The following is a 135,461-nucleotide window of genomic DNA, read 5'->3' on the forward strand; positions in this document are numbered from 1 at the left end:
TCTGGCTGGAGAAAGGGTGAAATACAAAGATTGCATCTCCCTCTTGAAGATGATCATCCAAATGAAGGCCAAAGAAGTAGTGGAAGCTAAAATCTTACCAAATGGAGATAAGCCTCTATTCAAGTGACTTCAAAGCATGAAGTTTAAAACTAAGATGATCCAATCTGCAAAGAAAGGGCTCAGAGAAATAGAGGAAAAGGTGAAAAAGACACAGGACAAAGGATTTGAACTTATGAGGGGATTACACACAGATTCTCAAACTAGTGGCCAAGGAAAAGAACTTATTGGATTCAATGTCATGAAGGAGAAATTTTCCAAATTTCTAGATAGTTTGTCAGATATAAACTTCCATAGTCAAGGCAGGATCACTGAACTATAGGCACTCAGTGGATGTATACACATGGCCAAAGAGGAACTGTCAAATCAGTCCAATGCCATGAAGGAATTGGCTAGAGAACATTCTAAATGGCTCTTAAGGTATACCAATATCCACATACCTAGGCATGAAGAGCTAATTCCAATTATAGTTGCTGCTAAGGCATATAGAGTGAAAACAGAAAAGGGGAAGAAGTCTAAATGATTTACATTATGCCCTCTTTTCATTTTCTTTTGTAATTTTTGTAATATGATAAATTGGCATCTTGCCATTTGTCATTTTTAGAAGATGAACCAATTAAGCTTCTATTGTAATGGTCATCTCAAAACTCTATATGTATGAAATTGAAAGATTAATGAAAGGTCGGCACATTTTTGGTGTGAAGTACTTTTTGTTGCAGAGACAATTGAATGGTATTTTATGTCAATGATTTTCTATTCCAGTTTGAATTAGTTTAGGTCTTATGTTTTTCTCTTTTGTTTGAATCAAAACAAGGAAGGAATAGAGTTTCACTTCCCCTGTTTTGAAGCAACAGATGAATGTGATAGGCATTGTTATTGTTCATTCAAAGAGACATTCTTCCAATGTTTCTAGTTTATTAGTTATATTTCATATTCAAATTAGCTTAGTTTAGTATTAGTTATTATTTGGATAAACTTTATGAATTCATAAGATGTGTGAATGCATAAGCCCATTTTGGTACTCAGAAATGTCTACTTCCCTGAGTTAGATTCTATTTAGGTTTAGCTTGGTTATACCTCTTCTGTTCTTAGTTCAAGAACATACCCCTAAATTAGTTTAGAAAGAAAACATAATTCACTAAAGATCTTGCATAGGGAGTTGTACCTATCAATTCAGAGAAAAGCATGTTTATCCATAGGTGGCTTTTCAGCTATTTGTAACAAATATTGTTCCAAACTTGGGTATTAAAGGGTCATAATCAAAAGAACAAATATGTTTACCAACAATACATAGACTAGAAGCTTTGACTATAGCTTATATTACCATCTCAAATTCATGAAAAATAGTTAGAATTCCCCTACTCATGGAAGTCTTTGCACCCCAATGATAGAGACATTTCTATTAAAATAAGACCTAGAGCCAAATTGGTATGCTTTGAACTAGCCTTTGAGTTAGTTTTAGTTTATTGGTATCACCGTTTATAACTTTAGATAGAAGTGTAGTTTCTTTTGTGAAAGCTAAGAGGAAAGAATATTGGTAATACCCTTTCAAATATCTCTACTTCTTTCTTACCTTGAGTTGATCCAAGGAACGATGAGAAGGGGGAACCTTCTCTTAAAGGTAGGAGAGAATCTATCTCACACATTGTGGCTAGTCTACCTATTTTATGATTATATTTTACCCAAAACTGTCAGTTACAAAATTTCCAACCAACATAATTACTATGTACTTGGAATTTATAATAATTTTTTACAAAGTTATGAGCATCTTGTTCCATGGTTGGCCAATAATATCTAGCTATTATCAATTTATTTGCTAGACTTAAACCATCTAAATGGCCTCCACACATACCATCATGTACCTCATGTAAAGTAGTGTCAACCTCTCATGAATTGAGACATCTAAGCAAAGTTTGGTCAAAAGATCTTCTATAAAGAGCATTACTAATGATCACATTTCTAGTAGCTTGATGGAAAATGTCCTGACATTGGTTATTGAATAAATGCTTTGGTACCAGGGGTAATTGGGCTCAAATGCAAGGAGAAATACCTCCTCTGCTAAGAACTCACAATGCTTTATATTTTGTGGCATGTCTACCATTGAGGCAATAGTTGCCATGACATAAACTTGTTTATTATGTATCCTTGGAAGCTAATCAAATGTGATTGTAACAAGTTTAGAGGTCAAAAATGTTGGAAATTTGTTCAGCACTCCCATTGGATTTTGTGACTAGGGCTTAACCACCTCCTATGTGCTATAATTTGAGTGGTTGTATTGGGCATTAATAGATCGGTCTTTTGGTGCAACGGTAACCCCATTCTAACAAGTGGTATTAGAGCTTGGTTATAGGTTCGAATCCTTAGACACTTGGGTAATGTTGAGGGGGAGATTGTTGGAAATTTGTTTAGCACTCCCCTCGGGATTCATGACAAGGGCTTAACCACCTCCTATGTGCTATAAGTTGAGTGGTTGTATCAGGCATTGACAAATCGGTCTTTTGGTGTAACAACAACCCCACTCTAACAAAAAAGTCATCCAACTACTTGTACACATTAATTTTTCATCTTTGGTTTCATAATTATCATTGATTTTCCATATGACAAGTTGAGAACCATCATACACTTTGAGATATAATATATTCCATTGAATTGCTAATTTTAATCCTATGATTAAAGCCTCATATTCAACAATAATATTAGTGTACTCAAATGCTATCTAGTATGATTTTGGAATCACATCTCCTCGGTGCATAACAAACATGATACCAACTCCTAATACATTTCTTGTGTGTGAGCCATCAAAATATAATTTTCACTCATTGGATATTTCCATGTTGAAGAAGGATTCATCTAGAAATTCTATCAATAAAGGATGGCCATCTTGAATTGGAGCATTTTCTAGTTGATCAATTATCACTTACCTTTAATTGCTTTTCGGTCTCCACACTCAATGCCAAACTCACTGTGAATCATTACCCATTTGAATAGTCACCATGTGAGAGAGGATTCGCTTAGAATATGTTTTAAAGGGTCAATCATGACATCAACATGGTTTTCTGATTAAGCATGTAATGTCTCATTTTTAAAGTTGCAAATACCACACCAAGACCTTCTCTCTCAATGAGTGAATAGTTTTATGAAATAACCCACAAGTGTTCTGTTGTTGTAGTAGATGACTCACTATGTTCCTTATTCATCATGTTGTGTTAGAAGAGCTCCTAGTGCAATTTTAGTAGCTAATACGTACAAAATGAATGACTTCCGTGGAATAAGAGTGATTAAGATTGGTGGATTAAGCATAGTCCCTAAATTGTTGGAAAGATTTGTTCACACTATTCATTTCACTATGAAATTACATCTTTGCATAGTAGGTGCTAAAAGGAATGACATTTATCTGCTAGTTGTGCAATGAACCTTTAGATAGACTATAATTTTCCTTGTAAACTTTTGAGTTCTCCAAGTGTTTGGAGGAGGTATTTCTAATATTGTTTTTACCTTTTTAGGATCAACCTTGATGCCTCACTAAGAAACTATATAACCCATGAGTTTTCCATAGAAAACTGCAAAAACACATTTTTTTGGATTCAACTAAAGCTTATAACCTCCCACTCTTGTAAAGATTTTGTCTAAAATGCCCAAATGATCTTTTTCCAATGGGGGATGTACATAGTAGATAATCTACATAATCTTTCACCACTATGAGCATGTAGTTGTGGAAGATAGTAGTCATTGCTCTTTGATATGTTTGTTGGAAATCTGATTGAAAAGCTCATTGTTGAAGATCAAAGAGGAAGATTGTTGTTAAAAGAATGTTTTCAATGATTGTTTTGTCATTGATGTCAAACCTGCTATTTGTAGGAATGACATTTTCTTATAACATCCAAGTACTATCACTTAGTTGATTGATGAAGATGATTTGATCAACAAGATGTAACAAGAGAACCTAAGGGAAAGGTTCAGTTATGATGTTGTAATGAAATGCAAGGATTAGTTAAGACAATGGTTGAATGATGTATTGATAACATACTCAAAGATACAGAGGTTGGTCACACTTAGAAACATTGGATGAAGAAGTTGTAACAAGGTTGATTGCAAAGCTTAAACTAAGATCATTAGTGGGTGTCAAGCAAGTTAGTTGAAGCCGAGAAAATTCATAGTTGGAGCCAAGTAACAGGAAATTCTAGTGTGTGTCGAGTGATCTTCAGGTGCTGAGTGAAGTTCAGGTGCCAAGCATCAAAAAATCTTAGATGTCGAGTGATCTTTAGGTGTCGAGCATCAAGAAAAACATAGTTGATGCCAAGTAACACAGTATGTGTCGAGCACTAGTATTTCAATAGTGTCGAGTTGCTGCATTATTTCAAATGACAAAGATTCACCAAATTTGAGCCGACAAAGTGGTTACCTTGAATTTTGTGAAAAATTTGGAAGATAAGGATGATGAGCTGGTGGCACAAAATTCTATATAAACCATTTTTAGGCAAATTCAAGAGGATTATTCAAGAAGTTTCTAGAGGAAACAAAATATGGGTTAGATGCAATGAATCCTACCTAATCCATACAAATTGAAATTAAAGAATGGAAGAATCGACTGGGAAAAGCAACTCCAAGACTTCTATTTAAGGAGTCATAGACCAAGAAGCAAATGTTGTTGCTAATGCTACTGCTACCAAAGAGCTAGATTGCGAAGTAGTTAGAAGGGTGTCAAGGAGAAGGCATCTGGGAGAAGGAAGAGCATAGAGGCTCTACTTCTACAAGTGATCATGAAGAAATGATTGCACTAGTACAGTGAGCATGGAGACTCAAGGAGACTAAGCTTGAAAGGAGGGCAAGCTGTCAGAGTTGCAAAGATTGAAGGCTAGGCAATGGTATGAGTTGAAAAGTGATCTAAGATTTGCAAGATAAGTTGTATGTTATAATTAGGTCAAATATTTTCTAATACTCTCTAGAAATTGTATTAGATAAGGAAAAATCCTATGGACTTAGGTTGGCCTAATAGCCATTTGTAAATCCTTTAACAGGGTGGTATTCCAAGTGAATATTCTAAAGTCCTCTAACCAGGCCCACTTCTAACAGGGTGGTTAAATCCTCTAACAAGGTCGCATTTAACAGTGTGTTGTAAGCCTTTAACAGGGTAGGCCTTTTACAGGGCATCACTTCAGAAGAGTGAGAATTGAGTAGCATGATACTGGTGGTTTTTTCCAAACTGGGTTTCCACGTAAATCACTGTGTTATGTGTTGATTTCTTATGTGTTATGCTTGCATGTTGATTTACAGTAACTTGCTAGTTAGAAAAGTTAAAGCTTGGATGAATGGATGAATGAAAAGGCTTACTATACTTAGTGAAAAGTTTGAATAGGACATTTGGACCTTGACAAACTGATTCACCCCCCACTCTCAATTATTCTAAAGCATTTCTAACAATGTTGCTCAAGCATTTCTAACAATGTTGCTCTAACATTTTTGCCCCAAGTACATTTGAATGTTGTATTGAGTTGGTCCTCATGGGAAATTCTAAATTTATTGTATCAAAGGAAGCCATCCATCAATGCTAGCATGTCATAACTAGTTGGCATATCTCCTATGATGTCAATATTGGGTAATGGAAAGTCATCCTTAAGGCATGCTTTATTATGATCTCATAAATATGTGATATGATGATGATGTAATATTTAAAGCATTTATGTATGACACAATTGTGTTGATTTTTATGCACTATTTTTAATAAGATATTTTTTCATTCATTTATAATCATTTTTGACAACTTAGAAAATATTTTAAAATATTTATCTTACAAGTAATTATGAGATTATTATAGTAGTATTACAATAATCCTACATTAGTGTACATCATCATAGATCCACATCATGCTTGTTTGTCATTTTTCATCTTTATTTTAAAGTTGTTCAATTAGTCCAACCAAGGGATTGACTAAAGAGACAATGAACCTTGCAATTCATTAGATTTTTTAAAGGCGTTTGTAAACATCATCAATCCTTACTCAAATTCAAATATTACAGATTGAGGCATGTGAATTTAAACATATTTTAAAAACTTTTTCATTCTTTCTTGTAAGGCTTAGGTCCATATGTCAAATTATTTATATAGTTGTGAATTTGTTCCCTATAGGGGTGCAACCAAACTAGAGTGAAACATAATGAATATATAGAGTTTGAAATAATCATTTGATCAAGCCATAATAATCTAACATTTAGAATTTGATTTCAAACCCATCTCATCAAATTCCCACCATTAAAATAACTAAATATCATAGGCAAAATCACTTACCTTTTACAAATTTAATATTAATTATTTTAATCCCAATTCATATATCTAAATTAATTATGGGTATAAATAATTATACTGTTTAATTAGTCTAAATGTTTTTTTTATCACAAGTCATATTTAAGACTCTCGAGCACTTCAGTCATTCAAATCTAGGAGCCCACTATCCAACCAATGAAGTGCTTTACCGCTACTTTAATTAACCTAAATAATATTATTTATATAAATATAAATACATATCGTATTAAAGAAGTTCAATAATAATAATTTTTGCACAAATAAGACACATTAGGTCAGGTTCCCATGGCATTGCTATTCTTATTTTAGCTAGCAACTACTACTCAACATTTTTAGGAGCATTTTGTGGAGCTAATGGCCCTATGTTGGTTGATTTCTGCTTCTTATTTCTTAACAACCATCCAAACTAGAAAGTTCAAATGAAGTTTAAACTAGTAGTTGTAAGTTTTTGATGTACAACGATGAGCAGATAGGTGATACGATTTCTCTAACTATTGACCCTTAATAAACACTAATACTATTTGTTAAAACATTAATTAATTTAACTCTATCCCTTTCCTCACACAAATAAATATATTTAATTGTGAAATATTTATTTATTTAGCATTTGTAAAAACTCCTTGATATTCTAACATTTATAATCAAATTTTTGTTTTCTTTTTTGAATTTCACATGTAAATCATTTACAATTTATAATGAAATGTTCTTTTTAATTTTTTTTTGAATTAATCACAATAAATTTAAGAACAAATCTAAAACTAAAATCAAAATAGATATTAAATATTTCTAAAATTATTTTAGTGTATTATGTAATTTTAGCACTAACCTTAAATCAACCCTTAGTAAACCCTAATACTATTTGTTAAAAATTAATTAGTTTATCTCTATCCCTCTCCTCACACAAATATTTTTAAAAAATTGTAAAATATTTATCTATTTATCATTCTTAAAGAATTATTTTATTTTTCTAAACAATTATACTCTTTATATATATTTAAAATTTTAGTATTAAAAAATATTCTTAAAATTTGAATAATGATTATAAATTAAACATTTATAATCAAATTTTAGTTTTCTTTTTTGAATTTCACATGCAAAAAATTTACAGTTTATAATTACTTTTCTAGTTTTTTTGAATTAATCAAAAATTTTGTAAAGAATAAATCTAAAACTAAAATCAAAATAGATGTTCTAATTTTTTTCTAAATCTGCTTGATACCACAAAAACTTCCTCCTAAAGTTTTTAAGGAAATCAATGATGATTGTTCTTTCGAAATTATCCCTGTTATCCCTATCATTAATGCATCTCAGAATTCATCTAATATCAATATGGATTCCTCTGACTATGAGGAAGTCCCCAAGACTGATGGTCTTGCCTCGAAAAGAAGAGGGCGGCCGCCAGGTTCTAAGAATGAACCCGCTGGGAAGAGAACTGGGGATTGTGCTAACCTGATCTCCGAGAATGTTGAAAACGCGTGCCTTGATCTCAATGTTGTTTCTCAATGAATTTTTTGTCATGGAACGTTAGGGGTCTTGAGTCCCTGAATAGGAAAAATGTTGTCAAGCGTTTGTTGAATTCTTTTAACCCTGTTGACATGTTTATGATGCAAGAGGTTAAAGCTACTAGTTTTGTTCTTAAGAGTAATCTTAATTTTATTTGGAAAGATGTTGTTAAACTCTTCTCTAATCATACTAGGGGTAGGGGAGGAATTGCTATTATGATTAACCCCAAATGGGGTAAATTTATCATTGAGAATGGTGTGTCCCCGTGTCAAAGGGTTGTCTAGTTTGTCATAAATATTGGTAATAATCCTATTGGTTTTTTCTCTATTTACACATCTAATGATGTTAAGGAAAGGATCTCTCTTTGGCAATGATTGTCTTCTCTTTTAGATATTCTATGGTTATTCAGAGGAGACTTCAATATGGTCGAGTCCCAATTGGATAAATCGGGAGGCAATCCTTTTTGCTAGAAAGACAATGAAAACCAACATTGGGCTAAATTTTTTAAATCTAAGAATCTTTACGATCCTCTTGCTGGTTGCAAAGATGCTCACCCTAGCATCTGGCACACTTGGTGCAATCTCTAGCAAGGTCATGCTAGGATCTATTCTAGATTAGATAGATTTTACGACAATAAAGATTCCATTTCATTCCCTCCTGATGATCAAGGTAATATAATTCTTGTCACAGCCACTACTCTCTCTGATCACCATCCTATTTTTACCCACATCAATCTCAATTTGACCTTGATTCGTCATGTGGGTAGTTGTCATAAATTCTTGCTTAACACCAATATTCTGAAGGATGAGGGCGTCCTCTGTGCCATTCAAATTATTAGAAATATCAATGTTTCCAATCTTAAGAATCATTCTATGATTGATAAGTGGAATGCTAATCTCCTTGCTTGGAGATGTCTTCTTCAAACTTTAGGCCAAAAGTATGCTAAAGATTATAGGCTTAAGGAGAAAAGTCTGAGCTCTACTCTTCAAATTGCTGAATTTAATGCTCAAGTGGACTCTTCTAATTTGAGCCTTGTGACTCAAGTCATCACTACTAGGGATGCCCTGAGTAAACATCAACAAATCAAAATTCAGGAAGCTAAGATAAGATCTAGAGTTAACTGGCTCCAACATGGTGACCATGGTTCTAAATTATTCTTTAATCTTCTGAGACATAAGAAGGTCGAGGAATCTATAGATAGAATTGTTATTAACAACCAAGAGGTTTTTGACCCTGCTCTCATCATTCAAGCTTTTACTGACTACTATAGGAATCTTTTCACCTTCGAGGATACAATTGAAGCTGATAACATTAGAAATAATTGTAAGAATATCTTTCCCAAGAGATTGGATAATGATGATGTTTCCAACCTATCCAGTCCCATCTCCATTATAGAAATTGATAATGCTATTAAAGCTCTGAAAGATGATAAGGCTCCTCGGCCTGATGGTCTCCCTATTGAATTATATAAAGCCAATCATAGCTAGATATGTAAGGATATGTTGGAATTATATTCTGAGGCCATGATTTCTGGGTCCCTAGGATCTAAAATCAACAGGCGTATTATCAAGCTGCTTCCCAAAGATGGGGGAAAAAGTCTTATTAAAAATTAGAGGCCAATTACCCTCCTTAATGTCTCCTATAAAATTTTAGCTAAGGTTCTGGTGCTCAGGTTGGTCCACATTCTTCCCAAATTTGTGAGTAATACTCAAATTGGGTTTATTAAAGGTAGGTACATTTTGGAAAATTTGATTACTAGTTGGGAAGCTATAGATTAGGCTAAAAGTTCTCATCAAAATTCCACCATGTTTCTTGATTTTGAAAAGCCCTATGATAGGGTCGAGTGGAAGTTTATTACTCTGATGTTGGATTCCTTTGGTTTTCCTCCCTATTTTTGTAACATTGTTCAGATTCTTCTCAATGATGCCTTCACACATGTTGAAATTAATGGAGCTCTCTCTGATCCTTTCCCTCTTGGTAGGTCCATCAGACAAGGTTGTCCTTTGGCTCCTACTCCGTTTGTTATCACTGCTGAAGCTATGTTTTATATTCTCAAGGATAACTCTTTATCTCTCGATGTTAGGGTTCTATATCTCCCTAATAATGATGTGCTTATTAACAGTCATTTTGCTGATGACTCTGCTATGCTTTTTGAGCTTACGGATAATAATTTTTATTCTTTGCAAATTAAGTTGGACATGTTTTGTACTATTTCTGGTGCTCGCATCTCTAAAGCCAAATCCATCTATCTTGGATGGGATGAGCAGCTTCCTGATTGATTCTCTCAATATGGTTTCCAATGAGGAGGACCTAACAACATTGTCAAATACCTTGGCATCCCTTTCTCCATTGACCCCTCTCTTAAGGAAATGTGGTCCTAGATTAAGACCAAGATTGATAACAAACTTAACAAATGGCATAATAGGTCACTTTCTCTTGCTAGTAGGATCCAAGTTTGTAAAAAGTTATTGGCTTCTTATAGCATTTATTATTCTTTTGCTTGGATGTTCAATAATTATCAGGTTGTTGAAATTTAGAAGGCCATTAGACACTTCCTTTGGTCTGATCACAAGGGCAATAAGAAAATGCATGTTGTCAAGTGGGATTGGTGTCATACTGACAAGGTTCTTGGGGGGTTAGGGCTTAAGGACCTCAAGTTACAGGGTATTTCACTCTTTGCCAAATGGATCTTTCACTCTCTGGAGGGTGACACTACCTAGAAAGTGCTGATCAGACATAATACAGAAAGAGGTTTTTGAAAGAAAGCCAAGCTTGGAAGAATCTTCCTTTTTGTGACCTTATTGTTGGGGAATTTTCGGTTACTGTTCAAGGTTCTGCTATATTCAAATCTATTTGGCGAGCCTGGGAACACATCCGAAAATTTATCACCAATAAGGAGTTATATAATGACAAATATCTCCATGGTGAGAGATCCATTTGGTGGAATTTAAAGGTGAACGATAACCCCCTAGCCCTGTCCCAAGGATGCTCTGCCAAGAATTGGGCTAAAAGAGGCATTACTCAATTAGTTGATTTATTTGATCAAGACAAGCTCTTACCTTGGGATGATCTCAAGGTTAAATTTAATATTCTTGACTCTCATAAAAAAACCTACAATATGATTGTGCAAGCTTCTAAAAACCTTGCCTCCTTATGTCAAGTGGACTCCCATAGCCACTTAAAAAGTAAGTGGCCAGATGCAATCATTATGACTAATCTTAAAGCCAAAAATATCTACAGGATCGTTGACCATAATGAAAATATTGTTGAGCATGTTAACAAGATTTGGTATTATTATTTTGATACTAAAGGTTGGAATAAATTCTTTGATATTCTTTGGAAAAGTCTTGTGGAGCCTAAATTAAGATGCTTTAAGTGGCTGATCTTACTTGATAGACTGCCCATTATGAGTGATGATGTTGATCTATGTAGTATATATAGGTTGCCTGAAACTAGTAGACAAATTTTGTTTGATTGTTTATTTGCTAAGGAAATCTGGAATCTATTTGGTATTTTTTATCCTATCAATGTTAATATTCTTGAGATTGTTACTGGTCATATTAATGGTCTTAGTAAAGATGCTAACTTTTTCTGGAATATATTATCCTCTAACATTCTTTGGCAGATCTAGAAATGTAGGAACTGTAGACACCTAAATCCTTTAGAAAATAAAGTATTTTTATTTTTTGAAAAAATTCCTAATGACATCATCATTTATTAATTAATTAATTATTTAATTAATTAATTTATTTTTATGCCATTAAATCCCTTTATCTTAATTAAAAATATTTAATTAAGGAATCCCTCCCAAAAATGTTTAAATCTTATTTAAACACTATTTCCTTATTTATTAATTATTTAATTAATAAATTGACCAAAAAACCCAAAATAAATAAAAAAAAATTTTTTTGCCCAAAACTTGGCCAATTTCCTTAAGACCACTAACCTCTTCCAAAATCTTCTAATCCTTCTTTAATTTTGATTAAAGGCTAATCCCATCATTTTCTACTCCTAATCCCAACTCAAAATATTTAATTAAGATTAAATATTAATCCTCATGTTTATTAAAAAAAGTTTTAATAAATATCTCCTCAACCCAAACCCTTGAAATAAATAAAACTTTATTTATTTCCTAAAAATCTAATTTATCCTCATCCTAAGAAGTTCTAGACTCTTCTAGAAAGTCTTCATCCTCATCCTAGGAAGTTCTAGACTATTCTAGAAAATTTTTATCCTCATCCAAAGTCTAGACTCTTCTATAAGATGTCTTTAAACCTAATCCTAATCCCCTCCTAACCTTGTCACATTCCCTAAACATGGGTTAAGACTTACTAACCCAAGCCAAAGTTAACAAATATCTCCTCCTTCACCCACCCTCATTAAATGCCATCCACTTGCCTATCCCTAAGCTAATCCTAAACCATCCTAATCCATCTTTTAATCATTTGCACAATCCTAAGCAAGTTTAAAACCTTCATAATCAAGCCCAAGTCGAAATTCCTCTCATCTCCCTCAAAATATCCCAACCATAAAACTTTATGAAGCCCACTAGACCATAAATGACTCTTCCAAGCCCTTTCATTGCTCTTACAAGCCATTATGAGGGTCTTTATGAAAATTTTATCCCTTGAGCCTCCTTTGTTGACTCATCCTTCCCCTTTTCTCCATCCTCTCACCCTGTGACATGTGTCACTCCCTGATTGGCTTTAAGGAAGCACAATCCATGTGCTCTCCTCTCATGCAATCTAAGCCCTCCATGAGCTTTTCCCCATCCTTGCATCTTAGCCCTCAATCCCTCAAGCCTCTTGCCTATAAATTGGATCCTTCCCCTTTGCAAAAGAGCACAATCCATGAAGTAAAGTCATAATGTCATTTTAAGAAGCCATTTTACATCAAAACCATACACTCACACCCAAATTCCAACTCCAGTTGAAGCCCTTTTTGAAGCATAAGCTTGAGCATACATCATATCTATGTAGACAAAGCCACTCAACAAGAGAGCTTCTCATTGAGAGAGCCCATTAATGGCTCATATTCTCAATTGAGAGCTCATCTTAGTCTATCTTGAAGTTTATGAATTTTGTTTAGTTTGTAGAAGCTTTATTTAAATTTGGTTTCTATTAGCATACTAACATTGCTCATATACATTTTGGCACGCCCGGTGGGACCCCGCATGGGTCATCTTCATTAGCTTTTTTAGTCAAGTTTTGTATGTCATTTGCTGATTTTGGCTAATTTTGATTGTTTTTGTGATTGGTAGGATTGTATAAATTGGTTTTGTAAGTCCACATGAGCATGAAGAAGGCAAAGGAACTCATAGTCTATCTCATAGTGTTTGCAATTTTTTCAAGCTTATAGGTGGACGAAGCACTTGGAATTCTTCTTCCTCTTCTTGTCTATATTCTTCTTCTATTCTGTCTACTTCTTCTTCTTCTTCTTGAGGGATCTTGGCCTTTTTTTTAAAGGAAGCAAAATCATACACACTTTTTTTTAAGTGCTTAAAATGAACCCCCAAATCATACGTAAATCCATTAAAAACTAAAAATTTGCAAAAATAAAATAAAATTTAACAAGTGAAACTAAACCAATCCAATCATTTGCATCCTTGCAACATCAAGGTTTTAGATGCATTCATGCAAAGTTAGGAACATTTCATTTTTGAGAATTTAAAAAGAAATTCAAGTTCCCATTTCAAAAGGTTCAAAATCAACACTAAGTGCATCTGCACTAAAATCTAAATTAAACTCAAAGCATCAATCAAGGATAAAATGAACCTCATTTGCAAATATTTTAAAGTTCTTTTATAAATTTCATGAAAACTAAGAGTCCTAAATGGTTGCCCAAATTGTCCTAAAATCTTTGTTATTTGTTCCAAACAAATGTCTTGTTGCAAAATCTTGAATGTTTCTTAGGTTTTTCATGCATTAAAACAATCTAGGAATATCATTTTTGGGCTTAAAACATGCAAACTAGAACACAAAATCTTGAATGAAAACCAAAGTCCAAAGAGTCATTTTCACTTTTGAGTCCAAAACAATCTTGAATGATCTAAGGTTAAAACAAAGCACTTCAAAGTTCTTAAAATAACACACAAAATCTCAATCTTGAATGCTCAAAAGAAAAAACTTGAATGTTCAATCACTTGTCTTTGAATGCATGTTGCTAAAATCACTCTTGAGTGCCATGGATTAAAATCAAGTTTATTTTTATTTTTTTATGAATGCATGATTAAAACAAAAAATTCAATCTTGAATGCAAAAGGTCAATTAATCATTACAATATCTCACATTTCATCTTTTGGGGCATAAAAAGAATCCACATTTTAGAAACTTTCTAAGTTATAAAAACAAATAAAGACACTTTGAGTGAATTTGTTGTTGGAATCACCCTCTTTAATCACCCATCATTCTAACCATTGGTTGCAATATCAACGCCATATATGGGGATGGGTCTACCTAAGAAGGTGTTAAGTGCTCCACAAAAATCAAATTCCACTCACTTGAGTTTTTATTGGTTTTTCTAAGATAGAAAATTTCTTGAATGCACATTAGTCTCGCTAACACTTCATTTGGGCATAAAAATTGAACAAATCTTGACGTGGAGGGCCTCCGGGTGCGCGCTTGAAATCGAGCTTTACACACATCTTTGTTTTGGGCTTAAAACAAACTCACACTCAATCTTGAATGCCTTAAAGAAAATCAATCGATACTTGACATGGAGGGCCTTTGGGCGCCTGAGTTTACTTTTTGTTGACCCTAAATCTTCTTGGTGTATTCATTCTTCGATCATTTCTCTTTTGTTGGCACATTTCAAATTGGAATTGAACCTTTGCATCTTAAATCACGTGTGTTTTCAAAAGGTCTAGATCAGAAAACTTAAAGCGTCAGTTGGAAAAGAACTTTGTCTTTTAGCCCAAGATCATCCAAGTCTTCTCTCCCCTTGTCATCTTTCGAGGCCATCTTGGGTGCATAAGATTAGGATCCAAAATCTTGTCTTAGCTTTTAGGAGGCCTACTTGGGGATTTCATCACCCCTTGGGATGACCTCAACTCCAACGTTCTGGCAGAGTATAAAGATCGGGAGGTGAATCCAAAGACACCTCTCTTGGGATCAAAATTTTGTCACTCAGGCTAAGCCTCAAGGAACTTTATACCCTTGAGAAGTGAAAGAGGAGAAGTGGGTTACCACTCCTCTCAGCTGTGTGACATCTTTTTGGTTTCATCTATAGATTTGGGCCTCACGTACCTTGCATATATCGAGGACTCCCTAGCTAAACCAAATTTCATCCTTGTAGAAAGCTTCCTAGGATGTTGGTGTGTTTGACATGCTTGCTCCAAACTTTTGTCTGCTTGTTTGTTCATAGCTTTTGAATGAATGTTTGCCAACTTTGGTCAAAATCCCAGAAAAGCAGAAATCTCCCAGCTCAAGGAATACTTAGCATAGTCACTGCCTCATCATAAAATCATCCAAGCTCCCCCGTCGCAACCGAATCTATCTAGTTCTTTACTTTAGAACAATCCCAAATCCAAAGTCCATCGAAATCATCCCCCCAGCTAGCTAGCAACTGAATCCAAAATCACCCAAGCCTTTAAGGAATTGTTGTTACTCTGCCAAAGTTTGCTATCCAATCAATCTATCCAAATCCCTCAATCTCCCCAAGGTTATCCCTTTGATAGAGTTTTGTCTAGGTTAATCTAGCCTTGTCACTTGGCACCCCTCATCACCTTAAGCTAAAGGTTGAGATCCACAAGTGGTCAATCTCGTGTCATGCCCATAGGATCATTTGTCTATCCTCAAGTTGACACCAAAAGCCACCAATCCTGCACATAGGAAAGCAAAACTCTCACTTTTTGACAGCATACCCTTGAAGTCTTCCATCCACGGGAAAGCAAAAAATCTCCAGCCAATCCTCCTTAGGTCTGTCATGCAGCTTTGACTCTGCCAGGAAATCTTTCATCAGCCAATCCAAAATATGCGCTTAAATCCAAATCCAACCACGAGCTTCTATGTTCATCCATATGCAAGACCCCATCCCCATCCAACTCATCATCAAAACATGAAATCCCAACCCTATCATGATGAGTTTGGTCGCATTGTCCTTTCTCCCGCTACATCCTATTCCAATGATGATGAAAATCTTGTTGACTATGACGGGTATCTTGAGAGCCTTAGATGCCTTCCACCAACCATCCCCCAAAATCCAAGCATTCCTCCAAACTATCTAGTCATGCCATCTCATATCCCAACTTCTCCTCCATCACCCAATCAACCAAGCTTCCAATCTTCCACCCCCATCACACCAGCTATTCCTGTCAATCCACCACCTCCACCTCTGACACACGAGTCTCCCAAGAATCTCCTAGAGGAAATACAAGAAAAGTCACCTCCAACAGTCGATAAGCCATGTCATCTAATCCAACCATGTGAAGTAGTCAGTGATGAAGCTTCCCCATCTATAATATCACCTCTATCTCCCATAGCTATCATCCCCATACCATCCATCAAATTGCTTAAAATCCTTCCACTTCCTGCAAGCATCAAAATCCCACCACCTGTCAAATCCCTCCAAATCCTATCCACATCACCTCCAAGCATTTCCCAAATCTCTCATAATGACCCTTATGCATCCATCTTCTACTCACCCATCTCCACTACCGAATCTCCCATCTATCCATCTGCTGCCTTTGAAGAATCTATCCCTTCACCTCCTATCGCACCATCCACTCTAATCCAATCCTATCAAGATCCTTCCCAAAAGCATGTTGACATCCCCCAAAGCATAAATGAAGATATCATCGTACCATGTCTTCCGTCCATAGTGCAGTCACCATCCCCTCCATCTCCAAAACCTCAAGCCATACCTCCTCTACTGCAGGATATCTTTTCATCCCATCAGCTAAATCAAGATCCTATCCTACCATCTCCTCTGCTCCATCCTTCCATCTTACCACCTATCCAAGCTATTTCACCATCTATAATCTACCCTCTTGGTTCACTTACATTCATCCATGGTGGCCCCCTCTCAGCAGAAGAATCAAGAACAATATCTCCCCATTGCAGTACATTTGATAAAGCACTTCTACCATTTTCTACAAGCAAAAAGTTTCCTCAGCTCGTTCAAATGCTCAATCGATGGCATTATCAAGGTCAAGGTTTAGGACTGCAAGAGCAAGGAATTAGAAAGCCTATTATTGCACAAAAGAATCCAGGATTTCATGGTCTTGGATATGTATCCAAAGGCTCACCATCTAAAAGTGTTGGTACACGCCATCCCCAAACCAAGCCTATCTCCAGGCCCACCATGCCAGCCTCCCATCACTCCTTCAAGAAATCTTATGTCATCCCCCCTCCACCATCTTTGCAACCAAAACAACCTACCATATCCCCCCTTCATCCGCTAAATCCATTTTGGGTCCCCATGCCCCAAAATCTACCATCCTCCATCCTCCTATCAGCCATCATAAAAATCCTATTCCCTCCATTCCTACACAAGATCAACAAAGGCACATATCAGGGCACATCATCCATCATCATCCCCCTACACGCTCTTCCATATCCTCTCCATCTCACAAAGCTTCTCCTAACCATCTTCCCAAAGCTTACCATAACAATGTGAATGCCAACTTCAAAATGCATAAAGCTAAAAATCCACATCCTAGGCAATCATATGTCTATTCTAAAAGACATACTCCAAAAAGAAAAAATCCAATCAAAGAATGCAAAACAATGCAAAAGCCTATGAAAAGAAAATCCAAAACCATGTGGATCCCAAAGAAAAAAGTTGAAACCCAATGCATAATGGCATCCACCATTGCTAATCCCCCATCAAGTGACTCGTGTCCCCCATCTCCTAACTCCATCTTGGGTGCCTATATCCCCAAGCACGCTTCCACAAATCCTCCATCAAGCCCGCATCTACCATCTATCCCCCATATGCTCTTTTCACACCCGTCCAACATGTGCCAATGTTGATCCTGCAAGCATCCCCATCTCATGCTCCTTTTCAGCCTTTTCATCCCTCCATTTCCTACCATCAATCCCATCTAATCCATTCTACTGCATAAATCACACATCCGGTGTACCAACAACTAGCAACAAAATTGAACATTCCAACAGCGAGTGAAAAATCCCAAAAAAGCCAAAAATAGCTGAAGAAAGCCAAAATCATTCCAGCTAAGTCCAAAGTCAAAAAGTAAAAAAAAATAAAGAAAAATAAAGCGTCCGCTGGTGAAAACTTGGCAATTCAAGTGCCTTGGACAAGTACCATGATGAAAACTTGGCAGACAAACATCATGCGTAATCCAACCATCCCCAGCTTAGCCTATCATCCTCATGCTTTTGGTCACATCTTGCCATCCAACTCCATCTTCCAATTTATCCACCTATCTTTCATCCTCCAACTTTTATCTATCACTATCCACTTATCTTCTACAACCTCACCCCATCATCCCAGCTATCACCCATCTCCCTAGCGCCTTCAGCTTTTCCATCCTAGCTTCAATCCTATCACATCCATCGTAAGACCTCCTTCCGCATGTCATCTTCTGACTGGGGGCACTGTATTCCTTGGAGATCTTGTCTTGTCCATCCTCCCTTGTCATTGGTATCTCGCTCTAGGCTATCCTCATGCAAATGTAATGTCATCCTCTCATTAGCCATTCACTCTAGTGCCATCTATCAGCTCAGCTACCACCAACCTTAGCACTGTCCCCATCCTTGGTCGCACATCTATCATCATCATTGGATGCACCCTGCCAAATCCATATCTTCCACTATCACCTCATCCTTAGCTTCTGTATCTTGCACCAACTTGAGCCATCCCGCTATCTTATCATCCGGAGCTCCTGTACAGCTTGTAAATAATCTTGTATCCAACACTTGTATCATACCTTGTATCATAGCTTGTATATCCAATCTTGTCCAAAAAAACCTTGTACATTTGTAACATATCTTGGTCTGTCAGCTTGTACATCCTCTTTAGCTTAGTACCATTGTATCTATCTAGCTTTCGTGTTAGTTTATCCTTGATCGGCATCTTGCACACATCGCACAAATCTTGGTTAGCTATTCCACTGCATCCTTTAGCTAGATCTCTTGTCATCAAAGTGTAATCCTTCTCAGTTCAGCTTTCCAAGTGCATCACTCATCCAAATCCACCAGCTTAGGTGCTCTCCGATAGATCCTTGCAGGATATAGCTTTCCTCATGTCTAATCTTGGTCCGTTAGTACCTCATCCTACCCATCTCGTTGGCAAACGATTCTCTTTTGGATTTTCTCTTTCTTTTGATTTGGAATCTTCCCTTTTGGGTCTTGAAGTATCTTTTCCATGCAATCTCCTTGTTCGCTCCTCAAGGTTGCCACGATCTTCCATATCATGGTATACTACGAATGGGGCAATCTGAGCGTAAGGTCTTGATCAAGTCTTTTGTTTGTTTTTCTTTTCTGCTTGTGGGTTACCCAGTGTCGGTTCCATGCTGCTTCCTCTGGGATTCATGTGTGATGTTGGGGCAATCCTTGTGTGTTTGTTTTGAGTCAGTCCGTCAGTCCTTTGGATGGTTGGTGAAAAGGCCTTGATGTTCTTGGTAACCTTAGAAATTAACCAACAGTCCTATAGCAAATCTAGTGCTCAACTATATGGTGGTACTTCTCTTTGAAGTATCCCCCTGCTCAAAAAAGCTTCAATGGTTTCCCTTCATCTCCATTATCCCCCATCCATATCCAACATCTGTCTCTCCTACCCCAGCTTATGCATAAGTATCTCTTTGAATCAATTTGCACTTTTAGCTTTACGGATCCACAACCCTAGTCTTAGGGATCCACCAATCCAATCAATCCACCAAGCCTCATCTTTCAAGCTCCACAATCCTAGTCCTAGGGATCTCCGAAACCCATCTTCCGCCAATCTGACTCTTTGAAATCTTGTTGCATCAGCTTTACCATCCCATCATCCATCTCCTTATCCTGGATTCCTTTTTATAGCGCTTCGCTCCTTTATCCTCTAGAATCCTTGAGATCTTAAGCTTGCTTCCTCTTGTGCCTCTGATTCTCCCTTTATCATTCTCCCGTAGTGAGAGTTTGAGCTAACTAAACCTCTTCTCTTAAGCCAATTTGAGTCTCTTTGCTCATCTCAGATTCTCGTACTTTTCAAGAAGCCATTGAGCCTCGCTTTCTCTCCCCACTGCCTTCTTGAGGGGGCATCTCGCAGTCCTTTCTCTCCTCTTTTGCTCTAGCCTTGGGCATCTTATTTTCTTATCCTTGATGCCATGCCAATTGCAGCATCACATCAAAGAGGGGCAAAATGTAGACACCTAAATCCTTTAGAAAATAAAGTATTTTTATTTTCTGAAAAAATTCTTGATGACATCATCATTAATTAATTAATTAATTTTTATGCCATTAAATCCCTTTATCTTAATTAAAAATATTTAATTAAGGAATCCTTCCCAAAAATATTTAAATCTTATTTAAACATTATTTCCTTATTTATTAATTATTTAATTAATAAATTGACCAAAAAATCCAAAATAAATAATTTTATTTTTTTTTGCCCAAAACTTGGCCAATTTCCTTAAGACCACTAACCTCTTCCAAAATATTCTAATCCTTCTTTAATTTTGATTAAAGGCTAATCCCATCATTTCCTACCCCTAATCCCAACTCAAAATATTTAATTAAGATTAAATATTAATCTTCATGTTTATTAAAAAAAGTTTTAATAAATATCTCCTCAACCCAAACCCTTGAAATAAATAAAACTTTATTTATTTCCTAAAAATCTAATTTATCCTCATCCTAAGAAGTTCTAGACTCTTCTAGAAAGTCTTCATCCTCATCCTAGAAAGTTCTAGACTATTCTAAAAAGTCTTTATCCTCATCCAAAGTCTAGACTCTTCTAGAAGATGTCTTTAAACCTAATCCTAATCCCCTCCTAACCTTGTCACATTCCCTAAACATGGGTTAAGACTTACTAACCCAAGCCAAAGTTAACAAATATCTCCTCCTTCACCCACCCTCATTAAATGCCATCCACTTGCCTATCCCTAAGCTAATCCTAAACCATCCTAATCCATCCTATAATCATTTGCACAACCCTAAGCAAGCTTAAAACCTTCCTAATCAAGCCCAAGTCGAAATTCCTCTCATCTCCCTCAAAATATCCCAACCATAAAACTTTATGAAGCCCACTAGGCCATAAATGACTCTTCCAAGCCCTTTCATTGCTCTTACAAGCCATTATGAGGGTCTTTATGAAGATTTTATCCCTTGAGCCTCCTTTGTTGACTTATCCTTCCCCTTTTCTCCATCCTCTCACCCTGTGACATGTGTCACTCCCTGATTGGCTGTAAGGAAGCACAATCCATGTGCTCTCCTCTCATGCAATCTGAGCCCTCCATGAGCTTTTCCCCATCCTTGCATCTTAGCCCTCAATCCCTCAAGCCTCTTGCCTATAAATTAGATCCTTCCCCTTTGCAAAAGAACACAATCCATGAAGTAAAGTCATAATGCCATTTTAAGAAGCCATTTTACATCAAAACCATACACTCACACCCAAATTCCAACTCCATTTGAAGCCCTTTTTGAAGCATAAGCTTGAACATACATCCTATCTATTTAGACAAAGCCACTCAACAAGAGAGCTTTTCATTGAGAGAGCCCATTAATGGCTCATATTCTCAATTGAGAGCTCATCTTAGTCTATCTTGAAGTTTATGAATTTTGTTTAGTTTGTAGAAGCTTTATTTAAATTTGGTTTCTATTAGCATACTAACATTGCTCATATAGAGGAACAAGGAAAGATTTCAAGGCAAGTCAAGGGATCTTGTTGAGTTTTTTCAAAAACTCACCTATTTTAATTTTTTTTCATAGATCCAAACTACCATGATGATTGAGAAGGAGAAGTTGAGAAGATTCCTGAAAGATGGGCATGCTACGTTCTTCTTCTATGAGTTAAAGTATGGGTATTAATGGAGGAAGACTCTTGATGATCTCCGGGTGTTTGAGCATACTTGCATGAGGCTAAATAAAGAAATCAAGAAGAATGTGAATGCTAGGAAAGAGGAGCTATTTATGCTTACCCAGGTTCAAGAGAGGAAAAATATTGTTTGGATGGAAGATCCCCTCAGATGGACTGCATGGATGGATATTCCTCCTGATGTTCTCTACTAGTGCTTCTTGTCTTATCTTCTATAATTATGTTTATATCTAGTTACATATGTTTATATTTTGATCTGTAATTATGCTACTCTAAACTCGGTTTGAGGCTATGCCTCTTAGTGAACTCCATGTTTATGGTTATTTTTTCTAATCTCTCTATAGTTAATAGGAAAAAAAAGTTATTTTAGATAATATCTTTCTAGATTATTTTAGATAACATCTTTCCAAATCTATATAATTTTTAAATACTAAATTTAAAACTAAAATCTAGATAGAAATATAAAATTTCTATAAATTTCTAGATATATTTAAATATTTCTATAATTTTCTATAAAAAACCTTAAAATTTGAAAACAAAAATAAATTTATTAAATATCATTACAGAGTTTAACAACATTCATTGCAATACCCAACTCATTAGATGATGCCAAAAAAAAACATAAAATCCAAATGCAAATATAACATGAACATTATAAAGAGCAAACAATATTGATTTCTGAGACAAGGAAATTTATGAAACTTAAACATAATTCGTTACAATGGACCACAATGGACACCATATCTATGGGGAAATATGCAATCAATTCATTTAAAACTATAAATTTTTTTCCTTTCTAGTGAGAAAATCCAACCATCCTAATGAAACTTCAGGAGGTCCTCAAATAGGGGTTAAAAACTCTAATAATAAATCACCTATAACCCTAATTGAAAAATGCGAAACTCTATCTAATATCCCTTTACAAGGCTCTAATTTCAACTTGCAAGGAACTTGGCAACAAGAGATGTGAGAGCAATAGTAATTGGGACGTGCACATGAAAAAATGCCTTGTTACATAGAAGTACAAGCATCAATGTTCCAATGCCTGATGTTTCTTTCTCAATTTGAATTGTGCACCCTCCTTCTAAAGTCAATCATTGAAGCCAAAAGAATTGAGAAATTCAAGTAAAAAGAACTAAAATTAATGATATAGCATTCATAAACTCATCACATAGAGGAATAGATGCATATGGACTTGAACCTTCAAGCCATCACCACAGTAATATAAGCTATTAATCAGAATGGACAAATGAACAAATTGAAAGGTTCAAACAGTTGCTCGAATTTAACATATCAAGCTAAAAAGTTTAGCATGAAAAAGAAAAAAATAGGAAAACTCTAAGATGAGGGAAAATTAAAGAAACATGTATAATATTAGAAATAGAAATATTTAGATGAGGATTTGTCAGCAAAAATTTATAAAACCGGCCAGTGAGGTTGATAATTTGTTGGTGAAAATTAACAAAAATCGGGAGCAAAGTTCCCACATATAAGCCTATTTGCTTAATAAGAAATATTATAGATAAATATTTTGAGGAAAAATAAAAGGTAGGATAGAAAAGGGAAAATGTTTCGTCATCAGGGATAACTTTAAGAAACCCCCTTTGGATAAATGTATAAAATCGTGGCGAATCCAACATTATTTTAGGGGCAAAAAATTAATTTGAATTGGCAAATTTTTTTACAAAATAGGAATTAAAAAATTTTTATTGGTGATTTTTTTGTGTGTGATAATTTTGTAAAACCATGGCGAATCTTTGATTATTTCAAAAAATCGCGACCAAAAGTATAAATATAGAGAAACAATAAATTTGTATCATCCAAGATATAATAACCCTATTTAACGACCGTTAGATGATCTTAGATCAACGGTCTAAATTCTATTTCGGGCTAAAAAGTTAAAGTACAACAAGTTCCAGAGAAAGTTTTCGAAATAACGACACTTGTCCACAGTATAATCTATTTTGGGCCTAAGATTAAAAGGATAAAAATTTCCTAAGAAAGTCTCTAGAATAGAGACACTTGTCAAATATATGTACTTTACATATAACTCGACGTAAAGTTTTACCATATATTGGTGAATGTGACCATCAGTTAAGACATGCCTAAAAAATTATGGGCGAAAACATTTAATTTACCATGTGGAAAGATTAGATTCCACTTGCGAAGTCATGGTCAAAATAAAAATGATTATGTATCATTATTGGCGATTGGTCTGAACATGCAACACAGTTTTTGTAATTTGTGGGCGATGGCGCCACCTAAAAAGTGCCAAAATTTTTGCCAAATTTAAGGTCCTTGATGATTGAGATTAGCCATTTGACAAATATTCACCATTAAAATAAACCCTATTCGTAATGTCATATTTCTCAATAAGTAGTGCAAATAATTTCAATTTTTTAATTTAGTGCACAATAATTTATTGTCGGGCAATTAATATGCTTTAATTATTTTATTTCATTTCAATTACATTTTGAACTTTACTCTCAGCGTTATGGAAGACAAGAATGGCTAAATTTATTGGAAAAAATCGTTTACTTAGATCCCAATTTTCATCGGATGCGCGCTTTTGAAATAAGTGCTACTGCTGGTAGACATAATTTCACAAGCACACCCAGTTCATCCGTGGTGTTCAGCCATGGCTCAGATAAAACCCAGCATCGAAGAAGCTGAGAAGATGATGAAGAAAGCAGATAAATCGTATGCCTTCAATCCCATCATTTTAGCTATCACCCAATTATTCAGAGAAATTGTCCATTAATTAACATAATAAAAATCTTAATTTCCAAGGATAAACTTGAATTATTTGATTGCATCCGTTGTCCAGTCACACTCCATTGCAGCATTTCGATTGGCAACTATATAATCATAGTTGTTTTTAACACTATCACTTTTTGATCTACGATCTTTGCTATTAATCCCCCAATTCACTGAACATCTTCTAGTGAGCATTGTTGTAGCATGTAGCGGGCCGTTGTTATCTGATCATTTCAAGAATGTAAATATATGGCCAATTTGTACTGTTTCATTGGAATTAAAATTATTGCCATCGCCATAAAAACCTTAACTTGAATTTCCTGGTTGAAAGAATTTTTTTCTCTATGCAGTTCCTTCGTCAAAATCGCAGAGCTGAAGGGTATATTTTAGAGTTCACTGCTAGATCAGATGCCAAAATGCCGGATGAGACCTCTCTCATAAAAAAATCTATAAGGGTTTTTCTTTCTTGAGTTCACAGCAAAGCCAGATGCCAGTTTGGCGGGTCTCCTCTTGTATGTTATGCAAATTTCTTTCCTCTACTTTTGAGCCTTAAACCAAGTCTGGGCTTAAACCGGAGCTTGCAGGTCTACCTGCAATTGTATTGCATGTATGTATTTGAAGTTTGCCTTTGTGTTGGAATCTCATTCAGAGATAATTCTTGGTTTTTCGTGAGAGGACAAATATTTTGATAATCTTTAGCAGCCTGTGGGCATTGGGTAGATGGAAATAATTTAAGAGGGATCTCTATCATGTCAAATTTGTTGGGTCACAAGCCCGACCTTATCCCTTGTGTCAGGCCTGGTAGGCTTTCTGCGAACTATTCAACTCCACCTACAGACCAAGGACCATTTGACTATTTTTTATGAATTTCACTGTAGACCTCTACTTTTTCCAAGGTAATCATCGGAAAGTGGAAAATGTTCCTGTCAATTGACAATTGTTGTAGACATACACGTAGCTTTCTGCTGTGGTACTCAAGCGTTGAACGTTTTTAACTTGTTTGTCTGCGGAGCTTATATTTGTATTTTGAAATTCTGTTTTACCTTGGCCTATTTAGTTAAACTCATGACTTTGTTGTTGTCTATGAAATGGTATTTGGTTTATGAATTACCACTTAAGCTGCCACCGAGAGCTTTTGACTTTGATATAAAGGAAATTTTAACCAATGCTGCAAAGTTGCCTATAAAATCAATTTCAGGGATGCAGACCCATCCTCATCCCTGTCCCTGTTCCTGTTCCTGTTCCTTAATCTCCTGGTGACTATATTTGTTTGTAATAAAGTTGTATCCGTAATCATATATTACCCACTTTTAAAATGATTTCCCCATCTTCATTTCCCTTTTCCTGGTGGTTATGATAGGTAGATACGTTTTATAAACAATGTACCACGCAAACATTCAATGAGCTTACATGGGGATTCAAGCCCAGAAAATGAAGACCTTAAAAAATGTATAAATGGTGCCTCTGGAGGCAGGTCTTATGAAATGTAGGTATTGCAGAGGGAGTATCAGGGGAATTGATGATGCTGAAGTTTCTCTATGCGTAGGGGGTATATTATGTTTTGAAGGAAGATGACATGTCCAAAATGCAGTATATCTTAGGCATCCTTTTCATTTTCTTGTACAAAGCAGTTTTCTTTGCCCTTGTCCAGCAAACAAAGAAGATCAGGATATTAGAAGCACAGAAATGCCTCTGGAGGTAGGTCTTGTGAAATGTGGAAAGGGTTGGGGGAGGAGGGGATAGTACCGGAGGAATCACTGATGCTGAAGTTTCTTTATGCATAGGGGATATATTTTGTTTTGAAAGAAGGGAACATGATTGATATGCAGCATATTTCAGGCTTCATTTTCTTGTACACAGCCCTCTGTGCTATATCTCCTTGTCCAAAAAACAAAGAAGATCAAGATGTTAGAAGGACAATGATTTATGTTCTTTCTCAATACACAGCTTGTTTCTTTCTTAACTGGATATAAAATCTCCAATATTAGGTTTTAGTGAGTACAATTATCTAGGTAGTATTATTAATAAATTATGGTTATGGTGTTAGGCAAGAGCCTCCAACACAATGGTGAATTGTGAGCCTCTTATATGAAGGTCTTGGGTTTGAGTTTACTCGAGCTTAACAAATAATAATAATAATTAATTGCAATACATAATAATAACCAAGGTTGCACGGGTACGTGGGTACGGGAATGGGTACGGGTACGGGTACGCATATTTTTCAAAATAGGGGACGGGGGTATGTGTGTATGCCTATTTTTTCTATTTAATTAATATTTTATAGAAAATATAAAAATCAAAATATATGTCATGAGTCATGACATTGAGCATTCAAAACAAGAAATTTGAAATATATATATATATATATGCTATTGCTGAATGTTTAATGTTTAAAGTATTTTTCATAATAGGGGACGGAGGTACTTGGGTATGTCAAACTTATTTAAAAATTATACCTTTATATTTATAAAACATCTGAAATTATGAGTCATGACAATGGTTTTTCAAAACAAGAACAGTGATAAAGTTTGCAAATGTAATGTATTGTTTTCAGTTTCAGATTTGCTATATGTTTGAAATAATAATACATGATAAATGCTTAGATGCATAACAAAGAAGGCAGACTTTAAACATGAACAAGAGGATCCTAAATCATATAACAATGACATATTGCAAATGATAAACTTATGACTTGAACAGTGATAAAGTTTATTGTTAATGAGTATCAAAGTTTCAAACTGATTTGGTATTGAATTACGTTTGATAAACAACAAGCTAATACAAAAATAAAAAATCTAAAAAAAAATCAGAATCTTAATCAAGGTCCTTAGCTATGATGCTCTCCACCGAGTACCCGGTACGTGGGATACATGTACCCGGTACTTGGGTACGTGGGTACTCGGTGGGGACGAGTACCAGGGGTGTGGGTACGAGTACCCATGCAACCTTGATAATAACTAATCTTGGCTTCGGCCTATTGCCTATCAAAAAAAAATTATGGTTAGGGTGTTTCTCATTTACATAGCTTGGAATTATTGTCTTTGCAAGTTGTATTTTATAATGTAGAATACTGAGTTAATCTGTAATTTGTCTATACAATGCTAATTTGTCTATACAATGCTTTATGGTCGGTTTGGGATGTAAAAGCAATGAAAACTTAATCATTAACCGGATAAGACTTCTTGTCATTGTTACTAATACTTGTTAATATTGACATGGGTTTTTGTTTAAGAACTGATAAAAGACAAGATAGATAGCATGGCATAATACTGATAAAAGACAAGACAGATAACATGGCACAATAAATATGCCTAGAATGATACAAGTAGTCAAAATATTTTGATAGTAATTACTTGTCCCATTGTCTTGTTAGTAGGAAGAGTGACTTATATTAGATATTATAAAAATTCACATTAGGGCAGGCAGGGCCATAAACACGAGGAGCACATGTAACAAGATGCTTAGCTGCGAGATGCATAGACTCAGTATTGGAATCCTATCAATGACTAAAATGTAATCGCTTGAGGGAACCAAACTGAAAAGTTACCAGCTATTATATAGCCTTTTAACTTAACACTCTCTGGGTATCTGTAGAAGCATACAGTATGTGTGGAGAGTCTAATCTGGTCACCGGACATATAACAAGAACACTATTATTGTCATTTATAAGGGATCTTGATCATTTGAAGACTGGATATTTTTGACTGTTGTCACCTATGGATGCACATTAAGAGGAATGCTATCAATTTTTCTAATAATGGCCTCAAACATTAGTCTTGGTTTCTTTCTTCTGGTTCACAGTGATCTTCAATTTTATCTCTTGAAATTCTGAGTTGGTAGCTTTGTGAGTACCTTTCAATTGATTCTCAAGCAATAAAATCTTTTCTTCAGTATCAGGACCTTGTTATTGGCTTGCATAGATTGATCTGAGCCACCAGAGATTGGTAGAAGTTTTTAATTGTCTCGCTCCTGTTATAGCCATAACCTCTCTAGATTCTTGCATCTTTTTTGATAATTACAATGTAAACCCTTCAAAGGATCTTACATAGCTAAATATTGCTTTACTTTTGAGATAAGATTGATCTTCTGCCCTCTCACTTTACCAGTATCTCGAAGGTTTGCCCATTTTCTTGGCTATTTTTGTCTCTATCCTCAGCTTCCTTTTTACTTTGTGCAACCTCTCTTTTTGTATGTCCCTTCTGTATTTATTTCCTGGATAAGAAGTTTCATTTCTCAAGACTTAAACTGTAAGCCATAGAGTTATAACTGACTTTCCTGCACTTATGTCTTTGACGATCACATAACCATGACTGCAATACCTTGCTACTCTAAAAGATCGAAAACAGAAAAACTCAATTAGTTTACACAGTTTTCATCCCAACCCTCCGAACCACTGCAATAGAAAACAGCTGGAGAATTTTGTATGAGAATGTGTTTAAAATATGATAATTTGGGGCGATATGGCTAGCAGTTGACAGTTGTCTATGTATCTGTAGCCACAATTGGCAGTAACAAACATTATTCTAAATGACATTTTCTGTTTTCCCTTTCAAGTCGATTTCATTTATACCTGGAATCAGCAACCCACTGAGAGAGGTCTAGCAGATGATTTGATGCTCTGTTATGTGTCCAAACATAGTTGAATGTAAAGCTTAAGCTAACTGGCAAGCCTCCTTGGCTCTTGATTAACAACCAGTGTTCTAGTTTACCTTACTGTTATTTGCTCAATAAATCAATAATGATATTTTTAGAAGCACTTTCAAATAAAGATTGAGGTAGTCCATTTTCCTGGGAAACTTTGTACCTAATAAAGCCTATATTTGATTCAAACCTAAATTTGCCCCTTTTTAGTATCTCATTTAATCTTACCGAAGCTTATGGTACTTGGATTATTTCTAAAAGTCTCATCAGATTTCTGTTTTGCATCTGGGGTGGTTTTGATTCCTATTTGATTTTGTTTTGGTTGCCATTTGTAAGAACTTTCTTATTGTCTGGATGTCTAATTGTTGGAAGCTCTTGTCCCTGTCAAAATAGTCATCAAGAAATTCAAGATGAAGAATGAAGGCTCTTCCCTTCTCCCTCCCTTTGGTTCCCTTCCACTCTCTTATCCTCCCTACACATCTTCTGATGACCATATTTATATAGAATATAGTTATGCCCTTGTTCATTTACTTTGGTAAATTGATTTAAATTAAGTCCCCATCTCAGTACCTGTTTCCTGTTTCCAGGTGACATAATTTTAAGTTGATATATTTGTATCATTTTCAAAATATAAATTGAAGGAATACCAATTACAGTCTTGAACCTTAATTTGCTATTGTTTATTTATACTCATCTTAAGCTATGGAACTGTGACACGTGCAGAACAAAGTTAAGTTTCACAAGGTGGAGTGTTGACTGGAATAGTGCTACTCTTTTGTATGAGCAAGCAGGTAGACATATCCTATTAAGAAGTATTCCAACCATGCATATTATTTGTTAAATAATATAAGATTGTTTTGACCTGTGTTCTATTGTTTTTCTGTTTTTAGTTGATTGTGTTTGGTTCTTTGTGAAGCTATTGCATTCAGATTTGCCAAAGAAAATACAAAAGCAAAAGAAGCATTTGAAAAGGCTGCAACAGGTCAAGAGAGGCTCTCATCGTATCCTTATGTGTTTTTCAGTGGTCACAGCTAGAAGAATTGAACAATAAAGGCATTGCCAGACTTGTTCTGCCTTTTATTCACATTTGCTATTATGTAACAATATTATTTGGATTAAAGTTGTCATCCTTCACAGAACTGTTACAGACCATGGCAGGCTGCCAAGCATTTGGAGTCAGCTGGAGCCTTAGCCAAGGAACTGCAAAACTGGAACGAAGTTGCAGATTACTATAGGAGAGCTTGCGAGTTGTATACAGAGTGTGGGAAACCACAACCCGCTTCAGATGCTCTTGCACGGGGGGCACGGTAATAAAACTTTCAACAACATAGTCTGGTGCTGTTTTCTAGTGAAATGTATGTAATAAGCATGCCTTTTTAGGGTTGGGTTTTATGGCTTATTTGAGAAATGACATTTATCCTTCAGTGCTCTGGAGGATGCTTTACCAGATGAGGCAGTGCGATTGTATATTGATTCTTGTGGTATACTTGAAGATGAAGGCAAGGAACAAATGGCCTTTGACATCTATCGTGATGTAGCTAACCTCTATCTAAAGTTGGAAAGGTACAAGTTTTTTTGTAACAATTATTACACGTATATGCAAATTGATTGTGGGATCTCATGGTAAAGGAAAATGAGGTTAAAGATTAGGCGGAAATAACCCTGATCAGCTATTGCATGGATCTGTTTCCTGATCTTGGAATCTTATGTCTATTTGCATTTGTAACTCAAGTGTTTGCATTCTTGAAGAATTCACCTGATGGAAATTCCTTTTTGATTGTTCTTAGAAATATTAAAGTGAATGTTTTAAATGCCTCCTTACTCCTCACTTCTTTAGCAGTTTTTTTTTCCAAATTTGATATGCTTTTTTCAGTTCAAGGACCTTGATCACCTCTTTTCCTTAGGCTATGCATGATTTCATGTATTGTGCGACTAAAGTTAAAAGAGGATTAACATAACAATATGCGGGAAAATCTGGCAAGGCCTGACAATTTTCCAGCTTAAAAAATTATTTTAATGGGAGAAAAGTTCCCACACATAGCCTATCGGCTAAAAAATATCAACACTCTGTAATCAGTACACATTCTCATTGTCTGCTAAAACCTCTGCTAATTGGGGACTCTTGCCAGATTTATTGCATCCCATCTCTAGTAAGTCCTTGATATCTTTTTCTATCTATTCCTTATGTATATTGTATGGATTTCTGGTTTGGTACCCTCCTCCATCTCTATGCCATGTTCTCTTCTTCTCTTGGGTGGGTCTCCATGTGGAATACTCTGAAAGACTTTGGTAGCAATTTTTGAACATCAAGATGGTACTTTTTCTTTTTCTCATATGCTACTGTAAGCATGACAAGACACTCTATAGCTCACTCTACCTAATTTTGCCCAATCAATTTTTTGGTCCTCTTGAAGGATACAACTCTTGGCCTCCATCTTTAAGTCTGTAATTTCCCCTTTTTCTGGGACATTAGAAACTGATAGGCCAATCCAATATATGACCTTTGAAGACTTATTACAGAATTAAGTCCATTTTAATTAAAGGAGAGTGAATAAGAGATGAGTTGGCATGAGGGACAAGGACAAGAATACAGAAGCTGAAGAGTCATAGGTTGGGTCTTTAAAAGGCGGAGAAGCTCATTTCTTTATGCTTGGATTATTGCTTTGTTTTGGAGAACTCAAGTTTCTCTTGGAGAGACATTGGGAGAGTTTACATCTTCCATTTCAGACTTGAGGACGCAAACCTTCAGGCCATTGTTGGTGGATTGGATGTAGCCCCAGTTCATCATTGCAGTGGATTCCAGACAGAGTTCACGCTGGGTTTTACAGGTTGTTCTAATATGTTTCGAATTTGAGTATTATTGCTGTGTTTATGATTGGGTTTTGATATCTAGTTATTGTATTGCTGATGTATAATGCAATAACATTGGAGGTATTTAAATGAGCATTTATCTATTTATTTGCTGGTTTATAATATTGGTTTGGTTTGCATGAGTTATCTATTGGTGCTGAAATCTGTTTGTGAGAAAAATTAGTAGCATATTCATTCAGATATTTCAAAGTCCCCTAAGCACCATCTTTTACCATTCGACTCAAATTTCATCTCCATTTTCTTCAGATTTAAAGAGAACTCTACAAGAGATAACATCTATAATTCATTCCCAAGACCACATTAGTGTCCCCAATTTTAAATACATAGAATTTCTCCTTTAATTTATAATGCTCCAATTTGATGCCCATCTTATGAGTACATGAGAGCTTGTACCGATCAACTACAATGACCTTAAACCCATCATAGTCCTCCATTTGTAAGCCTATCCTAGCCAAAAGCCTTCATCAAGAAAGTTTTCAGTGGCACTTGTATCAATAAGAGTTATGATTTGCTATATCAATCTTTCGCTCTTTTCTAGATGAACTTTCCCCATCACCACTCTCTGAATCTGATTGCTCTTTTTAATTTTCTGATGCAATATCCATTGGTGCACAAACATTGCATGGACTAGCTGAATGACCTTTGAAGCTCTCCGATTTTGTCCTCCTAAAAATGGAGTTCATTGTTGCTTCCTTGCTTGGCAAGCTCTACATCATGTGTTTGTTGCTGAATCTCGGGTAAGCCTTCTACGATATTCTCTCGAGCCAACAGAGAGAGTAAGATAGGTTGAGATGCCCATAGTGCTGATACCAAAGAGTACTGATAGCTGAACTCTTTGCAGCCAATGCATGCTCTCAACACTCTCTAGTATCAATCAGCTTATATGCTCGTGATCTTTAATGCGAACTGCAATGGATTTCTTGGACTCCTTGTCAACAATATGACACTTATGTGCATTGAAGTGGATGTTCAACTTGGGACAATGGCTTATAATCTGACTCACTGAGGGTAAATTGAGTTCCATGCAGGGAACAAAGCATGCATTGAGAAAAACAAGATATCTTACTCTATAGGTTATTTGAACATTGCCTTTGTGTACAAATGTATACCCTTCACCACCAACTAAGATAATTGAATCAGAGAAAGCTATATACTCCGTGAAACAATCACACCTATTTCTAAAATGGCTAGATGCAATTGAATCAATATATCACGTAGAAGATTTTGTAGGATCTATTGGTTGTGTGGTTTTGAATCCATCAGACTCCGTTGAATGCTATGTGATATGAGTCTTTTGTTGAGACCCTCCTTGGTTGGATTTTTGAATAGTCAACCACTTTTTGTAGAACTTCTTCATATGACCAAGTTTACCACAATAGTGACACGTGATATATTTGGGTTCTTTCAAGAATCATTAGGTTTTCCTTGTCCTTTTTGTTGAGAGGAATTGCCTTTGCTTTTGTCCTTGGTAGGTATAGTATGTTCCACATTGAATGTCTCACTCTTGTTATCAAACTACATCTTCCGCCTGTCTTATTATAAGAGCTTGTTTTATAGATTGTCAAATTTCATATCAACATTGGTAGAGGTGATGTTTGTTAATGTTTTGCCCATAAATAAAGATAAACAACAATAAACAAAATAAAGATCACTAAGACAACACTTTATCCTGGGAAAACCCTCCAACTTGAGGACAAAAACCCAACCACACCAAAATATCTCTCTTTTAATCATATAATAGAGGTCTGAGAACAATGCTTCTAACTGAATACAACACTCATCACACAATGCAATCATATATATCTTGAATTGAGAGACTTCATATCATAATTGAAAGTCTCTTCACTTAAATGCAAGCCTCTTCATATTCCCAAATGCATGTCTCTTCCCATGTTACAGGTCTTTTCATATTTCCAAACATGTGTCTCATTGCATGTCTCTTCATATAAACAACAACAAATGAATCTCAAGAAACCACGACATATCATCTCAGGTAGATTTTTTCTTTCACAACTATAAAACTTCAACACTACTTATTAGCAAGAGAGAATATTCATATGCCTTGCCATATCTAGCATGAAAAACATAAGAAGCTGCAAAAAAAGATCAGTAACAAAATCTCATAATAGATATTTTCAACATTAAATTGTCATTTCGGCATGACATTCACTGGGGCTACTCCCAGAGGCTGAAATAAAAGAAAAGTAAGTCATGGAGTCACATGAATTCCACCATGGCTAGTCCCAGAGAGTAGATCCACCATATCTACTTGGAGAGGGTGGAATGAGGGCTTAGACCTTAGACTTCCCCTAGAGAAGAATGCATCTCCACCATGCTTACTCATAGAGGGTGGATCCACCATACCTACTTGTAGAGGGTGGAACAAGGGATTTCACCTTACTTCTTTGACAAAGAACTCATTAACAAGGAATTTCACCTCAACTTCTCTCCCAAAGAACTAATTAACAAGGGATTGCACCTCGAACTTTCCCTCTTAGAGAAAAACTCATTAACAAGGGAGTACACCTCATCAACAAGGGATTGCTAGATATTTTCTTTTACAACTATAAAACTTCAACACTCCTTATTAGCAAGAGAGACAATATTCATATGCCTTGCGATATCTAGCATGACAAACGTAAGAAGCTGCAAAAAAAGATCAGTAACAAAATCTCATAACAGATTCTCTCAACATTAAATTGTCATCTCGGCATGACATTAACCATGGCTACTCCCAGAGGCTGAAATAAAAGAAGAGTAAGTCATGGAGTCACATGAATTCCACCATGGCTACTCCCAGAGGGTGGATCCACCATACCTACTTGGAGAGGGTGGAATGAGGTGTAGACCTTAGACTTCCTCCAGAGAAGAATGCATCTACACCATGCCTACTCATAGAGGGTGGATCCACCATGCCTACTTGCAGAGAGTGGAACAAGGGATTTCACCTCAAACTTCTTTAACAAAGAACTCATTAACAAGAAATTTCACCTCAACTTCTCTCCCAAAGAACTAATTAACAAGGGATTGCACCTTGAACTTTTCCCTCTCAGAGAAGAAATCATTAACAAGGGAGTACACCTCGAACATGTCCCTCTTAGAGAAGAACTCATCAACAAGGGATTGCTCAATATTCTCTTTCACAACTATAAAACTTCAACACTCCTTATTAGTGAGAGAGAATATTCATATGCCTTGCCATATCTAGCATGACAAACATAAGAAGCTGCAAAAAAGATCAGAAACAAAATCACATAACAGATTTTCTCAACATGAAATTGTCAGCTCGGCATGACATTCACCATGGCTACTCCCAAAGGCTGAAATAAAAGAAAAGTAAGTCATGGAGTTGCATGAATTCCACCATGGCTATTCCCAGAGGGTGGATCTACCATACTTTCTTGGAGAGGGTGGAATGAGGGCTTAAACCTTAGACTTCCTCCAGAGAAGAATGCATCTCCACCATGCCTACTCATAAATGGTGGATCCACCATACCTACTTGCAGAAGGTGGAATGAGGGATTTCACCTCAAACTTTTCCCACAGAGAACTCATTAACAAGGAATTTCACCTCAACTTCTCTCCCAAAGAACTAATTAACAAGGTATTGCACCTCGAACTGTTCCCAGGGAGTACACCTCGAACATCTCCCTCTTAGAGAAGAACTCATCAACAAGGGATTGCACCTCAAAATTCTCCCTCTCAGAGAAGAACTCATTATGGTACATAATAAGAACAACTGAATGTTGAGACTCCATCTTGTAATAACCCCAATCGGTTATAGCTAAGACATTCATCAATTTCCTTACTAATTAGTTGTTTTCCATTTTGTCAAACACTTACCTAGCAAGCTTAAGCTGGCTCTACTGTTCAATGAAACTATTGCTTAATTGATTCTTTGGATAAAATTGCATTGAAGGAAATACTGAAATTTAACTAAGCAGCTCAGGAAAGGGAAAAGAACAATACAACTCTAAAGTTTTGCAATTTATTTGTCTTCAACAATATTGTAATAACACGAATTTCAATTTTCACAGTTTGAAGAACCTGATATTCCTGTACGTGATGGCCTCATGAACAACAACATTCTTAAAATCTAAGCAATGTGATACAAGAAAAATACCAACAGCAGTTCAAATGAGTAGGGTCCCAATGTTGAAGTTGATTAAAGATCAACCCTACAACTCCCAAGAATCACTTCCATACAAACACCTGTCACAGAAAGAGAGAAGCAAAAACTATGAAGGTTGAAATTCCCAAATCCATAGATGAGACATTCTTGATGAGAAAAAAGAGAGATTGCTACTATCAAAAGTGAATTAATAAAATTACAAAGAGATCAATCTTCATAAAAGGAGATCAAAAATCCTAAAAGGTAAATACTAGGTTGCATTATAATAATTAATAAAAGAATTAATTATTATATGCCTAAAGTTTAGCTTAAGTGAAATAGAGTTAATAAATGGCTTAATAATTAAATCAAAATGATTTACAAGGCATGATGAAGTACCTATTACATCCCAATTTAAAATGTTCATATAGCCATTGAGGTTCATATGAAGTTAGGTGATAGTTAAATTTGTTATAATCCTACGAAATGGTAAGATGGTTAGTCATTATAATTTCATATGAAGATAACGTGCTAGTTGATTATTTATCATGAATTCATAGAATTGAAAAGGCGGTTAGCTGTTATGATCATTTATGATTAATAACTTGTTATGGTAATATGATTTCACTGCGGCGAATTTCCTTGTAGGGAGCACAACAAAGGGTTGAAAGCATTGTCAAAAAAGAATTGGGCACAGGAGCATCACCATCACTGGGCAAATGGGTATGAATCGTGAATCACCATGGTTGAGGACCTAGCGACTATATAATAGGATACACACATTAGACACGCATGAGCTATTGGATAAAAACATTAATGATCTTAACTTAATTAAAGTACATACCTTTATTGGATTATGGTTGACTTTTCCACCACATCATTATAATACATATTTATGTACGTACACAGATATAAATTAAAGGAGACATCATAATATTATTTTTATACAAGATTTTGTCTATTTAATATGTACATTTAAATGCATGTACAAGAAGATAAAATAAATCTTCCAAGATGAAACATGTACTTCGATATACATATTTAAAAGGTGCGACCCTGGATAAACATTTACTATGTGCCATCTTAATAAGATATACTTACGTGCAACTAAATAAATATGTTTATAATATTCTTTTGATTTATAACCTTCAAGTTTTTTTCCAAATTTATTCAATTCTTTTTAGAAACCGAAATGTACACTTGGCATATAATATTGGTGTTCAAGAAGACAAATCTTTTTAATTCTTTAAGAGTTATGGCTTCTTGGAAGCCTTGATATTTCAAATGCCTCTATATATTTGGGAGCCGTGAGAAACTCAAAGAACATGAAATGATTTCTCCTTCCACTCGATACATGATATACCTCTGCAGTTCTTGTCACGTTATTCTCCTTCTCATTTTGTCTTAGCTGAAAGTCATGATTGATAATCAATCTGGGTTTTGCGTCCAGAATTACTCTAGAGAAGGAATTAGTTGTTAGCATACAACCAAGGCTCACGTCCAAGGGACCGGCTAATTGAAACCAAGCCAAGGCTCATGTCTTCCATTCTCAAACTAGGTTATGTGGTTAGACTTTCACATTCAGATTGTTGTATGTTTTTTTTAAACTATTTTCGTATTTGCAGCAGGAAGGAATGTGTCATGAAAATTTTGTACATTACTTCTGAATTTCAATCGAATGGATATTCGATAGTCCAATTTCTCTATGTTGTTGAGTCAAGACCAAATGTGCATGATATGTTCATACATCTTTGTTTTACTGAAGTATATCAGAATCAAATTATATCCTTGCAAGCGTATTAAGATCCTTCTCTGTTATTTGATATACTGGAAATTGCAATGTTCCAACCCTTACTGAGGCTTAGCAAAAGAGTGGATACTCTAAGATTATAAACAACTGGGACTCACCCAGCTGTATGGCCAAGGAAAAGGGTGAAGAGGCGAGAGAGAGGAATCTGCAATAGCATGAAAACATAATCAAATGTGACATAATAATTATTTATTATTTTAAAAGGAATCATTTAATAGCTCATGCATGTCCAATTCATTCTCTGTTGTCAATTCGAGTGGTGTGATTAAGTACTAGGATGCTCAGTGGTTGACAAGGTATTCTATGTCTATTCCGAGTAGGAAGGGCCTTTCTAGTTAGAGAAAGTGTAGGGATAAGTTTGAGGTCTGTGGTTGGGAGGTTAGGCCTCTAACAATGTTTCCCCTTTTCACGAGATGTTAGGATGTGCATCAAATAAAGATAAGTTGAGCATTCAAACATTTATTGGTGATTGGTATTTTAACTTTTATGATATTTATACAAGAAGATATGATGGATTAATTTATATCGTTGAATTGGGTTATTTCCTTTGATGAAAGCAATCTTTCTCGTCAATGTAATTGGTAACCGTTTAGATCGATTGACCTTCCAACTAAATATGGAATATATCTATAGAATTTTTATTTCAGTCTTTCATTTATAAGAATAATGATTATGAGCATATCTTCTAATCTTATGTTATTGCCACAATTAGAAATAGGAAGAAAAGGAATGAAATAGAGGTATCTGATGCCCCAGATGATACATTGGTGGCTGATGTCCTAAATAATACAGTGGTATCTAATGTCCTAAATGATATAGTGGTATTTGACGCCCCAAATGATGCAGTGGTATTTGATGCCCTAAATGATCCAATAATAATAGATGCCCTAATTGATATAGTGGTATGTGATGCCCTAAATGATCCAATGATAATCGATACCCTAATTGATATAGTGGTATAGATGGTGATCGTCATTTGATCTTAAGTGGTATTTGTCAACTAACTTCGGTGTTTGCAGAAGCATCCCTAGATTGATTTTGGTTTCAAATTCCATGGTATGTAGATTTTAATTTCCATAGTAAATTCATTGACGATGTTTTCAATTGCTAGTTATGAAATTTCCATTTAGCTGAACGTAACTGTTAATTTCATTCCCATGAATTTAACTGATATAACTGTCTTCCTATGAAAATGAAGTAATAACTGTATTTCTTTGATATGTTAGTTGTTAGTTAAGACCCGAGAAAAGTTGGTTGTTACAGTACCCAAGCACAACCAAATCTCTGCAAAGAGGAGAAATAGAGAAAACCACATGGGAAAAACCCTACTCCAAAAAGAGATGGAAATAAAATGTTCCAGAAGATAGGAACAAAAGGATGATCATGAAAAACACCACTAAAGCATGAAGCTGCAAACACTACCAAATTGCTGATTTGAAGAACCCCCACTGTATAGAACATGACCAGGTAGAGAAGATTAAGTCTGAAAAGCTAATCAATCAAAGATGGAAGGTATCTTCATGGCCTCTAAAAAAAGAAATGAAAGAATGTCTATATGGTGAATGATCCATCTCACTGAAATGCATAAGTATCCAATCACTGCAATCGCCTAGTACATATGATCAAATACTAAATACATAGCTCACTCTATTGAATCAAGAAAGCAATAGAACCAACATAACCCCTATATAATGCTGAGAGGTAAGACATGAACATTGAAACTGAATGCAATATCTCCTACAAGAAGAAGAACTAGGAACATCGAGAGTCCAAAAGAAATACAAACACCTATAATGACACGTGTCATCAACACATCATGAGGCTAATGTCATGGAAGGAACACTCACTTGATAAAGGAAGATGGCCAATATGGTCAACATGAAACCCCCTAATGCACTACAAAGATGTGCAAGATCTCGAAATGCAATAGAGTGACACTTTGTCTCGGTGAATTTGCAAAAATACTACAAAAGGATGTCAACAAAGATCACAAGAGACATAAGGCTGATACAAGAGATAGTACAACTCATGAAAAATCATCTGAAGAAACAAAATTGATCCCCAGACTTGAAACAACCAAGATATCCACCAGAATGCAAAAAAGCAAAAAACTGAATGGGATGTGCTTGGAGCAAAATCTGGAAAGTAGAATGTCTCAAAATATGTCTCTCGTAGTGCAAATAGAACTTCTGACTTTGACAGCCAAAACAGGCCACCAAACAATGTCAAAAGTCCAAATAAACTGCACCATCACTATGGGCTTGGAATTAGCTTTTTGGTGATATCTCATTTACAAAAAAATGGAGTCTAGATGAGCAAGTTATGGCCAAAAAACATGTAGGACAAAAAAGTGCTAGAATGGCAAAATAATTTTTTTTACCGCCTCGGGATTTGTGCCAAAATGCCTCAAAAAGCATACCCACCAGTACCAAAGAGTGTCTCGGGAAGTGTGTCAGTTATGTACCAAAACTATCTCGATTTGTGTGCCAAAAAATCTTGGTTTTCGTGCCAAAATTCACAAAATCGTAGTCTCGGGAAACACTCCAAAAATCTTGACTTCAAAACCTAAAAATCTCAATTTGTGCACCAAAATTTAGAAAATTGCCGCCTTGGAAAACATGCCAAAATCTCGATTTTCGAACAAAAAATCTTGATTTGCACACCTAAAATCACAAAATTGCCACCTCAGGAAATGTGCCCAATTTGGAAGCAATATTATTTTGCCTCAAATTCTAGTTGTGTCCAAATGTGACAAATTTAATATGAAAATAGGGGTTTTTGGGTGCTCTGAGCTCAATAGTGAGGCCTGTTTGGGCTCAAAGTGCACCGAAAAATTGTGATCCCCAAGATTTAATGCCAAAAAAAGTTAAAACTCTGAAAAATGAAACCCTTTGAAAAAAGCACAGAGTTGAAAGCCAAGCCAAAATTTTCATAAAGAGAACAGGGACATGAAGATCTGGAGCTCTGATACCATGTTGAAGTTGATGAAAGATCAACCCCACAACTTCCAAGAATCATCTACATGCAAACACTTGTCACAGAAAGAGAGAAGCAAAAGCTATGGAGGCTGGAATTCCTAGATCCATAGATGAGACATTCTTGATGAGCAAAAAGAGAGATTGCTATTATCAAAAGTGAATTAATAAAATTACAAAGAGATCAAATTCTTATAAAAAGAGAGCAAAAACCTTAATAGGTAAAACCTAGGTTGCATTATAATAATTAATAAAAAAAAAAATTATTATATGCCGAAAGTTTAGCTTAAGTGAAATAGAGTTAATAAATGACTTAACAATTAAATCAAAATGATTTAATTAATAAGGACATATCTTTTCATTCTAACACCCAATTCCCAGTTGACCTGTAAGTGTTTGCTGGTGAATGTTTTGCAGTAGAATTCCCACTTGCGTCCAATTTCCCAATGTGCAATTTGCACCAAACACATGACAGTGCCTTTCCATTCCTTGAGCACCCAATCTCCTCACTCCCAAAATGCAGATCGCAAACCTTTAAGATTGAAATGTAGGTCTCTAAATTTGAAATGCAGGCCTTTGTAGTTGCACACAGGCTTTCTTAGGGTAAACACAAACCTTGAGAATGTCAAACCGCTGCCTTAGAATGGAACGATAGCCTCTAGAAAAATGCAGGCTGAACTCCAAACAGGAACACAGGGGTTTGGTAATGCATAATGACAGTCCCAATTTTCATCAACCAAGCAATGAAGATTATGATCAATTTTCAACCAGCTTCTTAAATACAGACGGCACAGTCAAGAAGCTTCAACCACCATTAGCTTCTTCCAACCACAGTGAACACAACTACAAAAGGACAAAAAAATTCTTAGAATTAAAACCCTTATACTTCAACAAGGCAGCACAAGCAACTTCAGAAAACGTGACAAAGACCACAAAATCAAATAATCAATTGGATAATGAATTCTCATAATGGGAGCCATATTTATAATCTCCATTGTGCAACTTAGCTTCAGCTACACACCTTTCACTTAAAAGCATTTTTTCTTTATACTCAGGCACGTAATATAATTTATTAATTTCCTTTTGTCTCCCAAAAATGATCTTTTTGACCATATCATGATATTCTTACACACGAGGCCATTGTTTCTTGTGCTCAAGATTTAAAACTTTCCAACTCGGTTCCAACAAGCTATGACACAAAGGCAGCCAAAGTAGCAAAACTAGCAAAACTAGCAACCTCAACATTTTTAGATGAATAGTAATAATAATTCACCCATTTTGCAAAAATGACTGAAAAAACATTAAAATCAAAATTTGACAAGATCGGAGTGATTATGATGAAGAAAGACGGTGAATGAACCGGATGGGGTGACTTACTATAAATAGACACCCCCTCCAAGATTCTTGGAACCCAAAGTAGAAGCCCGAAATAAAAACTGAGAGCATCACTTGACTCCTCTAACTCAATTGAGCTCATCAGAACCATCTATTGACTTACTATAAATAGTAAGTTCCTCAACATTGAGCCAAAAGCACCATAGGCTGCTGGAAAGTCTATAACCCCACAATTGAGATCCTCAAATCCCATTGTTAGCTCACGAGGGTCACAATGATGAACTTACCAAGTCAACTATAGGAACTTGCTAAAAATGGGGACATCAAACCTCTCAATAGGGGGCTGCATTCTCACAACTAAATTATCATAATAAATTATAGAAGATTTTAATACTTGAACAAACAATAATCTTTTGCAGTCACACTTCTACAAGAGCTTGTTGATCCTCCGCAAAGGACTTGACACTCTTCATCTGCCACACAAGCTCCATCTAAATCTTAGTGAGCCTAAGGAAGTCCTTCCTCTTCAGCTCATCAAGCTTTCCCTCTATGTAATAAATTTTTTCAGTCTCAACTTCATCTTACGTCCTGGAAGCATTTTAGAGAGATTAGTAAATAGTAAATACTAGAAGCATAAATGATTCACTATTCTCTATGTTATTGCATGAATTAACTACATAAAATTCATGATAAATATTCTAAGGTATAATCATAAAATACTTATGTCTTTATTTCTGTCAGAATAACATACTCCAAGCGATGCTTGAACCCCTTGAGTAACAAAGCCTTCAATTGAGCCTCTAGCTCCATAGTAAATGATACAAAAATACCCATGCTAATGATGAAGAAGCCAATCCAAAATCTTCCTTTCAATAATTCTCTACACACACATTGTGTAACTTTGCATACACACAGTTTTGCAACAGATACCACTCATAAAAAACTAAACCAATCATGCACCTCTAATAATCTCTCCACCATACACACAGACAGATTGTTATGACATATATACTTCTGTGGACCTTAGGAGGCGCATATCCAATTTCACCAATTGAGGCTGATATGACAGATGCATTTCCGTACCCCTTAAGAGGCTGATTGACACATGTACTTCCATGCCCCTGAACTTGATGGATAGGCCATAGGTGCCTTGTATGATCTCTTGTAGGCTTCATAATGTGGATGAATCATTGAATAAAACCTCAAAGGAATCCCACGTATGTTATTTGATATATATGATTTGTAACCTGATTATAAGTTTATCTTTGATAATTAATCTGATTGCAGGTTCTAAATCATAAGGAATTTAAATTGTTATTCCTGAGCACAATCCCAACCCTAGGTGGATATTTTAGGGTAAAGTAAGTGAATTCCCAATAGGGGACATTATAGAACATGAATTCTAAACCTTGTCAATGAGTTGTAATATATCTGCTTTGAAGAACTTCACGTTTATCCATGATTCAATTAAAAAGTAGTCTGCTGAAATAAGGTTTTATTGTGTGGATGATTACAGATTTAGTGATGCAGCAACTGTTCTTTTGAGATGGGGCTTGGCAGCAGATAAAACTAAAGCCATCTATAGTCAGTGCAAGGTACTTTCCCCTAATACTTGCAATATATTTGATCTCCATGTTTATTGGATGTTTCTTGAAATCTTTAGGTGGAATTCTTTATGATGATCTTGTAATTGAGTTTGTAGTTTGGTTGGTCTCTACTACATTATTTTGGATAAATCTTTTTTCACTTTCGTCCCATAATGCTACTTATTAAATTATTACATAATTGTTTTTTTTTGCATTAGGTTATGTGAAGGAAGTAATATGCTTGGCAGTTTGATCACCAATCTCCATTAAATGCCCTTTTCTTCAGACAGCAATTCTTTTGTCATTTGGCTTGTCCTCTACCTATTTGAACTAGATAATGGATATAACGGTAGACTATTGTACCTTCTGCAGCTTAAGCGTCCTCACTAGCAAAAGAAAAAGATTTGGCTTGTTATGTCTACAGGTTTGATGAATGGTGTTGGACTAACACCAATTGCATGTGGTGGTTGCAAAACTAAACCTGTACATCTCCAGCTTGTGTCATAAAATTTCCCATTCAGCCAATTTTTCTAATGCCCTTTATGTTTTTCTTAGTAGTTAATGCACATTTTCCTGGACATATTCTTTTCCAGCCATAATCATTAATGCAGGAAATGCACTATTGCTCAGGCAGATTATTCTGATACCCAACACATATTGAAACTTTCCTTTAGTCTTGCTCTTTCTAAAGTATCCATAAAGTCTGATTTTAGGACGTTGGCTGCCTGAGAACATCTTTAAAACATGATCTTGCTCCCTACTCATGCTACTAAAGTATATATTTCTATATATGTGGTGTTGAATTTAGTAGCTCCATACGAAATACAATGCTACTATTTAATGCATTCCTGTGACATGGAAACACATACGGCATCAGTTTCTTGCCAAGAATTGTATTGCATGCGAAAGCAGTTGAAAAGCCAAAAACTAACTTATCAACTGTGTCTATGATTATTGGTGTCGAATCTCATTTTTGAGTAGAGATACGTGATTCAATTATTTGATATGAAGATATCATTTTCTGTTCGAAATAGACAGTGCAACTCATCATCTTTGGTTCCAGGCAATGTGAATATCTATTGTGTGTCCATTTAGAAAGTTTTGAATACACAAAGAAGTACCTTCAGTTTTGAGTTGCTGTATGATCTGATCGAACTTGATATCTGAGAATTCATTTTGCAGTGTAAACATTTAATAACCGCTTATTGTACTTTTGTACACTATATTTGTCTGATCATCCTTCTTTCATCCTGATGATGGATCACAGAATGTGATCTGAAACGTTGATGTCAAAAAAAATCCACAATCAAATCCAGAAGCAAAATAAATCATTGAGAGTAGTTGTTTGAGTATTTGTAGTACATCAATTATATTGAGAAATCAATCAATCTCTTTGCATAGGATTCAGAAAGTTTTGAGATTGAAGAATCTTGAAGTTCAAGCTCTGAAATTTCTTTTAAAATCATTAAAATCTGTACATTTTGTGGGATGGGTTGTTTCTCTCTTCCAGGAGGGTTTTTCCCAGAACAATGTTTTGTTCAGTTTTCATAGTTTGCTATTCCTGGTTTTCTAACATGTGGAACAGTTTGTGGCTCCCCATTAATTTCTCTGGGCTGGAGTTGTGCCACTGCGTGCATTTGGCCCTTATTTTTAGGACTTTTACCTTTTGGTAGGTGTTAATAGCAGGTCAAGTAATATCTTGAGTAGCTCAATGATATAGGTCTTATATTCAAGGTAAATCAAGAACAAATATTTCTAAAAGGTTTGTTGCATCCTAATTGTTTGAGTGAGTGCAACCTGAAGATGGGATCATTACAAATATTTTTGAAGCTACAAGTCTATGGCAGTCCCTCCACATGCGATGTACTTTCTATCAATGATAGTGACTTTCAAGTTGGATAGGTGAGAGGTGAAGCAGTTTAGGTTTTGTTGGCTAAACTTTTTGTAAGTCACTAACTACTACATACAATTTTGTGGCTTTAGGCAATGTTTCATGAGATTTTTCTCTCCTCTCAGCAGTAGGGGAGGCTCCCGTCGTACTGTAGGTGGCTCCACTAGAAATTTAACTGAAAATTACACAAAGGGTGGTTGTCTTAATCAATTCCTCTTTTTTAAGGAATGTTTTGCAAACAGCTATGACTTTCAAACTTAACAAAAATGTCCTATTACTACGATAATACAGATGGCTTAGAACAACACCAAAGACAACAATTTAGTTATATATATTTGTGAAACAAATATAGGAACCCAAAGTCTCCTGTGCTTGTCTCGAATGAGGATTCAAGTAGAACAACCATTAAGGCACAAAGTCTTTTACTGTATATTCCCAAATATTATAAAAACACTTATAACTGAAGCCGAAAGTCTTCAACTCTAACTAATTGCAGCCACTACTATCTATCACAATTTCTCCTGCAGCACAAAGGCTTCAAAAGTTCAAATTGGCTTTGAATTCAACAGGCAGCTCAAAGTGCGCACAATTGAATCCAAATCCCTCTTGAAGCAAATCATTAAAACTCAAAATCAACTCAAGCAAATGTTGTCACATAACAATTTGAATTGGCACAAAGTCTCAAAACAATCTGCCTCTATTTTTCAAAGCAATTTGATTTACATCAAAGCACAAAGTCTTAGAGTGCACGATACAAATTGACATAAATTTCCTGCCTTGCCAAAAGATGATCATTTACAATGAGTTGCCTCCTTTATATAGGAAAATAGTGGAGAAAGAAGGGGAAAACCTTTAACCACCTTGACTTATTTTTTAACAAACTTCTAACTAACTTTGACTTATTCAAAGTTGCATGTCTAATGCACTTGCAACCTGATTACATGTTACGACTTTGTACGTGATACTATCGCATGCAATTACATCTTGTTTTTCCATTACATGTAATATGTCAAATTACAAATATAGGAAGATATTCTAAGTGCCTGACAAGACACAATTTATATTACGTCATCATTTTTTTGGTCGTCATGCTGCTATAGGATGCTCAATGGGGGATGTGCCTAGGTTTGGTGGAAACATCTTCATTTGGAACATGAACTTGCATTTTTGATCGCTCTATAGTATGATGGCGGTTGTCTCTCAAAAAGTACATTTGTTTCTTTCCATCTCTGTCTTCAAAACATTCTATGCGTGCAATCATTCTCTCACTTCACTGTATGCTCCATTATGTGATCATTCTTGCCTCGTATCCCTCTTTCTTCTTTGCATATCTAGGGTTATACATGTCGTTCTTGAGTTTCTAGAAAAAGCTATAACATGGTTTTTCAAGCTCAAAATTGCAGATCTCGAAGAGTATGCATATATGATAGAAGTGGAAGGCCTTTGAGCAACAATGGGTGAAAGATTTTATGCAATATCGACTCTGTACACGAGAAAAACTCATGAAATAGGATTTTCAAAGGGGATTGCATATGTGGACAACAAAATTTATGTGAGAAAATGAAGCATGAATGGGTCCATTGCACGCTTTTGATGTGCAAATATGGATTTTGGGATTTTTGCATATGGAGCATGGTTGGAAACTCGTGCGACAACGAATGAATGCAAATGTTTGAGCTCAAAAACATGCGTTTACATGGTGAAAAACCCAAAAACGGGTTTTTGGAATGTGAAAGCATATGTGGATTGTAATGGCATTATATGGAAAATTTGTGGAAATGGATAAAAAGATGTCTACTTATATTGTGATTTTGTGTTTTTGTTATAAGTAAATGTGCAATGATATGCAACAACCAACATCACGAGTTTTAAGGTCATTTGATAGCAGTATGTAAAGTATGAATGGAGAGCATGCAAGCATGGAAGTGGGGTTTTCAAACACAAAAACACGTGGTAAAGTAACTCATGTTACATGATATTTTCTTTCAAAAACTGTGTTTTTAATCCCGACTACACATACAAGTAAGGTGAAGCATTTGCACATGCAACTTGGAGAATTTAGATAGAAAATAGGAGCACATCATATACATTATGCAAATCTGAAAATTGAAATGAAAAGACTTGCATAAACAAAAGAATAAATATATACATCAAAGCCTTATGAAATTGTAGAAAAATCTTACCTTTTCCCTCAAGAAGCAAAAGAAAGAAGTCTTTAGTCTTTTTTGCAAAATCTAAAAATGAATCCAATGAGATTTTTTGGATTTCGAATGATTGCATGAATGAGAGTTCAATTGACTTCGAATGTTGACTTAATCTTTGTAAAATGAATACATTCTTGAGTCGAAATTTGTAGCTTGCCAAGTGTAGGAAGTTGGAGATAGAAAATAATAGCTACTATTTTGACCAAGCAATATGCAATATGTAATGCATATCGAAAATGGCATCCAAGGCATCATATGCAATCGAAAAGAATCGTCAACAAGTTGGAAATGATAACAATGTTGTACAACTTACTTTGAGGCAATAATTTGAAGATTTGATGGAGGAAATGATCAAACATGAGGCATTTTGTGCCAAAACATGCCCTAAAGGGGCTGTAATGTGAGCAAAATCCTTTCAAATCTGCACTCTTGATGAGCCAAGAGTGATCCTTGAGAGATTTAATGCAAAAATGACCATATTGGAGGCAAAAATCATTGAGTTTTGGTGAGGAATTTGATGATTATTTGCTTCAAACTCATGTTTTTGCTAAAAATGCCCAAAATGAGTGGGTTTTTAAAACTCAAAAACACATGTTTTTCTCTTAAAAATCACCACCCTAGCTAGTTTGATAAAAAACACATTAAGTAATGAGTAAAGACATACTTTTTGATGTCCAAAACATGTGCTTTGCAGCCCAAAATTACCACTAAGCCTCAAATGCATGTATAGGCAAGTAAAGATGGGTTTTTGATAACCTAAAGCACATACTTTTCAATGGAAAATTGCCACTAAGAAGCCAAACAATTATGTAACCATTAAGGGCACACCCTCTGAAGCTCAAAACACGTGGTTTTGCCCCTAAATTCACCACATATGATGGTTTGGTAAAAAACGCCTATATTGTGAGTAAAGACATGGTCTTTAAACACAAAAGTATACACTTTTGCCTTTAGCATCTTGTAAGAGTGTCTAGTGTAAATAGAAGTAATGACGTGCTTTTTGAAAGGAAAAGCATGTGCTTTACACTTTTTAAACTCCACCACAGGCATTAACATGTCCAAATGTCTCTATCGAAGAAGTAATGATGTGTTTTTAGGAAGGAAAAACACATCCTTTTCAAAATATATATGCTTTTGAGTTCAAAGCCCCACCTATATGCCTTTAAATCTGAGTAAAAAAACTTGTTACCCTAGGTTTTCGTGGTGGTTTTTTTTCTCGGAGTAGGGGATGACAGTGGGAACAATTATATAAAGAAAGGGAAAATTTAAAATATATAGAGAAATTTTAAATATTCATATAAAAACATGGATAATGCATACTTATATGAATTTTAGGACCTTAACATATAATGTTTGCATTAAATAATTCAACTTTAGAGCTCACACGAGAATGGAAATTAAATAAATTATCAAAACCGAAACATTAATTTTATAGGACAGCCAAAGGAAAAGTTTTTGGAAGTTTTTGAGTTTCCGAGATGTCGCAAAAACGAGGATGGGTCAAATTTTGCCAAAAGCGCGTCCCTGGGTAACACTGAAGAAAATACATTAATGTACTTGTAAATACAATAACGTGTGCTTTTGGGTTCAAATTCTCCACTTATAAACATTAAGTGATGTAAAATGTGTTATTGCCTATGAAAAGTCCACTTATATGTATTTAGGACTTAGGTTTTATTGGCAGTAGATTTTTAATAGGTGATTAGCATGTCGATGATATGCAATGAATGATTAAAACCCCATGTTCATGCATTTTAAGCATCTCATGTAGTTAAATTTAATAGATAACTTTAGTTTTCAATAAAGTATCATGAAAATAGACTCAAAAAGTATTATTTTCATAAAATATTAAAAACTATGGTCAAATCAACTCACAATGAGTTAAAATTTTAAAATATGGATGCTAAGATTCTCTTTAGATATTAAAAATATTTTTATTTCTTGCAATTGCCAATAAAAAGCCCACTTTTGGAGGATTTTTAATCAAGATATGTGTTGCCTTGAAAAACCCCACCTTTTCCTTTATATCTTGAGTTAGTCAACTACGTTTGAGGCCAAAGCTAGCTCGAAACGAGTGGGATTGCAAGGGCTATTATCACAAGGCAAAAAGAAGACTTAAAACTATTCACAACAAAAAGAAAAACAAAGAAAAGATGTGAAAGCTTATAAAAAATCAAGCGTTTGCAGCCAAAGAAGAAACATCCTTTCTTACAAACATTTGGAGATTTAACTTGACATAAACCTTCAAAAGAAATGTATGAATAAATCTACATAGAGCAGAATTTAGGGATAATGAATTGCCTATGATGCTTTACCAATATGTTAAAACAAAGAGGACGCACCTACAAATTCATGAGAAATTGCATAGGGTTGCCTCATTTTTGACATCTCAAAATTGAGGACAAGTTCATTGTTAGCTTCTTAGTTATAAAATTATGTGCTACTTAAATCAACCATATGATAATCTTCTCCTTCTCGTGAAGCATTGAATCTTAAGAGTTTTGGGGCTGTTAATTCGAGCTAAGGCATTGTGGGAGATATTGGGATGTATCCTCTTTGATTAATTATTTTTGAAACTCTTTAGGGTTCCCTTCCTCTTTTTAGTCATTCTTGGTTTCGTTGAATGCCAATTTCACCAAGACTTTTCTTTGCACACATGTTACCCTTGAAAAAATATCCTATTGTGTGTGAGATAGGTAATGTAATATCCCTACATATCAATATAATTATTATCTTATTAAATTATCTCTAATCAATATCAAACATTTGATTAAATAATAATTAAATTTTAGGAAATACCTAGATTGTGTAATGTAAATAAAATATACGGTAATGACTAATTAACATTTTAGACAAGTGTCAATGATTCAATAATCAAGATACCTTCCAATAGCATCGACACATCAAGAAAAAATTAGTCGAAGTAGTAAAGAAGATTTGTTAACCATGCACAACAAGCATAAGGGATATCATTACCAATCGGCTTGATATTAATAGAATGGTGATGAGTAATGATTAATTATCACTCAACAGAAAGATGCGATTAGAATCTATTTTTGATTGATTAGAATATAAGAAGGAAGCGATGCAATTAGTTATAAAGGAGTTAATCTCTAAGAAACATGACGTTTGACTCTCCCAACGCCTCTCATCAACTTCAATATAAGATATAAGAAGGCAAAACATCATTCTTTTAGGGCATTAAGGAAAAAAACAAGAAATGAATGTTATCATCTTAAGAAGAGGAAAATATCATAACCAGTTGTTTCAAACTTTTGTTCTATAGCAACAAAGCAATAAACAAACACTGGCATCAAGTATGCTACAACATTTGTAAACTCTAGTGAATAATTAGCTACAATAGAAAAGGAATATAAATAAATACTTAGAGATATAGACAAAGCTATATGCAAATTTGTTTATGCTTGGTGTTTCAGAAGATAAGTGCTATCCAATAAATAGTGTCACTCCCAAGACAGGGTAGGGGCCCGTGTTCTAGAAGTTGTGAGGGCAAATTCCCAAGATAGGATATAGGCTTGGACCTGTAAACTTTGAGGGAGCATATTGTGATTGATCTCTAGGCACGTTGGTTACACTCTTAATCCTTCTCAAGATGTTGTGGTAATAAGGTGTGTATGGGTCTACATACGTATGTATGTATGACTTTAAATGGTTAGATGAATGAAAATTTTCTTACTTTAATTATAGATTGAATCATCATAATCTTTGTCAATTTAGGTTGTAAGCATATTAGGTATTTTGTGGCGACCTCAAGTCTTAAACTATCAAGGGACAACACGATTACTATTAGAGCCTTCAAGCTGCAATCCTGTTAATGCACCAAAGCCAAGGGCACAAAGGTCCTTATAAAGGGAAAGAAGGAAACAAGCAGTAAATTTTGTCCCAAAGCAAAAAAATATAATACATTAATCAGCAAGTGATGAATCAAGGGCATTCATGGAGATAACAACCAAAGTATTAATAGGATACTTCAGTAAATGATCTTAGGAATCCTAGTGGGAACGACATTAGTACAAATCACTTGGAAAATAACCGTAGGTGATCCCACCCAAAATTATAAAACTATCCTTCCTACCAGGAAATAATATCCTAAGGGATGAAGAGGGAAACAATCACCTCCATAGCAGATCGGAGGAGTTGGGAGAGGCTTACATAATTTAAGTCCTGAAAAAGGAGAAATATATCTTTTAGGGATTATTGTAGAAGCTCCTAGGAGAGAGGGGACAGCCTAGTAAGGACTTACAACACAAGGTAAATAAGTTAACCCTCCCAAATTTTGACGGATCTAACAGCATCACAACCCTTGGATGACTGCAAAAATTAAACACTTGACCCTCAATCCCGTGATAGAAAAAGACGCAATTCAATTTGCCATCCTACACTTGGAAGGCTCAGCCCACGAATGGTGACACCATGGTATCCTCACCCAAGTGCACCAAAATATATAGCTTCTTCTGTAGAACTCTTGTAGAAATTGATTAAAAGGTCTGACCATAAACATCCCCAAAAGAAAACATGGACAATGAATGAATACATGAGTTTGTTCTAAAGAATTTCATTAAGAGTCATATGAATAGATGAGGAAAACCTAACCTATCTGTTTGTGGATGGGGTAAAAGAATCAATAAAGGGACTGGTGGCTACTTTCAAAACAGCTACTTTAGATGATGTACTAGAAATAGGCCTAAGTTTAGAGACATCATCTCCCAATAACCAAGGGCAAAACGATCATGCAAAGGTTCTTTACAAGGACAATCACCATAAGCTTTGTCTCGGAAGGGATGCGTTAAAGTTTGTAGCTGCGATAGAGATCTTTATCTCTCGAAATCTGGATGTTATTACCATTATCGTCATCTTCAGCTGAAAAGGATACTTAAGTTTAATTTGTAATATTAAATGTAAATGACGTGTCATTCACATGCATTGAGGCATGAATATTTGAAGAGTCATAATTAATTATAGGAGTTATGAGAGACCTTCGGTTATAATGTGAAGTCTCTCTCTTATTGATATATATTTGCATCAAGCAAAGGATATTGTACACTTGAACATTTTATTATCAATAAAGATATATTTTTGTTGTGTGGCTGGGTTTTTCCCTTCCTTCTCGAAGGGTTTTCCTAGGATATTTCTGGTGTTTATTGGATCAATTTTGGCTCCTTCAAATTGTTGTTTATCACCAATAAAGATATATTTTTGTTGTGTGGTTGGGTTTTTCCCTTCCTTCTTGAAGGTTTTTCCCCGAATATTTCTGGTGTTTATTGGTTCAATTTTGGCTCCTTCTAATTGTTGTTTATCACCATTGATTTTTGGGCTTTAGATTCAATAGGATGAACTTAAAAGAAAGATCTTATGCTATAAATGTCAAGAACCATAAGGAAGAGGACACATTTGTCATAAGGGAGGTTTGGACAAAAAAATCATGATGTTGATACAAAGAAAGATGGGAGCCAGGCCATAAATGTGAAAGCCAAGTGCACCAATTGGAAGCAACTTTTGAGATTGAGAAGGAAGAAAATCCCAACAAAAAGGCTAGGTGTAATAAGGAAGAACAAGTAACTCTAGCCAATATCACTCAAACTACTAAAACACCATCCTTTTCGTATAAGAAGCATCCTTAAGGGAAAAAAAGTCATTACTCTAGTGAATAGCCGAGCTCTTCATAATTTCATAGCCGAGTCTAAAAACTTCAAAGGGTTTACAACAACAACAGCATCAGGAGCCATGATCAAGTGCACAAAATGGTGCCCCAATGGGAAATGCTTGTAGGAAAGCATCCCATTAAGGAAGAATTTTATGTGGTACCATTAAATTCTAACATGATATTGGGCACTCCTTGGATATATTCTTTGGCTGCTTTATGTTTGATCTAACAAATTTAACAATTTGTTTCCAACATGAAGGGAGAGAAGTGTAATTGAAAGGGCTCCACAATGGGTCCTTGAAGGTAATTTCTAACAAAAGGATGGAAATAATTTTTAGAAGAGATTGGCAACACAATGCATGATCCTTGACAAGTCTACCCCACAAGGGGAGGCCATTCAATGACCTTGTTTATATGCATTATAACCTTAAGTTTCGCATAAGAAAGGTAGAGTTAGTAACCCTTGGTCCACTTGATTTGGATAACATAGATCCCTATTGTGATTGGACATCATAGGGGCAACCTCTATTGTTCACAGACAATGACATGTATGATTTGGAGAGCTAGGCTATGAAGGAGGGTGGATGATTCGCATCAGGATTGGATGACATTAATGAGGGGGATAAGGGCATTGAGAGTGGGGAGGGTACAAATGATGAGGAGTTATGGCCAGTGTTAGCATCATTTACGTTAAAGATGGAAGTACAGTCACAACCACAATTGCAGCCACAACCACAACCATAGGCACAACCACAATAGACTTCTAGGGCTAGCCTCTTTCCCTCTCTAGTAGATTTTACTTGAGCTGCTGGGAAGGGGAAGAGAACGATGTAACCTATTTCGATATTATACTTGACACTTGTATTTGCTTATAATTTACAAGGCAATTTACAAGGCAATTTGCTACTTTTAGTTTGCTTTAGAGTTCAGACTATTAGCCTATGGCTATGAGCCATCAACATTTCACATGAGGATGTGATTTTCTATCCTATTTGCATTTATATATACCTAGATTAGCTTGTTTGGTTTGTTGACTCATCAGATGCATCTTCTTATTGAATTTTGCAGAAAACAAATGCATTTCTAGTGAAATTTAAACAATTTTTCAAGTTCTTGATTTTTCCTGACTTATCTCCATCTTTCTTTTTGTCCTCAACAATAAGTTGCTGATAATGATATTTTGAGCTATGATTCTAATCTTCAATACTATTTGATTATCACTTGCCCCAATAATCACTCTAAATGAATTTTACTTTTGCTTGAAGAGACAAATGAAATAAGAAACATAAGGACTAGGAACTCTCAAATATATCTTATTTATCCGACTACTACGACAATAAATAATTTTTTCTTACAAAGATTTAAAACGCATTTACTTGCTTGAAATGAATATCACAAAGAACTAGTCTTCAATAAGGATCTTTCACAACACAATTTGAAAGAAAGTACAAATGTCTTTTACTCACTCATGATGAAATATATGATGATATGATGCCCTTTCTCTTTACATTTTACACCAAATATATATGAGGTTGAATAGTTTCACAACACATTTTATTAAATTTCAAAACTTTTTTGAACAAACACTACTCGATTAATTAGTTGATAACTACCTATCTTTTGGATTTTTGCTTGGTCAACAACACAAAACACCTCGTACAGAGCTAAGAATTTGTTTGGGGCTTGGAAACTGGATTTTCTGAACTGTATCTTTCTTAGATTTACAAATCTCACTCATTTTCCTTCTCTGTCAACATCATCTTTACAAAAGGTCAAAATTGCAGCATCTCTGAAGTTGTCATCCTCCCTTTTTCAAGTCTACAATCCTTTTGAATAAGTTATCAGCAAACTAGAAAGAGAAAAGACCTCAATTGTAGAATTCACCTTCCTGATTTCTCCAACGTCAAATGAATAATTTAGATGCAATATCACACATTTTAAATGATCTTCGCAGACACCTCATCTCATTAATTTCAAAAGTGCAAATTTTTGATTTCACTTACATTTAATACATGAAATCTCTGTAATGTGCTCAATTAGCTTTGTAAATTAGAGTTAAATCTCTCTATTTTCATGTCTCTTCCGTAGATTTACTTCTATTTTTAATGGTCACTCTTCTTCTATGTTTCCATAATCTCTCTATGTTCAATATGGAAACTCTCTCTTTCTCTCTTCAAAATTTTTCTATTTCTCTCTTTGTTCGTTATAGAAACATTCTTGTGTATAATTGTATATATAGATAATTTATGATAATTACTTTACCATAATAAGGTATTAGAGCTATTTTTGTTGAAAAATAATAACTTAATTATTGAAATTTTTTGAGTTATTTTTTGAAATAGGTTTTGAAGAATTCTTAGTTTAGTAATGAAATTTTAGACACAAGATTTTCAACATCCTTTGCCTGGGTGTGTTCAAAAGTGTTTGCAGGATTATTTTCAAAAAATTGTCTAGGGTTTTTGTATATTTTTTTCTCTAGGCGGCTTTTCTCCTGCAATTTGTGCGCCATCTACCTTTCCCCTACCCGTGCGACCAACTTCCTCTGAAAAATGATTGGCTTTTTGGCATTTTTGGGCTTGCATTTGACCTTTTTCTATGAGCCTTTTTTTCTGCAATTTCGTGGCGTTCTTTTTGGGCATTTTGACCTGTTTTTCTGCACATCTTCTGCAAGTGGCAACATCTAGGGTGTTTTAAACCCTCTGTCTCTAATTTTTATCTGGCAGTTTCATTTTTAAACATTTTTATAGTTTTCAAAAATGGCTAGGGTTTCTTTTGAAACTCTCTTTTTTCCGTGCTGTTTTTATGGACTTTTTTGCAGATTCTTGGTGGGTTTTTGCAGATCTCAACTTGGCTAGTCTCCATTTGTTTTGGGTATATTGTTTTCCATGCCTCGATTTTCAAGCCAACAGATTCAAGACCTAATTTGAGATTCTTTTTTGTTTTTTCGAGCTCTCTTTTGGGCGTCCTTTCATTTTTCTAGGTCTTTCGTTAATTTGCCTCAAAGTTCATGCAATTTTTTCAGATACATTTTTTTGCATCAAAAACATGTCCTGGCATCTCTCACCAATATTCTCTTGGAAGACAATCGAAGATTCAACAAAAAGAACTACAACACTTGGAAGTAGAGAATGGTGACGATCTTTGAGTACCATCACCTTGAGGTGCTTGTTTTGGGTATTGTCACTCGTCCTACCACAGTGAATGCTACCACAGACTAATATTGCAAAACATATAGAGCAGATTCCTCTGCAATTGTTGTGTTGTTTGAACTTAGATTGACCATTAAGGGAGGATATTAGTGTTAAATCTCTCTATTTTTGTTTCTCTTCCGTAGATTTACTTTTATTTCTAATGGTCACTCTTCTTCTATATTAACATATTCTCTCTCTGTTCAATATGGAAACTTTCTCTTTTTCTCTTCAGAATGTTTCTATTTCTCTCTCTTTGCTCGTTATTGAAACATGTTTGAGTATACTTGTATATATAGATCATTTATAATCTCTGTTTAATAACACATTCATTATTTTACCATAATAATTAACTGCCTTGTTTCACGTTTTTCCCGATTCGTACAGCCATATTTTTTCTCCAAAAATTAGCAACCTTTTAGCCACGACAAAAATTGCTGCTTGCAAATAGAATAATTTCACCATTTTACCGCTATGGAATTACCTCTTGCGAACTACCGAGAAGCTCGTTATTTTGTGGTTCACTATTTAGGACTATGCTAAATGGCAAATATAATGGAAACAATATGTTTTGCAGTTTGTGAGATGTATGAAACATTTTGAAAATTCTAGTAGAGTTCATGGGGCTTTGCAAATGGAAGGGCTTATGTATTGAAATATATACTCATGAAAATGGCCTACTTGGAGGAGCTTACATGATGCACTATAGAAGTGCTTTGTAACCCTGGAAGTTAATCCATTGGGAACATGTCAATTCTGGCTACAAGAGGCTGAAAATGAATGTACATACTTATTTATAGGTGGCAAATAGGATTTCATGAAGGACTTGCTCATTGAGCATGGGATCTAGGAGGCCTTTTTTTAGGGTGTGCTCAATAGGTGGAACTCTAAATTTTGCAAAAATCTAGGGCAACAAGAATGACTTTCCTTTGTGATCAATATAGGTCAACGATGTTTTTCCATACCTTGAGTTTTCTTTAGATAGCTTAATAATCGAATCATTCTTGATGCCTCTAAAGGGAAATGATTGTTTCTACCAATAAGATCTCACAGGGGGAAACAATTTTATTCTGGAGTTTGCTGATGAATAATTTTTTTTGGATTCTTTGTACTTGCCTCCATTTCTGATCTGACATGCTACTGCCCTAAATCTTACACTTGTAAACGATTACCGAGGTAACCAACAAAGAAAAAAGCATCTTCTTGATTTTCCAATCCCATAACTTCACATTATTGTATCTATTTTGTAAAGAATAAAGTGTTTTTAAGCCTCTCTGTATTCTTCTTGCTCTACATGTGTCCTAGCTAAGTTCGTTGTGGAAATTGATCCCAAGGTACTTGTACCCATTTACAATCTCTAAAGGATTGGCATTGAAAAGAAAAGTGTTTGGAGTCCTATTTATTTTCAAAGAAAAGTTCATCACTTTAGATTTTCTAGTGCTCACTTGCATTCCTATTCATGACAAAAGACATTAAGCACCTTCAAGCATTTCCTCAAACAATCAACCATTTTAGCAATTAACATGAGGCCATCCGCATACAAAAGTAGCTTTATCAGATATTTAGCTAGCTGAGCCCCATCGCCATTATTCTTTTTTAAGCATTCTTCTAACTTGTTGATATATAACTCGAACAAGTATGTTGAAAGGGGCATCTTATTTTGACACCTATATTGCTGCCAAAGTGTTCTAACATGCCATCCATAGTCCTGGTTTTATCCTTGACCTGCTGATATAGTCTATGTACTGCAGCTTTGAGCTCAATAGGAATTTTTCAGTTCTTCCATTCTATACCAAAGTTTGTCATGTGGTACTGTGTCAAAGACCCTTTTAAAGTCAACAAAGCAGCAAAAGGCCTCCTCACCTTGTGTATTCCTAATTGTTTCAACCAGGAATCTAAGTGTAACACCATGGTCAATAGTAAAATGTTTTGGTCTGAAACCAGCCTGTCCCTTAGCTCTTTTACCTTCTGGTTCAGCCCATTTTCTGATATTGCATTCAACCATGCTACCAAAGAGCTTCTTAAGAGAGGGTTAATCATAATAATGTGATATATGATGGATTATTTATGGCACCACTTTTTGTGGAGAGAAATCACCACATTGGTTGTCCAATTTTCAGGAAACTCTTCTTTATTGACATCATTGAAGATACAATATATATTAGGTTGGCCACCTATTAAGTGATGCCGTTAACTGCTCGTTATGACTCTTAGCTGCCCTTTCTCTGTGAGTGATGCCTTCCATGCAAGTCCTCTTTAAACCCCCTTGGAATAGTACGGCTTTATCCATACCAGGGGGTATTGAAATTTGCTGTATCCATATATGATACCATATATGTATCAGATAATGTTTCTGTTTCTCTGCATCCCTGATTTTTGGCTTATATTGAGTTCAACCTTACAACCCAACAATTGTCACTAGTGACCTATAATGCAATCCTCTTTCATAAATGAATCTTATGAATTGTATCTGTAGCAACCTTAAGACTAATGTCCTAGACTATTCTTCGTCTTTTGGTTGTGCCCTAATGATATCAAAACAAAATAATTCTTTGGACTTTGAAAGAAATGTGTACAGACAAAAGCAGTTAAAAGCCAAAAATAGATTTCTCCAGGAAAATAGAATCAATTTTTCCTGAAAAGTGCTGCTGCTAGGTCTTATAACCTGATCCGTGAATGCTTTAAACTTGTTGCCCAAGCAGTTGCTCTGATACACACTGTTGGATATTTCCTAAATTATTAGAATGAAATAATGGAGGTCCTGTGACAGCAAGAATAGCAATGATATAGTAGAGGAGAAATTTACCAAAGAGGTGTGAAATGGGAAATGAGAGCAAAAATGTTGAGTTGCTGAAGTTTGATAATCAAGTCACTTTGAGGAGATGAAATCCTTTAATAGAATAATCCAAGTTGGATGGACACGGATATGGATATGGCCATTTTAAGATCCCCAATAGGAATATGGCTGAATATGACATTCAGAGAAAACACACACATATATTTAACACAATTTTCTAAGTTACTAGAGGAGATTTTCATTATTTCGAAAGCAATATAGTGACATAATTGGTACATAAATAATTATAAGTTGATTTAACAATTTACAATATGCAAAAATAGTAGACTTTTATTGGAAGATAACCCCAAAAATGGCACTGAAACATAAAAACATTTCATTTGTCTTTCTCATCTAGTGTAGGTTATGTTTATACCATTAAAAAAATTGCACGAAAGAAGTTTTTCTAAATTAAATTTAGGAAGATTTATGTTAAATTAACAAAAATTTAACATCCAGCATGTTAGGAAAATAAAGGAAGCATGTTAGGAAAATAAAGGTTTTTTGGGCACACATGGGTACAATATCTGATGTGTATCTGGACTGTATTTGATACGTATCCATTTCAAATACGAAGATACACATGCCCAGGGAGGGACAAAGGAGTATCTGGCTACTCTGGAACAAAGCAATTTTACAATTTCACGGTTTGGATTCTAATATGTGAAATCCTAATCGCTGTTGTAAAGCTATGATTAAGTTAGGGCAATCCATTGGCCTGAATTTGGGTGACCTCAACAAGAAAGAGAAAGGCTATGAAACTATGAGAAGATTGCTGGAGGATTATCTGAACCATATTTAGGTATCTGATATCCTGATCTTACATGGCAATGTTGATAACATGCAGGTATTCAAGGAAAAATAATCCATTATTTAAACTTGAATGTTTTTGAAGCACAGTTCTGTGCTTGCATCTCTTAGAGCATATATAAGAGTGATGCAAGTACTGCCTTTCTGAACGTATACTTTTAGAAGGAGAACCGAGTAACTTGGAATGGGATATGACAAGCAAGAACAACTTTTACATATGCTTCAGGGATTGTCCTGTTACAGGCTTAGTAATAGACATTCCAAGCTTACTTTCAATTTCGGAAAATTCCTTTTTTCTTTACTTTATTCCTATGATCATTCCATTCATATACAAATGATTGAGGGGTGGTAGACACATGGTCTCTAAATAAGTGCCTTAAACATCTATTCCGTTCACAGCCTGATATATTCTGATTCAGCCTTTTATATGAGTGTCATTTTTCACAATTTCAAATTTCATTCCTGTGATGTGGAGGAGGCGTTCCCTTAACATGCTGTAGCTGCCTCAAAGAATGATATGTCATGCTTGACATAGACAATGATGTGAAGATATGCTTTTGTTTGATTTGGTGATTAAATTTTTGCATGACAAACAATGTTGATTCTTGTTTGAAATGCTGATTTGCATATCTTCAATATTTTGTGAGGGACATGGGGGCCCGCTGTGATATGTCCACTTCCCATTCCCCTGCCTCCCCAAACATGATTATCACCCCTGTTTTGAGGCACAACCATATTTGACATAACAAGCAGCCAAGTACACAAAGTGCTGTCTAGTTCATTTTTGTATCAGAAAAGCTTTTTTTAATTATATTATGATATATTGAGGATGATTGCATGAAGGTTTACCAGCTTTATCAAGTTCTATAAATTCAAAATGTCACAATTCCAAAACGACATATTTTTGTAGTGGATTACATATTGTTGGAATGTTTCATGCAGGCATATTTGAGTGCAATCATTGTGTATCTTTATGCACATGACTTCAAGCAAGCTGAACAGTGCTATAATGATTGTTCCCAGTGAGTGCTTTGTACTGTGTACTTTCATAATGATACATGTTAGGAGCCTTTAGTATAGAATAAAACAATGCAATGTCAATTAAGCAGCAAGAACTATTTGTTTTGAACTTCAATGTTAATTAGTTTCTGTAGATGTAGCATATGTATTATTTTCCAGAAAGGTAGCTGAGCCAAATTCCAGAAAAAAATGCTCTATACTAAGCTTTGATGTGCTGCATTCTTTACATTTTGAATCCTTTCTCATGAATAAGAAATGATTTTGGAGGGTTAGATATGAATAATGACTGGGATAAAATTAACTTTGTTTATTGTTTCTTAGGATCAATGCTTTTTCAAACAGCGAACAAAATTATTGTGCTGAGAAATTGCTTCAGGCATACAGAGAAGCTGATGTTGAAGATATTAAGCATATTTCCCAATCAAACAGTGCCATCTCTAGTCTTGATCACATGGTATTTCTATTCCCCTCTAAATTTGTAACACTGACTAAGTTTAAAACTAATTCTTCAATGTACAGATGATGTACCGGAGTCTGCAATTCTCAAGAAGTTTCATCTTCTGCTTTGGATTTGTACCCTTAATTGTGCTGTGTAACATTATCTGGCAACACTAAGACTGCCCATATAATATTCCTGATAGCACTAAGATTGCATATTGGATTGTCTCTGAGAAATTGATGCACTTAAAATAGTCATTTTTCTCAAATATTTGATTGCAGAGGTCTGAAAACCGTTTATTTGGAAGTGTAATCAGCTTCAAATGATAGAGATGGAGCTCACATTAATAGATTCTCTTAAGATCCTTTTTGGTTCTTACAATAAAAAGGTTTCCTTTTTTGGTAATTTGATAGTTGATACACCATGGCTCATTTAATTGACCTAATGTTAGGCATTAAAATATTATGTGTGCAGCTTGTTTCTGTGTTGTTTTCAGAAAAGTTCAGTCAGTTGTACCTCAGGTAGACTATAGTCTATAAGATGAAGTTTATCCTTTCTGAGCGAGTCTTCCAACCAATGCTATATCTCAGACTAATTCTTCTGGAAGGTTATTTTATGATCATTTTCAGCCATCTGTAGCTGGTTGTTTTGCAGTCTCTTTTACTGAAGCATGATTGCAATCAATGTTCTCATGTGATCCAGGGAATGCTAGCTAGTTATTAAGTGAAGAACAAATTGATGAAATTTTTAATTCTGATGATGATCCAATTTTCTTTGGATGCTGAAGCAATCATTTCCATGAGGTTTTCTCATGTGTTGTGATATTTGAACTAATGGTGACTTTGATTCTCTTATTTCTCTTTGATTTTCCTGTCATCTGTAATTTATTCCTAATATTTGGATGAAATTATAATGAGGAAATTTTCATGTCCCCTTTTCTAGCCAGTGAGTTTTGTTGTGCCATTAGCCCATTTTGCCTTGGTCCTATTGAAAAACTAGGTTTTCTATATGATCAGAGCAGTTTTTTGCAGAGGCAATTTCAATTGTGAGCTAATCAGGGTTGCTTTAGTGGGGTTTCTAGACACTTACTATTCTTAGTAAGTCAACAGGCTCAACATTCTTGGCATTGTAGGGTTGGACTAGGAGTGTCTTGCCGAGACCTTTTTGGCAAGTTATCACACATGACTATGCGAGTCGTTTGGTTAGAGATTTTAATATTTGAAGATTTAACGGATTTTTTATAAAGTGACTTTACAACTTAAGTGGGGGAACATGTATTATTTAAGAAAAATAAAAATAAAGAAACAAAAATGGGAATGCAAAGAGTCTCCTGTTTGATCTTAAAGGGGAAGAAGGAGCTCATTTCCAAGCACACTTGGTTTATGGTTTGGATTTCACTTTCCTCTCTTGGAGAGTTATTCTTGAAAGCATCAACTTTTAGTAGGTAAGAGGACATAAACCCTCAAGCTTGGGCAATAGACGAAAACCCATTGTCAATTGGAAACAATGCGCAGGTGTTTCAAATTTATTCCAGGTTCACCTTATCTATTGTCCAATGTTTCTATAGTTTCTATATCCACGATTGGATTTTTATCTTATTTTACTTAAGAGCTTCAATGAAATATTATTTCAGCTGGAGATTTAATACAATAATATTTTGAGACTTCTTTTATCTAGTTGTTTATTGGAGTTTCACTGGTAAAATCTGAAATGCCTTGCAATATGTATTTGTTTAAAAATTTCTGAAATTCATTCAAGGGTTTTTGAGAAAATATCCAGTTAGGGATATTATAGAAACTTAAAAAATTCTATCCATGATAAACATTCTGAAGTGTCTCCTTGTCTTGAAATGTTCAGTGGTCCATGATGTTAGGAAATTTACAATCTCTATTTAACAATTAATATTAAAGCACTGTTCTCAAGTTATGACTTCTGGTAATGCAGTCCAGCTTCCTCAGGAACCTTTTACTCATGATCAAAACCAAAATATACTCTTCCGACAATGCTCTGAACTCTCAAAAATCTTTAAAACTGCCTATGATGATCATGGAACAATTCTGACTTACTGTTCTAAACTTCTAAGTATAGTTATAGTTCTATAATCACGAAATGATCACTCTGAGGACCCCTCCAACTTCACCAGAGCTGCCCCTAGAAGTCTTCAATTTATGACAGCTGTGATAACCTTTCAAGAGCTTCGAACTCAACAAGCATGAACTATCATTCAGCTATGGTGATCGACTGCCAATAAATTAAATTTTATTGAACATTGTCAAAAAAGAGGAAACCAATCAGCTACAGGTTTGTCTATTATAACTTATTTCAGTGAATCATTGGAACTTGTAATGGGCACCTTAGAAATGCCCACAAACTAGACAACTGCTGATAGGAATTTTGTCAAACAGTTTGCATCCAACTCCATATTTCTCCGTCCACTAATTTAACCCCTTATGACTTTGGAAATGAGACATTTATATTGTTTGCTTGTATAGAATTGAAAATCACTCAACATGAACAAAGAAAGTACAATGATATGTAGATGGAAAATTGTATTACAACTGATAAGATGTCATTTTCAAAATTAAATAAAATCAAATACATGTTAGATTATTAACTCGCTAATTGCTCCACAATTGTTGACATAATGCTCTAGCAAATGTTATTTAAACCCACTGCTATAGTGACATGAATTGTGTTGTGTGAATAGTGCCGTGTGAATAGTGCCACGTGAACAGTACCTGTGTGAACAGTACTGCTACAGTATTTTGTCTTCCAAACAGTCCAATATCTTCATAAAATTATTCCCTCAAAGTGATATAAGCATCAGGTGAGTAAAGAAGGAGATATCAGCAAAACATCAAATCTGCCTGTAGCTAGAAACACACCCAATCTGTCCGATAATGAAGCTGATAACAATGGATTCCAAAGGCCAAACTCCAAGGGATTGATGTATAGAATGTCACAAGAGAGGATAGACGTCCTCTAATGCCAAGAACGGATCTACAACTCACATATCAATTTCTTCTCATATTCAACCTTCCAAATGAAGCCACTAATGCTCCCTTTTATTCTTTCTCCAAGGGTCGATTCAACTCACATGAGCAATGTGGGATAAAAGATGTGCAATATAAAACATATTAAAATAATCACTCATGTCTCCCTTAGGTGCCCTTTTTGATTTGCACACATTCCCATAAAATTTAATATTAAAGTAACACTTCAATATTTTACAACTAAATTAAATGTTACTTTAATAATACTTCAGGACAAAATATATTAGCTATTGGACTTTGAACAATACGAGTGATAGCTCATCGGAAAGCTCTTGCCGAGGAGTATCAAATCCAATCACCAAAACTAGCCTCCCCTGTGTCCTGCTGACTTACTAAAAATAGTAAGTATGCCTAAGACTGAGTAAATCAACTCCGTTTTGGCCCAAATTGGAGATTTCTAGGCCAAAACACTCTAAGATCCCTTTAAAACCCTTTGTTAGCCCCCGGGACCATATTGAACTAGGCTAACACACACACACTTGGTCAATTGCTAAAGTGGGGACATTACAGAATTGTTTGGCATCTTTTTAGCATTCAAACCCTTCTATATCAACCCAAACTGACAAAAATTATCACACTGGGAAAATTATCACCAAATAGGAGACCTTGTAAATGATATTGACAATGCCAATGAACTCTAAAATAATAGAAGCTCCTAATGGCACCAACAAACGTTGCAGAAAATCAACCATCTCCTCATCAAAAATTATTCATGGCTCCCATAGAGTTATAATACACATGTCAATGAATCTCACATGATAGAAGCTCCTAATGGTACCAACAAACGTTGCAGAAAATCAACCATCTCATCAAAGATTATTCATGGCTTCCACATAGTTAAAATACACACTACAACAAAAACAACTTTAAAGAAACAATATTTTGAAACAAGAAGTCTAGAAGATAGGGCATAGAATGTAACTACATAGAGCTCCTAGTGAAAGTGACACTGTAGTGACCCTATTTTTATATTCTCTTGTAGTGCAGATGGTATTGGCTTTCTAGGTTGGTTTGAGCAGTATGAGAGGTGTGTTTCAATGTCGCTAGTGTGTTTAAACTTTAGATGGATTAATGGAGTCGAATGCCACTTTCTAGAGTGATTTCAGACTTGTCAAGGACTTGATTATTTTAGTGTCAATTTGGACATCAATTGGTCTATTGGGAGTTTTTGCTGACATATATTTTTTGCAGTTTCTATTTTTAGCAACTACTATATATAGTAACCACTATTTTTGGCAACTGGTCTTAGTTTTGGTCTCCTCCAAGCTTCAATATGGAATTTTTTTAGTTTTAGGCTTTGTATATCTATGCCTATATTTAGAAAATGCTTTTTTTAGCATTAGGTCTTGGTTTTTTCCTCCTCTCAATTTAGAGTGCAATGCTTTCCAACTTTGGCTCATATGAGTTTTATCTAAGTTGTCTGTTTGAGTTCAGGTTAGGGTTCAAGTTAGGGTTTGAAGAACCAATTCCCTGATACGACAATTTTTTTGAAATTGGGTTTGGGTTTGTTAGTACAAAAACATGTAGTATATAAATATGTGTGTGTGTGTGTGCACATGCAGCCTGGAAACATGCATTAGGATTAGAGTGTCACATAGTATCATAAAAACAACAAAAACACCATAAACTTGTAATCATATAAACATCAAAATATTAAAATAATAATATTGAGTTCAAGCATCATTGTTTTGACTTTTAACAATTGGAACTTTATACTAAGTTTCAATCATCTAAGTCTTCTTCTTCCTCATCATTATCATCATCAAAGGCATTAGTTGATTAAAAATCAGTGCCAATGCCAATGAGATCAGTTGCACCACTAATTTTCTTGCTTTCCAAGTTCTCAAATACTTATTACTTTTTCACTGCACAAAGAACTTGTTTGTTTCTAATAAACATTCTGCTTGAAAAATGATTAAAAAGTAGCTTGCAATTCCTTTCACCTATTGAAGATATTGTTTAATGAATAAATTATAATTTATCACCGTAGAGTGCTTGCAATTAATCATTAGGGCTAGTTTAATTTGAAATTTTGATGTAATAATTATTCGAACTTAAGAAACTTTGTTAAATATTAAACATTATATTCATACTGGTCTGAGAAGTGCAGATCACACCTTAATCTTCTCCCGTTATATCATATGAAAGCATATATATACACTAGACTTGACAATAGGATGGACAGCGATCCTTAGCAGTAAATATATCTTGTACTAACTATAACTAATTGTTATGTTAAACATTTTATTATTTCCTTAAGGTGCCGATTTCTACAAGTGGTGTTTGGGCCGACCTAGAGAGGGTCATGTGCCTTTAAGGGACATGCCCTTTGGTTTTGATATAAGGGGTAGGTGTTATTGTAGTTTGAGGACACACAATAAACATAAGTATGCTCCTTCAAGCAATACTACCTATACGAATTTATTGCAAAGATAAAACAAATTTAGAACATAATTAAAGGTGATAACTCCTCCTACTTACAAAACATTAAGAAGATCATCTTCAACAATTCAAAGGATATTATAAAACTTTGAGTGTTAGAACAGAATTTGCGGAAACGTTACATGGTGTCAGAGCTCTAGTAGTCGAACCTAAGCTCTGCAAATTAAGTAATCAGACCTTATATATATCTAGCATCATTCTCCTATCTTCAATGGCATACACAATCAGACTCGAGGACAAGTTTGATGGGAAAGAACACTTTGATGCTTGGAAATTCAGAATCATGATGATTTTTGAAGAAAATGATGTAAAACAATTTGTTGAATCAACATCCAGACAACCTACAGTTGAACCTCATGAATCCTTTTGGATTAAAGGAAATAGGAAAGCCATTCAGATCATAGTAAATGGAGTGAAAAATGATATCGTACCTATGCTAACAAAACATCAAACAACATTTGCTATGATGAATGCACTACTAAATGCATATGAGGTTAACAATGCAACTAGAGTCCTCACACTAAAAAAGAAACTAAATCACATACAAATAAAGAAGGGAGAATCAATGAATTCTTACTTCCTAAGGGTTACCAGCCTAAGAGATGAACTTGCAAGTATAAGAACCATCATTAGTGACATTGAACTAAAACTGATGGCTATAGATGGATTACTAGATTCATGAGAAACTTTCGCATAAGGAGTAAGTGCTAGAGATAAACTTCCTGACTTCAATAGACTTAAGGGAGATTGTCTTCAGGAAGAATCCAAAAAACTAAAGAAAGGAGGGAAATTGAAAACAAAAGATGAAGAACTTCATGTTCTTAAGACAAACTCCTATAAAGGCAAGAAGAAACATTTCAAGAAGAACAGGGGTAATCAAAAGAATGACAACTCTAAGAAAGATCTATCCAAAATAAAGTGCTTCAGATGTGAAAAGTTTGGACACTACATATCTAATTGCCTTGAGAATTCTAAACAATAAGTGAACTGTACAAATGTTACTAGGGAAGAAGATAACTTTGATCCTGAGAATCATGTATTGTATTCGTCACTATCAAATGAAGTCTCAAATAAAAGATGGGTGAGTGATAGTGGATCATCTAGACATATTATAGGATACAAAGAAGCACTAGACTTTATATTAGAAAAAGTTAATGATGAAGTCACCATTGGTGATAATTTAACACATTCCGTCAAAAGAATTGGAAATTGCACCTTGAAACTAAAATCAGGAAATTCTCTTCTTCTTAAAGGAGTACTCTATGTACCAGGAATAAAAAGAAGTCTAATCTCAATTACAACACTTGAAGATGATGGACATAATGTTTCATTTATGGATGGTAAAGTAATAACCTGGGCTATGAACTCCTCATTTAAGAAAGCAAAATTGATTCGTCAGAGAAAAGGGTATTTGTATGAATTAAATTCAGAACCTAGTTGACCTATTCAAGCCTTAATTTATGAAGTTGTGGACATAAATGAAATATGGCACAAAAGGTTAGGACATCTAAATTTCAAAACCTTATCAACTATTGAGAAGATGGTTACTGGTTTACCTAAACTACATAAAGACTACTCAAGCATATGCAAAGGGTGTGCTCTGGGTAAGAACACCAAAAGTCTATTTCATGATAGCACTAGGAAAACTAACAATGTTTTGGAATTAATCCACTCAGATTTATGTGGACCTATGTCTGTTCCTTCTCTTGGAGGATTTTGGTACTATATTCTGTTCATAGATGACTTCTCTAGGAAAACTTGGATTTACTTCCTAAAATGCAAAAAATCAGAAGAAGTTCTAAAGAGATTTAAAGAATTTAAAACCTTAATTGAAAACTTATCAGGACATAAAATTAAAATTCTTAGAACTGTTAATGAAAGGGAATACACCTCAAATTTGTTTAAAAGGTTATGTAAAGAAACAAGAATTAAGATGGAGTATATCGTTCCTTGTAACCTGTAACAAAACGGGGTAGTAGAAAGGAATAATAAAACAATTATAGAAGCTGCAAGAGCTATGATATTTGATCAAAATCTAGAATATTATCTTTGGGTAGAAGCTTCTTGTATTGCAGTCTATATTCAAAATAAAAGCCCTCACTCCTACCTTAGAGATAAAATTCTTGAAGAAGTCTTTACTAAGGTTAAATCCAATATAAGTCATCTTAGGATTTTGGGTACTCTATATATATCCATGTTCCAAAAGAAAAGAGAACTAAGTTAGAACCCTCTGGGAGGAAAGGTATTTTTGTAGGGTAAAGTGAAACATCTAAAGCATATAGGATTTTCATACTTGGATAGAAAAATATTGAACTTAGTAGGGATGTAATCTTTGAAGAAGACTTAGCATTCAAAAATGTCCTAAGTTCTGAAGAACCCTCTCCTTTACCTAGTTCTGAAAGAAATACTGAATTTGAGTCTCAGAGGGAGAACATTGAAGAAATTGAAGATGAAATTCAGAATCTTACTCTTGAAGAAACTCAAAATTCTAAGAAAAGACCATTTGGGCCATTAAGATAGTAGAGGAAGCACAAGACTTTGCTGCACTTTCCGAAACAATCAGAGAAAAAAAAATACCTAAAAGATTTTCTAGTTACACAACAAATATGAATGATTTGTCTAAATCAAAACCTACAAATGTTTTAGAGGCTATTTAACATACAGCCCGGAAAGATGCTATGACAGAAGAATACCAATCTATTATAAAAAATGATGTTTGGGAAATTGTTCCAAGACCTGAAAGAAAATCTGTTGTTTCTTCCAAGTGGATTTTTAAAATAAAGCATGCTATATACGGTAGCATTGAAAAATATAAAGCCAAATTTGTAGCCAGAGGATTCTCTCAGAAAGAGGGAATTGATTATGAAGAAACTTTTGCTCCTGTTGCTAGACACACCTCTGTAAGAGCAGTCCTAGCCATTACAGTATCGAAGGGATGGAAAGTACATCAGATGGATGTAAAAATAACATTCCTGAATGGAAATATTACAAAAGAAGTATATTTGGAGCAACTTGAAGGATTTGAAACTCATGATCCTAATGTTTTTGTTTGCAGGCTTAAGAAAGCTCTCTATGGGCTTAAACTGGCTCCAAGGGCTTGGTATGAGAGAATTGATAAGTATCTCACCGGCTTAGGATTCTCCAAAAATGAAGCCGTCCAAATCTATATTATAAAAGGGATAAAGATGATATGGTAATTTTGATACTGTATTTTGATGATTTACTAATAATAGGTGATGATCATCTTATAGATCAATGCAAGAAATATCTAATTAGAGAATTCAAGATGATAGACTTGGGACTTCTTCATTACTTACGAGGACTGCAAGTACGACAGAATTTTGATAGCATTATCCTTCATCAAGGGAAGTATGCATTAGATATTTTGAAGAAATTTGGAATGTGGAATTGCAAGTCTATGTCTTCTCTAATGGAGACTAATCTACATAAACTTAAAAAAACAACAGCCGAATCACCTTCTATAGATTCTACTCTCTATAGACAAATGATTGGGTCCTTGATGTACTTGGTAAATACAAGACCTGATATTTACTATGCTGTTAATGCCTTAAGTCAGTTTATGTGTGAGCCATAGGAGATTCACCTAGTTGCAGTCAGACACATTATGAGATACTTACAGGGCACTCTTAATCTTGGGCTCAAATATGAGAAAGTTGATTTGGATTTACATGGATTCACTGACTCAGATGGGGGTGGAAATGTTAAAGATAGAAAAAGTACTTCAGGATGCAATTTTAGTTTAGGATCAACAATGATAGCTTGGATATGCAGAAAACAGTCTTCAGTAACACAAAGTTCCATAAAAGCCGAATACATTCCAGCAGCGATGGCCTCTCGGGAAGCAGTTTGGCTTAGAAAGTTACTTGTGGGATTATTTGGGTAAGCCATGAATCCTACGATTATTCATTGTGATAATTAGAGTTCCATCAAGTTTTCGATGAATTCAGTGTTTCATGACAGGTTCAAGCATATTGAAATCCCTTACCATTATGTAAGAGATATGGTAGACAAGAATACTATAAAATTATAATACATTTGTGATGTAGAGCAGACAACAGATATTCTCACCAAACCTCTCTCTAGAGTGAAGATAGATCACATCAGGAAAATACTTGGTATGGTTGAATTGTAATTCATTTGTATTCTTTAAATTATTAATCAAATAATTTTATTGTCAGGCTATTGACTGTTATGGGCTCCACCATCAGTATTCATTATTTAAGAGGTGATGATCTCTGAAGTAATGAATACTTGTATAAAAGACATTGTGAGAAATGACGATTTCTCAGATAATGTATTGAACAGTATAGAACTACTATTAGATCTAGGTGAGTTCAAGATTATTTGTGACAAGCATTTCCATTTCTATGAATCGCAACTTGGATAAAGGAAGAATTTATTCTTCAGACTTTATCCAGTGTTTCGCTAGATCTTAACTCAAGATCAAGTTGTGATATAGGATTGCCAGTTCCTATGAATCACAACCTGGATAAATGAAGAACTTAATTGTTCTTCGGATTTTATCCTGTGTATTGCATTACATGCAATACTGACATCACTAGTATAAGTGATAAGTCATATCACAAGATGGTTATATGACTCAGTATCATATGTTACATGATACCATTTTCTTAGAAGATTCAGATAGATATAGAGTATCAATCTATGCTTATTCATCATAATTGATGATGCTAAATATGTTATCTCTCAGTATGATTATCAAGTTAAGATGGAGTGTTTAATATTAACCATAATATTCATACTGGTTTGAGAAGTGCAGACCACACCTTAATCTTCTCCCATTATATCATCCGAAAGCATATATATACACTAGACTTGACAATAGGATGGACAACAATCCTTGGCACTAAATATATCTTGCACTAACTATAACTAATTATTATGTTAGTTAAACATTTTATTATTTCCTTAAAGCGCCGATTTCTACGAGTGGTGTTTGGGCTGACCTAGAGAGGGTCAGGTCCCTTTAAGGGGCATACCCTTTGGTCTTGATATAAGGGGTAGGTGTTATTGTAGTCTGAGGACACACAATAAACATAAGTCTTCTCTATCAAGCAATACTACCTATACGAATTTATTGCAGAGATAAAACGAATTCAGAATATAATTAAAGGTGATAACTCCTCCTACTTTCAGAACATTAAGAAGATCATCTTCAGCAATTCAAAAGATATTATAAAAGTCTGAGTTTTAGAACAAAATTTGTAGAAACTTTACAAAATTTTGTTTTGTAATTTTAAGATCTTATTCAAATCTTGTAATAATTGTTTCCCACTCTAAATTATAGCGTTTCTTAGTGGAAATGTTCGTTGTTCGCACTTGGTCTGCCTGGTCTGCCCTGGCTCAACTTGGATTCAGCTCGGTGGAACCAGCTTGCTTGGATTCCACCTTAGCCAACTGGACTTGAACCATTTCAAACCCAACCATGGTTTGACCGTAAAACAGCCAAACCCGGCAACATGGTTTTAATGCTTCAAAACAGATATTTTAGAGAGATGCATATTCTGAATTCGATTGTGTGCCATATTTTTGCATCGACATTTCGAATCACACTCCATGATCCATCATCAATATGTGAAGAGCTAGATCTAGAATATGCATCTCTCTACTATGACTGATTGTGGAAATTTGTTCACGTTAAAAGATATTTTATTTTTATCATTGCCTTTATATAGTTGTGTTATAAAGTGGACCCCTTGTGCTATACTCCTAGTAATGCAACAACTTAAAGGTGTTTTAAAAATGGGTCCAACCAAGCATTCTATTGTGATGCCAATGTAGATGGAAGTTTAATAGTTTAAATATTATTTCATGCTTCCCAAAAGGTGATGCCAAGAAGGAAAAAGGGAATAAAGTAAATTTGGATGTTATTTTTGAGAGCTCCATAAAGTTTGGGCCTTTTGGGGTTGTTTTCATGTGCCTTGTAATGTCGGTTTGGAGGGAAAAGAAGTGAAATGGAAGGTCGGTCGCCCTAATTCTTCTCTCTTTATATTTTCATTTTTACCTCTACTTTAGTATGCTTGCTCTGACTATTTATGGTTATGCTGTCTGAATCCTTCTAGAGTTAACCTTTTCTGGTTGGAGGATGAAAACCCTTTACTCGATTGCTGGTTTTAGTGGTGAGAGATGCACCCTAGGTGGTTGGTGTTTGAGTTTCCAGATTTATCAGTGGTTTTGGCTTGTTGGATGATTTCAGGGTTGAATAAGATGCAGTTATTTACATTTTCTTGACGTGGGCTCATTTGTTATGCTGTGAAGTATGGTTTCCTTGAGATTGGATTGAGCTTTGGTGAGTTTAATATCATTTTCTGAATGCCGTTGTGATTTTATGCAGTTATGGAAGTGCTTTTTTCTGAATAGCTGGAACTAAATGTTTCTCATAGAAGGCTATCATTTTGGGTAATCTTTCTTAGTTTTGCTCATTGTTGGGTACCCCGAATAGAGTGCTCATTCAGCAGATCTGGTGAAGAACTTAATTATCTAGTCAAATTGCTCCTTTAACAGGTGCCAGACTTCCTTGCTAGCTTGTGGTTATTGAAGTTCTAAATCTACGTTTCTGAGCATTCATGTATGGTCAGTAATGGAGTTTTAGTTTTCTGATAGTCAGTAATGGAGTTTTAGTTTTCTGATTACATTCAAAGATTGTTGGAATAGATTTGGAGTTGTTTGAAGGCATAAATAACATTTCCAGAATTTTCCTTTGACATTCTTGGATATCTACTTGGGATTGGACAGTTTTTTGAGTGTTATTCTTCACTTTTGGGAGTCTTTATCAGGTCTGCAAATTAATTTTTAAGTCTCATTAATGGAACATTGTTCTTTTAACCTGTTTTGTAATGTTTATATATGACTCACGAAGTTTGACTGGAAAATTCTTGTGATCAGCCCTTTTTGTTCTATGCTAATATATGTTGAGCAGTAAAGGCACCAAGGCTCCCTTTCTTTTTAGTCTTGTTGTTGATGTTTGGTAGCTTCTGTTGGATAAACCCATGAGACTTAGTGAAGATATATATATATATAAACAATCAATTGTTATATTAATTAAATAATAATGAATAGACATGTCCCATGAAGGGACATTTCTCTCCATGTCTCATCCACAATATAAATAAGAGAGATGACTGCCCCTGGAAAACACATACCGAATAGGCAGTGCTAATACATTTGCAGCAATCCTTTCAAAATAACATGGTATCAGAGCTAGGCTCCTTTGACGAAAGCCTTAGCGCTTAAAGGAAGATCCTACAGACCAATTATTTTCCATTACCTATGAAGTGTTATTTGCTCCTGCGGTTGAGTGCCAATATTAATATGGGAAATAATATTCGTGTCCATGAAAGTTCAATCTGACTTTGGACACACACAAGTCGTGTCCTCAGAACCACTGTAAGATATTAGAGGTTTGTCTTTCAAAAAATATATATTAAGATGTGGACTTCAGCAATAATATTTGTGGATTATGGACACATTAAAAATGATGACGTGGAGTGCAATCAGGAGGAAAAGAATATATAATTCAAGATTTTTGGACTTTCTATGCTATATAATATATAATGATAGCTCTGTGCTGCAGCAAAAGGGGAGGATTGGCAGACATGCAGCGGAATTGATGGTGGAGGGAGATACTTTAGAATCATTGGTATTTCCATCTGTAGTGAAGTTCTGCTCTACGATTCCACTATGGATGAGGTCATAGAAATCCATGTCAGCAAGTGCTTTAGCATCCATAGATCTGAGAGATATTTGCATGGTTGGAGAGCTTTGTCAGTTAAACATGTGGATATCAGTTTATGCATGCAGAAATATAATGGACATAATTTTCTTGATACGAATTCAAAGGTTATTTTGACTTTTGCCACACTAGAAGTACGTGTCCATGAATGCCATTTGCTGACATTGCATCGGGACAAAGTTAAGGGGGCAGCGCTAGCTTGGATAGGTGCATCAACATCGAAATCCATTGCATTGAATATTCGTGCATAAAAGCAGCGACCTCAAACCCTGCGAATGGAGCAATCAAGTAGATCTGACGTGGTCTGTAATAGGAAGAACTGTAGCTGCGAATGAAGACAAAGGAGAAATTTGACTACCCTTGCACGGTCTGATTGGATTGCGTGCCAAGTCAATTAGTACAACTAGACAGAAGTAGTATTATTGTTATAAAAGGATAAGTGATTAATAGGGAAAGGAAATTCAAAATGCTGACTGTATAGATATTGGTGATGCCATTGCTTCCGCCTATCGATGAATAGATGATGGGGTCTCTGGTAATAATAACTCTGCAAAAGTGGCAATTGTAAAAGAATCGTTCTTTTTACTCCCTATAAAGCTGAAACCTATCTCAAACATCCTGATAGTATTTTACAAATAACTTAAAGTATAAGAAAGGAAATAAATGTAACTTAAACTTTTGCCTCCTGAACTGAAAATTGACTTAGTTTGGGAAAAGGGTTCAAGAGATGGTGGAAATCCTCTGATTAGAGGAATTCTACCCTCAAAATCCCTCTATTCCTCAAATTCTGCTGTTTAAAATCCTTTAATTATGAAATATCCACTCCTTCATAAGGACATCAAGATTGGATTGAAGTTTGGTGATTGGAGATTGCAAGGCAAGAATAAGAAGATATCAAATGGCTTCAAGAGGGCAAGTTTTGAGTTTCAAAGGTCAAAAGGAAGAGTCAAAAGTTGGTGGAATTCCTCTGATTAGAGGAATTCTGCCCTTGGAAATTATCTAGAATCGGAACTCTGCCCCATTTCTATATCATAAATAAGCATTTGAAATGCCAAACTTTCCTTCCCAAGTCAACCTATGTGACTAGAAATGATTGGAATTCAAACCAAATTTTCATTGGTTATTGAGTTGTTAGGTTGGCCCATGTAATATCCCGGATGGACGTTTACCCCAATTTTTTCTCAAAAGTACAATATAAAAATTTAACAACAGATTTGCATGCAAAGATTTTCCATTCATTCAGCAAATACCAATATCCAGCTGAAAATATATATTTAAAAAAAAAAAAACATTTTCTTACAATCCCACGACAGAAAATGCAATGACCAATCTTAAACACAAAATACAGTTAGATTGGTAATAAGAAGAAATAATGTTTTAAGCACAAGTGAGATACCCGTGTGATATCTCTTGCAAGACAATGGGTTTCCATTCTATTGACTAGTCGTTTTGCACAATGATGACAAAAATCCTTACGAATTTCTCTCTTGAAAAGTTGGTCAAGTTAACCAACTCCAAAGTTTTCGATGGCTATTTCTCAACCTACTAGGTAGCTTATTTGAAAATAAATGTGTATGTTCACAAGGAGGCCTTTGCTGGTATCTGTAAATTCTGCAAAACTTTGAAAAAAAACGTGTCCAGAAACCAATATATTTTTGTATTTTTTAGATTTTGTGATGAATGCAAATTTCTAACAATGCAACTATATGACTTCCTATTGTAACCATGTTGTTCAATAGCAAATTACTGAGATAGGGTAACAAGAAAATAAAGCAAATTGTTGAAAATGAAATTCCTAATCGACATAAGTCATAGTAACAATGCGTCTACAAATTAAATTTTGAAAAGGATCAAGAAGGAAACCAATGAATCAAGAGCAACATGTCCTTAACTCCACTGATGCAATCATTAAAGGAACTAATGAAAGCCGTATGATGTTTCATGATTCATCAAATTGTGCAGCCACGAAAAGTATGCGCACACGAGATGAAATGCTACGCAAAAAAATGTAGAATGATCCTTTTCCCAATTTGTCACAATAGAGGAATTTGTTAACAAATATGACAAACACCAGAAATAATTGATCGCACGAGCATTAACATAGATCAAAACTATTGGCTCCATCACTATTCATGAACATAAAATTCATAAAGGAAACACATATTCCAACAAGAAACACTACACACAGAATGAGAGCACCAATAGCATACTTTATTGCATCAAAATACCGGCCTTAAATACATATTACATTTGTGTATTTATAAGAAACCCCATCCTCCATGCAATTTTCGGATCTAGGGCTTTTTCTTTGCAAAAAGCATGCTAGAAACTGTAATTTGATGAAAATTATGTACAAACATACTCTTAACTAGGTGCCGAGTAGGCTTGCACTGTTTATTTTATTAATTACATGGTGCATGGACCTTTACATGACTGCAAAACTACCATAGAAGGAGATAAGAAGAAAGAAGTCTCTAGATGGAACTCAAGTCTTTGGAGCTTCTAAAAATGGTAACTTGGCCTTCTCCATGTGTTTCTACTAGTTAAACAACCGTTAGAAATGCAAAAATGCATTTTTGGTGCATGAAAACACCCAAGAACTGGAACTAGTAGTTAGTTGTTAGCACCACTAGAAATGTTAAAAAATCGTTGCACATGCGCATCTCGGAATGTTGCGCACCTACGCACCTTTGAAGACAAACTTCCTTCCTCCACAAAAACTTCAAAATGGGGACCTATGCGCCTGCACAGCTTGAGTGGCCTCAAGGTCAAAACTGGCAAGATTTTTCTAAGTCCAAAAATCTTAATTTCCAGTATCTGAGTCGTGTTGATTTTCAACCAAAATGATGTCTGGATGGGCCGCCTTGAACTTCTATTTGGTTGATGCGATCTCTTGAGGCTCTGAGAAATATAAAGCTTGGGAAAATTGCGAACCTCCTGTCACACTTCTACAAAATCATCCAATTTTGAGTCTAGATCTTTTAATGCCTCCCCGATTTTAAATATTTTCCGAACATCATCCTCGGAGGACATTGCTTCAAAAGATGCTCGGAATTATTGCACCACTATTTCCATTGAGCATAAGTGCATTTTGGAGTTGTCATAAAAAATCTCCAAGCTAGCCGTATTGTAATATTTACCCGCTTTAAAAAATTGGCCTCGAGTCCTGCCTTGCATCTCATGGATATCTTTGTATAGAGCTAACATAACCCTATTCCTGGTTTGTATCTTTTTAATCCAATCATCAATTTTATCCAATTCCTCTCCGGTATAAATGTTCAACAACATTTTGTATCTCTAGCCTTTTATTGTTTAAAGTGCCTCTAGGTCATTGGTCCAGGTAGACACCCCGTCCGCTAACCCAAAATCCAGATTGATCATTGTTGCCAACTTCTTTGCATTCTTTCGTATGCTATGTAATAGATGCATAGTTGCCTTTATTATTTCTATTCCTTTATCTTCAAAATTGTGATGCCATCTCTTACATGCATCTAACAATGAATCACTTGGTTCTGAGGATGGAGCTTGTTTTTCAAGGGCAAATAATAAACAATCTTAGGGTAGTCAGGGTCAATGGGACCCATTATCACTTTTACAAATTCCTGCAAAATGTCATTCTGCTTCCTCAAAACTTGGAGCTCCTCTTTTCCTTGGTCTAGATGGTGGAACACCTATTTTAAACCCATAGTTGTCAAAAATTTGGTTGTATTCTTGGTGGCCTTCCCTAAAACGACCTCCTGCACCTGGTAGTCTTGTGTGGTGATGGTCTCTATATTTGTGTGAGGAGGAAGAATGACTACTATGTGCCGCCAACTCTTGCTACTGATTCTTCATAATGAAGGCTAGCTACTTTGGGTCCTCTCAATTAGGCACTGTCGGCTTCACCACCTGTGTCAAAACTGTCTTTACTTCCTTAGGAGTCTTCACCTACCTCCTTTGACAGTGCTCTACATCCCGTTTCAATCAAGATGGAGTAGTGCCCATCGGAGACATATACTGACCAGATGACGAAGTCGTCATAGATGTTGGTCTTTTCCTTTGTTTGTCCTCTTCGGATGTTCTACCACTGGGATAGCCGTTATAGTTCTAGGAGGGGAGGAGAGTGGTTGCATTGTTGGTGGAGCTTGCTCTCCAGATGCAACAACCTGTCCTCCTTCAGAAGCTCCTTCTGTATGGTGCAACACATATACCTCCTCTTCTTTGATCTAGCTCAGTTGCTCTGTAATCGGAGGAGGCAAAGGCACGACATCGTGCTCTGGTGGAGGTGGTGGTCGTGTCTCTAGCTTTCCCAGAGGCGGAGGAGGTATCCCAACCGAACCTTGTGGAAGTGGAGGCAATGTATTCCAATCATTGCCCAACGGCTCTTGGTGTGGTGTATCCCTTATTTCTCCCTCCTCCAAATAGGTCCCCACGAGCATAAAGTCAAAGTCAGCAAGATCAAATTGATCTAACCCCTCCCCTAGTATGGAGTTAGTTCGTATATCCTACTCTTGATCCGTAGATTCTTCAATCTAGATTGGTTGTTCTTGGGCTATAGGGGATGTTTGTGTAGATCTTCTTTTTGCCTCAACGGTCCGGGCTGAACGAGTCCGCTTATTTAAAGGAAGATATTCAATTTCATCTTGTTGCTCCCCTTGTCTTTGACCTCTGGGAAAATCTCAGGAATCTAAGGTGACAGAGTGCTCTTCTTCTTCAATTTCCTTCTCTTTACTTTGACTACCACCATCTCCATTCTGCCCTGCTTAGGGATTAACGGGGAATTTTCTACCTAAATGGGAGGTTGTTTGGGTTGTGCCTCCTCTATCTCTGTAACTTTCCTCTTCTTCTTGGTCTTAGGATTCTCTTCCTTGTGGATGTATACTACATCTCTTTCATGACAATGCACGGTCTTAGGTTTGACCAGACACATCTCCTTGTAAGTGGGGAGTGACTTTAGTCCCTTTGTCCTTTTGTGGTCTTGCCAGTGCCTTCAGAGTTGGGATATTGAGGATAGCAGCTAAGTGGAAAGGCCCCTTAACCCAGTTCCTTGTCAAATCTATAACATGTTTGGCCCAATATAGATATTGTCATTCTCCTCTCTACTTACTTTTGCATTCATGATAGGACACTCGAAGATCTTGTCCCTATTGTAGATGGGATCTAGAATGTTGGGGCTATCTTTATTCCATACCTTAAGAGGTATGTACAGGTTTAGGACCTTCTCTGTCAGTGCTAGACTCATCCTACAATAGTCCCTTATTCGGACTTCATAGTCATCTACACAGTTCAACCAATGGGCTTCTATGGCAACATCTAGAATGAACTCTTTTCGTATAACATGTTGGATTATTCCTATGTTATCAAAAACTGGGCATGCCACTGGGTAGTCCTTTAGAGGATACTTCACCCATTCTACCTTGTAAGTGGAGATGTCTTGTTTCTGTTTCACCTCATAAGGCCCAAGAGTGATAGGTCATACCGATGTCTTCCTATGCATCTTGCAAACTCTTTCATATGCAAAAGCTAGCTACCTGGCAATCTCCAAGAGTATAAGCCTATCTAATGGATAGCGTGGTAGCTTCTTTGGACAGAGGAGTGTTCCTTCTACTCTGATGTATGTTAATGTGTTGTATTGTATAAGATATCCACCCACTTGTGTTACCCTTGTTGCAACCTCCATTGATAGTCTCTTCGGATAATCCCCTTCTACTAATTGGATTATGGCGAAGATAAAGGCATCATAAGCTATCCTTTACTCTAGGTTCTTATCCGAGAGCTTCTTTTGTTCCAATTTTGGGTACACGATGAGCAGCCACGCATTGGGATCTTGTACGCTTCCCCTCTTCACCAGACTTGGGCAGTTTGTTGGTCTAGCTACCAACAAGTAGACTACATAAGAAGTCATGTAGAATCGTGGGTTATGCACCAAAATGAGTTGTTCATCCAACAAGCTGCTTATAATAGTTCCCTAATCAATCTTGTGGTGCCTAGTTCTGATGGTTTCAATGAAATGCACCATCCACATCTCCAAATGGCTCGCGACAGGAAGTCTGATTACTCTACTTAAGAGGACAATACAAAAGCCAATATCGACAATCATGTAGCCTCGCGCCATGTCTACCTTACCAGGCCTCTTGTTATGTGGGGTCCTGGTTGTCAGATACCTATCCTGCACTATGTCCTTAGCCGTTTGTTGGTTCTCTCTATACCAATAGTCGACACTCTCATAGGTCATCACATATTCATTAGCCTAAGGGAGGTGGAACATCTTTTCTATATTGTCTGGCTAGATATCCAAGACAATTTCTCCAATTATGCTCTTGACCATCTTCTCCTTGGGTACATAGTGCTTCACCAGTGTCATGGTCAATTTCGAGGATTGCACCAACATCGGGTGTGACGCTGCATTCACCAAACTACTTTGGATAAGTGCCGAGATCATCTCCGTTCTCTCATGGGGCTTGTTGCACAATATAAGGAATTCATTCCAATCTATATATTTGAGTTTTGTGTCTCTGATTTTAGAATGCAAGTCTATGAATCTCGACTTCTTAGGCACTCCTTGGAATTCAAAGTTCACTGGTTTAGGTGTGATCTTAGCCGTTACGAAAGATGATGATGCCATGATGAGCTGTACAAAAGATGACCATCAGTCCATTGTTGCCTCAAGGGCGGAAAAAGATGCTCACGACTCGAAAGAAATGAGCAAAAAAATGGCTAAATTGGACCATGGCTAACAAAACCACAAGGGTGCGCACCTGCGTAGGGTGCGCTAGGTGTGTTGATCAGCTAAGGTGGGTTTAGGCTGTAGAGTCTGCACACTATGTGCACTTGTGCTAGGTGCGCAATTGCGCACTTAAGTTGTACGCTTTTGCATTGTCTCCGAACGTTTGTGGGGGAATGTGCACATGTAGTGCACTTGTGATGGTGCATAGGGTGCACACATGCACATGCTCTTTACCTTGTGACTGTCGTTGCAGAGTTGGTGTACATTGTGGACTTGCGAGGGTGCGTTGACAGGAAGCTCAATGATCACAATGGGTGCAGTTTAGGGGGGTCCCCCTATTTACAGGTGCGGGTGTGTGTATAGCAGAGAGTGCACACCTTGACAAGTGCACACCTTGTCAAGGTGTGCAAGTTCGCAAGGTGCATAGGTGCGCACCTTGGCACTTGCATGCCAATTGGAAAAAGGGGGAGCAATGCACTACATAGGTGCGCACTTTTGCCTTAATGCATAAAATTGCTTTTCCAGCTACCAGATCTTGAATGATGCATATATGCTTGACTCCTAGAACTAACTTGCTGTAGTTCTTCTCCCTGAGGTGCCTCAGAAGATACCCTATTATGAGGAATAAGCTTCTGTGAGTCAAAAGAAAAATAGGGGGTCCACATTTTCAAAGTCATAAATGGGGCGTGTGTTGTGAAGCCATAACACATCCATTGCCTCTGAGCTCGAGGGTTTCCGTCCTCAAATTGGCTGAAAGCTTCCCAAATAAATCTCCAAGAGAGAAAATGAAATCCAAACCATAAACCAAGCATGGTAAAAAAGAACGCTTTTTAAGGACAACTTGGTGACCCTTCACATTCCCTCTTCTATCTCTAAATTCCTTTTTAAAATAATACTTTTCTCCACTAAGTGCCCATGATAATGAAGCGACATTTTATAATAGGAACTTATTTTATAAAATCAATCTATTATTAAATCAATTAAATCTTCAGGCATTAAACTCACCAATCTCGCATAAGTATCTGTCATACTTTGTTCGAAAGGTCTTGACGAGATGCTCCTAGTCCAACATTGAAGTGTCAAGAATATTGAGCTTGCTGACTTACTAAAATAGTAAGTGTTTGGAAACCCCACTAAAACAACCCTAGTTGGCCATCAACTGAAAATGCCTAGCCCAAGAATTGAACTGATCCCAGAGAATACTCGGCAGCCCCACAAGACCAAGGCAAGATGGGCTAACAGCACAATGAAATTTACTGACCAAGAAAAGCGGACATGACAGCCCATGCAAAGAGATTGCACTTTTTTCCATGTAACCCTTATATATGGAGGACAAACAAATTCTTTCCAACATTACAACAAGGTGGATTTACCTCTGCAAATGCCAGTGAATTTCCTCTGCTCTTTTGCAGGGAATATCTGGTGATTTAGCAGCGAAATTAGCATCAAAAGAACAGTGATTTAGTCTCAAACAAGCAGCGATCTGGGACAAGCAATGATCTACTAACTGCAAATCATCTCTAGATTGACAGCGAAATATCTCTGAATTTTGGCAGTGAATTATTTCTTAAAAAAGCGGCGAAGTTCCTTACATAGGCAGTGAGCTATCTTTCCAAAGCGCTAAAGTAATATACAGGTTGACAGATCAACATTTAGGGGACAGGAGTGCTGTTGATATTTGGAGAAATACTTTCAAGATTCTGAGATGACGATGGTGTGATTAAAATATGGAACTCGATTGACAGAATAACTTGCCTCCAGATTTTAGCATGATTTTTATCTAAAATCTTGCAAAGAAATGAGGGTGTCTTGCTTCCAACTTATGGAAATCAATGATTTTAGCTATTCTGGTTTGATATAATTGCTGTCATGGAATTTTTAGATTTCGAAAAGAAGTTACTTATCATCCCATGAACCTAATGCAATTTCTTATCATGTTTTACAAGGTCAATTTTGAAGAGGAAGCTAGAAGACAAGGAAGATGTTCGAGGCTTCAAGTGGATCTAAGGAGATAGCTCAAACTCAGGAAGTCCAAGCAAGTGGATGCTACAAGAAGACTCAAGAAGGGAGATTCACACATCAAGTTTATCAATGACAAATTCAAAAGTGAAGATCAAGTTCATGAAAATTCAAGTCAAAGCCGTGAGGAAAATTTCAAAGGATAGAGAAGATTTAAAAAGATGAAGCAATTTGAGAATATGGGCCATCGCAATCATTTAAAAGATGTTGATGTTTTCAGAAGAGTTAATCAAAATTTGAAATGTTGAGTACCAAGAGATATTTTTTCTCCATCAAGTGATTATAGATTAGAATAATAAGGTGGAAGTTGGTTGTCTTCTCCAATCAGAAAATTCCAGATTCAAGTATAGTCAAAAATTCAAAAATTCCAGATTCTAGTATAGTCAATTGAATCATGCCAAGTGTCCTATTCTCTCATTTGTTAGAAAAATCATTGTAATTTTCTTAGTGGCCCATGACTTGGTGCCCTTATATAATTGGTTGACAATTTGGCGACCCTAATTTGGGTTTGTAGGGTTAAATATTGACCCTTGATTTGCAATCAATCTTGGCCCTTCATTGTAATTGAACATCTATAAAAAGCTAGGGCCTTCTCATTTGTAAAGGGTTAGACAATGAGTAGAAGAGGAGAAGATTAGAGAGCTAGTAGGAGTTTAGATTAGGCTAGCTATGGGAGAGACTTGCTCAAATTGTTGGAAATTCATGCCAGGTTCGCCGTGGTTGGATTTCGAGCCTTGCTCGGACCAGTTGGTGAACTGGACTAGGACCAAGTACCAGTTCGTACTCAGGCTGGTCTGATGGGTCTGGGGGCGAACTAGGCTAACTTAGGATATAATGGAGGAAGTTGATTCATTACCAAAGGCATTCCAAGATAATCAAGTTACTACATTTGGTATGATTCACCATTAACTTCAACCTATAGTGATTATACCACTTGAGATTCGATTTGAAGATGTTGGATGATCTTCATATCAGTCTCGAGGAGGCTATACTTGATGAGGCTCTAAACCAAGAATTGCAAGATGTTCCTAAAGGAAAATCTGCATGCAATCCCATGGGTGAAGAAGCGAAGAACAATATGGATGGGTGCTACAATTGAATATTGCATTGGAATAGTTTGGCTCAAGACCAAGGACTCCAAAGGAGAAGGGAGATTCAACACCAAGGTTCTCAATGAAAAATTTGAATGTAAAGACCAAGTTCACGAAAATTCAAGTCAAAGCTGTGATGAAAATTTCAAAGCATGGAGAAGATTCGACAAGATGAAATTTGAGAATATGGGCCATCACAATCATTCACAAGAAGTTGATATTTTTGAAAGAGTTAATCGAAGTTAGAAATGTTGAGTATCAAGAGATATTCTCTAATTTCTCTCCATCAAGTATTAAATAGATCTATATGATAAGGATAATGAGGTGGCAATTGGCTATCTTCTCCAATCAGAAAATTCTAATTTCAAGTAAAGTCAATCAAATCATGCCAAATGTTCTCTCATTGGTTGGAGAAACCATCATAATATTTTATTGGCCCATTATTTGATGCCCTCATATAATTGGTTGTCAATTTGGCGACCCTAATTAGGGTTTGTAAGGGTTAAATCTTGACCCTTCATTGTAATTAAACTCCTATAAAAGGTCAGAGCCTTCTCATTTGTAAAGGAGTTAGACATTGAGTAGAAGAGCAGAAGATTAGAGAGCTAGTAGGAGATTAGATTAGGCTAGCTAGGGGAGAGACTCGATCAAATTGTTGCTATGACGCTATCAAAGTAATGGATAATTCATTGTTGGTTTCACGTGAATAACTTAATATTGCTTTGAAGTGTTGCATGGTTTCCTCAATCTTTCAGTTGGATTAGACTTCTTTTCATATTGAAGTAGTTTAGTTAAATGTGGATGTTTACTTGCTTGACTGGAACAAATCTGAGCCATTAGTCTCTTGCTAATGGTACGAGTGCCATGTGTGGTAAGTCGATGATCAAAAGTACTTGATTTTAGTTAATATTCAATCTTTAGTTTGCATCCATTGATGGGATTGAAAAGGAGGTATTGATTTGAATTTTTTAAAGTATACTCTATAAACTTGCACTAGGTGGGTGGAGTCGCTGGTTAAGCTACATCTAGTAGAGTCCAAGTCATCCATGATTCCTTGCACTTGCAATTCGAAGTAGAAGTAAATGTTATGTTTAAGGTGAAGTGGATGTTTGAAAACCAAATTATATCCTTGTTGCACATTGTGAAGCCAAATCTTTAGATGTGCAAGAGTTGATATCCATTGAATGAATAGCGTAAGTCTCCTAAGCGATCCTAGAAATCTGATGCAGTGCAAGGCAGGAGAATCCCCAAAGGAGATGTCCTAGCCCCCAACAAATAAATACACAACGAAATATAAACAATGACATAGAGATTTAGATCCACAACAATGTCAATTCTCATAATAGAATCATAAGATTTATATCCAACATGCCCGACTGTAAGGCCTTTTGGGTTACGGCCAAATACATAAGCAAATATAGCAACTGCTTTGCAAGATCTCGCAAGATCCAAACCCTAATTGGCCCAGATCCACAATCTGATTAAAAATCCCAAGAAGATTCTAATCTTGTGCTCACAAGCCACTAAGCAACCTTCTTGTTTCCCAAGCCGCAGTTACTAGCTCTATTAACAAACTTCCTCCTCTTAGTTACTCCATGCTGAACTAATAATGACTCTAGACTCCACAAGACCCTCTACTTATACTAAATCAAGCCACAAGTCAGCCTAGCATAAAAGACATTAAATAAACACTCTCATTAAATACACCTTCAAGCCACAAATTGGCTTGGTAGCAAACATTAAATACATGAAATAAGGAACTTTCCATTAACTTAAAAAATGGCACCTACGCACCTTGGTAAATGAAATGCCTTTTTCCCTTTTTTTCTCCATTTTTCTTTAATTTTCGTCACTCTCTCTCCACCACATATTTTATTTAAAAATAAAATAAAATTATGACCTATTTTATTTTGTGATGCAAATACATGAAATAAGGAACTCTCCACTAACTTCTAAAATGCCATGTATGCACCTTCGTAAATGAAATGCCTTTTTCCCTTTTTTTCTCATTTTTATTTTAAATTTTTTTTCTCTAATTTTTGTCACTTTATCTCTCCTCTACAATTTTTTTCTCTAATTTAATTTAAATTACGCCCTATTTTATTTTGTGATGCAAGATGCTCCTGCATCAGACTCCCCAGGTAGATAGAAAAGTATGTCCCATTCTTTGATGCCAAAAGAAATACTTGCACACAACTTCATCTTCACCAGAGGTTTCCAATTTATCCCAGACAGAAGAACAAATCTGAAAATCAGTCATCTATGCTTCATCCACTCAAACAACTGAGTCGAATGACTCTCAGCAACCCAATCAACAAGCTCACTCCCAGGAACAAATTGAACATAATGCTTCACCAACAATCTCTGCAACTAATCACAACCACCAACAACATCTTCAAACATGAAATCCATGTCAGCAACATGTTGGGTGGATATTTTGCAACCGACAATTTTGGGTAAAATCCAGTCGCAAAATAGGATGACCAGCTATAACGTGTGAGAATAAGTCTCTCCTACATTAAAGAGAAGGCTCCCCCTTCTCACCATTTCTTGGATCAACTCAAGGCAAGCAAGAAGTTGAGAGATTTTGTAAAGGGTGTTACCAATATTCTTTTCTCTTAGCTTTCAGGAAAGAATCCACTTACCTATGTATGCATTCTAAAATGGTCACTATGCACCCTCGTTATTCAATTTATCAATTTCCTGAATCAATGGTTTGCAATATTTTATTAAATCAATTCAAATCGATTTCCTTGATCAAATTCGATTATTTCAATATTTTCTAAGGTTGATCATTTTATCCTGTCTTATTTAATTAAAAGAAAATCTCTCTTTTAATTAAATAAAATAAGTCTCCATTTAATTTAAAGAAAACCTCACTTTTAATTAAATAATTCATCCACATTTAATTAATTAAGAGAAAAACCCCTCTTTTAATTTAATTAAATATTTCTTTTTAATTAAATAAATCCCCACTTAAAGAAGAAATAAAATAAATAAAAATGAAAAATTCTTTTACACTTAAATGCACATATTTCTAAGTGGGATTTCATTTAATTCTTTTCTCATTTTCTCATTGGTGGATCTTTATTTCACACGGATCATTCTTTCTCCACCCTTGATTAAATCTTTTTGCCTCTTGTTCTTGCTCGTCCAATCTTCTTTATAAGAGAGAGTCCTCTCCTCATTTTACATACACACACTCTATGCTATTGTTATGCTGTAGTTTTGGAGAGCGATTTTTGAAGGAGTTTGAATACTAAATTTTTTGTGGATAACTTTTATCTTCTAGTCTTATTCTCTCATGCACCCATGGCTTCAACTATCATATCTCATCCATGCATTTTCATATTAGCTTAGATTTTGCATTGATAGATTAGATCTTGCATTGTTTTGCATTGTTATCATATAGATTAGCTTTCGTCTCTATTTGCATGCATATCGGATCTTTGAATCTCTCATTTTATGGTGTACTTGCATGGGCACAAATTAGGTCAAAACTGAGGGCCTTCATTACAAACCCTTGCACTCCATGAATAGAGAGCTATGAGCCACTATTCGAGACCTCATTCTTGAGCAATTTTGGATATAATGACTCATAGAAGTGTGCTTACATTTTAAGCACAAGGATAAAACCTCAAACTACACTTCTATCTAAAGTTGTAAATGGTGATACCGATAAACCTTCACTAACTTAAAGGCTAGCTGAAAATGTACCGGTTTGGCTCTAAGTCCAGTCATACTTCTATATGAAAAAGCTTTGCAATTAGGGCACAGACTCCTAAAAGTAAAAATAACTTAACTATTTTGCGAATTAAGAAGTATAAGCTACAGACAAAGCTTCTAGCTATATGTTTCCATAACCGCTCTCAGCCAAAACCTCGGCTCCGATTGCTTCTTAAATCATTATGCTCTATTATTGAATGCACAATAATAACATGAATCAAAGACAATAGGCACAAATTACAGTCAAAGCTTCTAATTTTCTCTATCACAATTGCTTCCAGTCAAAGCTTTGAATCCAATTGCTTCTTTTATTCACTTTTCTTCCAAAGTTGTACTACACAATTAAAGTTATGTTGCACAAATGTGGCAGAGCTTTCTTGCATACAACAAAAGATTTTTTTTACAATGAGGGGGCACTCTTTTATATAGGCATAAGAGTTGAGAAAAAGGTGGAGGTAAAAGTGGGAGCAACTCAACCAACTTTGACTCAATCTAACTAATGAGAGAAATTATTGGGTTACATGCAACTGCACATGTAACTCACATTACATGTAATTACACATGTAAGTCATATTACATGTAATTACACATTTTAATGTAATACATTCTCTTCAATTACAAACATGAAATAAGAAGAAAAAAGATGAAAGAGAAGGAAACAATTCTAGGGATTGTTCTGAAGGGCCTTGTACTTGACGATGCAATCTTGGATGATCATAGGATCGAAAGTTCCTGTACTTTGTACCGCTACATTCACCTTGATAACCATTGTTTTGCGTCTTTTGATAACTTCTAACTTTAATGAACTGTCCATTTTCATTTGAAAACTTGATGTGATCTAGCGTTTCTTGCTCAAGCTGTTGTGAATTCTCCTTTGTAGATCAACACAAACTGGAGTCTCTGACACTTTGAAAAGTTTCTTGATGGTTTCCGGATGTAAACTCGGAACAACTTTCCATCAACACCTTTAACTTTTTTTTTGAAGCGAAGTGCTTGGAAGGATGGAAATGCTTTGAAACATGAAAGTGGAATGCATGGGAATGTGTGCAAATGAAGATTGCTGATTTTCAAACGTGGCTTACAGTTTTTAAGACGCTATTACATGGAAAATGGATTACATGTAAGTGCAACATGTAATAGGGGATGGAAAGTGAGATGAGATTCGAATGCGGATGGAGGATGCACTTTACATGTAAGTGCGGATAACAAATGAGATGAAATGCATAATGATGAAGGAAGTGAAATAACATGTATTTGCTCATGGAGGTGTAAGTGCATATGGGAGGAATGAATGCAATGTAACTTGAGGCGAAGTGAGCTTTATAGTCGCCTTGGTGGAAAAGTGAAGTCAAAGTACATGAGAAAACATGCATGTGACATTTTTGACTTTTTAAAAGGTGTCTTTTAGTCAAAAATGGGTTTTCAAGATGCAATTATATGTAAAGACTTTTCGTGTAATCATGTCGTGCGAGTGGATGCGGAAAGTGAGATGAGTGAAAATGGAAATAAAAAATGAGATTACATGCACGTGCAGATGGTGAATGAGATGGAAAACATGTAATCACATTTGACGGATGAGATGCGAAGTGTTGTGACATGGAAAGATGGAAATGGAATGTGATGATGCTTTCGCATGAAGTGAAACAAGAACAAGTTCTTGGGAAAGAACTTGTAATTTCTCCAAAGTGGAGAAAACCGGAAAGCAAGCACACAAGACACAAAAACTTCAAAAGAAAAATGTACTTTTGGCAAATGATCAAACATGTCAACATGCAATTTCGAATTTGGAGTTTGGAGAAAAATCAGAAACATGAAAATGAACCATTTCATCATTTTTAAAGGAAAAAAAACACTTTACATGGCAACAAAATCAACAAGTGGCAATCATCGAGCAATAATATGCATGGAAATAGCAAGATAAGTATGAATTGATGAGCAAGTTTGAAAATGTCCACTTACTCAGAGGTTGTGAGCCAAAATAGCAAGTTTTATGGAATTGAAGACCAATTCTTCCTCAAATCTGGATTTTCAAACAACTTTTGACTTTTTTCGTACATGCATGTAATAGACATTCAATGGTCGAATTTGACATGAGAAGGCCAAAAATGTGGTCTCCAAAGACAAAAGCATGGATTAAAACTCAAAAACCACCCCCCTTGATCCAAATGTATGGGCTGAAATGCCATTTTTTGAGTTATTTTATCAAAAACATGACTTTTTAATGCAAAAATCTGGGTCGTTTTTGCAAAAACGTGGCCATAAAATGCATGATTTTGAGTTATTTTTGACTTGTGAATGCAGAAACGACTTCCCCAAATGCTAATACATGGATCCAAATGTAAAAAAGTGGCTTCAAAATGCATATAAGTGGATAAAAACCCCAATTTTCTGGGCATTTTAAGCAAAAACGTGATTCATAAAAGGCATGAAAATAAAATGTTTTGGCTTCCAAAGTTGAAAATGTGTATCACAATGCAATGACAAACACTTAAAATGCCAAATCGATTCCAAATTGAGCAAAAACAAGGGCCAAAAAAGGATTTATTTGGAGTTTTCACCAAAAATGTGCCCTAGGATAGAGCTTAGAAAAATGTCTTTCAGCAATATGAATCCATTTTTGATGTTAGAAAATCCATTGATGAGCAAAAGTGACCCGATTGGAGAAGATCTCATGCAAAATCATCAAGTAAATCTCTCACAATTTCCAAAATCGGGTTCTTGGAGGCCCATTACATGTGTTATTCCAAAATCGAACTTTTTAGGAGGCATACCATGTTTAAAAATATGCACAAGATGCAAATTAGACCTTTTAGATGGAGTGCATATTTTGAAAACTCCCTATAAGGAAAATCACACCTTTTTGGAGGCATGACATTTTAAAATATGCATATGTTCAAAATCAGACCTTTTAGGGAGGATTGCATATTATAAGTTAAAGCTCATGTTTTTGATACAATGACACATTTCAAGTGAAAGCTCACATTTTTGGTGTAATGACACCAAAAACGTCCATTTTTGATAGTCTTATGCTTTTAAGTTGAACTTTATATGCAGTGACATGTAAAATGTCCACTTTTGATGGATTTTACATGTAATAGTATATAGAGTGTTCACTTTTGATAACATAAAGTCATTTAATAAACATATATCAATTTAATTTCATTAAAATGTTACTTTAATAGGACATAAACCATATTTATATATCATATTAAAAATATAACACATAAATATCATTTAAGAAGTAACATTTAGATGAGCATTATTTTTTGATGGAGGTCATCCACAAACAAGTTTTAGGTACCCGATATGGGTCCACGCGTGCCTGAAACCTCTTCTGCTAAGAGCCAAGGACTAAGGAGCATCCACGCTGCCAAATTCGCCCGGGGCACAATCCCGACCTCATCCCTTATGTTGTCTTCGAGCCTTGCACTCAACAAGACTTGATCTATGGTAGGCTCTTTGTGAGCCATCCAACTTCACCAGTGGACCAAGGGCCCATTGACTTAAATGAGCATTTGAGTTAAATGTCAAAAATTAAACTGAAACTTTATAGTTTATATAGTCACTTTAAGTGAAAAATCAAAAAGTAACTTAAAATTATAACATAAAGTGCACTATAGTTACTTTAAGTGAAAAATTTAAATGATAAAGTAAATTAAAAATATAACATAAAGTGAATTTAAGTTATATTTTTCAAAAAGTGGATGTCAAATTAGAAATATAAGATGATATTTTTAATTCGTGTTGTTGCATAGAAAAGGTCCACTTTTTGGGCACTAAAATGACCATATCTTTTGACTGACAACTCCGATTAAGCTCTAGGTTAGATCAAATTGAAGGGGCAACTGGAAGCCATGACTTGAGCAAAACCAAAGGACTAAAAATCAACAAATGCACACTCAAAAGAAAAGAAAATGATGATGAAGGCCTCATAAATCAAGCATAGGCTCAACAGAAAGCAAAACGAAAAAGACTTGACAAAAGCCTTCAGGAAAATAATTTGATATACGAATTGGAGTTGATTGATCAATCAACATTAAGCAATCAAATGTCAAATTTGACTTCGATAAATGCAAAACTAGCTTGAAAAGGTTTCGTATTGTTACCAGCATTTTGTGGTGACAAAATGCAGGACAACACAAAGTAACCAAATCAACATGTAGGCTCAAATTTACAATAAGAGCAACATTTAAATCCTTAGCCATGTCAACCAGGGACATATTAGGAACATATAGAGCTGCAGTATCATGTAGATCCTCAACCACATCAGCAACTAGTGAATCCACACTAGCAACATCTAACTCCACATCGAAAGAAACATCCATATGTGAATTCTCACAATCAACGATCTTATCATCCACTATAAGATGCTTTGCAATTTTCATGTCAGATCCATCTAACTGATCTTGAAAACAAATATCTGATTTAGTTTTAGTGAAGTCATCCTTTACCTCTTCCTTCACAACAAAGTGTCTTCTCTCCACAATCTTCTTAACTGGCCAAACCACTCTCTTTTGGTTCGGTAGACTCCAGCTCCAGAAATCTTCGCGAAACTCAGTTAACCCTTCCTTAACTTGATTGGTCAAGCTAGCTTTCAATCTTCTTCTCCACTACATCATGGAGATTTGCAATCATCTCTGGGTCCAATCTTCTCGGATACATCTTCCAAGATCTTCGCAAACCCTCAACAACAAATCTACACTCTTAACAATCACCAACTAGATCAAACCTTCGATCAACAATGCCAACCTTCCATCTTCACAACCATCTCTTCATATTACGATCCATTTGTGAGCCCTTTGTAGTTGTAAGTCAGAACCACGATTTGCCACCTCACAACAAAGATATCTAGGACTCTAGAAAGAACATTCCACCGCAAACCAGATCCAACCTCGCTCTGATAATCTTCAGCCCAGGTCCTAGTGCAAATTGCTTCAACTTTGGCGATCTGCCTACATGCTTAGGAAAACTTAAGCTTTGATACCACTTGATGTAGTGCAAGGCAGAAGAATCCCCAAAGGAGATGTCCTAGCCTCCAACAAATAACCACACAGCGGAATATAAACAATAACATAGAGATTTAGATCCACAACAATGCCAATTCTCATAATAGAATCATAACATTTGCATCCAACACGCTTGGCTGTAAAGCCTCTTGGGTTACGGCCAAATACATAAGCAAATACAACAACCACTCTGCAAGATCTCGCAAGCTCCATATCGTAGCTAGACCAGATCCACAATCTGATAGAAAACCCCAAGAATAATCTAAACTTGTGCTCGCAAGCCACCAAGCAACCTTCTTGTTTCCCAAGCCGCAACTACTAGCTCTACTAACAAACTTCTCTCCTCTTAGTTACTCCATGCTAAACTGAATAATGACTCTAGACTCCACAAGCCTCTCTACTTATACTAAACCAAGCCACAAGTGGGCCTAGCATAAAAGACATTAAATAAACACTCTCATTAAATACACCTTCAAGCCACAAGTCGACTTGACAACAAACATTAAATACATGAAATAAGGAACCTTCCACTAACTTCTAAAATGCCACCTATGCACCTTAGTAAATGAGATGTCTTTTTCCCTTTTTTCTCTAATTTTCATCTCTCTCCATAATTAAAAAAAAAATATATATATATAAATTATGCCCTATTTTATTTTGTGATGCAAGATGCTCTTGCATGAAAATCACATCATTTCAATGAGTGAATGTCCACATTTGAAAGGAATCTTGAAGCCATTTCATGATGTTACTTTGCAAGCTTAGCACAAGAGATGAATATATATTAAGAGAGGATTGAATATTTGGTGTTATAGTCTAAGACATTGAGTGTTGGATCTTGCATCATGTAATGGAAAAAAACTCACATTAACGTGGTGGTGAAGGTATCAAGCTCCCACCTTAATCTATTATGTTATTGAGTCTATTTAGTTATTAGTTTGAGCATTATCTTAAAAACAATTTGAAACAACAAACATCAAATTTCTTCATCGGAAGACAAACACACAACAAATACTTTCAAAAAGAACCAAGCGTGGTTATTATAGTGGTAATAGAGCAGGTTATTCTTGCCAGTCTATTGGGTAGTAGTCTTTTATTGCATTCAATAGTTGCATTTCAAAATGAGATGAAAATTAAGTGCCAGGATGAACACGATGTCATAATTCATAGACATTTTTTTAGAGCATGACATAGGGTGACCAAACACATGGCGATGAACTTGTTTGTGCCACTCAACATATTAGCAATGCATTTAGGAATGGTTTGGCAAAATATGACATTCATCTTGATGTGATCAAATATCCTTGGTCATTTGATGACTACTGATATCAGAAGATTCAAAAATATAGAAAGAGAGTGAGGGTATACTTGCCCATCTCTAAAGCTCTCAAAAGAATGATTTATTTAGAGACTAGAATCAAGTGAATGAAGAGGAATTCCAAAGCAATAAAAATGGAGGAGAGATTGCCTTGAAATATGATGACTTTGTGACAGTTTCAAGATACCTCTTTGACCATACATGCAACTACTGTGGTTTTGGTTGTGGATAAAGAAAAGGACAAAAGAACAACCTTTGTCTCGAGTTCAAACATTTCTAGTGAGGTTGACCCAGATGGATACAGACTGGATATCTATAACGAGCCTATGGAGAGGAATGATTTCTGTACTAGTGAAGTAGGGAGAGAATCATTCATTGAGTTTGCTACTCATGAGGATCTCAGTGAGTTCATTTTTTTCTAATAGAGTGATCGACTCCTTGACACTTGGAATCTGGGTGTGTTAGCATATAAATATGATGAGGAGCCTACATGGTATAAATTCCCTTTTGTTGAAGATCTTGAAACAAATTCTGATTTATCTTTGCTTGAATCTGACTTTGACTTGAAATTCAGAGATTTTGATGTTTTGGATCCACAATATACTTATGAAAATGATAATGGGGGTGTACAAGAGATATGGGACAGCTATGGAGCCATTTATGATAGGTGTGATTGTCCTGATTTCGGTATTAGGTGTGATAGCAGCACTTCATTCCCTTTGCAAAATTAGTTTGTGGTACTCTTTGATACTCCCAATTTTGTAATTAGGTAATTGGAAGGTAATTTGGGTATACAAATTCATGATTGTTGTTGAGTTATTTCCTTGTTGGTATTCATTTTGAGTTGCTTCACTCTGACATGATGTTTGATCTTGAGTTTTGGAATTGGTGAAAAAGTAGGACATTTCATACTTTCTTTGTGTTGATGAGTAGTAATGCATGCATTGCTTATGTAGTTGGAGATGTAGTTTCTTCATGTGATATATTTATTATTCTTGTAGACTTATACATTTCATATATGATATTTTGAAAGGTTTTGAAACCTTGTTTTTGAGCTTGCTGAGAATTTCAGAACAACAATAAGTAAAGGAAGTTTCCAGCTTGTTTCATATTTGGCATTGGAGAAAGGACATAAATATGATATATACATACTTGACAATCCATCCTTTGGATTGAGTGATGTTATATATAATACTAATCTTTCTTTGGGATTGGTTTTGAAGACAACTATTGCTCCTTCCACTTTAGTTGTAGACGCTTTCATGGACGGGCCACACGAGATTAATAAAGAAGCCACAAAATCCTATGATGTGTATTTTGTTTTGGAAGGCACTTGGAGTTATGTTGTGCACCTTTCTAGGAACATATGGAATTCTTTGAGCAGCGCAAATTTTTTTATCTGCAACAGAAAGTCTTTTGCACAGAATTGCTAAGGTTGTGGCAAAACATTCACTTTTGTACTCAAATTATTTCTTGTGTCACACACACACACACACACACACACTCACACACATGCACATGCACGCGAAGCGCACGCGAAGCACACGCGAATGCGCACGCGCACGCGCGCACACACACACACACACACACCAATGCTATCTTTCAATCTGAGGTAAGAATCTTTGACATCAATGGCAATTTTTCCATCAGTAGGGTGCCCTCATAGCTTTTCTCTCTTTAAGTGTCACTGCAATAGGTTACCCTTAATAGTTCTCCCTTACTGTCCTTCAATCTGAGGTAAGAATCTTTGACATCAATGGCAATTTTTCCATCAGTAGGGTGCCCTCATAGCTTTTCTCTCTTTAAGTGTCACTGCAATAGGATACCCTTAATAGTTCTCCCTTAATTGCAGACTCTTTCCCACTTTCTTATGAAAAATTATAACAAGATAAAATTCATGGTTTTCTGTCTATTAAACTTCACACAGATATGAATAGCTATTCTCTATTGCCATCTTGTGGAGTTGGGTAGAGGCTTTAAGGGGGGTGACTTGACTTAGTGAGTGCCTTCTTGTTTTAGCCCGCAACTTCCCTACTAGGAGGATGATGTGACAACCAATCTTGCTCACAAACCCTAAGCTCTCTAGAGTCTTCTTAGGTCTTCCACCTAATCAAATAGGGCTTCTTTCACACACTATTCCTCTAAGGATTCTATCAAAGAGATCCCACTTCTTCAACTGGTGCACATCAAGAGGTTAGTACAAGATTGCTCAAATTCCCAGAAACACACATATAACCGCAAAGCTCATTGAACCTTTCCATTTGGTCAAATGAATACCTAGGAATGCCTTAGGTTACTCATCAACATACTACACCCAAAACAAGTGCAAAACCCTATTCGAGTTGTAATCCATAGGTCAATTTGTGCTTAGGTGCTTGGAAAAAGGCTACAAGAATTAGCCCTCCAAATGCACTAAAATTGAGATATTTTGAAAAATTTCGTAACAACGGCCAAAACAAATCACCTTTCTGGATACCCTTTTCGGAGTACTCAAAGATTTTGTAACTCTTAAACCCCCAACTTGTCCGTACAGCCGAAGCACACTTTTAGGCTTAATTTGAGGGTTTCAAGGTTTTGGTGTTGTTTGGGTTTTAAACCTCCTAAAACTCCTTACCAAGTCTCCTCTTATGGATTGGTGTTAGCCTCACTATCTACTTACTCACCACGTTCTTAGATTGAAGAATCAAACCTTTCAATTCACTCCAGATGCTCTTTTTCAGATTTGTGATCCCTAACCAAACATGGTTTGCTTGCCTAGTGCATCACACTAAAAATGCTTTCTGTGCTTCCCATGGGTTCTCCTTTTCTATACATAATGTACAAGGAGTCTAGTTCCAAATCCCAAGAGGCCGTACATTTTATGCAGTGAGAAATGGCCCTAAGACTCCATTTGTGCTGGCTGCCCAATTCAGAACAGCAACCTGCTAACTTACAAAATATTTTATTTGAACACACAAAACTCTCTGTAACAACACAAAAACTAAAAAAGAAAATGAAGGACAACCACCATTAACACTTCCAACCCAGAAAACCCTAAGTTTGATTTGTACAAAGCATTAAAAAAACATTCAAAGTAGGAAACTGCTGTAATAAATAAAATGCTGATTACAATCCGTACACTATCATTTCTCCTTCTTTCAACCTCTTGAAAAGGTTGAGTTCGACCTTATATAGGCTTGGCATGGACGTTTCCAACTACTGTTAATGGTTGAAGGGCACCCACAAATAAGTTTCTCTTTTTGCATAAAAGTTGCAAAAGTTGTTAATGACAACTTTGCAAGAAATGAGCAATTTTTGCAATTTTGCAAATTATCTACCCAAACTTGCTTTACTTGCTACCAAACTTTCCAAAAGGCCTAAGATGGATAAAAAACACCTAATAAGGACCCTAAAACACTTGATTACCCTATTTGGCCCTCGAAACCCAAAAATGCTCTATTGAGCCAAATGAGCAATTTTGAGCAATATTGCATTGTGGGGCTCTTCTAACCTATATAACCTCACCTTTGGACCAAGTTGATCCTATTATTACTCAAGTGATGTGGCTAGCATCACTACAAGCCAAAAACACTAAAGAAGCCCTAGGTCTACCCTTTAGCCTACCTAGGTGCTCCTGCACCATACTCCCCCCATTAGAAAAAACTAAGTCCCACCTGATGGCAACATGTCTAAGGGTATTCCATCCTTCTTGAACTCTATTTCAGCAACCCAAGTAGCCTCTGAAGTTGGCTTGCCCTTCCATTGAATGAGACGTTCCGTATACACCTTGTGCCTTGTAGACTTCTTCACCCTTGAGTCTAACACTTCCTCTGTTTCCAACTTGTTGATGCTAGGTGTTGCAGCAGGTTCAAGGTCAGCATGAACATCGGGACTGATCTAAGGTAAGGTACCTTTGTATGCCACCAAGTCTTGCACATTAATGATAGGGGATATACCTAAATTTGAAGGTAAGTCTACCTTATAGACATTTTCTCCATACTTTGCCAAGATTTTGCAAGGTCCTACCCTCTTCATCTATAGCTTGGTAGGAACACTTTTTTGAACTTTATTCAAATGGATCATTACATAGTCACCAACAACAAACTGAATGTTTTTCCTCTTTTCATCCACTTTGGCCTTCAGTTTTTGAGTGTTATCTTGGATGGTCTTCTTGACTTGCTCTTGAATCTCCTTTATAGTTTGAACAAGTCTTTAGCTTGTCCACTTCTCTGATCCATATCACCAAGATATCTCAGTTCACATACACCCTGTGGATGAATTCCATAAACTATCTCAAAAGGACTCTTTCTAGTAGTCCTATTCTTGCTATCATTATAGGCATACTCTGCTTGTGAAATGATAACATCCCAACTTTGACCATATTCCTCAGTTAGGCACCTTAGAGGTTCCCTAAGGTCCTATTAACCACTTCAGTTTGACCATCAGTTTGGGGATAGTAAGCTGAACCAAATGACATGTTTGTACCAAGCTTTTCCACAAGGTTTTCCAAAAATGACTCATAAATTTAACATCCCTATCTGATACAATACTTAATGGGAGTCCATGAATCTGTACAACCTCCTTGAAAAATAAGTGGGCAATGTGACTAGCATCATTAGTTGTCGTACATGGAATGAAATGCCCCATTTTGCTGAATCTATCAACAACATAAATGTTATCATACCCTTGCTTGGTTTTTGGTAAACCTACAACAAAGTCCATACTTATGCAATCCCATGGACTATTTGGAATTGGTAAAAGCTGATATAAACCTGCATTGCTGATTCCTCCTTTGGCTTTCATGCACACCATGCACTGCTCCGCATACTTGGTTACGTCCCTTGCTAGTTTTGGCCAATAATAGAACCTTTACACTAGTTCTATGGTTTTGTTGATACCAAAATGACCACTTAGGCTGCTATTATGCTTCTCCTATGTTAGGTTCTCTCTCATGGAACCCCTTGGTTCACAACTGATTACCTTTGAATAGCAAGCCATTTTGCAAGGTATATTTTGAAAATTTTCTATGGAAATGATTCTCAAAATCCATGCATACCTTGTAGGCTTTAGTAAAGTCCTCATCTTCTTTGTAGAGATTCTGAAAACTCTCTATTCCAATGCTTTGGACCTGAATCTCTTGGACTGTCCTAATCCTCCTACTTAGTGCATCTGCCACTTTGTTCAACTGTCCTTTCTTATGCTTGATTATGAAGGTAAAGGCCTGTAAATACTCCATCCACTTCAAGTGTCTGTTGTTCAACTTCTCTTGAGTGTTGATGTAGCTAAGAGTTTGATTATCTGTAAACACAACAAATTCCTTAGGCAACAAATAACGTCTTCACTTCCTAAGACACTGAACTAAGGCATAGAGCTCTAAGTCATAGGATGAGTACTTCTTCTTGGCCTCATTAAGCTTCTCACTATAAAAAGCCACCGGTTTACCTTATTGACTCAGAACGCCACCTACTGCTAAGCCACTTGCATCACATTCTAAGGTGAACAATTTCTCAAACTAGGCAATTGTAGGATAGATTGAGTAGCTATTTGTTTCTTCAACATTTTAGATGACTTTTCAGCTTCTAAAGTCCACTTAAACTTAGACTTTACTTCACCCTTTAAGATATCCAACAAAGGTGCACAAATACCACTGAAATTTCTAATGAATTTCCTATAGAATTGAGACAAACCATGGAAACTTCATACCTCAGTAGATGTGGTAGGTGTCGGCAAATCTAGTATAGCAGAAACCTTCTCCTTGTCCATCTTTAATGTGCCTTGAGGCACCACAAAGCCTAGGTACACAGGTTCTTCCTTGAAGAAGTCAACACTTCTCAAGATTTATGGCTAGCTTCTCCTCATGAAGCCTCTTCAAAACTGCCTCAACATGCTTGATATGCTCCTCTAGTCTCGCCGCAAATAAGTATATCATCTAGATACACCACTACAAATCTGCTTGTGAAATCTTTGAGCATTTCATTCATGAGCCTCATGAATGTGCTAGGAGCATTGGAAAGACCAAATGGCATTACAAGCCATTCATAAAAACCACCAGTAGTCTTAAATACTGTTTTCCATTCATCTCCCTCCTTTATCCTTATTTGATGATAACCACTCTTCAAATCCAGCTTAGTGAAGTATTTAGCGCCTCCAAGACAATCCATAAGGTCTTCAATCCTAGGTATGGGAAACCTATACCTGATTGTAATCCTTTTGATGGCTCTTGAATCTATACATAATCTCTATTTACCTCTTTTTTTAGATGCCAACACAACAGGAACTGCATATGGGCTTATGCTCTTTTGTATCAAGCCTTGATCCATCAATTCTTGGACTTGTCTTGCTGCTTCTAAGTTCTGATCTGGAGTCAAATTGTATGCTGCTTTATTAGGCAAGGAAGCACCTAGGACAAAGTCAATTTGATGACTAATAACTCTCCTAGGAGGTAGAGTAGCTGGAGTACCATCACTCACTATGTCCTTGCACTTTTCAAGCAAAGTTTGGACTTCAATTGGTAAGGGTTCCTTGGCTGCATTTTCTTTTGCTTCAAACTTCAATACCACTGCAAAACTTTGACATTTCTCATCCTTGAGGTCTTTAACAAACTTTTTCCCACTACAAAATAGCACAATAGGCACTTTTGCTTGTGTTTCCTCCCCTTCCATTAAGGACTGAATTTTGAAGGTCTTTCCTCCTTTCTTAAAAGTTATGGCATTTTCCCTACCATCATACACAACTTCCCTATCAAATTGCCAAGGCCTACCTAGCAAAAGATGACAAGCATCCATAAGGAAAACATCACACAACAGTTTGTCCTTGTATCCTTCTATGGAGAATTCCACACAGGTTTGCTCATTCACCAAGATGCTTTGTCCCTTGTTAAGCCAAGTAATCTTGTAAGGGTTGTCATGAGGTATCTTCTGCAATTTCAACTTAGTAACAACCTCCTCTGATATTACATTATTAGTAGAACTGGAATCTACCACCACTTTGCATACTTTTCCTAGGATTTTGCATTTTATCCTAAACAATGCCCTCCTATGTTTAGGTTTATTAGGAGCTGGTTGTTTGATCAGCACTCTCCTAAACATCAGGTTCTCATCTTTTTCAGATTCAATGTGGTCTACATCATATTCTTTGCTGCAATCCTCTTGCACATATGCTATTCTTTTTGTCCTGATTTGAGGAAGAAGGCTTCTCTGGGCATCTATAGGCTAGATGACCCAAGTGACCACAATTGTAACATTTCATACTTGCAAAGTATGAATTGGATCTGTCTAATCCTCTCCCTCTACTTGATCCTCCTTGGTTGCCTCTTCCTTTGTTGTAACCACCTCTTGAAGAGTTATCACTAGTTTGCTCTATGGGCTTGCTTTCACCTTGATTCTTTTGTTCACTACCTCTACATTGGTAGCCTCCTCTTTGTCCTCTTTGATTTCTGCCCTTGCCTCTATCCTTTAAGTTAAAACCTCCTTTCCTTTTGTTCTTTTCCTCTACCTTTAGAGCTAACTGATGGCATCTTTGAACTGTGGTAAGTACCCACAAACTGAGCTCCTCTTGGATATTCCACTTCAAGCCACCTAGATATCTTTCCACTTTGATTGGCTCATCTTCTTGCTGCTTGGATCTCTGACATAACCTCTGAAATTCTTCAGTATAAGAGATCACATCTAGGTCATTTTGCTTCAGTCCTTGCCTTCTCTTGTGGAGCTGAATTTCAAAGTCTTCAGGCAGGAAGTTCTCCTTCACTTTAGTGACCATGGCCTTCCACTTAGCTATAGGAGTCTTACCCATGCTGATTCTTTCATCTTGTACATATTTCTACCATGTTAGAGCTGAGCCTCTAAGCCTTGACTTAACAACTTTAACCTTTTGTGCCTTTGATACCCCCTCACACTCAAAATGGTTCTCCATGCCATCTATCCAGTCCATGACTGCATCTATGTCCACCTTTCCACTGAAAAGTGGTACACCTTCCAAAGCTTTTCCTCCTAGGGCTTTGATAGCCTTCAAGAAGGGCTCTTCATTCAAGATAGGGTCAGGCTCAGGGACTACATCCTCTGCTATTTCTTTACCCCTTCCAAATTCTTGTTCTTCCTTTCTCTTGGTTGCTTCAGCAAATGCATCTAGTTGCATCTTCATCTCTGCTAGGGATTCTTCAAGAACTTTGTTCTTCTCCTTTTGTTCATCAACTTCCTTGGCTACTTCTACATTTGTCATCATGCTGGTTTCACCTATTGACTCTCCAGTAGCTGCAAACATCCACCAACTGTTCCCAAATCTTTAACTTGCTCTGATACCACTCTGATGTGACAACCAATCTTGGTCACAAACCCTAAGCTCTCTAGGGTCTTCTTAGGTCTTCCATCTAATCAAATAGGGCTTCTTTCACACCCTATGCCTCTAAGGATTCTATCAAAGAGATCCCACTTCCTCGATGCACATCAATGGGTTAGTACAAAATTGCTCAAACTCCCACAAACACACAAATAACCCCAATGCTCATTGTACCTTTCCATTTGGTCAAATGAATACCTAGGAATGCCCTAGGTTATTCATTAACATACTACACCCAAAACAAGTGCAAAACCCTATTTGAGTTGTAATCCACAGGTCAATTTGTGCTTAGGTGCTTGGAAAAAGGCTACAAGAATTAGCCCTTGAAATGCACTAAAATTGAGATATTTTGAAAAATTGCTTAACTGCCAAAACAAGTCACCATTTTGGATACCCTTTTCGGGGTACTTGAAGATTTTGTAACTCGTAAGCCCCCAACTTGTCCATACAGCCCAAGCACAATTTTAGGCTTAATTTGAGGGTTTCAAGGGTTTTGGTGCTGTTTGGGTTTTAAACCTCCTAAAACTCTTTAACAAGACGACTCCTCTAGATTGGAGTTAGCCCTTAGCATTTACTTACTCACCACGTTCTTGGATTGAAGAATCAAACTTTTCAATCCACTCCAAATGCTCTTTTTCGGATTTGTGATCCCTAACCAATCATGGTTTGCTTGCCTAGGACATCTACTAAAAATGCTTACCATGCTTCCCATGGGCTTTCCTTTGCTGTACATAATGTCCAAGGAGTCTAATTCCAAATCCCAAGAGGCCGTAAATTTTATACGGTGGGAAATGACCCTAAGACTCCATTTTGTGCTGGCTGCCCAGTTCAGAACAACCTGTTAACTTACAAAATGTTTTATTTGAACACACGAAACACTCTACAACACCAAGAAAACTAAAAACAAAAATGAAGGACAACCACCATTAACACTTCCAATTCAGAAAACCCTAAGTCTGATCTGTACAAAGCATGAAAAAACACTCAAAGCAAGAAACTGCTGTAATAAATAAAATGCTGATTACAATCCGTACACTATCATTTCTCCTTCTTTCAACCTCTTGAAAAGGTTGAGTTTGACCTTATATAGGCTTTGCATGGACGTTTCCAACTACTTTTAGTGGTTGAAGGGCTCCCACAAAGAAGTTGCTCTTTTTGCATAAAAGTTGCAAAAGTTGTCAATGACAACTTTGCAAGAAATGAGCAATTTTTGCAATTTTCCAAATTATCTACCCAAACTTGCTCTACTTGCTAGCAAACTTTCCAAAAGGCCTAAGATGGATCCAAAACACCTAATAAGGACCCTAAAACACTTGATTACTCTATTTGGCCCTCAAAACGCAAAAATGTTGTATTGAGCCAAATGAGCAATTTTGAGCAATTAGGAGCAATATTGCGTTGTGGGGCTCTTCTAACCTATCTAACCTCACCTTAGGACCAAGTTGATCCTATTATTACTCTAGTGATGTAGCTAGCATCGCTACAAGCCAAAAACACCAAAGAAGCCCTAGGTCTACCCTTTAGCCTACCTAGGTGTTCCTGCCCAAGAGGACCTCCTCACTAGCCTCTTGTGACCCGCTTCTTGAACCTCAAGCCCTTCCTACGAGGTGGGTTGCACACAATCAAGCACATCCCACTTTATACTATGAAAATTCATTTAAGCATCACCTATTATTTATAATATTTATGCACATAGATATAACTATACCACAATTACTTATAAAAACGAAGAATGCTGAAGATGGCCGATCCAATATAATATCATCTTGTGCATCCGAAGATAATATCTTGGATGCAAATGCTGATCAATCTCTATGAATCTATCTTAGTCCTTTTGCTTGCTCTTTGTGCCGATTTCTTAGATAATCCTTGATGATTATATTTGTTATGCGAGGGTCTGCTGAATGTATTAATTGTTGGATGATCTTCTCATGCCTTATATACTGATCTGCCCTTTATGAGTAGTGATTATTTATCTGGTGATTTACAGAACAATGTACCTTTCAATGCTTGGAATGAATCCTCATTTATACTTTGTTGGTAGAAGGGTTGCCACCTTTCATAAGGATTGAGTCATCACTTTTTTTTGTTTCCTTTGAGAATGATTTATTACTTCCCAACTTGATCTCCCCTAGATGTCCCCCTCAAATGAAACCTTCTCCACTATATATTTTCTACTATGGGGGAGAGAACACCTCTTCATCATGTTTGTCCCTTTGCAATGTCACAAGCCTTCAACATTTCTGCCTTGTGAAAGAGTCAGAACCCTAGATAATTGCAATTCTTTTGAATAGTCACAATCCTTCAGAATCACAACCCTTTGAAGAGTTACAACTTGTTGATGCAAGTTTTGTATCACTTACATAACATATTAGGATTCGAATATTCAATATGGGATATCAAACATGCAACTCCTCTCTTGAAAAGTTATTACTCATGGAGACATAAGCAATAGCTCCAATGTTTCTTAGACCGTTGTATACTCACATAGGCGGCCTTACGCTATTCATTTGAGGATGACTTGAACTTTGGTGGAATGATGGAGATGATGATGGGTTTGTGAAATATGCGAGTGGCAGATAATGTTGATGGTAGTGATGGTGATGGAAGTGTCTGCCAATGGTGATGTTGATGGTAAAGTGATGGTGGTGGAAGGTGATTGGATGTGTTCTAATACTTGACCTACTTTAACTTTCTTCTCTCTAAACTTCAACTACTCAGCTACTCACTATTCTACTCCTACTCCTATGAATGGAAAGTTAGCAAATGGACGGGGATCGAACCTAATGAGAGCTGACCAGCGGCCTCACTTTCACAGGTGCAATGATTCAAAGGAATAATAAACTAGCTTACCACACAAGGCTTCCCAACCAGCCGCTAGGATACTAGTGGTCTAGTATTGATCCCTATCAAACATTTACCAATGCTACCATACAACTATCCATCTACTTTACTTTCACTTAAACAACTTAAACAACTTGAAATGAAATTTACTTCAACAACTTGAAAGAAATCTAAGTAAGCGGGAGTAGAAAACATGCAATAATACCCAAGGTTCTTAATCAACATGCAAATCGCAACAATGAAAAAGAGAGCAATTTTGGTATTATCTTCGCAACAATTTCTCCAACCCCCTTTACAAATGAGAGCAAATGTCCTTTTATAGGGGCCAGAAATACAACGGATGGTGGAGATCAAAACAAGATCAACGATCCAGATTGGATCCTCAAAACCCTAATTAGGGTTGCCACCCCATCGGCCAATGAGAAGACGCCACCTCATCAATGGACCAATGAAAAAAGTGCAAAAAGTGGCAACCAATGAGAAGGCACCAAAATGGTGGCCAATCAGAAATAGACACTTGTCCAATTCTAGAAGAAAGGGAAATTGCCACTTGGGCTTACATCAAATGAACCTCCCATGCGCCAAAGAACATGCCCAACAAAACAAACTGTAGGCCCAAGCTGAAGTGGCGTCTACCTTCCTCCTGAATTCTGTTGAAACTACTGACAAACCAATACCCAATGCTGCTGAGGGTTACGTTCCAGCCAGCAATTACCTTGGGGTTTGCGTCCCAGAATGCAAATCGCTCAAGCAGAGCAAATCTGAAAAGAAGTGTTTGAAAAATATGCATAATCATGAGAAATGTCGCCCATCTCCTTATAACCCCTTGCAAAGCAATTCGAACCCTAAAGTGACCCCCAATTGGCGTTGGCTATAAAAATGAATTAAATCTTATTTTAAAGTGACCATGTCACTAGAAAATGACCTTTTCCACCATAGTAATAAATCCGCTCACCGAATTGCCCTGAGACCAAAGAGGAAGATTTAGAGAATTTCAAGACCTTTCCAACGAGCTATCATAACATGGGATACGCATCTAGATGAGGCCAAAATTCCCTTATTACTCCAAAATGGCTATTAACTTAGCCTTATTTAAATATTAAACACTAACTTAGGAAATATTAAAAATATAACCCAAATAGCCATAAACTGCCTAACTGACATCACAAACCATAAAATCATCCTGTCACCTGTCTGTGATTGAAGTCGGAAATCAAGGATCCATTGGCAGTCTCATCCCTAAAATCTAGGGATGCTCCTAAAATTTAGGAAACAAGCCCTATCCCTCTGAAACTGAACCCAAAGGGTCATCTCATGGAAACCTAGCCCTGGGCATGATCATACCTCCTAAAAAGTAGGAATGAACCCCATAAATGTAGGAACTGCCTCCTAAAAACAAGGAACGTCACCCAACTGATCAATACCCACCAGAAAACCAAGTCCCCAACACTGAATAACCATACTGGGTCTCTATTCAACCCTGTCAGCCTACAAGACCCCATAATACGCTGACTCACATGTCTCTGTTAGACTGAGCTAGAGTGGGGACATCACAGTCCTCCCCTCTCAGAGATGCTTGCCCACAAGCAACTGTAATGCAGGATGCTGTAAAATGCTCTCACCCTCCCAGGTGGCATCCTCTATGGGAAGATCTCTCCATCGAACCAAATGTTCTCGAATCACCCGGCTTCTCAGCCACCGTTCCCTCACCTCAAGAATCTCATCAGAGACCAAAATCAATTTACCTTCCTCATCCATAGGAGGTAATTCGGGTGAAACTATAATATGCTGTTCAAGGGCCTTTTTCAGGCAAGATACATGAAATACATTATGAACTTTGCTGCCATGTGGTAACTCAACCTCATATGCAACCTCTCCCACTCGCCTGAGTATCTTGTATGGACCATAAAAACGTGGTTTGAGCTTCTCAGCTTCCCCCCTTTTTAGGGTGCTCTGCTGATATGGTTGTAAACGCAGAAAGACCATATCATTCACCTCAAATGCCCTCTCAATTCTGTGCCTGTCAGCGTACATCTTTTGCTGATTTTGGGCCTGCTGCAAATTCTCCCTAAGAGATCTCATGACATCCTGGTTCTCTTGTAACCAATCCTGAGCCAAGGGAACTCTACTATCACCAAATGCCAAATCAGTGAAAGATAATGCCTCATATCCATAGAGAGCTTTGAAAGGCGTCATGCCAATGGACATATGATGCGTAGTATTATAACAATACTCGCTCAAATGCAGCCAACGCACCCATGCTTTTTGCTGCCCTGACACATAGTTACGCAAATATCCCTCAACCCATTTGTTAACTATTTCTGTCTGCCCATCCGTTTGAGGGTGGTAACTAGCACTAGTTGTTAACAAAGTACCAGCTAGTGTAAAAAGTTCCTACCAGAAGGAACTCATGAATTTGCTGTCCCTATCACTCACAATGGTCTTGGGAAGACCATGAAGTCTAAACACCTCCCTGAAGAACAACTCAGCCACCTGTGATGCTGTAAAATCTAATGCAATGGGAAAGAAGTGGGCATACTTCGTTAGCCTATCCACAACAACATAGATGCAATCTTTCCCCTGAACCTGAGGAAGACCTGTAATGAAATCCATGGAGATCCCTGTCCATTTCTGTTCCGGTATAGGCAAGGGCTACAATAATCCCGCTGGGTAGGTATGCTTCGACTTGTTCTGCTGACAAGTCATACACTCACGGACATGGTGTAAAACATCATCTTTGAGACCCTCCCAAGAGAATCTCTCACGTACCGCCCTGTAAGTCTTACCATATCCTGGGTGTCCGGCTGTAGGAATATCATGGAGAGCATGCAAAATTTGTTCCTTCAACTGAGAACCCGAAACAAGGTAAACCCTGTCTTTATAGTAGATAATATCATCTACCACACTGTATTTGTCATCCACTATCAATCCCTCCATAATCTCACACATCCATAGAGTCCCATCCTTCTTCTTAACAAGCACTATAGAAGAAGCAAAGGGGTTGGAACTAGGTCGAATGAAACCCATGTCCAATAGCTCATGAATAGTCTTCTCAATTTCATCCTTATAGGCTCTAGGATGACGGTATGGGGTAGTAATCACTGGCTTCGCTCCATCCTCCAACTCTATACCATGCTCAAACCCTCTATCTGGTGGCACTCCAGGAGGTATATCACCAAACACTCTACTGTGACGATCCATCACTGACTGAATGTCCACATGAAATACACGGCCATCCTGAGATATGGGTGTTTTGGATTTAACCAAACAGTGTGTAGCCCAAAGCACATCATTATGCCTAAGGATGGTCTCCATCCTGCGAGAAGTCACCTCCCTGGTTCCACCATCTGACACTGCCCTCAAAATCACCTTCTGCCCGCCAGAAAGAAACTCTAACTGCATACGGTGGTGATCAATAATGTAACGCCCAATACCCTGTAACCACTGCATGCCCAAAACCACATCATAATCTTCTACGGGAAGCACATAGAAGTCATCAATCAAAGTATAATCTCCCATCTGAATACTAAGCTGTGTAATCCGCTTGGTACAACCCAAAATGGCACCATCAGCCACCTTCACTCCAAAACCACCAAACTCCTCGTACTATAAGCCACGCCTCTCAACTAATTTTTGATCAATAAAGTTATGCGTAGCACTTGTGTCTACCAAACTGGTGATCCGCTTACCCTTAAGTGTACCTTTCAATCGGAAGGCATGAAACTTAGGATAACTGGAGAGGGTAGCCATAGCTACTTTAGCTTAGGATAACTGGAGAGGGTAGCCATAGCTACTTTAGCTGATGCCACAGGCTCAGCGGTGTCTAACTCCAACTGTGTCGGAAAATGCTCATCATCCTCTGTATTATCCTCAATATCAGTATCAGGAACCTCCTCATCTCCTAACTCAGAAGTCACCTCAATCAAATGAACCTTTCCTTTACCCATGCAACAGTGTCCTGGTTCCCATGGTTCTTTGCCGAAAAAACACAACTTTTTCCTCCTCAATTCATTCCTCGTTTCCTGATTCATCCAAGGAGTTTTAGATGAGGTCCCTCCTTTGTTCTGTGTTGTATTGGCCTTCTGTGCAAGCCGTGAATCTCTAAATGGTTTCTTATCTGCCTGATAAGAAGTGGGAACAGTATCCAATCTCAATGTCACATCAATAGCCTCCTTAAGAGTAGCTGGTTGGAAAGCACGTACCAATCCTTTTAGTCTATCCTGCAAACCCTCAATGAACAACATCACACTACGTTTCTGGGGCATATCCGGTACCATAACTGCAATATGCTGGAACTCATTAATATAGGCTTTTGCATGACCAGTTTGTTTAAGGTGAGCCAACTCCCTGTAATAAAGTTCTGTATCCTTACGGTCAAATCGTGCAATGAGTCGCTCGGTGAACTCAGCATAGGAGTGAACTAAGGTGTGATCCTGGGTGACCAATCCATGGTGCCACCAATCATAGGCAATCCCCTCTAAATGCAACACAGCAAACTGAATAGCCTCACGCTCAGGCATGGGCCTCAATGAAAGGTATATGTCCAGCTTGTGGACCCAAGCTCGTGCACTAGTGTCTCCTGAGCCATTATATGGGGCCAATGTAATCTTCCCAGTAGCTCTATTGAGGTCATAATTTTGCTGCTGTTGTGGTAGTCTATTACCACGATCTCCCCTGAACCTGGTTGTATCTCTACGCTGTGCACAATACTAGGGAAGAGGGAAGACGTCCCTAACCTCAGGAGGTAGAGCTCTCCACTCAGCTGTGGCCGTCAAAATTGACTCCTGAAACCCCACTTCTGGTGGTTCCACCTGCGCTGGCCATTCACTTGGTATGAATTGGGGAAGCAATGGCCTATTCATAGTAGGTGTACGATGGCGATGCCTCCTACTGGAATGAAGGGAGCTCCCAACTGAAGAATGGGACTGATGGCTGCGCTGACTACCAGCCACTGAAACTGATCTACTTTGCCTGCCTCTGTGTCCACCCATCTCCAAACGCTCCAAGGTATCCTGTAACCTGTCTAGAGCCTGAGCGATCCTGGATTGAGTAGTGAATAGGGTCTGCACCATCTCTCTTTCTTCTGCCTCTGTAGGCATGCCGTCGCCAGCAGCACCCTGTGCCTCACCCATAGCTGGTATCTGTGCGTCTCTGGCGGCCTCTACTTGCCACTGGTTTCTCCTGCGCTCGTAGAATCTGTGTATTTCTCCACCAGGATGCATAGATTTGTATTTAATAAACCAACTAGTGACTACCCAGATGCTGAAATGATTTATCAAAAACTTTTATCCAATACCTAGATGCCAAAATCTATTGTGACAATTTCTCACAAACCCTACAGGCTGGCAGGATGTAAGCTCTGATACCACTGAAAGATCCCTGATGGATCTCTGCTGCAAATCTGTTGTAGATTTATTTTATTTTTGTTTTTTCCTGTTTATTAATGTTTTCTTGTAGAACTAGACGGAAATGCAGAAGAGTTTGTTTGTTGTTGTGTTTTTGATGATTATTCCACATAGAAATGAGAAGTAACAAATGGCAAGAAAAGAGTTTGAAAATAAATAACAATATGCAGTAAAGTCAGAGTTGATACAAATCGTACCAGGCAGATCTCTGAATTAAAGAACCAAATAAAAGATCCAGTACATTTCCTCTAACAATGACTCCACAACTGGCTGATGAAAATGGGTTGATAAGATGCAAGACTTTGCTGCTGAGTAACCAATTTTTCTATGTATCCAAGTGCTGCAAATGACAAAGTATGGCTGCAAGAAATGGCAGTGTACGGCTGCTAGAATTCACCTCCCATGCGCCAAAGAACATGCCCAACAAAACAAATTGTAGGCCCAAGCTGAAGTGGCGTCTACCTTCCTCCTGAATATTGTTGAAACTACTGACAAACCAATACCCAATGCTGCTGAGGGTTACGTCCCAGCCAACAATTACCCTAGGGTTTGCGTCCCAGAATGCAAATCGCTCAAGTAGAGCAAATTTGAGAAGAAGTGTTTGAAAAATATGCATAATCATGAGAAATGGCGCCCATCTCCTTATAACCCCTTGCAAAGCAATTCGAACCCTAAAGTGACCCCCAATTGGCGCTGGCTATAAAAATGAATTAAATCTTATTTTAAAGTGACCATGTCACTAGAAAATGACCTTTTCCACCATAGTAATAAATCCGCTCACCGAATTGCCCTGAGACCAAAGAGGAAGATTTAGAGAATTTCAAGACCTTTCCAACGAGCTATCATAACATGGGATACGCATCTAGATGAGGCCAAAATTCCCTTATTACTCCAAAATGGCTATTAACTTGGCCTTATTTAAATATTAAACGCTAACTTTGGAAATATTAAAAATATAACCCAAATAGCCATAAACTGCCCAACTGACATCACAAACCATAAAATCATCCTGTCACCTGTCTGTGATTGAAGTCGGAAATCAAGGATCCACTGGCAGTCTCATCTCTAAAATCTAGGGGTGCTCCTAAAATTTAGGAAACAAGCCCTATCCCTCTGAAACTGAACCCAAAGGGTCATCTCATGGAAACCCAGCCCTGGGCATGATCATACCTCCTAAAAAGTAGGAATGAACCCCATAAATGTAGGAACTGCCTCCTAAAAATAAGGAACGTCACCCAATTGATCAATACCCACCAGAAAACCAAGTCCCCAACACTAAATAACCATACTGGGTCTCTATTCAACCCTGTCAGCCTACAAGACCCCATAATAAGCTGACTCACATGTCTCTGTTAGACTGAGCTAGAGTGGGGACATGACATCATATCCTCTTTGTCTTTCTTAGTGTTTGCCCGCTTTGGATTCTTACTTGCACTAACATCCTCCATGCTTGTCGCCCTATTACGGGATGGTAGAGTGGTGGACCAGAAGGCAAGAAGAACCAAGAGGAGCAATCCTTAGACTAGAACGAAAGATGGATGTCAGCTTAAGGACCCCTTGCAACTCTAGATGATGAAAATTCACTTTAACCAATAATCTTACAGCAACTTTTCGGAACCTAGGACAAGACCTCAAGAACTTCAAATCCCTTTGCAAATCAGAAATTTATCATGCAATTCACCTCCAAATAAAATTACCCAACCGAGGGCCAAAATTACAACCTCTTGCAAAAATCAGAATTTTATCTTCCACAAATTTCGACTCCCACAAAATTCGGCTCCCACAAATTTCGGCCCCCACAAAATTCGCCTTCCACAAAATTCGGCCCCCACAAATTTCGGCTCCCACAAATTTTGCCCTCCACTAAATTCGCCAAGCAAGAAGAGTGCAGATCTGCTCTTGCAAAATCACCAAAACCTTGAGAAGGAGAAGTGAGAAGTGAGGAGGAAATGGGAGAGAGGTCTCCTCTTATACCCAACTTTCTTCTTGGACCCTGGGAGAAAGAAAAACAAATAATTAATGCAAAATTATGGCCCAAAATTAAATACTTAACCAAAATTAAGTTTGCCATGATGAAAATTAACTTTTTAAATTGCCAATTAGTTCTAAATTGCAAAAAGAAATTAAATAATGCTTTGAGGTTGTCAAATATTTCCATTTAATGGGAGTTTAGTAATTAATACGTCATTAAATTTGGATTTTGGCTAACCAAAAGCCATTTTTTCAATATTAAATTACCAATTTCATTAAAGGCAAAAAGTTTTCAAGGCAACTTTAATCTATTACAACCAATTTTTTTGCAATTTCTCTCCAAATTGATTTAGCTATGCCAATAAATTTTTTTTGACAAAAATAAAATAAAATTTCTTCTAGAGCCAAAAATCGATTTTGCAATTTTATTTCACCATCACAAAAATTAATTTTCTTCACAAAAAAAAAAATTAAAATTTTCCATAAGACCAAATTTAACAAAAATTTCATTTTTTGAAAATTATCCAATTTTATAAAATTATATCCAAATTTTCAAAAAAAAATGTCTAAGTACAAAATTTACAATTTTATCCAGCCAAGTGTTGCTCTTTTAAAATTTGTTCGGCCTAAGGATGAAATTGGTGGCTCTGGAAAATCAAGTTGAAACCGGGTGAAAATAAATCTAACCCTCTCTCCACTAGCCTTGAAGGTGTCCAAGGTGTGAAATCTTCAAATTTGAAAGCTCTAGACCGAAAATTGCTAAGGCAATCGAAAAAAAAGGGGGTCCCCAAAAATTTTGGGGCAATGGTGTGAAAACCTCACAACACAACCCTTCATCATTGTTGCCAATAAACTGATTTGCATTGACCAACATTGGCTAATAATTTCATATCTTTTGGGTCACTCTAATTATTTTCATTTTCTAAAAATATAGAGCCAAACATAGAACATGCACTTAACAACACGAAGTACACATGAATGTATGAAGATAACGCATACATGAGGTATACACATGAATATATGCAGACACAAAGCATGCACACCAACACACTTTTTTGAACCCTTCTTATTGGCTAGAATGTATTTATTGATTCATCTTACCCTGCACGATGGTAGGATCATGCTCTGATATCATCTGTAATTTCCCCTTCGTAATTTGCCCTAAAATATCATGATGGTAGAGAATTGGGGTTAGGTTACATCTTACCAAGTAAAATGCCTCTTCATATAGAGTAATCCTGAATTTGAATCCTGTAATCATAAGAAAAATACACACATTGGCACATTCACAAACACACACATATTTCCTTTATTAGGGATATTACATAACACGTGATATTCAAATATCTATAGCATCATTTCAAACACAATAGGGTGTGGGAGAAGCAGCACAATAGGTTTGCCTGAAGTCATCTCACACTAAGCTTAAGAATGAAACTTTGGCCCACTTGGCCTTGGTGGTAGGTAACATGGATAGCCACCCGAGGTATCCTACCTGTTGGGGTTCTTGTACTTGCTTTCCCTATCCCGCCTCATATTTCAAAAAAACACATAGTACCTTGTGGGGTTGGGTGCAGGTCATAAGAGGGTTCCTCAGCTCTCCAACATAAAGATCCCTCTAGTCCATTCTAGGACAGCCTATTACGTAGACTTGGTAACTTCTTTCTGGCACCTCAGACCCTCTCTCTCACTGGGCGGTTTTTAGACGTATAAGATATAGAATAAGGAGGCATGGCAAAATGCCTCAAGACAACAGTTCTACCTCCATTCAATCCCCCTCCATTCTTACATGGTTGGAGCAATTTGGTTTTGTCAACAGCCCCTCGACATAGATGCAATTGGTTGCACTTAGCCATTCTCTCCCTTCCATGGTGCAATATGGTGCCCTCGTAACTATTCTCCCTGCTTGCCACTGTAGAAGGGTGCCTTATAGCAGTAATCCTTTACGGCAGATTCCTTCCCTATCCATTTGACAGATTGTAGCAATGTTATTATATTTGTCATGTATTTATTACTATTTAACAGAGATGTGCATCTATATAAATATGTAAAGCTAAGGCATGATCTCCACATTACTCCGGACACAGTCTGAACCTGCATATTAACTAATTGGTATATAAATTTCTCCTCTGCTGTTCCTTATTTGTTACTTATACGATGAGTTGATGCGGTTGCTGAGTATATATTTTCTGCTTGTGCTGCTCTGCTGCTGTATGTTTCAGACTGTTGTACTATATAGACTGCTGATTGTATTGAGTTTAAACAAATATTCCTAGTTGCCAATTGGGCAGGACAACAAAGTAATTTCGAGTGTGAAATTGTATAGGGTTTGGATTTTGGTATTTGAAACATTAGTAGCTACCAACTTACCATGAAACTTAGTTTTTAAGCTGTCTCCCCATCCCCAAATATAAAACTTGTAGAAACACTGTTTTATTTTTAACTTTTAAATTCGCTTTCTTGAGTGTTAATATATCTCTCAAAAGTTTTAATGTAGGATTTGTTTATTTCTTTTGGCAATGATTATCTATTTTGTCAGGTAAAATTCTAAGCACTAGTTTATTTACTTGTAGATTATTAGGCTTGCAAGAAAGCTACCCACGGGTGATATGGCTGCAGTTTCTTCATCCGCTGCTGTTGACGAAGAGCCTTTTAATGAGGACGATCTGACATAAGTGTTAGTACTGTACCGCGTTCCCTTATTTTTTAAATATAAAGTTATCCTAATTAATATGCCTATGGAAGTATTTCACGCTGCTATTCATAGTTCCATATATTTACGTACTGTATTACATTAGTTAATTTAAATTACATCATGCAGTGAATTTTTTTTGAGTGGCGGAGCTATTTTCTGGTGGGAAGCTGGAGACCATCATCATATACGAAAATTATATGCTTTGTACTTCAAGTAATTGCATGACCTTGTATTTTAAAGTTTTTAGAATTGGGCTGGAAATGGGTTGTTTAACATTTATGTCAGTATATTCATAAGATTGAATTATGGCTGGAAAAAGAGTATTTGAATTAATATAAGATTGATTTTAAGATGTGTATATTATCAAGGGCAGTATATCTTCTTAGTTATTATCTTTTACAGATAAATTATGCAATAGATTATGAATATGTATATTCTAAAGAGAATGTTTTCGAATTCTTGAAGATGGATTTTTCAAAATCATTTATAATTATGAGGGATGATTAAAATGATATAAGAGTAACACCACACATTTTTGTACAACTCATTTTCCAAAAAAAATCTATCGGAAAATAATTGAAAATCTTATATAAATTATTATGAAATCAATAAACAAATATAAAGTTGACCATTTATTTATAACAAAAATTATAACAAAAGTTAGAGAGTATTGATTACCATTATGATTGACTTTTGAAAGACCAATTTTGTCCATCCTAAATATGAAGCTATCTTGTAGTAAGTACTTCTCATAAAAAACAATTTCATTCAACAACATTTATCAAGGTACTTTTCTCATCTTCTACAAAAGAGTTTCAATAAGTAAAACCTTCGTTATGTGGTTCCAAATTAAGTCCTCAAATTGTTTTAGCACTTGGGGGTGAATACTAGTTACAATACTTATTATGACCTATTTTGGATTTATTTGTTGTTTAATGTATATAGGAAAAATGGAATGTATTAGTTCTACCTTTAGTGTATTTCATTTATTTTATAAGCACTTGGATTTTCTTTTTGAGGAGGTGTGGAATGTTATGGGATATTTTGAATTTTTGTAATTAAATCGATGTTTTAAGTTTGAATATGAGTTTATAAATGTTAATGTTTTATAGCTTTAGTGGGATAAATCTATAGATAATTATATATGGGATATAATGTGTTTATTATATATATATATATTTTATATTAATTACATAATTAATGAACAGGCACGTCCCTTGAAGGGACATGTCTCTTCATAGACTTATTTTCAATATAAATGGAGAGTTTGTTGTATTTGAAAAGATAGGTGTGTGTGTGTGCGTGTGCGTGTGTTCAAAAGATGGTGTTTGGATCTCACACGAGCATGTTGATGTACAAAATAAACCTCTGACTACATTACAGTCATCAACGTTGTTGTGAGTTTAGTGCTAGTGTGAGAATATAAAGAAGTGTATAGTTCCTGTTATGGACTACTCTAAGAAATTTAGATCCAAGGAATCCAAAGAACATGTGATTGGTTTACAAGATGTAGAGGATAGATGTGAAATCTCCATGACATTGGTAGTCTAATTCATCACTCCAATGAGTGTTGATTTTGTAAGAGTGCAAGAGATTCGACTTTATTAGGAACTCCATAAGCAATTTCGTTTTATATTTATGGTGGCAATAGTATGGAGCCAACTCGACCTCAGATATATATATTAGGGATGTGATCTAAATAATGAAGATGATGGCAACAATATCCTTGTGATTGTGATCGATAAAGTTCTTAGAGTTCTGCAACTGATGAATGTTGATAGCCTTTTATAGTCGATTACGTGTGTGGATCTTGAATTGGTAACTTCAATCCCTTGAAGCGAGTGTAATGCAGAGATATGGCAGTAGATGAAGATTGTCGTGTGTTATAGTTACTAACACACAATCGATCAGAGGAATACACTATAAAGGCAAGGTACAACTGTTGACATTGGATGAAGTTGGACACGAAGGACTATTATGGGTGTCGTGACCGAAGAATCTTTTAGTGTAAATTGCTTATTCCTTGAAATATAATACTGTTGCCAAACATTGTAACAGAATTGAGATCAACTATAAGACTTTGTGTGAAAGATCGTTCATATTGTTATTGTTTAGCAATGATTCTATCATCACACAATAACGAACTTTTCAACAGGAATCAAGTGATCTTATTAAAACATTGTGGAAATATTAGTGGATGCTACAATGAATGACATTCACCATGTAAAGTACTTTGAAGCATCAACGCCAGAAAATTTGAAAGCTCATGTGATTTGCAGAATCTTAAAGAACAAAGCAGTTATACAATTAATTGATGCGACTTTGAGTAATTATTAATGAAACGGTGCAATTGAGTGTATGAACTATAAACGAGTTGAGAGACCCTCTACTTGATTGGCCACCACATCACGGAAATGACTTTAAATCTTGACGAGGGAGAAAATATGATAAGAACTTCCAATGATATTAAACCAGTGAATATTGAAATATGAAATTGATATTTTAGTTTGAATGGTATCAAAACAAATACACCAATTATTTTATGAGCAATGATTCACATGAGGTATCAAGCCAAATTCTACCTCTTTGCCAACGTTCCTCACAGCCTATGCGCACGATGAAAAACATGAAATAGATTTAAACTATTTAAGATGACAGTGGGCGCCAACACGATGTACATGAACTTTCACCATGACAGTCCAACTAGGCGATAAGAGTGTCCTTTATGGTTCGATGATTCTAACAGCTGTCTTTCCACTTTGCCAACGTGGTGGATATTTCGATGTTAGAGAAAGAAAGCTCTTTGGCTACATGCCCGTGTCTCTGGCATCGCTGGTAGTAGACGTCTAGAGAAGTCCCTTGAGTCTATACATTGGTAACATGACATGGCCGTGATCTATTTTGGACCCTCTATCAGTACAAGCTCGACATATAATGCTTTACAATGTTCAACCTACATTGTGTTTAGTTAGAGCGGCTGAAGTATGAAAAGGCACAGTGAATGCAAATAGGCTCCCCTTCTAGGCAAGAAGACCAAATTCTCATACATGATGTAGTATTTAATAATATTCATTGAAGATTTATATGTGATGAAGCATTTTTAACTATTTAATGAGAACAAAAAGAAGAAGGAGAGTAATTTGTCATATTTAATGTGACTGTTCAATCATATAAGCAAGGGAATTTTACATTGTGGAGGGGAGTAATGACTAGTGTTCCATTTCGATTTGAAGTATCTTTAGAGGGGAGATGTCTCTCAAATACTCTAAGATAACTTTTTTTAATTTTTATTTTGATGGATTTTCATTAGAGCAACTTGTATCAAGAATGTTGATGTGCAGATAAGTATTTACTTTTGAGTACTACATCAGTCTTTTTCTTATTTTTTGTATTTATATACATACTATAAGATTATTTGTCTTGATTTTTTTTCCTATGAGAATGTTCTTATAGAAAAATGAGATTGATTGAGATTCTTAGGGAGCTTGGCATTTTATTAGAGGCAACCTTGAAAGAGAGGGACTCTGACACATTCATCTCAAGGAGTAGATAGAGGATGTGTTTCAATTGACTTTCGAGAATTTTGGTTATATTGATTAAGAGAGAGTAGATCATGTCGAGATGGATTCTCCAGTGATCAGAAACTATAGTAGTTAAAGGACTATGACTCATGGGATAAAGTTTCGTGTATGTAGGTTGGAAGGGCTTATGCTATCCAGAGACTTGTTGAATTAGGGAAGCATGACATGATTTGTTGCTAGAAGGTTAGAAGGATGATATCATATTCAGAGGGAGTTTGACACTTCATCAGAGACAACCTTGTACTAAGAGGTCAAAGAATTTGATATTAGACTAGTTTTGACACTTTATTGGTAACCTTGACAAAGAGATCAAAAGGTTAATGTTTCTTTGTGAAGGAGTTCCAAGTGCAATCCCTTGTAATACATTCTTATCTATGAGATATAAGTTTGAGGTGAAAACCTTATCCTTTGATATGGTTCATGACAAGTGTCATGAAAACACCACATGATAGTCTCTACGGTAACTTCATGTAGAATTTTGATGTAATATATGTATGGGTCAACCCCCTATGTATGAAAACCTTATCCTTTGATATGGTTCATGGAAAATGTCATGAAAACACCGCATGATAGTCTCTACGGTGACTTCATGCAAAATTTTGATGTAATATATGTATGGGTCTGCCCCCTGTGTACATCAGGAGGAAGTGATGACTTCCAATCACTTATATCATGAAATGCTTTATCTTGGAAATTAACAACTTAGTGTTAGATGTCACTAAATTGACTGTCTATAAGTTGTTTGTATTGATAAATGATAGGTATTTGGTGAATATCTTGCCTTGATATTTTGACAGGCCATTACCGTATTGAATGCTTGGTGAATATCATTTAGTTGATGTTCTGATAGGCCATTACTTAGAGTACTTGGTGATTTGATTGATATTATTGATGTTCTTCAGGAGGCCACCCATCTTCGAGAGAATACCCTGCAGTCCTTTCATCAGAGAGGGACTTTTGATCAGCTCATTACCACCTTTTTCTCTCCCTTGTCTCCTCCACGGGGTTTGAAAAGGCCTTCCACTACTTCACATTCCAGATCTGTTAGACATTGTACCAGTCTCTACAGGTAGCATTAGTCCTATAGGGGTTCTTCACAACATCCGAAGACTATGGATTGTCCATGGATGTACCTCTCTATTATGGATTTCTTTGTGACAATGAAGGACCCTTAGTTCTTGCCTTGTCTTTCTTTTTTCTTGTTGCTTTGTTCCTTTTTAGCCACCATTTGGTGCCTTTGCTTGGCTGGCTCTTCTGTTTGTATGCTCAGTCCCATAAACCATTTTGGTTTTTCGTGGACATTAATAATTTTATCTTATCTTATCTAATAGGCCAATACTCATGTTACCTAATATGATATCAAAAGAGTATTTGGTGAATATCATGTGTTGATATTCCGATAGGCCAATACCCATATGATATTATATAATGGAAATCTTCTATATCAAAGATTTCCTTGATTTGATTTCCTAACATTATCAATGGTGTAATATCAATCATATGTTTATCCTTTCTAGCTAAGAGGGAGTGTTAATGTTTTATAGCTTTAGTTGGATAAACCTATGGATAATTATATATGAGATATAATGTGTGTATGTGTGTGTGTATATATATATATATATATAGTAATTACATAACTAATAAACATACATGTCCCTTCAAGGGACATGTCTCTTCACAGACTTATTTTCAATACAAATGGAGAGAGATTGTTGTATTTGAAAAGATATAGAAATCACCAACAATATTATTTTCATATGTAGCAATCTTGAAACTTCAACAATAAATGCAGTGCTGAAGGAAATCATTGTTTAAAAAGGATAAAAAATTGAATATAATTTCTAAACTTAGATTCTTTTCGAAAACTTGTGCACATTTATTTTTTAACTTTATATATAATGGTATGATTATAAGAAAAGGTCGACAAAATATTTATGAATCATTGGTTCAGTCATAGAGCCATATACCATGGATTGGTTGGTTGGTTCAAAGTGAAAAATATATCCTTTGTCCATGTGTAGAAAGAAAGGAAATCTTGTATGCAACTATGTGTGACTACTAAGATTGAAATTCTTGAATTTTAGGCTTCCTCTTTATCCTTTGCGATTTTAGATCTTTCATGTTAGGGATGCTATAAGTAACTTGTTTGAGTTCAAGTTAATCATAGATGGAGTTTGTAGTGTTTTGTATTTGTTTGTTGAGAGTTGTTTGTAAGCTTTGGTCTCATACTCATGATTGTATTTATGAAAGAGTTCCTTTGAGAGATGCAAATTGGTCCTAGGAGAGGTATTAGTTGTTCTTGAAGACTTTTATATGGCTTATTGACCGAGATCATTTTTATTGATGCCATTTTGGAATATTTAAAATAAGAGGACTTGTATTTGGTTGGAATTATTACCACAAAAGGGGTTTTTCCACGTTATTTATTATCTTTATTATTTACACCAAATCTATGTTTTGAAGCATTATACCTTGAACATTGTCTAAGTACATTATTTTTTAAAAATAACACTAAAATAAATTACATACAAAACTAACATATCTAATTGCACTCTACCATGCCCGCTAAGCATTATGCAACAAAACTGACACAAGAAAAGTACTTGTTGTGTAATGGTTTGATACCATGTAGGAGCTCATGTAAGAGTTGTAATCTCCAAAAATTACACAAAAAAATAATGATGGCCTATACAAGAGAGTATGGAAGATAATGAACTTAATTGAATAATGAGATTGGATATATACTTTTGATATTAAAATTGTAACATGAAAATACATAGCATAATGAATATTTGAGATAGAATTTATGATGTATATATTGAACCCCTAATTTTATATGTACATTAGAGAAAACAAAAGAGGGAACTTCAAGCACAACCTTCGAAAGGGCCCAAATTAGGTCTATATTACATAAAGTGGATGGAAGGGGTGCTAATGTTGAATCCAAGTCCTTTTCCTAGATATATACTCAAGGGATCTCTTTCTGTATGACATTCTTTCCCTTTATTCTTGTCTTATTGATTGTTGTGTGTTGTAGGAGCAAGTGCTGGGCACAGGAATAAATTTTTGGTTTGCAATTGTGATGGTGTTTAAATGTTTTTTGTTATTATTAAATTTTAGAGTTTGAATTGCATTCGGGGTGGTGTTTAATTTTAGGGTTTAATTAATATTTTGTTATAACTTTAGTAAAGGTTTAAACAAACCTTTACGGGTTTGGTGGTTGCCAAAACCAGTTCTTAACTGTTTGGCTTCATTGATAAATTCTCTCCGAAATCTTTTGGGAGGGTATGATTTGAGATTTTCTTTTCTGTGTGAAGAAGGACTGAGATATTGAGAAGATTATTGTCCAGCCTGAATAGATGAATTAAATAGTATTTGTAGTGCTTTCTTGCTACTTGATTTTGGTTTATTTTATTCACACTGCAAATTGATTAGGGATGCATATCATATCTGTTGTTTTCTGAATAAAATAGTAGTATTAGCATTGTTTTCTTTTTGTAGAAGTTATTGTTGCAGGAAGCTAGACTCACACAAGAACCTCTAGAAGTTTATTTGGGCAAAAATGCCTCTTGCTCGCATAATCACCATGTGAAGTGGCTTGATTGTGGTGGAGAGCGGATAAGAGGAATGTATATTACTTTCTTCATGGCCATTTGCAGGAATGGGCTACAGTTTGAAGAAACATGTGTTTGGTAAGGCAACATCCCTATGTGCTTGCCATGAATGAACACATGTAACCTGTAAGGTGTTGTTCATATTTGGTGTTTCCCTGTAGTTTTTAAAAAAAATTTCTTCTTTCCATCCAATATTGAGCCTATTATAGGCTTTTTTGTTGTTATCTCCTCATCATATTGGTATTAGAGCGAGACAAGATCTTGCTGGGAAGTGTATGTCTGCAAAAGAATCACAGGCTGAAGCTGAGGCTCACACCATGCCTCCGAAAAGTATGATTCCAGATGCCATCAAAAAGATGATGGAGGAACTTCTGGAAGAGAAGTTGAAGGAGTTGAAGGAGTCCAGTAACAAGGATAAGGAGAATGAGGTGGAAGAAGGTAGCAGTGGAGATGAAGAAGGAGAACAACACCAAGATCTACCAAAGGAATTGCCTGCAGATCAATAGGCATTCGTTGATGCTTTAAAGTCAATAAAAGGAGATATTACTGATAAGCTACCTACATATGGAGGTAGTCTCAATAGTGAGGAAGTGATTGAATGGATTGAAGCAATCACAAATTACTTCGAGTTGAATGAAGTTCCAAAGAATGATAGGGTAAGGCTTGCAAAAGTAAAGTTGAAAGGATCTGCTCTCTCATGGTGGAATTATATTCAAGGAGAAAGGATACAAAATAACAAAAATATGATCTCTTCATGGGAAGTGATGAAGGGAAAAATCAAGGCACAATTTTTGCCTGCAGATTATGAGGTGCAATTGTTTAAGAAGTTGCAAAGCTTGAGGCAGCGAGAGATGGATGTGAATACCTATACAGAGGAGTTCCATAGGTTAACTCTTAGGGCAAAGAAACAAGAGGAGGAACTAGAAAGAGTGGCTAGATATTTAAATGGTCTGAGAATGAACATACAAGAGGAAATCAGCCTCTTGGCCCAAGATACATTGGGGAAGTGTTTTTAACTTGCTCTTAAAGTTGAAGAGAAGTTGAAGAGGAAGAATGATCAGCAACAAGGAGGGAGAAGTGGAAGGAATGACCGAGGTAGGGGAAACTTCAACAATAGAGGACAAGGCCAGAGGTCCCGAGGTGAGTCTAACCCTAAGGAGCAAGTGGGTGACTCAAGTAGCAGAGGAGGCTACGGTGGAAGGGGATCTAATGGAGGAAGGTCAGATGGATCAGGTAGAGGATCCAGGTTCTCAGGAATGAAGTGCTACAATTGTGGTCAGATAGGGCACCCAAAATATAAGTGTCCACAAAGGGCATCTACTTCTCAAAATGGTGAAAGGAGAGTCACTTATGTGCAGGAAGATAATGTGAGTATGAACTCACCAGAAGTTCAATTGATGACAGAGGCTCAAGGAGAAAGTCTCATGTTAAGGAGGACACTTCGTAAGGAACCGCTAAAAGAAGATACTACTCAAAGGAGGGATCTTTTTCGAGTTCAATGCAAGGTGAAAGGTAAGTTGTGCAAAGTAATAATTGATTCAGGTTCCACAGATAACATCATCTCACTTGAAGCTATAAACAAATTGAAGTTAGAGAGACTTCCACATTCTTGTCCATACAAGGTTAGTTGGTTAAACAAAGGGCAACAGGAAGCTGTGAATGAGCAAGCTTGGGTGGAGTTCAATATAGGGGAGTATAAAGATAAAATATTGTGTGATGTCTTGCCCATGGATGCTTGCCACCTCTTGCTTGGAAGACCTTGGCAATTTGACAGGAAGGCACGCCATGATGGTGAGAAGAATTCTTATAGCTTCCAAAAGGATGGAGTAACATACAAATTGAATTCTGAAGGAGAAGAGAAAGGGGTTGGTCAAGTTGGACCAAGTGTGTTGATGGTGGGTGAGAAAGAGTTCATTAATACTCTTGAAGAAGATGGAATAGGCTTTGCATTGGTGCTGAAGCCTAAGGAAGATAGGAAGAAGGAGCGTAGGACAGCAGGCCCGAAAGAAGTTGAAGAGTTGTTGAACCAGTACAAGGAAATCATTGCTGAGGTAATGCCTGAGTCTCTGCCACCAATAAGAGACATAAGTCACCAGATTGATCTTATTCCTGGAGCAGTGCTACCCAACAAGGCATCATATAAGATGACACCACAACAAGATGAAGAGATCGCTAGGCAAGTACAGGAGTTGCTTGACAAGGGGCTAATAAGGAAAAGTCTTAGCCCATGTGCTGTACCCTCAGTTCTTTCTCCAAAGAAGGATGGTAAGTGGCAGTTGTGTACTGATTCTAGGGCTATTAATAGGATAACTATAAGATATAGATTTCCTATTCCTAGAATAGAAGATTTGTTGGATTGTTTGGGGGGAGCTTCATATTTTTCTAAAATAGATCTCAAAAGTAGGTATCATCAAATAAGGATACGAGAAGGGGATGAATGGAAGACAACCTTTAAAACTAATGAAGGGTTGTATGAATGGTTGGTTATGCCATTTGGTTTATCTAATGCTCCTAGTACATTTATGTGACTAATGAATGAAGTTTTGCACGACTTCATTGGAAAGTTTGTTGTCTACCTTGATGACATTTTGGTGTATAGCAGGAATAAGGAAGAGCATTTGCAGCATTTGAGGATGTTTTTTCAAAGGCTACAGGAGAAAAAGTTGAAGATAAACTTGGAGAAGTGTGACTTTTTGAAACAAGAGTTGGTGTATCTTGGATTTATCCAAGGGAGAATTGAAAATGGATCCATCTAAAGTGGAGGCCATCATTAATTGGCCAACACCAAGGGCTGTTGGAGAGGTTCGAAGTTTTCATGGTTTGGCCACATTCTACAGGAAGTTCATAAGGAACTTTAGCAACATTTGTGCACCAATTTTAGACACCATCAAAGGAGGAGGTAACACAATTTGAATGGAATAATGCAGCAAATAAGATTTTTGAGGAACTCAAACAAAAGGTAGCCAAATATCCTGTTCTTGTTTTACCATATTTTAATAAAGTTTTTACAGTAGAATGTGATGCTAGTGGCTTTGCAATAGGGGCTGTTCTTAGTGAAGAAGGTAGACCCGTTGCATTTTTCAGTGAGAAGCTGAATGAGGCAAAGAAGAAATATTCTTCTTATGATTTGGAATTGTATGCCATGGTCCAGGCATTGAAAAAATGGAGGCACTTTTTGCTGCCTAAAGAGTTTATTGTGTATACTGACAACCATGCTCTTAGTTTCTTGAATGGGTAGGAAAGACTCAACCATAGGCACATGAAATGGGTTGAGAGTTTGCAGGCTTATACTTTCACAATCAAACATAAGAAAGGACAAGCCAATAAGGTGGTTGATGCACTTAGTAGAAGAGTGTTAACAGTGCAAGAAGTACAAATCCAAAGCATGGGTGTAGATGCATTGAAGGGAATGTATGCGGAAGATAGAGATTTTAGCGAAGCATATGAGGTTTGCACTAAATTGGAAAATAGTTTTCATTCTAATTTTTTTGAATTTATTGTGCAAGATGGATTGTTGTTTAAGGGCAACCAACTATGTATTCCCAAATGCTCTATGCGGGAAAATATTATTAAAGAAAAGCATTGTGGAGGTCTTAGTGGTCATTTTGGACTCAACAAGACATTAGAATTGGTACAAAGATTTTATTATTGGCCTAAGATGCAAACATACATTAGGAATTTTGTGGAAGGTTGTCTGGTATGTCAAAGAGCAAAGGGAGTATCAACAAATGCTAAACTTTATCAGCCTTTACCCATACCGAACAGACCTTAGGAGTGTTTGAGTATGGATTTTGTCATGGGATTACCAAGGACAAAGATAGGTTATGACAACATATTTGTGGTTGTTGATAGATTTAGTAAAATGGCTCACTTTATTCCATGTAGAACCACTAATGATGCTAGTTATATTGCAGGACTATTCTTTAAGGAAATAGTTCATATTCATGGTTTGCCATTGAGCATTGTATCTGACAGGGATAGCAAGTTTGTGGGCCACTTTTGGAGAACCCTATGGAAGAAGTTGGGCACAAATTTATCTTTTAGTTCAGCCTATCATCCTCAAACAGATGGGCAAACTAAAGTGGTTAATACATCCTTGGGAAACCTTTTGAGGTACTTGACACAAGAACATGGAGGTAGTTGGGATGCTATCATACCTCAAGCAGAGTTTGCATATAATGACTCAGTGAATCGTAGCACAGGCATGAGTCCTTTTGAAGTTGTTTATGGGAGACATCCAAGGGGAGTTTTGAAACTCAAAAATATGGATGGTTTGGAGAAAAGGAGTGGACATGCAGAAGACTTTGCTGAAGCAATGGTGGAAGTGCATGAGCACGTGAGGAAAACTCTACAACATAATAATCTAAAGGTGAAGGCTAAAGCATATTTGAAAAGAAGAAATGTATAGTTCCAAGTTGGAAACATGGTTATGGTTCACTTGAACAAAGATCGGTTACCTCGGGGCAGCCATACAAAGTTGATGATGAAGAAGATTGGCCCGTGTGAAATTTTAGAAAAGTATGGAGAAAATGCTTACAAAGTGGCATTGCCTCCACATGTAGCTATTTCACCTATATTTAATGTCTCGGATCTCATATTGTATAAAGGTTCAAACAAAGAAGTCGGTACAGAAGCAACAACACATGAATCAAATGACTAGATTCAAGAATTGCCTTCTAAAGAGACACCCCAAATGGAAAGTATCATCAATAGTAGAGAAGCAATGAGGACAAGACACAAAGTACACATGGAGTATTTGGTTAAGTGGAAGGGCCTTCCAGATTCTGAAGCTACTTGGTTGCCAGAAACATAAATTCTAAGGCAAGGTGGGGATATACAACAGTTGGTCTCCAAGAGGACTTGAGACAAAATTCACCCTCGGGAGTATGCTGCAGGAGCAAGTGTTGGGCACAGAAATAAATTTTTGGTTTGCAATTGTGATGGTGTTTAAATGTTTTTTGTTATTATTAAATTTTAGGGTTTGAGTTGCATTCAGGGTGGTGTTTAATTTTAGGGTTTAATTAATATTTTGTTATAACTTTAGTAAAGGTTTAAACAAACCTTTACGGGTCTGGTGGTTGCCAAAACCAGTTCTTAACTATTTGGCTTCATTGATAAATTCTCTCTGAAATCTTTTGGAAGGGTATGATTTGAGATTTTCTTTTCTGTGTGAAGAAGGACTGAGATATTGAGAAGATTATTATCCAGCCTCAACAGATGAATTAATTAATATTTGTAGTGCTTTCTTGCTACTTGATTTTGGTTTTATTTTATTCACACTGCAAATTGATTAGGGATGCATATCATATCTGTTGTTTTCTGAATAAAATAGTAGTAGTAGCATTGTTTTCTTTTTGTAGAAGTTATCGTTGCAGGAAGCCAGACTCGCACAAGAACCTCTGGAAGTTTATTTGGGCAAAAATGCCTCTTGCTCGCATAATCACTATGTGAAGTGGCCTGAGTGTGGTGGAGAGTGGGTATGAGGAATGTATATTACTTTCTTCATGGCCATTTACAGGAATGGGCTATAGTTTGAAGAAACATGTGTTTGGTAAGGCAGCATCCCTATGTGCTTGCCATGAATGAACACATGTAACCTGTAAGGTGTTGTTCATATTTGGTGTTTCCCTGTAGTTTTATTTATTTATTTCATCTTTCCATCCAATACTGAGCCTATTATAGGCTTTGTTGTTGTTATCTCCTCATCATTGTGTTCTTTCCATCCGTCATTAGAGAAAACTTAAATTTCCATCATTTTCATTTTAAAAAAGAAAAAAAGAAAAAGTGAATATACCCTTTGGATCTATGCATAATTATTCTTTTGAAATAAAGTTATCGTTTCCTATTTTTGTGTAATGAATATGAATTAAATTTGAACATTTGAAAAATCTATAAAATTAATTAAATTTAATAGAAGCCAAGAAATTAAATCAATAATAGATTTTTATTGCTACCTCAAGTCAAGCATGTAAAATATGCATCAAAATAATTTCCAAACAAATAAAAATGAAAAAAATTACTCAAATTTGAAACTCAAACGAATGACAATTTTCTCTTAGTTCTTTTTCAAATTGAGAAGTGATCCACAATTAACTCACTCACACCTTTCATGTTTTCTATGCTATTCAATTCCAAGCCCATGATATGCAATGCTAACTCAAATTCTATTGATTTCAATTTTTTCAAAAAACATGGGCTGAGAATTTCATTCAAGATCAAAGAATGAATAAAAATAATGGGCCATTTCCTCTTTATTCACTTTTTTTATTTTTTAATAATATATCTTATTCTTTTTAAAATATTTTGTATAAGTAATTAACATTTTAAAGTTATTTCTTTGTTTCAAAGTGTAAATGAAATAATTCTTGTTAAATGAGTGATCAAATATTGACATTGATGGAAATATATCTCATTTGCATGATTTCTTGTGATGAAAATCAATTTTTTTATGATAAGGATGCAAAAATGCCCAAGTCCACAAAGGAAATGCAACATATAGTTGGGAATTTTTGGCCAGGGACAATAAAAGAATTATCAGGTGAGGCCACAATTCCGAGAATATGATATATATATATATATATATATATAGTGTGTGTGTGTGTGTGTGTGTGAGAGAGAGAGAGAGAGAGAGAGAGAGAGAGAGAGAGAGAGAGAGAGAGAGAGAGAGAGAGAGAGCTATTAGTATGGTTTCTTGAGTTAATATAAATTCTAGCATATGTTTTTGTGATGTGTAGAACATGTCTAGTATGAGATTGTTTTAGGAAAGTTTTGGTAATCGAGTATTTTGGCTAGCAAATTGAATTACCTTACCAATTAAATTTCTTAGCAATAGTGGGATAAAGTCAACGACTTAAATCTTGAATAGTGTGGTCCACTTCTATATTTTTGTAAATGGATGGACATGCTTTGTGAAGAGGTTATTAAAGTCAACTAGATCAATGAATTATATGGGTATAAATAAAAATGCCTTTTGGCATGCGAGTGGGTGTGGGTTAATGTGATGGTATATTGATGTGATGTGTGAGCCTTGATGCTGAATTAAATATTTAAATAGATGCAATCTTTAGCGGAATCAATCAAACATTATGATGCTATGTAATATTTCATTTTTGATGCAATACTTCTATTGTGTCTGGACTGGACTATAACCTTTATTCTTGAGCAGTGCGATCTCTTTTTGTTCTCACAACTCTTAATAGGGTTGCTGATCTCTAACAAGAGCACATCTCCTAATAGAGAGACATGCACCAAATTCTATATAATGAATCCTAACATGGAAATATCTCCTAATAAAGTTACTTCCAAATTAGTGCATAATCTTGTAGATTTAATCCCCACTAGGGTTTTTCCTTGGCCAAGGTTTCCTCATGAACAAATCATGGTGTTATGAGTTCTTCTATGGTGTATGCTTTATTTTTATGCATTGTAATTTATTTTTACATTTGGTTAAGTTGTAAATTAATATTGGTTTAAAATATCGCAACACTATTTCACCCCCACCTTAGTGTTGCTTGATCCTAACAATTGGTATCGGAGCCTAGTTCCTCAAAAGAAGTCTTACAATTTGAGGAGGATCCTAATGGATGCAAGCCACTTCTAGAGGAATTTTGAAGAAGAAATTGAGGACTTGGATAAAGCCAATGCATATAAGGAAAGGTTAAAATCAAAGCTTAAAGATTCAAGGGATTACATAACAAAACTTATGCAATATATTGATGTATCAAGGGTTAAGAGGAAGAAACTATTTGAGAAAATACAAGATAAGCCCAAGGTAATTGAGATTGAAACTTCATTAGATATGATTGAGAAACTTGAAAAGGAAAAATAATCACTTTAAGTTTGAGAGAACTACTCTTTAGAAGGCCAAAGATATTGAAGATGTAAAAGAACAAAGTGAACAACTTTGTTAGCATGAATGCTGAGACTATTCATTTGAGGGAGTCTATTGACATGTTTGGAGAGATGATTGATTGCTTATGTGTTTCATTCATGACTTGGTTTGTCATTGATGTCAACATATATGCTTTCTGGATGGAATAGCCAGTGTTGCAGAGAGAGTTTTGGTTAGCACGTTTATAGGATGCAATATTATGTTCTACAAGGTTAGAATCATGTTTGTGGATATGTATTTATGATGTATCTAAGTGTGCAAAAAGGAACATGAAGGTTGGAGTGATTTATGGTAGTTTTACGAAAGACACGTTGTAGGCCAGTGTGTAGGAAATAAAGTGTTGGCAATTGAGTTGTATCTATTTAGTGAGGTTGAAGTTTGTTCAAAAAGATTGAATTTTGGTTGAAGATATGTTCATGGAAATGTGTTTGAGGTATGAGAATTGGTTAATTATTATGTGATGGTCACTGAAGTGTAACGTGTCATATTTTCACTATCAGACCGACTCAGAGTTCGAATTTGTTTTGGAGGAATAATTGTGATGTAACATGTAATGTAATATCTTATAAGGTCCTATACTATTCATTGTACATTGGGGAAGCCTTAAGGATGAATCAATTAGTTTCTTTAGGACTTGGTATAAAGGAAAGATATTTTCCTTGGTTATAATTGTCTCATTATGTAATTCTAATTATATGCAAACTATGGATGCAAATTTGATGAGATTAGAGAAGAGAATGATGATGTGTTAATAACTTCAAAGGAAATGTAGTGGAAAGATAAGTTGTATCAATCAATTCACCCTTGGATATTTTATCCAAAGAATTTTTATGTAAAGATAATTCTAAAGAGATATGGATAATGAGTTCAGTTGAATTCCTTTCAACTCTTAATAGTTGAAGTGGCTCTTAACAGGGTTAGAATCTTCTAGAAGGGATTCAAAGCCTCCTAATAGGGACTACATGTACTGATTGTATATAATTGGCTCCTAATAGAGTCTTATCCTTTTACAAGGAACTTTTATACTAGCACATCATATTGTGGGCATCATTCCCACTAGGGTTTTCCCTTTGATCAAGGGTTTCCCTAGTTAACATATCTTGTGTTACTATGCATGGTTGTTTCATCTAGTGGTTATATGTTTTGAATTTCATAAATTTTATTTAAGTAGTTTAAACAACACAACTAATTCATTCCCTCCCAGTTTTATTGGCAGACTTTACTTTCTAACAAAAAAAACTTTAAAGATCAACATATATGAATGCCACAATTTGAATACTCAACTTGGATAGATGAAGTTGGAACTCGAGGATTCAAGATCTAAGTATAAGGACCTTGAAAAGTACACTAACATTGTCAAGGGGGAACTTGTTGAGGAAAAGTTACATCTTGAGAAACTCTATTCAAGCAATGAAAAACTTGATGAGAAATTGCAAAAGTAGAAACCTAAGGGAAACATGATTAGGCTTGGTAATCCCAATGTTAAAATCTCTACGAAAGTCAAGGAAAGACAATGCAAGTTCCTATTTAGAGTACACTTATTCAAAATAATGCACGTAGCAAGTAGATCAAGAATATTAAAGGAAGTTGCTATGCACACAAGTATGGACACATCAAGAAAGATTGCAAATGTAATACTAATACTAAGAATTTTAATGATTACTAATTCAATTGTTTTCTTTATGGGCATAAGTCACATGAATGAAAAGCTAAGTCAAATCAAAGGAAAGATGAGTGATGTAATCCTTTATCTAAAATTAAAATACTTGTTTGAGGTAATACTTTCATATCTTCTAAAGTTGCATGTTTTAAGTGTAACAACTTTGAATATATTGGAAGGGATTACAGGTTGTAAGAAAATCAAGGTGGATCAAAGTATGAAAATTTAGTTATAAAAAATATAATAATCTAGGGCATATCGCTACATACTACATATTTAATGGTTTTGTCAACAATAGAAGAGAACCTAATGTTAGAGGCAATCTCAAAAAAAAGAAGAAATAATGGATCTTATCAGTCAAAGTATGATGGCAATTTGAGTGATCACTTTGTGAAATAAAGAAATATTGGGAATTAGAAGGTGTGGAAAGAAAATAATCATAATGATTTATTAAGTAAGGAGGAACCTTTCATTTTTATCCTTCTTATAACAAGCATTGAACCTTCAACACCATCTTGAATTGGCTAAGTATGGCCTTAGGGGGAGCTTTCGTGCAAAAATCAAAATTTCCTTCAAATTGTAAAAGAAAAGTATGTGGCGATGGATTAAAAAGTATGAATTTGCACTATTATTGCGGACTTTCATGGAAACTATCTTTGTAACAATATTTTTTTGGATTGAAAATGAATGAATTAATTACAAGTTGAATTGGATTGATCTAATAGTTGAATTTGATTATTTTCTCACCTTTTGAGTGTCTAGAGATTAAGAAAAAAGTGGTGGAAATAACAGGAAAAAATATTTTCAAAGATTTTAAGCGTAAACCTAAGATTACAACAAAATATATTTAGTTTCATCTTGTGAGATTTTGTGTGTGTTCATTTTCAAATGGTTATGGATATATACACCTCACACATTTGATGTTAAGGAGAGAAATCATTATAACTTTAAGAAACACACTTTTAAATGTATGGAGGATGATCTTGAGGGTACATTTTCCCAAACCCTCTATGAAGTTTTACTTTTGGAGGATATATGAGCCTATATCTACTGCAAATATATTTAGTTTCATCTTGTGAGATTATTTTTGTGTTCATTTTCAAATGATTATGGATGTATGCACCTCATGTATTTGATGTTAAGGAGAGAAAACATTATAACTTTAAGAAACACACTTTTAAATGTATTGAGGATGATGTTGAGGGTATATTTTCCCAAACCCTCTATGAAGTTTTACATTTGGAGGATATACGTGCCTATATCTATTGCAAATATGAGACAATTAGAGATGCACAATTTGGAGTCACCGGAAGGATGTATTGAATGAAGATAGGTGCTTCAAATAAAAAATTAAACATCTAGAAACCCTAAATATGGTGCAAAATATGGACTTTTAGGATTTTGACAAGTTATAATGGGTGAATATTTTTTGTAGCAAAATTCACGATAATTTTTTGTGGTTAGGAGATCAACCAATTAAGATCACCAAAGAACTCATTCACTTAGTAACTTATTTTGATAATACAAGCATAATACCCATTGTGACAAAGACCATCAAGAAGGAAGCTGAAAAGAAAACTAGTTCCAAGTGGGATCAATGAAAAATGATGTTAGATTTATTTACAAGATAATGGGACACAATATACATTACAATAATAGACATAACTCTTTTATAGCTATAATCATCCACGTAGCATACAAGATGGCTGTAGGTCATGAGCACTATGATATTTTTTAGATTCTAAAATGACCATTAATTGAAAACATCTAAAGGATCAAGCATGAAAAGTCACATGTATTCAGGTTTAGATCCCTAATATACACATATTCTTTTATATCATACAAACTTGTTTCTAAACATGCATGCTAGTGCATGGAAAAGTGATGTACCTATTGCCCTTTAGATTGCACAATATTATAGAATACAAGATAATAATCAAATCATAGTGAGTTATTTGGGTTTTTAAAGGAATTTGTGAGAGAGAGAGAGATGAAACTCAAACTCAAAATACACAAGAAGATAGAAAAGATATATACTGCGACTTTGTTTTATGGTTGAAACATATTTCATATGTATAGAAATAGTTGAGCCTGGAGTACAATGGATACCATCTATGGATATGTGTTAGACACCTTCACTATTATACAAAATGTTGAAGACAAACAACGAGAAATAGAGACCATATAAGGAGAAGTATGATTAAGTGTAGGAAAAACTCACTACAATTTCTAGGAAAAAGAAAATAGAAAAAAATATTGAAAAAACCACTAAAAAGGAAGTAATAAAAAAAGAACACATGCCAGAGTTAAGGAGGAAGAATAAAATAGTAAATGAAGCTAAGGTAGAAGCATCTACACCTACAAGGCCAGAAGATGAAGAAA

At 36.0% G+C, this 135,461-nt stretch overlaps 2 protein-coding genes across 3 annotated transcripts; both read left to right on the top strand.

The window, feature by feature from the left end:
• The first annotated feature begins 24,295 nt into the window (after window positions 1–24,295).
• GSNAP (gamma-soluble NSF attachment protein) lies at window positions 24,296–116,691 on the top strand. Of its 2 annotated transcripts, XM_089797533.1 has the most exons (11): window positions 24,326–24,531; window positions 29,953–30,020; window positions 30,146–30,230; window positions 30,378–30,536; window positions 30,655–30,792; window positions 43,848–43,926; window positions 61,454–61,533; window positions 61,853–61,930; window positions 62,049–62,123; window positions 116,212–116,315; window positions 116,460–116,691. In XM_089797533.1, exons 1-10 carry the CDS (start codon window positions 24,470–24,472, stop codon window positions 116,306–116,308), a joined length of 921 nt encoding a protein of 306 aa, XP_089653659.1. In that variant the 5' UTR covers window positions 24,326–24,469; the 3' UTR covers window positions 116,309–116,315; window positions 116,460–116,691. The 2 variants fall into 2 exon arrangements, with proteins under 2 accessions (XP_089653660.1, XP_089653659.1); XM_089797534.1 differs by lacking the exon at window positions 62,049–62,123 and having other exon boundaries at window positions 24,296–24,531; window positions 61,853–61,985.
• Window positions 116,692–123,803: 7,112 nt separating this feature from the next.
• LOC149542648 (uncharacterized) lies at window positions 123,804–126,714 on the top strand. Its single transcript, XM_089795744.1, has 6 exons — window positions 123,804–123,956; window positions 124,056–124,476; window positions 124,558–125,150; window positions 125,490–125,793; window positions 126,456–126,590; window positions 126,680–126,714. Exons 1-6 carry the CDS (start codon window positions 123,804–123,806, stop codon window positions 126,712–126,714), a joined length of 1,641 nt encoding a protein of 546 aa, XP_089651870.1.
• Window positions 126,715–135,461: the final 8,747 nt, after the last annotated feature.

The sequence above is a fragment of the Cupressus sempervirens genome, chromosome 8, assembly GCF_028749045.1.
Source record: "Cupressus sempervirens isolate cs-2001-9-10 chromosome 8, ASM2874904v1, whole genome shotgun sequence".
In the NCBI taxonomy this organism is placed as follows: Eukaryota; Viridiplantae; Streptophyta; class Pinopsida; order Cupressales; family Cupressaceae; genus Cupressus; species Cupressus sempervirens.

Excerpts from the sequence above, each read along its gene's own strand:
- GSNAP (XM_089797533.1), top strand. The coding sequence starts at position 24,470 with ATGGCTCAGATAAAACCCAGCATCGAAGAAGCTGAGAAGATGATGAAG. Across the intron at positions 30,021-30,145 it reads TCTTTTGTATGAGCAAGCAG|CTATTGCATTCAGATTTGCC; the intron begins GTAGACATATCC and ends TTCTTTGTGAAG. Across the intron at positions 30,231-30,377 it reads GGTCAAGAGAGGCTCTCATC|ACCATGGCAGGCTGCCAAGC; the intron begins GTATCCTTATGT and ends GAACTGTTACAG.
- LOC149542648 (XM_089795744.1), top strand. The coding sequence starts at position 123,804 with ATGTCTGCAAAAGAATCACAGGCTGAAGCTGAGGCTCACACCATGCCT. Across the intron at positions 123,957-124,055 it reads ACAAGGATAAGGAGAATGAG|TCAATAAAAGGAGATATTAC; the intron begins GTGGAAGAAGGT and ends GATGCTTTAAAG. Across the intron at positions 125,151-125,489 it reads CACATTCTTGTCCATACAAG|CCTAAGGAAGATAGGAAGAA; the intron begins GTTAGTTGGTTA and ends TTGGTGCTGAAG.